This window comes from Eretmochelys imbricata, chromosome 1, assembly GCF_965152235.1.
Source record: "Eretmochelys imbricata isolate rEreImb1 chromosome 1, rEreImb1.hap1, whole genome shotgun sequence".
Classification (NCBI taxonomy): domain Eukaryota; kingdom Metazoa; phylum Chordata; order Testudines; family Cheloniidae; genus Eretmochelys; species Eretmochelys imbricata.
In genome coordinates, this window is record NC_135572.1 from 245,956,017 (window position 1) to 246,100,195 (window position 144,179).

Here is a 144,179-nt window from a genome sequence, read left to right on the forward strand (position 1 = left end):
AGAGACATTGCCTGGCCACTGACTGGAGGTGGCTATGTGGTCATTCACAGCTAACCTAGTTGGACCAGATCAGTAATAACCCTGTGGAGCTTTTAGACATCTAGAATAAAGCCATGCATCGTGGCCAACATTTGGAGCTATGGACCTCTGCTGTCTACACATGTTGTTTGTTAACAAATGATGATGATGTTGCCCTTTAGGGGCTGACCCAAAGAGCACATGTCCTATTAACAGTGAACAGAGATTTTTTTTCTTTAGCTCAAGGGAAAGGGGTCTTTATTTGTTGAGCAGGAAGTCTAGAGTTTTTTACTATTGAAAACCATGTAGTTCTGGTGCGGACAGATTAATGGGAAGAATGCAGACAAGCCATACTGGAGATGTTAGCATCACAATGGAAGCTCCATTTGTATTGATGGGAAGTGAGTTCTGCAGGGGGGCAGTCCACATCAGTGTTTCTTCCTGGTGTCATGGAGAGACAACCTTCTGATAATTACAGATAGAGGTGAGACTTGATCTCACAGTGACCTTTGACACTTCTGTGCCTAAGATGCTGTTGACTCACCCATGAGACCTTGCATGGATAGATGGAGTTGCATTAAGCTAATTCCGATCATTCTTCTCTGGCAAATACCAAAGGGTCATGATGGGCAACTGCTTCTCCTTCCTGTAGGTCTCAAGCCTGTCACTATTCAATAATATATGTGAGAACACAAGGGGTGACTTTTGTGACAATATGGTCCCAGCTGCCCTCACTCTGCCAATGACACCAACTCTGTTTTCCTTTCACTTCCATCACCATCACTGTTTTCTCCCAGCTATCCCACTGTCTGAAGCAAATTCCATCTTGTGTGGAAAGAAAACGGTCTCGAGATACTCCATCCTCTCCTAAATGTGTTGCTGGAATAAAAAATAAAATGCCCAGAGAAGTTTGCAGAAGTGAGTCCACATCCCCTCTCGTGGGGAGTGGGGGGAGGATCTGTACCCATACTGGAAAAGAAAGTATGCAGTACCTGGGTGCTGCTGGATTTATCAGGTCTTCTGAACACGTTACAACACTAGGCAGACAGCTTCTGTCATTTTTACCTAGTCAGGAGATTATGCTCTTTCCTTTAAGATGAAGCCCTAGTCACAGTGATTTGTGCTTTTGTCATCTCTGTGCTGGACCGGTGTAATAAATTGTCCAGGATTGAAGGGGGATATCAGGCAAAAAAAATTGCATCTGTTTCATCCCCTGAAAGTGTGCCATCTAAGTGGGACAGATGTAGAGCACACACTAATGCTCTGGGAATTTCAGTGGTTCCCAGAGTCTCTTTAAGGTGTAGGTCTTTAGCTTTAAATGGCCCCAGTCATCTCACAGACCACAAATCACTGTAAGCCATTACCGATGAAGACTACAGCCATCTGACCGAACCCTAAATGAAGCTCTTGTAGGATGGGACAAGGCGTTCTCAGTGGGACTGCCTGCCTCCAAAGGCCAGTATGAGTTTACTATTTGGAGAACATTTTAAGGCTCTTCTCCATGCAGGCCCCCCCACAGCAGCAAACAGGCCTAGCAATGCCTTTCCTCTCATTAAACAAGAGAATAATCCCATTGATGAAGTCATCATAACAAAAAAAGAGTAGGGAGGGGAGTAGCATGCAGTCCTTTGTTCCTAGATCCTACGGTTACAAGTGTGTCACAGCTCGGTCCTAGATACAGTGTGATCCTACCCCTTTGCAGGATTTTGTTTTAAACGTTAGAGAACTCATCAAAACCTGTAATTCAGGATTAAAGGGTGCAGGGAGAAAACTCCTGGATATAGTGTACTGTGCTTTAAAGCTTCAATTCCTCAACTGTGGCACTCTCGCAGTGCATCTGTTGGTCCTGGAATTCACTCTGAGAATTATTCTTAAACAGCATTCCACAGAACTGTCCCCCTTGTGCTCACATTACGCTTCTCTTCAAGTTCAGAGGGAAACAACACAAGTTCTCTTTTTCCTACATAGCTCTCTTATCTGCTGCCTAATAAAGGTGGACTATGAAATGTTGGAGAAAAAGTAGCTATTTTTCCCTACAGTAGAATTTCTTTTTTAGTTATTTTTAATCTGACACCTATTTTAACATGCACGCACACTGCATTTATTTAAATTTCTCCCTTCCTTTTGTTTTATTATTTACCTTCTGTTCCAAAGAGATCACAAAAGATTTTATTTCTATGAGCAATTGGTGGTGGTGGTCTTCTTTACCTTACTGCCCACCTTTCTTTATTCCCTTTCCTATCATCATCCAGCCAGGTGCCTGGTTGAAATTGTGATCAGATGAGGTGATTTCACCAATATTTTTGGAATTGGATTAGGTTTCCGCTAACCAGACAACTAAGTGCTACTTGCTCAGAGGCTGGATTGCTATGCTGTGCCTTGATTGGATTCAATTCCTGAAATAAGTCTGAGCATGAAAGAGTGCTTTGGGTTAGACAGGAAGACCAAGACTCAGCCACAGAAAGTGGTAATGCTGATTTTAGTAGGTGATGCTGTTAGTATCCAGCCAGTGCCCCACTACAGTGCTGCTGGATGAATTTTCTTCTGGAGCTGAAGAGACCTTCCACAGTTACATTACGTATGATTTAAAAATATTATTTAAAAAACGTAAATCCTCATGCTTCTAGTCATAAGTCAACAACTAACTCATGGTGGTAAGGCAGAAACGTCCTCTATCGGCAGGTAACTTCAGCATAAGGTTTTAGCACCTTCCACTGAAGCATCTGGTGATGATTGCTGCCAGAAACAACTTACTGGACTAGAAAGACCACATGTTTGATCCAATCTGGCAAGTCCTACACTGGATCAGGCCAGCTGTATTCTTACCTCACAAGTAGCAGGTCAGTAGCCCTATGGAGGGAGAAGGAATGTAGCCAGTTAAAAGTACTGCTCTTGAGAGTATGCAAGGAATCCAAGTCCCAACATCACAGATCTCCAGGTATCCATGTGGAGTGTCAGTCCATCCATGCAGTGCTATAGACTCCCTTTCCTGTGGTAGAACACAACCTACTTTGTGATTATGCTACTGTTGGCTACCTGGTCGTCAGCTGTGGGCTTCTACCACTCCTGAGAAGAAAAACTGGTGGGTCTAATGTTGCTTCTGCCAGAAGCAGCATTAATTTTCAAAGAGAAATCTGTATTTCTTCTAGAAGAACATCCAATGCAAACTAACTACTTTGTGGCTCTTCCACCCCTGCAATCTGGCTACATCCTCCCTGAAATGAGAGTCAACCTCAGACATCATTGGGTGTAGGAGCAGCTGGCACTTCATGAGGGTAGGTCCTGCTCGATTTCATATTTATTATACGTCGTTCCTCTCCACACTGACTGGTGAAGGGGAGCTCTTGCCCTCCCTTTTTTTTTTTTTTTTAAACCAAGGTACCCTTATCAGCATGTGAGAGCTGTTCAAGCTCAAACACATGACGCAAACCCACTGTAGATTGTAAAACTCTGCAAACAAATTTCACACCACTGGCGAAATGGAGAGGTTGTATTTCTATTGGTCTTGCAGAAAAAACATCATGCCTTGTGCCTCCAATTTTTACAACTACATTAAACATTGCTTACTGTGCCTGCAAACTCCCTTTTCCATGATCCCTAAATAAGGAAAGAGAATTGGGCTTTCGTGCACCTAAATCCTGAAAATAGAGCAGTACAAATGATTTCTTTTGAAGCATCTGGTATAGCTACCAATGCCAAGGGCAGCACAGTGTACACAATGGAGCAATATTCTGATCTGCTGAATAGTCATTTTGCTTTGAATAGAGATAAAGAAAAAACTGTAATGCAGGCCAGAGAATGCAGTAGCTGCGATCTCCAAATAAATAAAATAGATGACTATCAGATGATCCGTCCATAAACAATGTGATGAATGCATGCTGAGTCTGAGTCAATGGAACTGATGGGAGATGATAAGAAATCAGTTTGATTTCATGATAATATCTCTGTAAGGTCAAATGAAAGATGATCTGGGAGATAAGAATGGCCGTACTGTGTCAGACCAAAGGTCCATCTAGCCAGTGTCCTGTCTTCTAACAGTGTCCAATGCCAGGTGCCCCAAAGGGAATGAACAGAACAGATAATCATCAAGTGATCCATCCCGTCGCCCATTCCCAGCTTCTGGCAAACAGAGGCTAGGGACACCATCCCTGCCCATCATGGCTAATAGCAGACATCCCCTTTCTTTAATTTTCCTCTAATACACGTGCTAGTTGCATAAGCTGTTATTAGTCAGCCATTGTTTAGCATGAACATGTGATAAAGCTGGGATACCCTCTGTACTCCATCACTTTTGGCATGATCTATAGAGCCGCTGGGACTTAGGTGCTTGTTTGTCATGGTTGGTAAGGAGGGAATCCAAATTATACTATTTGCCAATATTACTTTTGAAAAATTTAGAACAGAGAAGTTGACTGGCGTGTCAATTCCAAAACCAATTCTAATAAACCCTCATAACTGTGTTTGCATGAGTTTGGTTTTCTAGTATTTCTATTTGGTAGTGAAATGCTTTGCTTTTTAGTCCATCTAAGGCAGTAATTCTACAACGTTCCTTTGAGCAGACAAGTTAACATTCTGAAAAGTGACTAGTGATTTTGGGTGCCATACTTGAGACACCTTGAAGAGGCCTGACTTTCAGAGGATGACTGTTCAGCAATTTCTAAGAATTGGCACCCCTAGGCTATCTCAAGTTAGGCACCCAAAATTGAGGCAGTTAAAATCACTAGACACTGGAATAACCTGACGAGGACTGGCTCTCCTTGTTTCAGCTGCTAAATGTCAATAAAAGAAGCTCAAACTGGAATAAATTATTTGAAAATGTTTATTTTCCATATAAGCCATTGCTGAGGTTCCCAATGGGATGGGAGGTGTCTGAACAATCTGTCAATTAAGATGTGGTCTCTACTATGTAAAAGTTCTTGATTGCCTGATCTAAGGTATTTCTAGGCTACCCATCACATTCTTGCCACAGCTTGAAAGCTGTGCTCTCTCCAACTCCCTGACAGTGTTTCTTTATCACTCGTAACACAGTTTAGACTAGCTAGGATTTCAATTCAAATGGTCAGTTGGCATTTTATATATGATATCTCTGTACCAAGAATAGTCTCATCCTCATCTGCCCTATTAAGAATTGACCAGCTGGAGCTTCTTCTGTCTTTCCCTCCTGGGTAAATTGTATCTAATTGAAAATTATTCCCTCCCTCCCCCGTCCTGCTACCCTCATACACATTTGATATATCATCTAGAGGTTACCTGTGGTTATTTCAGCAAAGGATCATCAGGTCTTGGATAAAACTTGGGGATTTTCTTTGGGGAGGCAAGAAGCCAAAGTTCTAACTGAGCAAAACAAAATTAAAAGTAGACCAGGTTGTCCTGATGTTATGTTTTACAAAGTACAGGGTTGGTTGTTTTGGGGATGGGTGGTGGACTTCTGCTATAAGGGCATTGCAGCTATCAAAATACAATTTACACAATCTGAAATTTACAGCTGGGATATAATCCCTATTGAAATTCCTTCTTTGTTTTCAATGTTATATTTTATAACAATCTCCATTTTTTTTGCCATGCATGTAGGCACATGCAGCATCTTAGAAATGTTCAGAACTTGGTTTGTACAGTCTTTCACTTGATTCTCTATTGCAAGAATTTTTTTCTTAATAAAGAACCTGAAATGCTTTTTTAAAAAGTACACGAAGATCCCAAATCAATAATGGGGCACTGAAAATGTCCTCATTTAAAAATAATGGTTTTACACGTTAGAACTACAGCATGATCTGAAACAAACTTTGCATTATAATATCCCATGAACTCTGTGGAACTTTGTATTTAAAGCTGAACCGCACAGTTGGCTGCTGTGTCTCTAATGGGCAGAACATAACCTTGGACCTGAACTTTCCCAAAGTTTGGAGTTCTTCCGATATGGTGCCAAACTTTCCATTCAGGCCTATCTCCAGTTAGTAACTGACTTCAGGCACTCAGTCTGTCCTTGTTTCTTGGGCAGCAGCTGATACCATCACAATAACCTAGGCAGGGGCTCATCTTCCTCAGGGATTTATTTTACAATATGACCTTAATATCCTTCAAGCAGTTGTCAGAAAATGGGAAATGGTCATAGGCTGGAGGAGGCAGTACAAACCTAGGGCCAGTCACATAACACTGAGCAGACTGTTTATTATTAAAAAACAAAGCACAAAACAGTTTTAATGTAATCACTTTCATTTTTATTATTTTTTCCTCCTTTCTCAGTGTATCCCAAATTCCAAGACAGAAGCATTTAAAATACAAGCAGATGATGCTTTCTAGAAGTTCAGCTTTTTCAAAGCATTGATTGTCCAGGAGTTGCACAATATTTTAGTTGGGTCATTTTTTTTTTTTAACACCTTGAAGAAAAGACATGAGGAGCAGTGTGTGGCTCAGAGGAGTTGCAAAAGGCTGTGTTTAAATCTAGGTTTACCTCACTGGCTGTATAATGGGAGTCTCAAGAAGAAAAGAACAAAACAAAACAAACCTGGAACAGCAGGTGTTGCGTGTCAAGAATTGGGAGTGCACTGGCAGAAATGGGTGCAATTTTGCTTGGCACCTAACTATGCTATGCGGGATATTCTGCCACATTTACTCAGATTAAGTAGTACATAATTATAGGAGTAGCCCCACTGAAATCAATGAGATTATTTGCAAAGCAAGGTACTCATGTTGAGTAGTTAAGGTGGCAGCAACTGGTCCTTTAACCATATCAGTATCTATACAGCACTCTTCATCTATGGATCTCAGAATGCTATTAGTCCCTATGTTGTACATAAATTCTTACAAAAATGTCTGAAATTCAGCAATTAAAAAAATAGCTTTGGGCCAAAATATTGGGATTGGAAGGTTTTAGCTACATTTTTCCTCCTCTGAAATGATCCACATCCATTTGGTTTGGTATAAAAATACAAAAATATGCTGCACACATGTTAAGGTTGCTCTTCTATGATGGTGACTTAGGCCTGGTCTACACTAGGGCGGGGATCGATCTAAGTTACGCAGGGAAGTCGACGTATTTAGATCTACTTACCGCGGTGTCTTCATTGCAGTAAGTTGACGGCGGATGCTCCCCCGTTGACTCCATCTGCACCTCTCGCGCTGGGGGAGTACCGGAGTCGATGGGAGAGCACTCGGGGGTCGATTTATTGCGTCTAGACTAGACGCGATAAATTCACCCCTGCTGCCCGTCGATCCAGCAGGTAATGTAGACAAGCCCTCAACAATAGCAAGTGATACTGGCCTGCCACCTATTCCATGTGAAGTGGCTGCATTGGGCCATACCTTTGCCTCCCTCCATGGCATGGGCGCTCAGTCACAGGAGCAGAATTTTGCCACAAAGTTATTCTAACCAAGAACTGGAATTTTCCTTCATAGAGACTTGCCACAAAGTCAGAGAGGAGCTCTGTGATAAAAAGCACCACCTTCATTTTGAAAAAGAATATATGCAAACATGGCTGCACAGCTCAGTCTAAGAGGCTGATTCTTGTGTGCTGCAGGAGTAAACCAGAAAAGGTCCGAGGCCCTCTGACTCTACTGCATGCTAGGAAATCAGCTGAAAACATATTTTCTAATACCAAGTATTGCATATAGGATTACATTCTCTGCAAATGCTGTACTCCATTGTTTCTACTGTTCAGTTTATCCATTTGTCTAAGAGTGCAATACGCTACTTTAAAGCACTGGAACTCTCTCGTACAACTTCAAGACTAAATAAACCAAATCTTGATTTTTGCATTACAAGAATCTCCTTGAAACTATAATGAATTTACCTGGCAGTTTGATATGTGGCTAAATCCCTGCCACCTTAATCAGATGATTAGTCCCATTGAAGTCAATGGGACTAGTTACAGTAATGAGATAATCAAGATTTACCATCTTTCTAGTTACCAGGTAGAATACAGTGATGACATAGTGCGTTCAACTCACTGATGGGCAGATGGGTAATGAGTTGGGTACTATTATTACAGTGCTGTAAGTGTAAACACTACTTTACCCAATGTGTAAAAGACAGGGAGCAGACCTGTGTAGGATCTCTCTCAAATAACTTCTCTTTTTACATGTAGGTTTTTAAAATGTCAAAAGTAAGTTTTTTTAGACAGAGTTGGAAACTCAGCCTGTAAGTTCTTGTACAGCAGCAACATTCAGAAACTGACACGCTGAACCTGCACATTAAAATGAAAAGTTCTGCATTAACATGTTTAAAAATTTGGTTTTTGCCAAGCAAGTTAGGCTGAAATTTTCAAACTTGAGTGTCTGAAGATAGGCACCTGAATGTATATTTAAGCATCAAGATACAGATTCCCTGATTTTCAGTGGTTCTGATCTCATTAACATCAGTAGCAATCGTGGATGCTCAGCTGTTTTGGAAATCAGGGATGTAGATGCCTAACTATAACTACTCAAGTTTGAAAAATTTGGCTTTAGCTACAAAGACATTTTATTAAAAAAAAAAATAGCCAACTTTCACTGTCTCCGATTACAGTGTCTGAAATGTAATTAAAGTAACAATTAATAGAGCAATGTGTCTATGGCAAAAGCCGCACACTAACTGACATGGAAAAAAACTGCAAAATCTGTAGCTCTTGAAAGTAATTAGAAATCTGTAGCATTCCACAGATACTTCACATTCGGCTCCTGGAAAGTTTTGCCAGGCAACTTAAAACTTTATTATAGTATTATCATGTTATCATTGCCACTGATATGCTTTTCAAGCTGATCTGAGGAAGACTTTATGTTATTAACACTGCAAATCTTGACTATTTCAGATTTACTTTCCACCTCTCCAAATCCCCCCATTTTGGCTCAAGCACCACTGACTAGACTTGAACATATTTTTAAATACAACAAAAATATGAAGCCAGAGAATTGGTTCTTTTATCCTTTTATATGCACTTTTGGACTAGGTTACAAAAAAGACTTTAGGACATTTTTTTCTTAAAATTCTCTTTATAAAAGTCATCCTGAATTACTCATGGGGCTAAGCCATTGGCAGGTCATGGTAAGCTGCATATCTGCCAGTCACATGATGGTAAATCTGCAAGGAAAAGGAGAATTTCTAATGGTATCATACACAACTAAAAATTAAAAAGGTATCATTAGCCAACAAATTCATGACATGTTGAGGGGCAGTTGGGTGTAAATATATTTTAAAATGAGAGAGAGAGAGTGTGTGTGTGTGTTTATATATATGTATAGGAAGAGTTCTATTGACTACAATGGGCTTCAGATCAGACCCATGTTGAATATAAAATGTACTTTTTATTTATATCCCTCTTCCCCACCTATCATATGCTCCTGGTAGCTTTAGAGAGTGTAAACTCTATGGGGCACTAGGAGCAGATGAATACTCTAGAATGAGTGTAACACAGCCCTCTCCCCTATGGCTGTTCAGTAGCAAGGGGCAAAATCTCCTTCTGTATGCTGCTTCTACTGCAGAGGGCTGAATCTTACATCATTGGCATGGCAGGCAAGCAGTTCCTAGGCATAGCAGGCAGGTACCAATATCTGGCCACATCCCTCCTTTGCTAACACATTCTCACTTCCTGCAGGGTGAGAAACAAACATGGCATAGCTGCAGGCTTTGGAGCTCAGCAGCAGTGGAGTGACTCTGAGTGGTGGAAAGCCAGCAGAGCAGATTCCTTCTGCTCAGCACTGTGAGCCTGGCCCAGGTAGCTGCCTAGGGAGGCAATGCAGACTGATTGGATCATGGAAGCCCCCTAATGACTCCCTGTAGCAACAAGCTAGATTTAAAGACATCCAGCAGGGAAGCAAAATTGTAGTTCTTAAGTAATTAGAAGTGTGCTCCATTATCCTTGAAATGGTGTAGAATACATATTTCATGAAAGCAATAAGCAAACTTTTTCCAGAAAAATGTTTTCTCTCAACCAAGATTGGAAGGAACCTCCTGGGACCTCAAATCCAGTCCCCTGCTATCACAGAACTAACCTGTCTCTCGATATCGGCCAGCAACGTACTGGCACCTAGGCGAAAGAGGTCTGGTTTCAGCCACTCATCTCCTAACTCCTCCTTCATCAATATGAGCCAGGTAAGAGCATCCTTTGCACTACGAATGCCTCCAGCAGGTTTAAATCCAACCTTAAGAAAAATGTAATACATAAAAAATGCTATTTATTTTCAGTGATTTGTCTTCATTTTAGGAGAAATGAAAATCTGCATATCTACAGCTGGGAAATGTCCCCAGTGTGCAGCCAAAACTCTGTTACGGGTTAGGTTCTAACTTTAGGCAAAGCCTTGAGCAAGCAATAGTGTGTAAGCGGGGCACCAACTCAGGAGTAGTCCTGGAGGGCCTTGTGCCTCAGACACCCCTATGAAAGGTACAATTCCCTCCCTCCTTCCGGACCCCCAATGAGATAGTGGGGTAGAGGCAAGACTGTCCGTTCCCAGTCCACCCACCCCCCACTCACATGCTCTGAGGAAAGAGAGAGACGGTATGTAATGTCTCCGACTCTTACAGGCCTGTTCCCAAGTTCTGGGTAGCTGACGTAGGGGTATAAAGGATGATTCTTATTCCTTTGCATAGGCACATAGTCACCGTCTAATTCTAAATGTCTAATAATAAACACACACACAAACATCTCCTCAAAGATGTGGAAGTGAAGAGTTCTGTTTGCAATGGGAGTTAGTTATCTGTCAACAACTGAGAGGCTTCTATATTTTACTGAAAGCGTATGAATGATAATTATACGCTACCAGTCTGTACTTTTAAGCTATATTTAGTACACTAAAATTAATATACAGTTAATTGCCTAGATATAATAAATATTTCTACAGTGATGAACCAAGTTGGGTCCATCCCTGCTAGACATATGAAGTTTTGTTTGTTAATTTGGCAAATACTGTCATTCCAGAGAACATCCACAGAATGTGTTTTTTTATCAGAACTGAAATGTGAGGCCTGCAATATATGAAACAATGTAGATCTGAATTTAAACAATGCACACTGTGTTAAGAGAACGCATTCTGGGTCCTATGTCGGCTGCATATCCATACACTTTTAGAATTGCAGAATCCGTCCACATCACAGTCCTTAAGAGCCTAGGAGTTCCTACACCAGAATGGACCATTTATCCATCAAGTCTATTATCTTGCCTTCAGCAGTGGTCTACACATGTGCCTTGAAGCTTGAAAAGCAAAGAGAATCAGAAGCAGGCTTGCTGGTATTTGATGTAATGCAGGAACAATCTGGATAGTCTGCAGTGTAGTATATAGTATATAAGAGTAACAAGAAGGGTTTCTTCAGGTATGTTAGCAACAAGAAGAAAGTCAAGGAAAGTGTAGGCCCCTTACTGAATGAGGGAGGCAACCTAGTGACAGAGGATGTGGAAAAAGCTAATGTACTCAATGCTTTTTTTGCCTCTGTTTTCACGAACAAGATCAGCTCCCAGACTACTGCACTGGGCAGCACAGCATGGGAAGGAGGTGACCAGCCCTCTGTGGAGAAAGAAGTGGTTCGGGACTATTTAGAAAAGCTGGACAAGCACAAGTCCATGGGGCCGGATGCGTTGCATCCGAGAGTGCTAAAGGAGTTGGCGGATGTGATTGCAGAGCCATTGGCCATTATCTTTGAAAACTCATGGCGATCAGGGGAGGTCCCGGACGACTGGAAAAAGGCTAATGTAATGCCCATCTTTAAAAAAGAGAAGAAGGAGGATCCAGGGAACTACAGGCCAGTCAGCCTCACCTCAGTCCCCGGAAAAATCATGGAGCAGGTCCTCAAGGAATCAATTCTGAAGCGCTTAGAGGAAAGGAAAGTGATCAGGAACAGTCACCATGGATTCACCAAGGGCAAGTCATGCCTGACTAATCTAATTGCCTTCTATGATGAGATAACTGGCTCTGGATGAGGGGAAAGCAGTGGACGTGTTGTTCCTTGACTTTAGCAAAGCTTTTGACACAGTCTCCCACAGTATTTTTGCCAGAAAATTAAAGAAGTATGGGCTGGATGAATGGACTATAAGGTGGATAGAAAGCTGGCTAGATTGTCGGGCTCAACGTGTAGTGATCAATGGCTCCATGTCTAGCTGGCAGCCGGTATCAAGTGGAGTGCCCCAAGGGTCGGTCCTGGGGCCGGTTTTGTTCAATATCTTCATTAATGATCTGGAGGATGGCATGCATTGCACCCTCAGCAAGTTTGCAGATGACACTAAACTGGGAGGAGAGGTAGATACGCTGGAGGGTAGGGATAGGATACAGAGGGACCTAGACAAATTAGAGGATTGGGCCAAAAGAAATCTGATAAGGTTCAACAAGGACAAGTGCAGAGTCCTGCACTTAGGATGGAAGAATCCCATGCACTGCTACAGACTAGGGACCGAATGGCTAGGCAGCAGCTCTGCTGAAAAGGACCTAGGGGTTACAGTGGATGAGAAGCTGGATGTGAGTCAACAGTGTGCCCTTGTTGCCAAGAAGGCCAATGGCATTTTGGGATGTATAAGTAGGGCATTGCCAGCAGATCGAGGGATATGATCGTTCCCCTCTATTCGACATTGGTGAGGCCTCATCTGGAGTACTGTGTCCAGTTTTGGGCCCCACACTACAAGAAGGATGTGAAAAAATTGGAAAACGTCCAGTGGAGGGCAACAAAAATGATCAGGGGACTGGAACACATGACTTATGAGGAGAGGCTGAGGGAACTGGGATTGTTTAGTCTGTGGAAGAGAAGAATGAGGGGGGATTTGATAACTGCTTTCAACTACCTGAAAGGGGGTTCCAAAGAGGATGGATCTAGACTGTTCTCAGTGGTAGCAGATGACAGAATGAGGAGTAATGGTCTCAAGTTGCAGTGGGGGAGGTTTAGATTGGATATTAGGAAAAACTTTTTCACTAGGAAGGTGGTGAAGCACTGGAATGCGTTACCTAGGGAGGTGGTGGAATCTCCTTCCTTTGAAGTTTTTAAGGTCAGGCTTGACAAAGCCCTGGCTGGGATGATTTAGTTTGGGATTGGTCCTGCTTTGAGCAGGGGGTTGGCCTAGATGACCTCCTGAGGTCCCTTCCAACCCTGATATTCTATGATTCTATAGTGGTGCTTTCACAATTCTCTCCACCCCAGGAAGATTCTCCTCAGAGAGCCCTAAGATCTTCCTGTTCCTTTTTTTCCTCTTAATCTGCTTTCTCCTTACACCCTCACCCCCTGAGAGGATTATCGTTCTGCTAAATATTTGGAGAAGTTATATCCTGGAAAGCATGAATCCCATTTTCTATAGGATACAGTGAGATCAGTAAGAAAATGTACTGGAATTTAAAAAAAAAATAATCATTGAGCTACGTATTTGGTAAAGATTATAGTAATTTAACAAAACAAACTTGTAGAAGAAGTATGTTTCTCTCACACTGAAGCATTCTAATAACACAATTTCTAAAAGATAAAAACAGGAAAAGCTGCTGAATCTGAAATGCAGAGAGAGACAGAAAGAAAGAGTGAGTGTAATAGCTCTAGTTTTCCAAAAATAATTCAAACCACAGCAACTGGAAAAACATCTGCAATGCAAAGAATTAAAGCAAAGTGTATATGGTGTCTGTTTTTCCTTCACAAAGGGAAAAACTAATGAAAATCTCATTAGATTCTTTCTACCAGTGTCAAAGCCCTTTGAGATAATCTATAGCTAAAACAAGTAAACTTCAGGTTTAAAAAAAAAAAGGGGGGGTGGGGGGTGGGGAGTGGGAGAGAATAATTAAAAATAACACTTGCACAGTTTTTCCTGTTCAGCATTAATATTCTAAAAAAGTTTTTATTTTTGCAAAAAGCTGGCAAAGACTGGCCTATTCTCGCCTCCATTTTCCAGCTTTCCAAAGAGCACATCTGACTGCCATAAAAATGCAAAAAGATATTTAATTCAAGAGCTGCATAAAGTCTAGCTGCCTTTTCCCTGCTGTTTCACAGCATTTCATTATTTTGTTTAATAAGTTCATCTCCTTGAGAATTTTCTTTTCACCTTATATTATTAAAAGTAATATGTTTTTATGGATTGGGGGTTTCCCAACAGAAAAACTAATTTGTGTGTGTCCTTCAAATAATGACAGGAAAAGATTATTTCCCATTGTATTGCACACTTTTCATATCACTACCACAGCTTATCATTCAATAAATGTTACTCTGCAACCTGTTCCTTTCCTTGAAAAAGTTTAATTTCTGTATTAACCTGTTTTTGCCAGCTCACGCCTTGCTAGAAAGCTTCTGTACAGCAGCAGAATTAGTTTGTTAAAGAAACCATTTAGAAATCTCTTGTCACTGATAAAATTGTCTTCAGTTAATAGAAGGATGTAAAGTCGGTTTACATCTAATTCTCTCTCTCTCTCTCTCTCTCACACACACACACACTGTCTCTTAATAGCACATTTTAAATTGAGAATGAATTATGTTAAAATGAAAGGTAAATTAAATGATTATATTAATTAAATGTAAAAATCTTATAGTAATGCAGTGTGAAAGGGCAAATCCTGACTTCTGGCACACAGCTCATGGAACTGGGATCTGTACTGAGGACAGCCACAGGGGCTGAAGGTGGGAGGAATCCCCTCCATCACAGAGAAGGTTACAGAGAAGGTGTTACTCTAGCCACATGGCTGCAGAAGCCCCCGTAGCCGTTACATACACACACACACGTGCGGGGAAATAGTCAATGGAGTCACATAGGCTTCATCTAGACTAGGATAAAAGGTGTGTTGTTAGAATATACCATGTTCTAATATCACATCTTTAAAATCCTAGTCTAGCCAAGGCCAGAGCTGTGGATAATTGGACCAGATTCTCTGTTACACTAATGCCCACGTAGGCTATTCTGGCAGCCTAAATGGACCTTAAAGGGAGTGGAAATGGTCTCTTGAGACTACTGCCTGTGCCAGGGGCCTTCCCAACTGACATAAGGGCAGAGGGAGAGAGGGAGGGGTGAGCCAGCGATGGAGAGGGGATGTAATGGGAGTACTGTACTATAGCTATTTTCTGCTTTCCGGGGACCATGGGAGGAGACGAAGCACACATAAGAGCAGTTCTGAGGTTGTTTCAACTTAACTTGGGGTTTGCACAGGCCCCCAACTGCCCCAGAACACAGGAAAAGGAAAGGTGGCTTAGAGCTTCCTTTGACCACCTTCCTCTTCCATTACTGTTGCAAGTACAGGAACAGATGAATGGAAAATTGGATCTGCCCCAAGTCTCTGCTCCACAGTGATACGGAAGGACAGCAGTAGTAAACATCCTGTGTGAGCTCTCAGCAGCCTGTTCCCCACCCATACCAGTTCTGCTGCAGAACTTACACTCTGCCTTTCATGGCTGGTGGGCAACCCTACATGGCCAAGAAGAAAGCAGTAGAATTTGTACTTGGGGTGAGAATATAAAATAATCAAGTAAGTAAAATGTTGTAGCTTCTGACAAGTATTGTATGTATTGGGTCAATTCTCAACTGATGTAAATCTGTGCTGTTCCATAAACTTCAATGGATCTAGGCCAATTTCCATCAGCTGAGGATCTCTCCCATTGTTTATTAAAATTCACATTTATACAGCCTAACTAGTACACCAAAACACTATACATATGCAATGGGGACTGAATGGATGCTGCACAAATTTTCCCAGGGGGAAAAATTCCTCTTAACTGAGACTTAACATGGGAAGTTTCAGCTAAAGAGGAACATTTTTATAAGCAAGTAGAAAGAGGCAGCTATAAGGAAAGTTGAGTTGCACCTTGTCCTATATGAAAGCTAAGATGTATGTTAATCAATCAATCATATGTTCTGTATTTTGAAAATATTCAGGTTTTACCTCAACTTCTCAATGACACAGTTTTTATTTACACAAAAGATTCCGATAGTAAGAATTACCTTGTTGCCAGTTTTCCAGTAGAAATCTCTAACGGCTCGCACCATGACTATGCCTACTGGAAGGGTGGCATTAACTGCTTCTTTTCCTGTAGAGGTCTTAATGAAATCAGCACCTTAAAAAAACCAGAACACTCCATGGTAGTTTTATAAAAACAGTAATTCTTTGAATATATATCTATATATATATATATCTTCTCATCCAAGGATCTCATTATGTTTTACAATCATTATTAAGCCGTACATCATCCCTGTAAGGTAGGCATTATCCCTATTGTACAGCTAGGGAACCTCAACCACAGTAAGGTTAAGAGTCCTGTTCAAAGTTTTAGAGCAACTCAGAACAACCACCAGGGGACAGAACCTAGGCATTTCTACTCCTAGTTCCTGTCTCTAGCCATCAGAACAAAATCTGTCTTTGCTCATGTGTCAATCAGCTAATGTTATGATATACAACATTTAAATGCATGGTCAGTAACGTATGTAGGCATTAAGAAAACATTCCAAAGAAGCGGACAGTTAGCCTTGGTCCCTGGCTTATTTCACTCTGCATTTTCATTTGAATACAATGTTATTCTTCACTTTGTTGCCTGAGCTCTTGTGAAGTGTTGGTTGTACACAGCTGCATTTCAGTGTTGTCTTAAGTGAATTCTGCAACACAGTACTCAGTTTGCAAAATACTACTTTTTTTTTTTTTTTGAGGGGGGAAGAGTGTAGGTACAGCCAGGTGTCTGATGCTGCTCCCATACAGTTCAATGACATCACTCCCACTGACTTCAGTGCAGCAGGCTGGAGCCCTGGGAACTGCAGGCTCTTTAACTAGCAAAAGTAGTCCGGGAGACCAATTCAACCATAGGGTAAGACTGCAGCTCCCATTTAAATCAAATTACATCTGCTTACACCTCAACATCAAATTTAGCTCAGGGTCTGGTTTATCTCTCATCCGAACGGTGGCATCTCCAACAACACAATGCCTTCTAGCAGTAATCTGGAGCAGTTTCACTAGGAGAGCAAAGCAAAGGAGGCCATCTCTTGAATCATTAACACCACATCCCACAACACCATGGGTTTCCTTGTAAGTTTCCCATTCAAGTACTGAACAGACCAATTGCTGTGTAAACTGTGTAATCTGATGAAGATCACATTTTGATCAGATGGGGCAACATAGAAACTCTTCTTAACACCATGGGGATGCAATTTAAAGTAAAGGGAAAATAACAATTTACTTTATCCACCTTAATTTTTTGCAAAGTTCAGTCATCTCTTTTATTGGACCAACTTCTGTTTGTTTTTTCCAACAACAGAAGTTGGTCCAATAAAAGATTTTTAGCTAATCCCTCTTGTCTCTCTAGTATCCTGGAAACAACATCACTACAACAACACTGCAAACAAAGAATTAAGGTCACCCACGTTATATACTTTGGGGCCACTCCCACTGAAGTCAGAGTTTTTCCTTCTGATTTAAAAGGGAGCAGGATTGAGCCCACTGTATACACTTGATGGTCACATCTTTTTTTTAAATAGAAATCAAACTTTAACATTATCAAATTTTAGTTTTTTCAGTTTTTCTTTTAAGTGCAGAATTTAAGTCCTTCAGTACAATACTTCCTCTCCCCCCCCCCCCGCCCATTACAAGGTAAATCAAAGCTTTTATAAGTCTTATAATTACAAGTCTCTATGGTACAGTTTCATTAAAAACTTTCATTAAACAACAGCTGCCCTTGTATATGGTCTTCTAATCAATTTGGTCAAACAGAATGACTTCTAATCAGCTGTTGATAAAAATAGAAGATGAAATTTTAATTCTAATAGATTAACCACAAACTCAAGACCGTCTTCAAAATCCATCTAGCTCCATTCTCCAGTGGATTTAACGACTATTCAGCAACTCATTACTAAATAGAACAAGATGAACATTTTCCAGTTCATTAAAGAAATGTACTATGTATTTTTGCATTGTCCTCAAGATTCGTTACAGGGAGTCTTAATTACAAGATAATGGATAATGGTTATTAAATGCAGACGCCAGTAATGAAGCTCTATTCATTTGCGAGCCTCAGAGACTGCAAATAGGGGAAAATAAAATTACTAGCTTCAAAAGATTAACGGATCAAATTATTATTCAATTTTGAAAATTTCATTGACTTCATAGAAACAAGAAGAGATTAAAAACTATTATTAGTACAAAAGTAATGCATTTATTTATTTATTTTTAAATAATATCTTAAGGCTATTATCAGAATAATCAGCTTTTGGATGTGATTATTAGACAAACATACAGCCAATTTAGCATCATCTCCTAACAACGAAAACAATACATTGTTATTTCATGAACAAATTCTATTTATGATACAAGAGCTTGCTAGCAGGATTCCATAAAGAATCTTGCGGAACCCAGAAGATGTATGCTATCAGAAAGCACTACAGTGTAAGGCATTACTAACATTTTATATTTCACTTATGAAAAAAAGGGATTTAAAAATCGACCACTACTTTAAGGAGCATGGCATTAAGTGGAATTCATGCCAACCTTGTAATTGGAGTTTCTGGTGACATTATTCAAACACCAAAACAAAACAAAACAAAAAACAAGCTATTGACAAAAGTTCAGCAAGAGTTTTATCTGGTGATTCAGATAATTTTGAACCTATAACCATCATCCAGCCGCCCTTTTATGAATGCACATACGCAAAGGCAAGTTTTCAAATACATTTCTAAATAGCTTGTGAATTAGAAAGTGACTCAGTGAAATACTAAGGCTAAGATCTTCAAAAAAGGGTGCCTAAAATTAGGCTTCTAGGTCCAGATCCTCAAACATATGTAGGTGCCTAAGTCGTTTGGCACCTAAATATCTTTGAGGATCTGGGCCTTAGGTCCCTCTATAGGCCCTGATTCCAGAACATGCAGAGCACAGGTGGAAGGCTGTGCCAATGCAGAACCATTTTGTTTAGGTATTTCTATGGAGCTTGAAGGGAGTTAGACACCCAATTCCCATTGCATTTTAATGGGATTTGGGTGCCCAAAATCCTTAGCTAGCTTTGAAAATCCCAGCCATTGACTTCTGTGGAGTTTTGTGCATGATCAGTAGTATGCCTGCATGCTATATTATACATAGGGCCATACCAAATTCATGGTCCATTTTGGTCAATTTCACAGTCATAGGATTTTAAAAATTGTAAATGTCATGATTTCAGCTATTTAAATCTGAAATTTCATGGCATTGTAACTGCAGGGGTCCTGATCCAAAAGGGGGCCGTGGGGGGATCGCAAGGTTATTGTAGAGGGGTCACAGTATCATCACTCTTACTTCTGAGCTGCTGCTGACGGCAGCGCTGCCTTCGGAGCTGGGTGGCCAAGAGCCCAGCTCTGAAGGCAGGGCCACCGCCAGCAGCAGCACAGAAGTAAGGATGGCCTGGTATGGTGTTGCCACCCTTACTTCTGCTTTGCTGCTGGCGGGGCGCTGCCTTCAGAGCTGGGTGCCTGGCCAACAGCCACTGCTCTCTGGCCACCAAGCTCTGAAGGCAGCACAGAAGTAAGGGTGGCAATACCATGACCCCCCTACATTAATCTTGCAAACCCGCCACCCCACCCCCTGCAACCCTATTTGGGTCAGGACCCCCAATTTGAGAAACGCTGGTCTCTCCCATGAAATCTGTATAGTATAGGGTAAAGTACACAAAAGACCAGATTTCATGGTCTGTGACCCATTTTTCATGACCGGGAATTTGGTAGGGCCCTAATTATACAGCACCAGGGACTATGGTGCTAACTACGTGTTCTAACTTACAAAACACTGATTACCTGCACTTTTGAAAATCCCATTAGCTACATTGGGAGCTGCTAGATCAGGCCACATATTTAGGTGCCTCAGTGTGGACTTAGGAACCTATATCTTTTAAAAAAAAAACCTTGACAAAAGGGTTCAAACATCTGTTATTAGAGCAGAATAATTTGCAACACTGTGGTTACAAGACAGAGAGAGAGCCTTCTAAGTATCTCGTTCTGAAGGATTTAATTATTTATTTTGTTGGTGTAACGGGAGTGTGATGGAATGTCTACCCCACACAAGACTGGAAGGGGTTAAGAAGGCCAGGCAGGACAACTAACTCCACAGGCTGCATCTGGAAGGGGAGCAAGGAGCAGGAAATTGAAAACAGGCACAGCTGGGCAGGAACAGACAGGGTCCATAAAGCCAGGAAGCTGTCAACAGACAAAGAAAGACTGAAGGAAGACTTTGGGACCCCTGAAGAGGGAAATACAGATAGTACTGAGCCAGAGGGCTGAGTCATGAAAAGGAGGCTGCCGTTTCTGGAGCGAGAGGGGCCACAGGAGGAGAGGACGGTGAGAAAGACACCACCGGAGGAAGGCACAATACTTGGCTCAAGCGAATCTCTAAAATGACCAGCAGGAGGTGCCACCAGCAGTGAGTGGAGATACTGCTATTTAGTACAATTTCAAAAGCAAAAAAGTGTACTTTTCAAAAGAAAAGCTTTGTGAGCCAGAAATAAATGCAATATCTAGTAAGGATGGTTTAGCAGCATCCAGGCATAAGGATGAGCTCTACATCTACACTGTCTATCTTAGGTACTTGTATGGCCCCATTACTGTAGTAACTGAGAGCATCACAAGCTTTAATGTATTTATCCTCACAATACTCCCCTGAGGTCGGGCAGTGCTATTATCCCCATTGTAGAGATGGGAACTGAACAGAGAGTCTAACTCACTTGCCCAAGGCCAATCTATGGCAGAGCAGGGAATTGAACACCAAGACTCCCAGGTACTAGGCCTAACCACTGGACGATCCTTTCGTACTTTCCCAATTCATTTCACATGGCAAAGATCCCTCATATCATGTAAATGTAATTAAGCAGCTGCTTAACACTGTTGAATGTTGTTTAGATTACAGTAGTCAGGAACAATATTATGTTTCTATAATTACGCAATAAGAAATAATAAGCAGTGTAGCAATCACGGCGTAATCACAACCTTTGGGTTGCAAAGCACCTCAGATGCCTTGGGGGCATGATTATCTCCTGATAACTGCATACTGCTTGTAGTTGTCTTAGTCTTAATAAAGAACAAAGATGTGGCAGGCAGTTTAAAATAATAGCAATTTTACTGCAATTCTCTATAACTACTAGTAAAGCACTCGTGAAGATTTCTTTATTATTGTACCCCAGTTACAATACCATGTGGCAATATGGGGTAAATGTATGTCCTTACAAGATCTCTAGGTCACAAGCTGACTTAACACAGGCACACACTGATCATGCCACATGATGAAGTAGTAGGAGTGGATTGATATATATTATCAACAATGGATACATGTTTTATGGCCAAGATTGTTTAAAAATGTGCCTAAAGTTAAGCTCCTAAGTCCATACTTAAGCATCTAAATAAGTGGCTTGACTGTGGGAGCTGCTAGGTGCTCAGCTATTAGAAAATCAGACTAGTTAAGTATTTGTGTGCCTACTTCTAAGCTACTATTTTTGAAAATCTTGCTCTATCAGTTTACAGTAAAGTCATTTACATTTTCAAATACTGTATAGTGCATTTCTGCTCTGAAAAGTGGCTGTAAAAAGTACATCAGAGGGCTCCACCCTCCCTGTCTCTCGGTAAGTCCATATCATATTTGCTCTGATAATAAATAAAAGGCTGACCTTTCTAATTGCTAGTCCTGCCATCTCCACTTGGGCTTCAAGAGTCAAAATGGGTTCTTCCCTTCTTGCTTATCATTACCAGTAATTAAGATTCTGCAGGCAAAATGATGCCCTTAGGGACACTTGTGGGCCTTACACAAATCATGAAATCCTTCCTCATGACAAGTCTCTCAAGACAATAACCCCAGGTCAGAGCAGGATGCTGCACCCGTAGATGATGTCTGTGAGAATTATGGCATTAGAATCACTCATGGTTAGCTATTGCACTACTATAGTGTCTACTGCAGTTCTCCATAGGATAGGACCACTTCATTAGTATTGCGTTTCTTGCATGTTCATTTTATACATGTTCTTCTTGGCAATCCAAAAGGAAGAGCCAAATCAGCTTTTCTTATTCGCCAGTTTTCCGTGCATGTTATCATCTCTTGAATATTTTTGGGAGGGGTTCTTCCAATCCAAACTTCACCGGGCATAGTTGCAGGTAAAATACATATTTTATAAATAATGTCATATATAATGAAAATTTCATTTTTTCCTAGCTGAGGTTTTATTTTTCTAATGTAAAACAATGTACATAATGTATTTCATTCAAGGATTTCAGAGCACTTTATCTATAGAAAAATTCAGAACACCCCTGTATGGTATTATCCCCATTTTGCAGATGGAAAAACTGAGAGGAGTAAAGTGACTTGTGTAAGGCCACATAGTAAGACAGAGGTAGAGAGCAGGAAGAGAACCCATGAGTCTAAATACACACACTCACTCCTACTGCAACCACTGGAAAACACTCCCTCAGCTTATCCAACAAGAATGGAAGCTTGCCTATACTATGTTTCTTTACCTAATAATTGTGTGATTACTATTCATACTCTGCTCTGTTTTTGAGCAGGGCAGCATAAATAATGGAGACATGGAGGTATGTTCCAATTTTCATCACGTTTGAAAATACCATGGTGTGTCCAATTCTAAGTATTTGAGTACACGCGATTTCCCATTTTAAACATATAATTAGGTGCACTGGTTTGAAAATCTACCTTTACTTGAACTGAATTGCACTGTGTCCCTCACTAGCTCATAGTAGGGTACTCTAAACTAAATATCCTAGACAATAAAACTATTGTACAATATGTATAATAATATCTACTCTAAATATTATTAACTATTTACTGACTGTCCAAGTTTTAGATCAATATTGTTTAGTAGCACAAGATATTGTCCAGCACAACCTCCATTACACCCGTTTTAAGCGCTAAAATTTGTAACTATAGCAACATATGCTCTGCCACAAGTAACACTATGATTTGGGAGAAAGTAATAGCTATGTACAAATAGTTTAGAAGAATAGCAGTATATAGCATAATATGCTACATATGATTTGAGCAACTGGGTTTAATTTTGTGCTTTCTAATGCCGATAATATATATGTTCCAAACTTGCTAACACTAAAAGTCAGGTATGCTTGAGCATTGTCTATTAACTTGTGAGAAAATTACTCAAATTGAAGAAATAGCTGCTTAAAATGGATTTAGAAATACATTGTACTGAACAAAGCAAGCTAGAAAATTAGTCTACTTCAGGATTAGAAAGTGCTATGAATTTTAAACATAACTTTTAAAAGCCATATATAACATAACTAAAGTCATGATACTTCAATGTCATCTTGAATATTTTTTCAATATTTTATTATAAAAGTACTTTAAGATGCTGTCCCTGCTCTCTAATTCAGAGAGAAAGAGAAAGAATTGATTTGGGGGGGGAGTGAGGGTGAGGGGAAGGGAATTTCCATGTGCGATGGTTAGAGTCTCCCCTGTAGTCAGCTTCTGCTCAGCGAAGGAGAATATGGAGGTAGCATCATGAAGGTTATGGTGCCAATCATAAAGCCCAACTAATTTGGCTGCCTTTCTCCTGGGCCCTAGCTGTCATCCACTGCAGCTGGACTTCCAACACCATGTAACTCTGGCCACAGCCATCCCCAGTTTGAAGCTAAGATATCTTCTCGGCCTTATGACAGGATTCTTAGATGGGGGATTATAAAAGGGATGATGGAGCATAGAAGGGAGCTCCTTTACAAATCTTAAAGGTCTGGCAATGGAGATGAGGAAAACATTTGGGTCAATTTTTTTTAAATGAATGTATGCCCCCTCTTGCTGCATGTTAGCAGACATAAATTTACCCTGGAATGCTGGGGCCCGATCCGCAACTCTTCCTTATGACTGAGTAGGCACTACTCCCGTTAGTAAGGTTTGTGGGATTGGCAACTCAATGAATAAAATTCTCCATAAATTAACTTCCCTACAGGAGTGATTTGGATCTCTATGCATTTTAAAAGTCAGCTACATATGGCCTTAGCTACTGTCAAATTGTGTATTTGTATTTCACATGGATGCTTTTATCAGCACCCAGTTTGGTAATATTTGTAGTCTCACTGAATTTAACCACACTGCTAAAAAAAACCAAAACAACAAAAAACCCCATACTCTTGCAGGTATCTGTCAGAAGTGGCTATAATCCAGGGAATGACTAAACACTATGCTGAATGTTTGAGTTTCTGGGTCCACTAGTCAGTAGTGTCCATTCCTGATCTGGTAATAGGCTACAAACCATCTTCTGGCTTCCAAACCAACACCTCCCGTTACAAAATTAGTAGTCTGATTAAACAGCCTTTTTTTTTTTTTTGTAAAAGACTTTCTAAAAAGAATAAATATTCACACTTACTTTGCATATTTGCATATTACCCTACTTTATAAACCTACATTTTTATTTTTAAATGTAGATCTTGCTTTTTAAAATATATATATATTTATAAAATCATTTTGAGTTTTGGCAATTCCTCCCATTGAAATACAGCAGATAGGAGGAACTGAACATGAAACCTTCTTTGTGTTCGATGTATAAATCCTGCCAGGTATTTGGTGAGGAGTTATTAAATGTCAACCTTCAAAGAGCCTGTATGTGTAATGTCTTATTTAAAATAAAATGTCAACTAAAGATGGCAGTCTTGTGTGGGAAAAAAAAAATTAAGGTCCAGCCTTTGACAATATGGACCACTTTCAGGTCACCTCTTCCAAATTTGCATACACAGGAAAAGTGACCAAGTAAAATATTGGTCTCCACTCCAAGCTTCCCCAACATACAGACTTGTCAGTAGGTGGATCTTCTGCAGTTATAACAACACAGGAGACCTTGTGCAGAAGAGCATGATCGGCTTCCTGATGTGGCTATTTTGACCGTAGGATACTCATGAGATTCCAAGGTACACATTGATGCTGCAAAAATTAGCACTAACGTCTGTATCTATACAGTACTATATATGCTCTGTGTAGTGCATATATTAGCAGACACTATATAAAAAACACAGCCAGTCAACACAGTAGCCCGGAGAAAATAGAGGCTTGAAAAATCAGGCTCTGATCCTTTCAGCTGAGTTTATTCTTTACCTCTGTCGCCATCTGCTAATATTTAAGCTGATGTATTGTACCAGACACAAGAACAATTTTTTACTCCTTAGATTTCATATTTATTTTTGTCTTTAGTGATCTATGTTATCTAGTGTTGAAATAGGATCAAAAAACCCACTACTATGTTTTATTCTTCTTCATGTATAACCTAACATATGAACAGTTATACAAAAATGAACAATAAAAGAGGAGTATAAACACGATCTGTACATGTTTGAATAACAGTTGCTTTTAATTAAGTTAACTTTCTTCACTGGTTAGAACTAAAGATCAGGATTCCTGGGTTTCATTCCTAGATCAGGTTTCAGAGTAACAGCCGTGTTAGTCTGTATTCGCAAAATGAAAAGGAGTACTTGTGGCACCTTAGAGACTAACCAATTTATTTGAGCATGAGCTTTCGTGAGCTACAGCTCACTTCATCGGATGCATACCGTGGAAACTGCAGCAGACTTTATATACACACGGAGAATATGAAACAATACCTCCTCCCACCCCACTGTCCTGCTGGTAATAGCTTATCTAAAGTGATCATCAAGTTGGGCCATTTCCAGCACAAATCCAGGTTTTCTCACTCTCCACCCCCCCCCCACAAATTCACTCTCCTGCTGGTGATAGCCCATCCAAAGTGACAACTCTCTACACAATGTGCATGATAATCAAGTTGGGCCATTTCCTGCACAAATCCAGGTTCTCTGCACAAACTTTTGTGTGTGTGGTTTTTGGGAGAGGGGTGAGGGGGTGAGAGAACCTGGATTTGTGCAGGAAATGGTCCAACTTGATTATCATGCACATTGTGTAGAGAGTTGTCACTTTGGATGGGCTATCACCAGCAGGAGAGTGAATTTGTGGGGGGGGGTGGAGAGTGAGAAAACCTGGATTTGTGCTGGAAATGGCCCAACTTGATGATCACTTTAGATAAGCTATTACCAGCAGGACAGTGGGGTGGGAGGAGGTATTGTTTCATATTCTCTGTGTGTATATAAAGTCTGCTGCAGTTTCCACGGTATGCATCCGATGAAGTGAGCTGTAGCTCATGAAAGCTCATGCTCAAATAAATTGGTTAGTCTCAAAGGTGCCACAAGTACTCCTTTTCTTATTCCTAGATCAGCCACTGACTTGCTATGTCATCTTAAACAAACCACTTTGGCTAAAATTTTCAAATGTAAGTACCTGAAGTTAAGCCCTTAAATATACATGTATGCACCCAAGTAAGCAGTCTGATTTTCAGAGGCGCTGAGCACTTGCAGTGCCTACTGAAGTCAATAGGGGCTATGTGTGCTCAGTATCTCCCATCTAAATTAGGTGGCTAACAGGGGCTTGAATAAGGCTCTAAGTGCAAAATAGTAATACGTTTGCATCCATTAGGCTGGCTGTATTTTTAATTTACTGCAACTAAAATACCTACATGAAACAGAATGGCAGCTAGTGATGGGAGGCAATATTTAATCAACCTGCTAAGATCATACCATTCAGAGTTAAAACATGCAAGTTGAAATCGCATACTGTCAACTGCACCAGGTGTGTGTTTATAACAGTGTTTAAATATAACTATCCGATTCATTTGCAGTAACTAAAGGGCAAGCAGTCGGCTACCAATGAAATCCAGGGAGGAAATCCCAATGATTTCAATAGGAACTGGATTTGGCCCTACAAAATAAATAAATGAAACTTATTTAACAACTTTATTAAAATAGTTCATAATCACTAAAATGCAAATGCTGAAAAAAGTGGCACATGAAAGGTAAATATTTATAAGGTGGTTTAAAAAAAGAAATTTCTTGTAAATTTTGGCAGAGGAGTAGACTGAAAAGAATGGTAGTAAAAGGAAGTTTGTTGTTTTTTCCTATAACTTATTTTGATCTAAAATGCCATTAAGAAGGCCCAACATCTGCTCAATAGCATCTGTAAGTAACATTATGAACACTCAGACAATTTATATCTTTCCTTTTTATTAAAAAATAAACAGGTCTTTTTAAATTATTCACTAGAAAGTTAACATAAAATCAGTGTGGTAGCAGCTAGCGCTCTGCAGAAAGGCATCTACAAGCTTTGTAGGATCCCACTGATCTAAGTCTTTCTACATTTCACTGACTACTCTGCTCTTTATATGTTGTCCAACTCAATTTAGCAAATGAAAACACAGAAAACCTATATGCCATATCAAAATCACATCCATAAACAATAAAGAATGGAAAATACATCACTAACGCCTCTAGTGCCCTGCTAGTTACTTTTTCCAGCTTGAAATGACTCTGTTCTCAGCTCCCCTTTGCATCACACCAGTCCCAGTCAAATAATCTCAATCCCTCCTTGCATCCATGTTCCACAACTCCAGGAATTAGACATTTAGCCTCAGCTCTCCAGCGCTTTCTGAATAACTACGTGTTGTGATAGAATATTGACACAAAGTAGTAATACTTTGTGCCTATCCAGAGCGTTTTCCTATGTAGATCTCAAAGCTTATTGCATCCTATTTGCCTGCTTTGGAAGCAACTCTCAAGACCAGGGCACCTCTTAAAACCATACAGAGCAGGTGCTCGCCTTTAAGTCACCCTCTTTTGTCTCTGTTTCTCTAACGTTTTGGCTGAACGGTTCACACAAAATAACCCCACAAAACAGTTACTAACCTTTTGTACCTGTTGTTCTTTGACATGTGTTGCTCACGTCCATTCCAGACTAGGTGCCCAGTTGCCGGAGATTTTTCCCTTAGTGGTAGCCGAAGGACTGGCTCCAGCGCCCTCTGGAGCTGTTTATGTATGTGCCAGCATAAGGGGTCCTGCTGGCTCAGCACCCTCTCAGTTCCTTCTTGCTGATAACTCTGACAGAGAGGCAGGAGGGTGGGTCCGTGGAATGGTCATGAGCAACACATCTCGAAGAACAACAGTTACGAAGGTTAGTAACCGTTTTTCTTCTTTGAGTGCTTGCTCATGTCCATTCCGTGTTAGTGACTCACAAGCAGTACCCCTGTAGGTGGGCTCAGAGTTCACAGACATGCTGACTGCAACACCTCTCTTCCAAAATTGGCATTTTCACAGGCCTGCTGAGTGATGGCATATAGTGGGACATGAAGGTATGAACTGACGACCATATTGTGGCCCTGCAGATGTCCTGGATTGGTATCTGCATGAGGAACTCTGCTGGCAAAGCCTGAGCTCTCGTGGAATGAGCCATCATGATGGCTGGAGGCAGAACCTTCACCTGCTTGTAGCAAGCCTGGACACAGGTGGCTATCCAGGAAGAAAGTCTTTGGGATGACACCAGCAGCCTTCTCATCCTGTCCGTGACTGCTACAAACATTATACAATGTACTGCGAAGTCCAAACCAGTGGGAAAGAAGCCTTGGAAGAGCAAGAGGGATTGTTCCAAGCAACCGTCACTGGCGGCAAGAAGGAACTGAGAGGGTATGGAGCTGATGGCACCCCTTATACCAGGGCATCTGCGCGCAGCTCTAGGGAGCACTAGAGCCGGTCCTACAGATACCACTAAGGAAAAAATCTCCAGCAACTGTTTCACGCGACATGCACACACCTAGCATGGAATGAACATGAGCAAGCCCTCAAAGAAAAACTTATTACTCTCTTCTTTGGTGTGTCTCACACACATTTTCTTTTTCCATTTCAAAATGTTAGCAGTTTCTTCAATGCTTAACAAGCTCATAAAACTGTTTGCAAAGCATGTCAGTAACCTTCTTTACCTTTTCAATTTTAACAACACTGATCAGGCACTGGCCACACAGAAAAGGACTCTTGCTAGCTAGAGGTCCGTATAAAAGCTCTCCCCCCACACCCCCTAATGGGGACCAGAGGTAGTGTCCTGTGCAATGACCTGTCCCTTTTAATGTTTGAGCACTCTCCCCTTACCAATGCAAAGCCTCACTTTGGTGTTAATTTCAGTTTTGCTGCAGGAACAATAGAAGCTACCACTGAAAATAGCCATGTTTCTATCAGCTCCCTCTGTGTCTACATCTATCTCCTTCTCTGCTGGGTCCAAATATAACATCCTGGTGAGAAATCCAGCACCCATCTGTTTACACACATTCTTAAATGTATGCATTTGAATAGTCTCATTGAGTTCACTGGGACTACTCACATGTTTAAAGCGCAGCATGTGCATAGGTGTTTGCTGGATCAGGGCCCTGGTTAGTGAGGGCATTCAGCACATATTTCTGGACTTGGCTCACAATCGAGCTGTGCAATTCAAATCTCATGAGGTTTGTCTATACTGCAATTAAACACCCATGTCTGGCCCCTATCAGTGGGTTGGGCTCACAGGACTTGGGCTCCAGTGTTATTTAAATGCAGCATAGACGTTTGGGCTCAGGCTGGAGTCTGGACTCTGGGAGCCGATGAGGGAGAGGGTGCCCGAGCCCAAATGTCTACCCTGCTATTAAACAGCCCCACAGCCCGAGCCCTGCGAGCCCTAATCAGCTGATGGGCCAGCCCTGGATATTTAATTGCAGTGTGGACATATCCTTAGGGTCTGATGAAAGGGTCCATGAAAGTCAATGGGAGTCATTCAACAGGTTTTAGATCAAACCCTTATTGAATAACAAAATCTCCTTATGACTAACTTGGTTCTTTATACTGGAATATTTTCACTTGCAGTAGCTTTCTATCCCTTTTTTCATCTTATTTTATCATTTGTTTATCCTTTTGTATACTTTCTGTTTTGTATTTGTATGTTTTATAAATCACTGAGGTTTCTTCTGCTATTTATCACAAACCAGTTTTATTTGAATGAATGCAGACGATGTTTCATGCTTTTCTACCGAAGACAGAATTTGTTTTTCTAGACAACAAATTCCTAATCAATTTTCTCATTCAACATGTTTTTCTTTTAAGTCAATTTCATATTCTCCTACCTTAGATACACACCTTCAAGAAAATCTAAAATCAGATAAACATGATCTCTAAGCTGAGCCTATTTAAAGAAAAACAACAAAAAAACCAACCCCAAAGTCATGCCTCTTTTATTTCCAAAACTATATTAAATTTATTTTAATGGTGGTGAGTTTTCCAGCTACTGTTCCTCTCAGCAATCTCTTAAAATTACTTTAATATTTCATAAGTCAATTTTGTATTTCTATAATTTCTAGATACAGTAAGTTAAATATTTATTTCCATTTATCGCTTGTTTGTTAAATTTAACAACTGCTGCTCAAGTAATAAAAAACAACCTGAAATAATATAGAAAGATACTGTACCCTGTACCTATATTGATTTTCATAATATCTACATGTTTTAAAATTATCGCAACCCATTACCCTCAATAGAGAGTCTTCACAGATGCTAAGTTTTATGCTATGAAGCCATATTATTTTGTTGGCATGTCTGACTAGAACTATCCACTCTGCAATAATTTCTGAGTTTGATGCGGTATGAAACTTCAGAAGTTTTAGCACAAACTCTAACAAATTATTTAATAGGGAAGCAAGCTTTCATTCATGAGGACAATTAACACAATAGGGGTGCATTCTCACCTCTATGCATTGGTGGTTATAAATTGAAAATATATCATTTACTTAATGTTTGCTGCAAAGAGCTTTAAGATCATCAAATGAAAAATGCTATGCAAGTATTAGCACTAAAATATAAATAGAATGTTTACCCTTCACAACAGTAGCAATGAACTTTATCATAACGCTACTCCATGTAACCCACTGTTCAGTGTATCTTATGCATTCTGCTCCAGTGGGTGATTCAGTGAGCCATTTGCTTTTTCTTCAGGTGGCAGCAATCTGGGCTAAAGGTCCTGGGTTCAAACCTTGCTGATAAGCCATATGGGAGGGTCATTACACTGATGGAAATTTACAAAGGCTGTCAACCCTTTGGCTAGTGTAAAACAAAGCACAGTTTTATTGTGTAACTGTGGTGGTTTCATTATCACAAAGACAAGTCTCTAAGCTACATTTAGCAAATTAGAGAATGATAGGCAAGATATAAATAAAGTGATCTCATTGACTGCTCATGCTTTAGGATTCGACTACTGAAGACTTATAAAAGGTCTCCCTCTGGGTCAGATCCAAGCCTAGTGAAATCACTGGAAACGCTACTATTGCCTTCAATGGGTTTTGGCCATTCATCCATACCTATACTAGACAGTATCACTTCAACAGAATGGAGATTGCACCAAACCCTGGGGTGTCCTGTGCTGCCAGGGAAGTGCTGCTACTCCATCCTGCATGCAGGTCTCTCTGCTCTGACTCCATGTTGCTCAAGGCAGAGGGAGCACTGGGGGCATGGCCACAAGGAAGAAACGTGGTACCGCTGCTAGGCATCCTCAGCTAGAATGCTGCATTCCTCCTTACACTGAGCTCCTCATTAGGTGTATGTGCTCACCACATGCACCAGTGCCAGAAGTTTCTCCCTTAGCAGTATCCGAAGGGGACCAGCTCTGGTGCCCTCTGGAATGGCGCCCACATGGTGCAGCACAAGGGGTGCCACCGGTTCCTCCCACCCTCAGTTCCTTCTTGCCAGAAACTCCGACAGTGGGGAAGGAGGGTGGGTTGTGGAATGGACATGAGCAACACATCTCGAAGAACACCAGTTACGGAAAAGGTAACTGTCTTTTCTTCTTCATGTCCATTCCAAAGCAGTACCTCTGGAGATGGGTGTGACAGTGCCCCCCATAAGGCTTTATGGAAATATGCTTATGAATGTATATGTGACATAACTAGAATATGTTTTATGCTACATATGCCATGTAACATATCTCTGTAAAGGTTATGATCTACTGAATCTATTAATCCTATTTGTATGCATGTATCATTTTTGTGTTTGAAGTTATGAATATTGGGTGTGTACTGGCTTGATTTTTAAGTAGCCTTTGTAAGCATTTGGCCAGCTTCTTGAGAAAGGAATGTGCAAGTTAAATGCCCAATCAAGAAGCACTTAACGGACAATGGATCTTGAAGACGCCAATCCACATCTGAGCTTTCTCAGGAATGTGGCTTGGCTTGTAAGAAACTCAGTCATACATGGACATGTGACTTGCCCATGTGACTCCAAAACTCCATTTTGCAGCTGGATTCTACACAGGGGGCTGGGGGGCTGGGTGTCCACCCACAGGAGAAAGTCTATTTAAACCCCTGGGAGACCCCTCCATTTGGTCTTCAGCTGGCTAAGGAAATAGCCTCTCCACCCCCAAGGATACCTGAAAGAAACTGGAACAAAGGACAGTAACTACAGGGGTTGTGCATGATTGCTGGACCCAGCCTAGAAGGAGTCTAGTCTGTAAAATTCCTGGAATTTTACTGGAATTCCTCTAAGGGTGAGGTTTTTATCTGTATTCAGAGTTCTTACTGTATTAGACACAGACTTGCATGTTCTATTTTATTTGACTTGGTAATTCACTTTGTTCTGTCTGTTACTACCTGGAACCACTTCAATCCTACTTTCTGTATTTAATAAAATCATTTTTTACTTATTAATTAACCCAGAGTATGTACTAATACCTGGAGGGGCAAACAGCTGTGCATATCTCTCTATCAGTGTTATAGAGGGCGAACAATTTATGAGTTTACCCTGTATAAGCTTCATACAGGGTAAAACGGATTTATCTGGGGTTTGGACCCCATTGGGAGTTGGGTATCTGAGTGTTAAAGGCAGGAATATTTCTTAAGTTGCTTTCAGCTAAGTTTGCAGGTTTGGGGCACGTGGTTCAGACCTTGGGTCTATGTTAGAGCAGACTGGCATGTCTGGCTCAACAAGACAGGGGGCTGGAGTCCCAAACTGGCAGAGAAAGCAGGGGCAGAAGTAGTCTTGGCACATCAGTTGGCAGTTCCCAAGGGGGTTTCTGTGATCTAACCCATCACAGTGGGTAGGAGTTCACGGACGTGTAGATTGCAACACCACTCTGCCGAACCCAGCGTTGTCCCTGGCCTGCTGAGTGAAGGCATAATGAGCGATAAACGCGTGGACAGACTACCACATTGAGGCTCTACAGATATCCTGGATAGGGATGTGTGTCAGGAAGGCCACCGAAGACGTCTGCGAGTGGGTTCTGACAATCAGTGGCAGCGGAACACCTGCCAGGTCGTAACAGGTCCTTATGCACAAGGTGATCCAATTGGAAATCCTCTGCAAGGACATCAGGTGACTCTTCATCCTATTGGCTGTAGCAATAAAGAGTTGAGTCGATTTTTGGAAAGACTTGGTTCATTCTAAGTAAAAAGCCAAGGCCCTCTGGACATCCAGGGAGTGAAGACGCCTCTCCTCACTGGTCTTGTGCGGTTTGGGACAGAACACTGGGAGGAAGATGTCCTGGTTCATATGGAAGGGTGGAGACCACCTTTGGCAGGAAGGCAGGGTGGGGCCGCAGCTGAACCTTATCTTTTTAATAGACCATGTACGGATGTACTGAGGTCAAGTCTTTAATTTCAGAGACTTGTCTCGCTGATGTCACCGCCACCAGGAATGTGACCTTCCATGACAGGTGGGAAAGGGAGCAGGAACCCAGCAACTCAAAGGGCAGGCTGGTGAGCCTAGAGAGGACCAAGTTAAGATTCCACTGCGGGACGGGGTCCATACCTGCGGGAAGAGTCTCTCGAGGCCTCTCAAGAATCTGACCATCATGTCATGGGAGAACACCATCTGGTCCTGGTTCGGTGGGTGAAAAGTGGAGATGGCCAAGAGATGCACCCTAATAGAAGAGTGCGCCAGGCCCTGGTTCATCAGATGAAGCTGGAAGTCTAAGATAGACTGTACGGAAGAGTGCGAGGGAGAGATGCCACGCTTGGACACCCAGCGGGGAAACCTTGTTCACTTGGCCAGGTAAGTCAGTCTTCCTGCTTCTCAGGAGGACCTGTTGGACCTCATCTGAGAAGGTCTGCTCCTCCGAGTTTAGCCATGCAGCATCCACGCCAAGAGGTGGAGGGACATGAGGTTGGAGTGCAGGAGCTGACCATGGTCCTGTAACCGCAGGTCTGGTTGATTGGGCAGGGGCCAGGGAGGGGCCACTGTCAGGTTCATGAATGTGCTGAACCAGTGCTGGCAAGGCCACGCTGGGGTGATCATGATAACCTAAGCCGGGTCTCTCTTGCAAGGACCCTGCTCATGAAAAGAATCAGAGTGAATGCGTACATCAGGTTCCCTGACCATGACAGAAGGAAGGCATTGGAGAGGGAGCCCTTGCTCAGGCATTGCCAAGAACAAAACTGGTGGCGTTTCCTATTTAGCCTGGTGGCAAACAGGTCCACTTGGCGAGTTCCCTACCTCTGGAAGATCATACAGGCTACCTCTGGGTGGAGCGACCACTTGTGGTGAGAGGAGAAGGCCCTGCTGAGGTGATCCACTAGCGTGTTCTTGACACCAGGAAGGTGACAAGCCTCCAGATGGATTTTGTAGCTGATGCAGAAGTCCCAAAGATGGAGTCCCTCTTGGCAGAGAGTCAATGAACGTGCTCCTCCCTTGCCTGTTGATGTAGAACATCGAGGATGTGTTGTCTGTCAGAACTCTCATCACCTTGCCCAACAGGTGAGGTAGGAAAACTCCGCATGCCAAGCAGACTGCTCGGAGCTCTTTGACATTTATGTATAATGTCATCTCCTGCTGGACCACATACCCTGGGTCTGGAGGCCGCCGAGGGGCATGCCCCAGCCGAAGTCCGAGGCGTTTGACATCAACTCGATGGAGTGATGGGGAGTGTCGAATGGAACCCCCTCTAGGACGGTCATGAGATCGGTCCACTATCGCAGTGAGGCGAGTACCATTGAGGGAATGATAACGACCTTGTCCAGGTGATCTGTGGACAGGGAATAGACCATCACCATCCATTGCTGCAGGGGCCGCATCCGGAGCCTGGCATGGCAGACAATGTATGTGCAAGCTGCCATGTGACCCAGCAAGTGCAGGCAAAGCCTGCCTATAGTCGGGGGAACGCAAAGACCTCCGCGACGAGGTCCATCAACATCTGGAACATTTCTAGTGGCTGGAACACTCTGGTCGAGTCGAGCACCGCTCTGATGAACTCTATCCTTTACACCAGAACTAACGTAGACTTTTTGTCATTCACCAATAGGCTCAGGGAGCAGCATGTGGCTTGCAGCACCCTGGCATTCTCTTGGACCTGAGACCTGGAGTTGCTCTTGACTAGCCAGTCGTCAAGGTATGGGTAGATCTGGATACCCTGACATCTGAGGTAAGTAGCCACCACCAACATGCACTTGGTAAGGACTCTAGGTGCTGTCACCAGGTCGAACGGGAGGACTGCAAACGGGTAGTGGTGGGGCCCCACTGTAAACTGGAGGAAGCTTTTTTATATACTTGTTGAGGTTCCTCAGGTCCAGGATGGGCCACAGACCGCCCTTGGCCTTTGGGATTAAGTAGTACCAGAAACAGAACCCCTTGTTCCTGTACTAAAGAGGAACTTCTTCCACCGCACCCAACTGTAGCAACTCTTTACCTCCTGCGCGAGGACACTCTCGTGAGAAGGGTCCCTGAAGAGGGATGGGAAAGAGGGATTGGAAGGGGGGAAAGTAAACTATAGAGTATTAACCTCTGCCACAGTATTGAGGACCCAGCGGTCTGAAGTTATAGCTGTCCATGGGGGGAGGAAAAAAGAAAGGCAGTTGGAGAACAGCAGGACAGACAGATCTGGGGTAAAGCCTGTTAGATTGCCCTCAAGTGCACCCTCAAAATGCTCGCTTACCCCTCTGCTTATTCTGGGTCGAGCCTGACTGGGCAGAGGGAGGAGCTGGGTGACTCAGGTGGCGCTTTTAGCCCCTATTCTTCTTATGGGGGGGCTCCTGGTGGGTTTGACTCCCTTGGCCTTGAGATTGCTGCAGTTTGAACTGCTTACGGGCTGGACCTGGAATGTACAGCCCCAGAGTTTTCAGGGTAGTGGGAGAGTCCTTAAGGCCATGCAGTTTACGGTCCATCTGTTCTTCAAACAGGGCCTGGCCATTGAAGGGGAGGTCATGCATCGATTTCTGAGCCTCTGTTGACAGACCCGAGAGGAGCAGCCGGGACGTCCTTCACATGGAGATGGCCGAGGCCATGGTGCGAGCCACGGAGTCTGCTGTGTCTGAGGCTGCCTGGAGGGCTGCTCTTGCTGCAGCCGTGCCCTCTTCGAGGATTGCCCAGAATTCCTTCTTGGACCCTTCGGGCAGGGAGACCTCGAACTTGGACATGGCTTGCCACATACTGAGGTCATAGCAGCCAAGGAGGGTTTGGTGGTTGGCACTCTCAACTGAAGGCTGGAAGACTAATAAATCTTTTGCCCAAACAGATCCAGTTTCTTCGAGTCTTTATTCTTGGGTGTAACCATGGATTGACCCTGCTTCTCCCTCTGGTTAATGGCCTCAACTATGAGGGAGTTTGGGGCTGGGTGAGCATAGAGATACTCATGGCCTTTACCTGTCACAAAATATTTGCACTCAGCCCTTTTTGAGACGGGTGGCAGGGAGGAGGGGGTTTGCCATAGGGCATTAGTTATTTTCGATACCCCCTCATGTAGGGTGTTAAGTCACTCCAGCGGGTGCTGTGGACCAAAGGACATCGAACCAGGAGTCCGATGGCTCCTCTAGCTCCTGCCTAAAGTCCCATGTTGGAGGCGACCCTCTTCAAAAGCTCCTGATGAGCCTTGGCGTCATATTGTGGAACTGGGTGAGGGGGACCTGTAATTGCTTGATCCAGTGATGATGAGGATGAAGCCAGCACCGAGGGATCCACCACATCCCCTGGTAGTCCATCTGGCTGCTCCCCCTAGGTCCTCATGTGCCTGGGAGGGGGGGTCTTTCCCTTTGGGGCCTCCACCTCCAGAGGAGGGCGGGATGCTGCGGCTGATGGCCTATCTGAGGCCGCCCCACTGATCGGGCAGCCTGGGAAGGCTGGGTGAACCCCCATGGATTCCAGGGGTACCACACTGCTGGCCATTGGCCGGAGGCCCTGGGGTCGGTTGCAGTGCCAATGAGGTCAATGATACCTCTGGTTCTGGGGCCTGTCTTGCTACCAGGGACTCCTGATCAGCACCGGAGTCATAAGCGGAACAGATGTTACAGAGTAACCTGTGCCTCGATGCCGACTTGTCCGATCAGGACGAGTTCCTCCCGTGGGACCCCGGAGATCTTTGATGGATCTGCATTGCTAGACTGGTGAGCTATGCCTCATGCTGTTTGACCTGTACCAGGACCTAGAGCGGGCTGGCCATTGATAGAATCTACCTGATCGAGGGGATTCGCGTCTCACCAACGGGTGCTGTTGGGCGGGTGACTGGTAACCCCATTCCACCGATCGGTTGCAGGACCGGTGCCGATGGGTCGTAAACCTGATGGGTCAGTCTCGATGCTCAAGCCGGGGAGCGCATGCTTCCGCAGGTCTGTGCCAGGTTACCGGCGAGACGCGCCTCAAATCCTGCTGTCCGTGCCCAGGGTCTGGACCCCGAAGAGGGCTTCTCTGAGCCTGCCTCCCAAAGCCCAACACATGATAGCTCCATGCTGGCGAGGGCTGGCGGGATGTCCTCTGCAATGGGGAGCGGCGCTGCTGAGTCGGGGACACTGAGAACGGTCCCACGGTGGGTTTACCCTTGGGCTTGGGTATTGCCAGAACCGGTTTGGGCAGCACCGATAGCGTGAGGATCTCCTGCACTGCCTGCAGGGCCTCGGGCATAGGCGGGACTTGGAGTTGACGGCGGCCTTCGTCACTGTCCTGTGTGGCAGGCATAGTATAGGAGAGGCTTGACTGCTCAACATGAGCTGGGGCCCAGCTCCCTGACAGAGGTGTCAAGCCGCCCAGCACGGGTCTTGGCTTTCCTCCAGCCCTCTCCTTTCCCTTATGAGAAGTGGGAAATCTTCCCCTCACAGACCTCTTGGGCTTCTTGGTCGGGGCAGGCTGGCTCATAGACGGCACCAGCGGGACGCTCCGTGCTGATGCTGCAGCGTTTGGGGCCAAGTCAAACCTCTGCTCCGGTGCTGGGGACAGCGCTGACTCAATCAGGAGTGCCCTGAAACGGATGTCTCTCTGCTTTTTTGTTCTCAGTTTGAATGACTTACAGATACGACTTAAACAGCTAACATGCAGGTCACTGATGGGCATGGGCCACTTACAAAAATCGCATTGTTTAAAGCCTGGGTATCGGGGCATCATTTAAAGCCTGAGGATCAGTCCCTAGGCTGAGTCCCGTCCAGGACCAACTAACTAGAACTAATACTAAGGGTAAATACTAAACCATATACAACTATTTTACAAAGAAATATTCATGAGACACATTGAACTAAGCAAAAGCTAGCCGAAGCAGCAGAAGTTCCAGCACCGTCATTGGCAGCAAGAAGGAACTGAGGATGCGGGGAGCCAGCAGCGCCCCTTACACCATGCCATGCGGGCGCCACTCCAGAGGGTGCCAGAGCCGGTCCCCTACAGACACTGCTAAGGGAAAAACTTCTGCCAACAGTGCATGCGGTGAGCACACACACCTAATATGGAATGGATATGAGGAAGCACTCAAAGAACTGCCTTTTACGACAGAAGACTATGTGGAGAGAAATGCGTCTCTGCTCCACAAACAGATCTTCTCTGAGGAGCATTTGGCCTTCAGTCCTTACTCAGGCAAAATGCCCAGTTGATCGTGTGCCTTTAAGAGGAGTAATATTTTTGTCATTGAGAAAATTCTCTCCCCCTCCCCATTTGGTACTTTTCATGTTCTACAAACATTATAAACATTAATTCATTCATTACTTTGACAAAAGGTCTGGTAAAAGGTATTACATCCATATTACAGATGGCTAAGCAGAAGCCCAAGGGGGTTGAGTGATTTGTCTAACGTCAATGGCAGGCTGGCAGTCAGGAGTCCGAATCCCCAGTCTTCTGCACTGTCTCCGAGTATACTACCTCCTTTAGTTGTTCCTCCCTCCCTGACACCCATTTGTCTGTCTGTCCATCTCTCCACTGAGAGCTCCTTGGGGAAAGCACACTCTTGCTTGTAGGGCTGGAAAGAACCTTGCATATCATGGCCTTTACCAAATCAAACTGTAATAATTCATAAATAGTAGGCCAGATTATCTGGTTTAAGTTGGTATGGTTGCTTTGATTTAGGGGAGCGGGGCATTTGAACCAGCGTGTTTGTATATGAACAAAATGTAAATGCACATAGACAGATAAGCCTCACTGCTAATTATGACTGCTTGCAATTTCTTGTCAATTTTGTTTTCTAATTTCCACTATCTACATATGCAAACATTATGAACCAGCAAGTGTCATCATTTGAGAAGTAGGATGTGCCCCAGTACACACCCTGATCTTCCCTGCAATACTGCTATAGAAGCCAGCTAGTATACTTTTTGGTAAGTAGAAGACCTAAAAATATGCAATAGAAGTGTGGTGCTGTAAAGTATTTGGGTTTGCAGCTTATTGAAGTGTAAACTAATGAAATTCTAGTCTTCTCACTTTATTTCTGTAACACTCAGACTCTCCCTTGCAGGTGCTTTCTATTTTTTTCCAATGCCTCTGTTTGTTTCTGGTATGACTTTAGCTCTCTAATTAACCACACTCTCTTCTGTTCCTCTTTTGACAATACTGGAAGAATTTTTATAAGATCCCCTACTGTTTCTTAACTACTTTCCACTCCTTCACTTTTGATTCCCCATACATAAATTATTGAATTCCAGCCAGATTTTTAAAATCTCATTTTGCATTCCTTCAAGGTCTGCTTTACCCACGTCCAATATTTTTTGTGTCACCACCCTTTTTATGGGCTGTCATCAGCAATTCAAATCTGAGGATGATGTGATTGGATCTTTAGAGCTTTTCAACTTCAAACTTATCTATCATGCCCACATTATTTCCAATGATTAGTTGTAGAATAACTCTAAGCTTGTTGGCAATTACACCATTTCAGGGAGCAGTCCTGTACTGCCTTATTGAACATGCATCTTCCTTCATTTTTCTATTACTGCTTTTTCACTCAGAATCAGAATAATTGAAGTCCCTTTTATTGCTATACCAGCCCTTTTCAGAGGGAGAGAGTCAGTCTTATTTCTGCACAAACATTTCCTGCTCTACCTTGTCATCCAAAAACATTTTTATTCCATAATCTAATCTAAACGTTTATTCAAAATCCTCCTCTTTGTCCTGCACTGTGATGCACTCTTCCATAGAGCAGATCTTCAGTGCACAGAATCTGTTCTCATTCTTTACACTGAACTTCTGATGATGTCAGCTGAAGTTCTGAATGTGCAGTACACATGCAGACTATGCAGGATGCAAGACATCTGCTGTGCAGAATGGAGAGAGTTATACAAAGATAATTTGCTTTCTTTCTGTTGATTATGGGCCTGATTCTCCTCTCATGAAGGACCAGATTGTGACCTGCTGTACACATGCAGGGAAGGAAGGAGGTGTAAAGTGTAAATATGCATAAGGAAATTAAATGATTGCATATCAAAGCATAATGGATTTAGTCAAATACATTTAGAAATACAATCCTAGAATAATTGAGTTTAAAAAGAGGATGAGGCAAATGGCCTATCCAGGGAAGGAAGGAGGTGTAAAGTGTTTCCTTGCTCCCTTGCATGGACTATCAGTATCATGTGTCACAGCATGAGTGAGGGAGCAGCCTGAGAGACTGCTATGCTCTCTTCAACAACAGTGTGCCGGAAGGAGCAGGGACTGGGTCAAACATTAACTCCATTTGTCCCCTGCCCCAACACTGCCAGCCAGTGCATCAGAACCACTGTGGAGGGGAAGCAATTCATGCCTGCTATGGGACTCACACAGATTACTTCCTTCTGGAAGGATGAAAGGAACTAGGCACCAGATTGTGCCTCAGGCTAACAGTCTGGACCTGTGTGCTCTTGGAGCAATTATGCACTGCCCCTTATTCAGGAGTTATGGTAAGGACATAAGCTACCCTTCCCATTGTGTAAAGCAGAAGTAAATTAGTGAACTCAATGATATTGCAACTCTGTAATAAAAAGTGAAGAATAGGGCTCAACATTGTTACACCTTCAACTCTTGCTAAACCTTCTCCTGCTTTGGTTTGCTTCTTGCTTTCAGTTTCATAATGAACTAGATCTCGGCAGTTTTAGTTACAAATCACAGTTCTCCTTAAACACAATATGCTTTGAACTCTGAGTGACATCTCAACTTCTGGACTGAGCACAAGAACTCCTGAGTTCTAATCCCAGTTCCTGACTTGCTGGGCCAGTTGCGTTCTTCTTATGTAAAAAATCCAAAAGAGAATCCTTTTACACCTCAGTGGGGTGTGGTAAAGGTTTCTCTGCTAATGTGTGTAGCGTGCTTTGAAGATGTACATAGTTATCATAAGTGCTACGTCTTATTTATTCAGCAGTCTTGTTTCCTACAGTGCAGACAGTATGCCTAGTTTTTCACTCAGATTTTGCTAGCTTGCTCGCCTCCCTTGTTCATTTCTCATAAAACATTTGCTTGGAAGAATTTTTCTCCTTTGGGGCAGGACAGTCCACATGTCACAGCAGGAATATGTTCCCAGCACCCAGACAGCTACCAGTATGTTTACTGCCCTTCATAGAACAGGACATGGTGCTTAAAATGCCAATAACTGACAGCTCCTTTCTGACCATGTTCCCAATATTCATAGCATAAGCAGAGCTGCACCAGCATTAGGAACAGAGGAAACCTTGTGGCAGAGAAAGTGAGCCAAGACTCTGTTTTCTAGTGCCCATCCCCTAAACACCTTGGATTGTCCTTTCTCTTCTTTTAAGCTATTAGCCTGTCACATCCCCTCTTCATCCAACAGTGGGTGCCTGTGCAAGGTAGTGTACTGGCACTTTAAGGCCAGTACTACCATGTACTTGCACAGAAAACAGTACCATTTTGGGAGAGGAACTCATCTAGGGTTTGTGACGAAGCCCAACCTATTGCCTGTGGCTTCAGGGCCCTAGGCTGGGGATCCATGAACAGGGCAGGCTAGAACTCCCCGCTTCCCTCAGTAGTCAAGGACAAGGCTGGCTTATTGTAAGAAAGCCAATCACTTTCTGAGATCCAGAACAGCAAGTTTTCTGGGAAATGTCTTTCCTAACAGTCCTAGGTTCTGGCAAGGCCTGCTGGGAAATTGGGAGGGGTATATAAACAGTGCCATTCTGGCCAAGGAGCCAGACTGGGCTAGTTGGCTTTCCTCAAAGTTGTGGGTAAGAGAAACCATTTGCTTCAATTTTGGTTTGGTTGTAAAAGTTTAATTGGTTTTTGTAATGAGCTGTGGCAGATACTTAGAAGGGTGCCTAGGAAACTGGGAATTTTTTTTCTTTTCCTGTTTTGAGCAGACTGAAATAGAGTCTTGGTCAGGGAATGTTTTCTGTTTGCAAATTTCATCTGCCTTTTTTCTTTTGTCTGGCCTGCCAGTGTAGCCCTTTCATACAGTAGTTTTCCTCCCTCCTTTATATTTTTTGCAGTTGTTGCAATACAGAGAGATCACAGGTGTTAGCTTGTTCAGACATTTGCCTCATCCTCTTTTTAAACTCAATTATTCTAGGATTGTATTTTCAAATGTATTTGACTAAATCCATTATGCTTTGATATGCAATCATTTAATTTCCTTATGCATATTTAGTCATTTCAAAGAGCATCTTTGTTAAAGAGTATGGGTTACACCTTCATGACCTTTCTGGGGGTAGTTGCATACTTGTGTAAACACCTCTAATATTCTAATAAACCCAAACATCTATAACATCCTCATAGTCTCTTCCCCCACACATCCCGGGGTGAGACAGAGGAAGGTCGGAGTGATATTAGACCAGCTTTCATGTGGGGGAAAAATGACACACACAAAATTAGTTCCTAAAATGGGTACATTTATCTATCAGTCCCCCCATTTTAATCCCCCACCTGCATCCCTTTCTCGCTCCATACAAGTCTTTGGGTACTAATGGGATATTTTCGAAAATTGGACAATACGGCTAAAACCCATTTTCCGAAACCAAAGAAGCTTTCAGCATGGCATGTGCCCTTACTTAATTCATACAGAAAAGGTTTTCCTCGTGTTTTCTGAAGCTACTGCTGCCTTCCCCATTCCTTGTAGAGCTGGCTTGCCAATTTTTTGATGTCTTTGTCAAAAACACACAGACCTTCTTGTCATAAGCAAAGCAGTGTATACAGGCTAAGACAGAAGCAACGATACATATAAAAACGATTTCCAAGTGGAGAAAAACTTAGCACAGCACCTACTGGTGTGGAGAAAATGTGTTCGTATTTGGCCCCTCTAGTGTTGGTACTGCCAATAGGTTAAATGGATTGAGTATCTGCTCTAGGAATGGGCACGACTTGCACAGCGAGTGCAGCCGCCAGCGAAGGAACTCCACTGATTGGTTCAATCTCCTCAGTGTTTGGCAACCAGCTGATAGAATTACAGGTGTAAAACCCTTAAGCTGATCTTCCTTAGCCCACCTCTAAGGGCCTGTCTTCACTTGCAACGTTCAAGCTTTAATGTGGCTTGTGTAGTCGCTGTAACAAAACCACCCCCATGAGGGGAGTAGCTCCCTCCGCTGGTGCACTGTCTACACTGCCACTTTACAGCGCTCAGGGCGGTGTTTTTTCACTCCCCTGAGAGAGAAAGTTGTGGAGCTGTAAAGTGCCAGTGTAGACAAGGCCTAAGAGTATGTCTACACTGCCATTAAAACCCTGTGGCTGGCCTGTGTCAGCTGACTTGGGCTCGCACTTAGGGGCTGTTTAATTATGGTGTAGAAGTTTGAGCTCAGGCTGGAGCCCAGGCGTTAGGATCCTGCAAGGTGGGTAGGTCCCAGAGCTTAGGCTATATATAGCCCCAGTCTGAACAGCTACACCACAATGACACAGCCCCTTAGCCTGAGCCTGAACCAACTGGCATGGGCCAGGCACCATACACATAACCTAAGACTTCAAAGAGCTCAAGATCCAACAGTGCGGCAGATAAACAGCCAGTGATGCAAGATTCCTGATTCATATTGAAATGCAGTCTGCTTCCTTGAAAATAATGTACTTCCTCAGCCACTGATGTGCACTCACTCCCAGGTGCCACTTTCTTTTCCCTAACACTGCAAGAATTGCACCTCTCAGCTAACTGATTATCCTTTAAGGGATATCAAGATCTTTGTAGCTGTTTAGCACAGGGTTAAATAAAGAGAGATGTACAATGTTAAATATTCCAGAAGAATTAATACTGTCAGTCAAATCTCAAAGACTTCATCTGGGTTTTCCAAAAGAGCTTAAAGGAGGCAGGTGTCCAATTCCCATTGAATTTCAATGGAATTTAAGCACATATTTTCCACTCCTTTGAAAATCACAGCCTTCATCTAGGCACACATTTTGCCAGATCAGATGAATGGTACATGTAGTCTAGTATCCTGCTTCTGGCTGCTGTCAACACCTTATGTTTCAGAGGACAATGAAATGCTTGAATAATGTGGCTACAATGCACAGTGCAATGCTGAACATTCAGAATGTGGGTGGGTTGAGGATAACGAAATGGTGATGTTAAGAAATTGAATACGAAGGAGCACCTCCTTTAACAAAAAACCTGTGACTAGTGTTGACATGTGCCTCATGTTCTCTAAATACTAATATAATTCAACAACATGACCGCATGCAATCAAGTCACATGGGCTGATCTACTAACTTCTTTTTTGAGTTTGTTGGGCAGATGAGCTCCAAGCACTCGCTCCCCAACCTTCTGTAGACCTAATACTAAAACCGTTAGGCCAATGGGAGTCTTTCCACTGATTTCAAGGGTACTGGATTAGGTGAAGAGCGCTTGCTAACTAAAGATGACATGTTGCCTAGCAAAGTCTAAAGAACAGGTAGGAATCCTAGGCCAAAGATGGACGTTTGTCCTCTGCCGTAAGGAAACAGAATTGGGATGTGAAATAACATAGGACCTGTCTAGCTGGGGACATAGGGTACCTCACCACTGCAATTAAGATCAACTGGGATGTTGACCATCCTTCGTTATAATCTTGAGAGGACAGAAAGGCGATAGGGCCTTCTCTGTCACATGAACTCTCACCCTCTGAATATTTACCAAAGTACATCCCTGGCCTGCTCCACAGCAAGGCAAAGCTTAAAATTCCTGTTTACGGGGCAAAGAGTTTGTTACTGTGGGGAAGAGGGTTAGTTTGCTGACCTGGATTTAAAATGATGACCCAGAAAAAGTACTTTTGATTCAATTCTGGGATTAATTTGGGATTGCTGTAGTGCCTATAGGCCTTTTGAAATTTGCAAGACTTACTGAATTAATATTAGCACTGCAGCAGCCAGTTGTTTCTCCAGTTATTTTTAGATATCACTGGCAACGTAAAATCTAACGTAACCCATTATTTCCTGGTTTTTGGAGGTGCTGGGCACCCACAGCTCCTACTACAGTCAAACTGCCATGAGTGTACAACACCTCTGAAAATCAGGCAGTATCTGTACAGAAATGCTTAGACAAAATAAACCCTTGACAAATTATCCAGGGAGTCAGCCAGAAGACTTCTCTTACTTGCCACCAGTGTTCAAGGTGCACACAAGGTTTGGAGTGACAGATGACAGAAGATCAAAGATCCTATACATTAGACATAGCATTTTTCAGGAGTGATATTAAGACACAGACAGGAGTTGCATAGTTAGCACCCCACTGAGCTGGACGGAGGCAATTTCACCAGTCCCACCCACTCCCCAATGGCTATGGCTGGCCTCCTGTAGCAGAACAAGTTCTAGTAGGCAAATGGCATGTAGCAGCACTGGGAGTGGCTATGCAGAGCAAGTGGTACAGAGGCTTCTCCAGCCATGAGCTGTAAGGGCAACAGAACTTCTCTGCTGCTAGTGATTGCCAAAGACAGAACGATTCCTCCCCCTCCGGCCCTGGAGGAAGTTGTCAGTGCACAAACTGACGGCTCAGGCTGTTTGCTCGTCTCAGATTTGGATCTCAGGGGCCTGTCTGTTTCAGATTAGCTGTCTGCAAATTCAAGATGGCAGCACTGAATCAGCATGTGTTCAGAAGGGTTCCTGCACCAGACAAGGGTGAGAAATTTATTTTAGATTAAAGCTTATTCTACAGAAACTTCTGGCTAAGATCCCACCAACTTGTCCCAGACAACTCCCTACGTGCCTTGGCAACTGGATTACTTAGATTGCAACCACTTTGGGGCAGGGATGGTCTTTTTGTTCTGTTTGTAAAGTACCTAGCACAATGCAGTTCTGGTCCATGACTGGGGCTGGTAGGCACTATTCAAACACTACTACTAATACAGTAACTCCCCACTTAACGTCCTCCCGCTTAACGTTGTTTCAAAGTTACATCGCTGCTCCATTATCATAGACTCATAGACTATCCGGGTTGGAAGGGACCACAGGAGGTCCAAAGTACCATTAGGGAACATGCTAGTTTAAAGTTGTACAATGCTCCCTTATAACGTCATTTGGCTGCCTGCTCTGTCCACTGCTTGTAAGATTTTGTGGAAGAGCAGCGACTTTACAAGGGAGCATTGTACAAGTTCCTCTTCTCTGCCTCCTCCCCCTCCCTCCCAGCGCTTCCCCCACTGCCAAACAGCTGTTTGGCAGCGCTTAGGACTTTTTGGGAGCGGGGGAGAAGGAGCGAGGATGTGGCATGCTCCGGAGAGGAGTTGGAGTGGGAAGAGGTGAGCCCGGAGTGGAGCGGGGATGGGAAGAGGCGGGCCTGGAGCATCCCCCGGCAAAGTCTGCGCCTATTCTTCTCCAGATAAGCTACCACTGCTGCTGTGAAGGTGCTTCTTAGCATCCTTGCCTGCAACGGGCTGTGCCTGTGTGGGGTAAGCCGGGGCACTTCCCAACCACAGTACAGTACTGTACAGTATATAATGCCTTTTATCTGCCCCAGAAAACTTTCCTTGGAACCTAACCCTCCACATTTACATTAAATCTTATGGGAAAATTGAATTAGTTTAACATTGTTTCACTTTAAGTTGCATTTTCCAGGAACATAACTACAACGTGAAGTGAGGAGTTACTGTACTAATAGTTAAATAACAGAAAGCCATATCTGTCCATTTGAATTTCTGGTGTCCTTATTCTTTACACTCTTTGGGCCCTTCCCAATCTAGGAACCAGATTCAGCATCAGTGTAACTTTTTTAAAGTTAACAGCATTGACAACACGCTTCTTGCTAGTATAATTGTAGCTCAATTTCCATGAGTCATTTAATGAGGGTGAAGATTTAAAAAAACAAAAGCAAAGCCCACAGCTGTATTACTTTTTAAATTATCTGATTAGTCTGTGGTGAAAAACTTATTATGGTCACAAGAATTAAGCACACGGAAATCAGTGGGAAAGGCTGGATCTGCAGCTGTTCTGCAAATCAGGTGACTTCTTAGTGTGCCTAAATCTTGACTTAGGAGCCTAACGAGGCACTCAGTTTTGAAAACCTGAGCCCAAGTTCACAATTTTGGCTTGGTGTGATACTGTCAGCTTCAGGCAGTAACAGATATTTAACCACAAAATAATCAGATCACAACAACAGTACAAATGTTTACTTTAAAAAAAAAAGTCCTCATCTCTGTTAGGCATGATAGCAAGAAGTATGCTGGTCAAGCCCAATTTTTACAGGATCATGCAATGGTAACCTTTTTTTTTTTTTGGCATCCATGCATGTACAATTATAGTTTCTAGCACGGTCCAAGATGTAGTGTCAAATTCATCCTTCAGGCAACTACCTAGCTCTGTAGGTCTGCTTGATGATCAGCACATATGAAAATCAGACCACGTATTCAGGATCTGAAATAAAGATTTAGGAGCTGAAAATTAGGCACACCTTTTAAAAAAGAAATCATCGTATTGGTTGCAAAGAAGTTAGGTGCCTGAAAATAGAGATTTAGGAACCTAACTTTAGGTGCACAGGCTCAGATTCTCCAAGGTATTTAGATGCTTAATGGCTATTGATTTCCATGGGAGACAGGCGTCTAAACACCTATGAAGGTCTGGGCAACAGCACCTTATTTTTCAGAGATGCTGAGCACCTGCAGCTCGCACTGACTTCCACCGGAGTTTTGGGTTCTCTGTCTATGTGAAAGTCAGGCTCCCGTGTTTCCAAATTTGACCCAGACCACTTGGGTACAGCGCTCAGTTCAGATTCCCACACTCGCCCCAAAACAGAAAGCAAGAGATCAAAATAAAGAAGCTACCATACAAATTCACAAGGATAAGCACTTACAAATGAATCACGATGCAAAGAAAATCATTAACAATACAGCCACCTGCTGTACTGCAAGAACACTACACCAGTTAAAAAAAAAAAAAAGGGGGGGGGGGGGCAGAGGAGGGATAATGTATAGAATAAACCAAAATAATTTGCTAGTTTTCAACTATTATGTATTACAAAAGAGGTCAAAACGATCAGCAGATCAAATTAAACGACAGTGTAATTGTTATAAGGCTCATCACTTGTCACGATGATTTTGATGTATGGATAAAAACCATATTTACAGGCATAGTCCTCATCACTGTACTATCTGAACATCTCAGAAACACTAATGAATTGACGCTCTCAACACTCTTTAGGTAGAAAAGTATCATCTCTACATTACAGAGGGAGAAACTGAGGCACAGAGAGAGAGAGGTTAACTTGTACAAGGTCACAGAAGAAAGCTGTGGCAGAGCCAGAAAATTATTAGAGTCGTATTCGTTCAATGTCAATAATGTGCTTGGCGATTTCTCCTACACAAAAATAAAGATATTCTCTATCTCAGAGAGCTTACCATAATAAAGATGGGCACAAACAAAACAGGACACTCCAAAGGTGAGGATAACTTAGGTGATTCTAATTTAAACTTCCCTCCATCTAATTCAATTATTAAAGTCTCTTCTTAATGAGCACTGTGAAATAAGCGGGTTTAAAGAAGGGATTTTGAGAATAGAACCCTTGTCAGCTAACTGCTAGTTCTGAGTCTTAATTATGAAACCACCTTATGTCCCTAAAAGCTTGTGTAGACTAAAGAAATTTGCACCTGGCTAATGTAGATACATAGCACTGGTACAAAACAGTGCTTGAACTGTTGTCATGCACCTAAGCAGGTTGCACTGTCGCAGCTATACCAGTGCAAAAAACAAACAGTAGGAGGAAGCCCTAAATCACTTAAAAAAAAAAAAATCACTTCCTGTTTATGCTGAGGTGTTTGTCTCCCACTTACTTTGCAGCTTTTAGCTAAGTCCTACGGATCAGATTAAAAGTAATTTTCTTTGATGTTTTCAACAAGGAGGAAAGATTTTGCAATTTTGGAGTGTCTCTTAGCTGCAGATAGAGAACACTGCTGCTTCTCTGTCCCAATTATAACCTGACTAACCATTTTACCACTAAAATACCTAGTTAATGTGTGCTAATCTTACAAGTTTGAGATTTTTGCATGTAGAGTATCAACATATGTTATTTCGGAAGTTAACCATTTCATGGAGCTGTTATTCTCTACACGACAATGGAGGAAGATGGCAATGGGGGTTGCCCAAAGCAATCTTTCTAGGCAGTTTTCACTGAATTTAAAATATTAAGGTGACAGAATCCACGTTGGATATTTATCTTTGTGCGTTTTGGAATTGCTTGGACAAGGATCCGCCCTCCCTCCCCACAAAATTGTATGCATCCCTGTTCAGATGCACTGAGGATGGGATGCTTTAGCTGACACCATTTGCTCCCTGAAAATGCAGAGGGCCTTGTCATTTTGAGGCTATCTGCACAGAAGTACTAATGAATGTTATCTGTAATTCCTATAATAGCCACAGTAGAATAGTCTTATTTATAAAACAAATCAAAGCAATTCTTTACTATCAGTGTATATCTCTAAAAGAATGATCAAATGAATAAAATCCATTAAGCACTTACTGGATAGGTTTTCAGTTTTCATTGATCTGACTGTATTCTAGTACTAAGCAGTACTTTTTCACTGCAAATTTCTATTATACATTCTTACAAGGACTTGGTCCAGTCAAGATGTTAGCGCACAACAAGCCAGGGTGTGAATATACAGCGTGCCAGCTTGCCACATAGTAACATCCCATATGCACACTGCTACATTACGCTAAAAGTTCCATTGTCAGAGTGCACTATGGAACTTTTAGTTCACCGTAGCAGTACCCACACAGGACGTTACTGCATGGCAAGCTGGTGCACTATAGATTCGCACAATGGCTTGCCACGCACTAACATCCTGAGTAGACAAGCCCTAATATTGGGTGATATTCATACCTGTGCAGAGGCCCAGCCCAAGGCATATGCACCACTTAAACCCTGAGAACACCAGAATTCAGGGGCTCAAGGGTTAATTTCAGCCTCAATACTCATTTCTAAATTTGCACGTATATAGGGATAGACAGGGTTCATCAACATGAGCTTACAGGAGCAGTCCCAATGATATCAGAGCAATGTGGCCTATTGGATAGAACACAGGACTGGGATTCAAGAGTCTCTGGTTCTATTTCCATCTCTTTCACTGACCTACTGGGTAAACTTGTGAGAGGGAAACTTACCTCTTTGCCTCAGTTTCCCCATCTGGAAACTGGAGACACTAATCCGGACCGCCTTTGCAAAGTACTTTGAGATCTAATGATAAGTGCTATTTAAGAATATATAAGGTGGTAGAATTATTATATTGGACTTACTCGTGTAAGTGGTCATTGGTATGAGTAAGGGTTGCACAATATAGCCCGAGGTAAACGTAAATAGTTCTCCCATATATACTATTTAGCAAATTAATAATGTTTACAAATCAGATTTTTCGTCCATTTCAACTGGTCCAAATGTTTTGAATTCTGAAATTTTGATGAAAAGCTTTGTTGACATTCTGAATTTAGATGAAACTTACTACTTTATTGTAAGTTCTTCAGAGGAAGAAGTGTCTCTTACTATGGGTTTGTACTGTTAGTAGTAGAATGAGGCCCAATCTCAGTGAGGGCCTCTAGGAGCTGCTATACATACAAATAAATAAAAATATAGGAAAAAAATTACTAAACTTTTGAAAATTATTCTTCCCATTTTATGACCAGCTCCAGTAAATATCATAGTTTTTTCAAAACAAGTGACATATCTTATTACCTGCAATATTAATAGTTACTGGCAGGGTTGTTGGATCACAGTTTTGCCTATTCTGAGTATTTAACATCCAATTGTCAAGCCCCTAATTTAAAACTAAAGATTTCTGTGGCTGCATTACCTACAAAATGGTTAAAAATATATAACCATATATTTACCTGCCATCATTGCTACCATGCTGGCTTTGTAGACATTGGTAAGTGATCCCAGCTCTCCTGTTCCCAAGATTGTTTTCATATGAGCATCTCCACAGGCCTGACGAAACTGATGGATCTCTTCATAGAGGCCTACAGGAAAGTCATTTTAAAACTATAAAAGCTGGTCAAGAAACATTCTCAAGTATGGTGTTAATTTCCACTTCGGGGTGAATGCAGACAGGTCTAAGAACTAGTTATAAAGCAAAGTGTTAAAGGTTCACTGAATCACATGGCTGTGTAGATAGTTAGCACTGCTATACAGTTTCAAATTCATTTTAATAGCTGTTAACTTCATTTCATTCAAAACCAAGAATATATTCAAATATGTTTGGCATATGAGAACAAGTCAGCAGTATAAACAGGACAAAGACTTAAAAATTTCACTGATTAGCCCTAAATATACCAATAAAACACTATCAATACTTTCTAAAGTCTTTCCTGTATGCTTGTTAATAGCTTTCCTGTATATTCATCATGTCATTTTTCTCCTTCTCACTCCAGCCTTCTGATGCTCTTGGCCTTGCCATCAACTTTCTGGAATGTCTTCTATTTTCTAGAATGTTTTTTTTTTTTTTTCAGCCTGTCCCACTCTGTCTCGTCTTCCACTTCTCTTCTACCCCCACATTTCTAATTCTGCCCTTAGATGAGATACAGTTCTCACTGGAGTTGCATACGTGCATCCAAGGGCAGAATTTGGCCCTTACCCTTATCCATAGTTGATAAGATGAACTGGTTAGAATTCAGGAAGGAGCTCTTGTGTGAACCTGTAGCTATTAAACAAACAAACCAAAAACTCTCCTTTTGAATGTGAAAAGATTGTCATAGCCACAGGAATGCCACACACCCCAGTGCACACTCCTCGTAACTTGACAGATTCCTATTTCAGTAAGAATAAATTTGAAAACATTAAGGGATTTCTAATTGATATTTTTTTAAAAAAATGATTAAACCCCTTTGACCTGATCAGATAATGAGGGTTGAGTGTGGGAGCACTGAGAAATCCACCATATTTTGGTGGAGACTGAAGTATTCTAAAACAACAAAGAATGGGAAATAGCCGCTAGATAAATCTAAACATGAATATTAATACACAGTCATGCTTTTCTAGTAAAATATAACTGCAGACGTTTTGAAAAAGGGCAGATACCCCAACATTAGCGACCTGGTGAAATCAAGTATGGAAAGCCCCTTCAGAGGAAACAATGACAGACAGCTTTATATCAGAATCAAGTAGATTCTATAATATAGCGTTCCCATTTTTGGAATTTTAACAAAATAAAGATACAGACAAAAGGATGACCGACCAAACTGGGTCCTTTAAAGGTAACAAATTCAGATTATTTTATCATTATTAATATACATTGATTTCCATATATGTATTAACAAATCTTACTCATAAAGTTAAAATATATTTAAATACATCTTTGCTGTGCAATGACCATGATAATTGTGGACACTGCAGAGCAAAGGCATGTTTAGTGATAAACTATCAATGCTCTCTCCACCCCCAAGAGAGTCTCCAAACCATTCGGTGGACTTATCAAACTGCTTCACTGCTGGTCCTCCACTCCACCTGCTGTGCTGATGCATTCCATTGATGTCAGGATGTAGCCGCTATGTTTGATAGTACTGCAGTGTTCCGCTGCGACATATTATGCATATTCGCAGACAACTGGCTAATGCACTTAGTGAGTCCCTTTATAGACACCTGGCTTATCTCACATCTCACTAGGTACCCAAAGTGTGAATTAATCAGTGCTACCATACAGTCGAACATGTATTATTGATAATTGACGATACTCCAGAAGCCTCCTAGATCAAATCAACACTCAGAAAGGAAACACAAAGAACCTGTGTTATTTGCTTGAGTAGAGGATTTGAGAGGTGATAATATGACTGGCTGATGCTCATGTTAGATCATAATACAGTCTCTTTTTGTGGTGTGACTATTTCATGAAGCCTTTAGAAAACCAAGGAAAGCAGCTTTCATGTTCTACTAGTTTCAGTAGCAATAAGAAAAGATTCAAGTTTTCTCTAGTTCTAAGACATGCTGCCAAAAATTTCAAAACAAATTAACAGAATGTAAATTTAGGGTGGATGCCATAAAAGAAAATTATCTTGTTCTCTGAAGGTAGTGCTGTAGTTATAGTATTATCCCCACACTTTTGATATGTGTTTCTCTATGAAATTAGTGCTGGAATGAGTTAACGGCCTCAATAGCCAATGGCATGTGTGGCACCCAATGAAGAGGAATAAATGAAGCTCCTCAGCTATGAATATCTTTTCTGCCACGTTCTTCAAGGTAATGGAGAAAATGCATATGTACTCTTTTTTCCTAACTCTAGCGGTGGGGATACAAGAACTTGTCTGTAATAATTACCATATATTCAGAGAACAATTGTTACAGATAGTATCTCGTTTTTATGTGGTGCCTTTGATCCTAAAATATCCCAACACACTTTGCAGCTTTACAGCACGGGGGGGTTGGGGGTGGCGCGGAGAGGAGAGGAAGGTACCCAACCGGCACAAGTCATATTGCTATATAGTAAAGAGAAAGGAAGTTTTGATCACAGATGTTGGGACAAACCCCGAACCCTATAAAAAAGGCTTCAGTATTTACACAGAGCAGACAGGAGATCATTTTACAGTTGCATCCAAATGACTTGCACAAGCTTCGTGATACTCAAGTTACATGCTTCTTAAAGAAACAGGGTTGTGTAGCTCATACCCAGACCTAAACCCATGGTTTCCTGGAGTCTGGGCTTTGTATGTGGTAGGGTTTGCTACCAAAAATGTCTGTCTATAGTTCAGCTCCACCAGTCCCATCACTGGGAAAGTGCACACAGGATGCTAGCAGCCACTGGTATTTTAACCACTATGTTGTTCGGATTTCCTGAAGGGGGATAAGTGACAAAGTGGTTAAAATGACAGTTACTGCCTCATGCCGTGTCTACACTAGTGCTCCTTTTGCTACAACTGGTGGCACTGAACCAGTTAGTAGTAATGGTGGAAAAGTTCTTTTTTGTCAAAAATGTCTAGTGTAGAAACAGCCTTCTTGTTTCAGACGTGAAACTTAGACCATTACACTACTCCACAGTCATTGGAAAGGCTATGAGAGAGCCAACTTCTGGCTGCTGTTTAAACAAAAAACAAAAAAACAAAACAAAAAAAACAGCCAACCAGCCCTCGTCACTCCAGGGAAGATTGTTAATAGTAACATCTTGATACACAGAGCAATATCTCTATTAAAAGTTGTCACTTTCAACGCAGCAAAGACTCAAAGTATAAACAATCAAAGGGGAGAAAGAGAATCATAGCCTGTCTTTTAGCCTTTAGATCTGGGCCAGATCCTCAGCTGATGTGTAAAGCAGCATAGCCCCATTCACTGTTAATTGGTAGCACTAAAGTCAACAGAACTGTGTCAGTTTACACCAGCTGAGGAGCTGACTGAGGTACAGTCTGTGCTGATCTGGATGCAGAGTGGCATGAGGCAACAACAGCTTTGTTAAAAGACTGAACCCCTCAGTGACCCAACTCAATCTTAAAATTCTCTATGGCTGCCAAAGAATTTTAGTGGATTTGTGGCCCTCTATTATCTTAAAGTTGCCCAACCCTGTTTTAAGGAATCTCTCCTTTTCTGGTTTGACCTTCACTTGCTCTTTCATTGGTTGGTTAGTTTTTTTAATCTTCCTTTCCTTTCTCTCCTCATAGTTCTCTCCCCTCTGTTTCCATCCCTCATCCAACCTCTTAAAATGAGAATCGGAAACAGGGTGCTCCACCAAATCCAAGCAAGTTTTGGAAACTGAGCACATAGTGAAGTCATTTTGTGGATGTCACTCTCCAAATACAGGTCTGTCAATAGCCCCGTTAACAATGCAGCTTCCAGTTACCAAAGTCCAGTGGGCCAATGGAGATGGAGGCAAATTTGAAGTGGCCTTCTGAAAAGGTGACAGATCCTTCAATTCCTTAGTGGCATCCAAGGGGGAAGCCTTGCTGGAACCGATACTGGGGAGGGATTTGGTATACAGTACCTCTATAGGGTTCGGTCTACAGAAAGACATTGATGCTTCAATTATAATAGAGCAAATGATGCTCATAACTACCTAGAAGGGATTGGTGGAGATTGAGCAGCATGATCGTGGCATCTCAGCAGGTTTGGGACCATAGTGCCCAATCCCACACACCTTCTGATGTCAATAGAGAGATTCCCATTAACTTCAATGGACCATCGATCAAGCCCATAATTTTTGACGCATGGAAATGGAACACTATACAACAGTATAGGCCATTTCTGCAGCCTATTGCTCTCCCAAACAAAAATGTCACTTGCCTTTCATTCATGATATGCCAGTGGAAAAATCAGATAGTTAAGAACACAATACTTTCTGAAAAGTACTACTGTACTAAATCTGCTCTTTAACAATGTTTTAACGTGCACCATTAGAAAGCATGTTAAAAAATTGTTAAAAAGCAGATTTAGACAATTATATTTCGAGTGCAATAAATATATTCAACAATATGTAAGAATAGCTTTAAAATAACTCTCAGTACAATTGTATGTTCACTAAAATACTTAATATAACATTGTCCAGCAACTTTTTAAACAAAGTCACAAAAAACTCTTAGAAAATGCAGTTTTCATCTATCAAAGTGACTCCAATTATCCCAGGGTCTAGGGGGGGAAAGCTGAAAAAATACATAAAAACAGAAAGATCTAGTTTGCAAAATAAAATACAGTATAAACCACACATATTTTTGTCAATAACATCTGAAGTTTTGAAGAATCATAGCATGAGAAAACAACCATAAAAATACACTGGGGCTACAAGTATATGCAAAGGTTCTGTCATTATTATAAAGCATATGAGCAAAGCAGTTGTGGTTTATGAAGTCACTGGAACAAAGATGTATTTACTGCCCTCACCACCACTTTTCAATTTTATATAACACATGGGTCCTGCTTGGAAAGACTTCCTTAGCCCTTTCTCTGCCTTCCTCAAATAAACTGTAGAATGCAAAAAGATTTATCGTTTCTAGACATTAGATATAGCCAGAGTTTAGGCTATATTATAAATCATATATATGTCTGTAGAATGTTAATCCTATATACTGAACATCAGCCTTGCAACAAAATTTCCCCTCATCCACTGGAGTTGCTTTCCTTGATGGGCGACTTAAATATCAGGGGTCCCCCCACCCCCCATTAACATCATCCTCAATGTTGTAAAGGTTGGTGAGTAAATTTTGTTCCTTGGATAGTTCTCTTTTCATGACAAATATGAGAGGCTACAGTACACAAGGATGTACATTCCTACATAAATTCTCAGAAATCTATCAGTGATAAACTCAGTGACCCCCTTGTGGAAATAAATAAAAACTATTTATTAAAAAAAAAAAAAAAACCTGCTTTCTTCAAGCTTGCCACAACACTTGCTGTGGAAATAAATAAAAACTATTTATTAAAAAAAAAAAAACCTGCTTTCTTCAAGCTTGCCACAACACTTGCTGTGGATAAAAGAAGTGAATGAAATGAAGAAAAGTCAAAATCTGATTTATTTTTAATCTACTCCACCCACCCTGTCACATCTGAGTGCTCCTTCCCAGTTACTTCCGTTTATACGTAACTGTCTGTAACCCCATGCAGAAAAAGCTGATACAGTTCAAGTTAAAACATCCACACCACAGTTGCAGTGGTGCCAGTTCATCCTGTTTTATATGGCAAATCCTGAGACCTGCAACTTCCATTTAACTTCAATAGGAGTTAATTCATTTTAAGGCCAGGAGGGACCATAGCAATCACCTAGTCTGACCTCCTGCATAACACAGGTCACAATTTCAGGCAGTAATTTCTGCGCCATGCCCAGTAACTTGTGACTGAGTGTCAGGTGTTCAGGATCTGTCCCTCTATTATTTCTTCTATAACATCCCTTTTCATAATCATGTACAATATACTTTAAGTTCTATTTTCTGTTGATTGCATGGGGTAACTCAGTGACCCTTGTTCTAAGTAGTCTGTGTCTAGAGCCTGTCCATGCTTTGACCTCTGAAGCATCGTAACTGCAGACATGTTCAGAAACAGCTATCAAGCACTGTTCTGCACATTAAGCAGAACAATTCTTGACAACTTTTTCAGGCACCAACTGTCGCTACTCTAGGCCAGACTGGTGCTCTCTTGTGGATAGGGCTCTCTTGAGTCAGCTGGGTTAGCTGGATCTGTGCTCAAGACTAGTCCTCGCTCCCATTCCTGGCTATGCAGTGATCATATGCTTTGTAACTCTGACTGTGCACAAAAGTACAGGCATGAGAAAGTGATCGGGATGGATGGAATATCTGAACTGTATGGGAACAGTGTAATTGTCAGATGTCTGTCTGAACACTAAAGAAGAAACAAATACAAATATTGCATTTGTTTATAACATGGCCACCACTGAGCAGCAGTGGCCACTTCAAGTCCGCTGTAGGGGTGCAAACTCTGCTCAAGCAATAATGTGGAGATAGTCACATAGAGGCACCCATTTCATATGTGGTTCTCTCCTTGCCCATACAAATAAAGGGGGTGGGGGAATATTGCAATTTCTCTCAATTTTATCTCAAGTCTTGCAATATTTGATTTTTCCTTAAAGCCCCAGCTCCCAGAGACAAACGATTATACAAGAACTTTAGTTTTCACTTACAAAGTTTATAGCTTTCACATTTGTGGAGAAACGTTTGTGATCCAAGTGAATCCTAAAAACTCTAAAGCAAGAAGGCAAATCAAAAGAACCTAAATTTTTTATTTGTGGGGGAGGAAGTTGTTTTGTTTTAAATCTCATGATTTTCCATAGTCGGGGTTGGCAATGCTCTCTGTCCAGCTTTTCATAGGCTTAGAGATCCCTGTGTGGGAGAGGTGGAAGGCACTGTGCCTTTTTTTTTCTCTTTGGCATCTGGATGATCTTAATACAGTCTGAGTTTGTATAGCTCCCTCTGCAATGTGGAACTCCCTTAGGAGGATTGTTGGTGGGTCAGGGAGCCTCTGGCTGTGGCTGAATGGAGTTGAGGAAAGCAAATAAACTCAGAGCAAGTGTGGAGACAAAGGGGCCTGTTGTACAGATGGTTCTGGCCTCCAGTAGCATTTAGAGGATGGGGAAATCTGAGCTGAACCCTTTCTTTGCTCCTTAGGTGGACAGGACAAACCCTGCCTTGATAACAGAACTTTCTATCGGAAACACCGTGAGCGAACTTTTTGAATATCCCCCCCACTGATCCCATTCAGTGGGTTTCTCCACAGAAGGACACAATCTGCATTTTTAAAAATTAAGTTGGTCATAGCTGATAACTAATTAGCTGCTTTTTTTTAAATTTAAACATTTTGATTTTTGCAGCTCTCAAGAATGTTTAATAGTAGAACTATATTAGTCGCCTTATCTAATTATTTGGATCCATATTAGGATCCTACACCAAAAAAACTATTATTCAGAATTTAGTTAGATAGTAAAAAAAAAAAAAAGAGCGAATTAATGCTATTGATATTCTGCATAATGTGACCCATTAAAATGTTAAATATGTTTGAGAAGATTATTTATGAATAGTTCCATTTGTATACACCCTATAAAAAGTGCTAGAAGACTGTGTGCCTCCACTGCTGTCTATATTACTACTTCATATAGCTTAGTTTGTGTCTACACTAAGCAGTTTCTGAACCATGCAGTGCGCACACTGTTCCAACTAGAAGTCTAGCACATCTAATCTTTGTAGTGTGGTCACTCAAAGGATATGTCTACGCTCATAAAATACTTTGTTTTAGAAAATGTGTTAACACACATTTTAACTAGCATGATGCTAAACACAATTTGGAGCCTACTGTAAACGTGCGCTTTTGTGTTTGAAAAAATGTGTTAGCTGATCTTGGGAGGGGGACATATGATTAACCACAAACAACTAATATATTTTTAAAAACCCACACAATGGTACTAGTCTATTCTAGAAGATAAGTCGTGTTTAACTAAGTTAAAATGGTGCTAGTGCATTTTCTAATGTGATACATTTCTACAGTGCAGAAAAGGCCTAAACTGGCTTCTAAAATGGTTTCACTTACCACTGTTCAAATTGTAACAAACTCTTTTCAAGACCAGCATGGACATGGCATAAGTATCTCCCATGTCACTGAATTAGACTAATTTTTGCAACACAAAAATCAACACAACAAATTAGCTTTAAGATGGCATTTGAACGATAATGATTATTTATATCTCCACTTAGGTCCTTAGAACAAATATATTGTGGACAGCAGCTGTTTGAGCTTTCTGCTTACTTTCCAGTTAATATCCTTTAATCTTTTACTGGAGGTATGACCTCTAGTGGAGGAAAAGAGGATCATCTAGTTACTATGGCAATTTTAGTCCTGTTGTGTTTATCATTTGTATTGTGGTAGCATCTGAAAGCCCCAATCATGGACCAGGAATCCATTGTCCTAGGCAGTCTACAAACACAGAACAAAAGGACTGTCTGTGCCCCAAAGAGCTAACAATCTAAGTAAGATTTGCCAACAAAAGTTGAACTATGATGGCTTTTGTGATATAGATGTCAGTCCACACTGATCTGGACTGAGATCACCAACATATTTATTGCATCTGAAATCAAAATAGCCATTTTGAAAGATAGACAAGCTGATGCCAGCGACCTGGGTTACTGCATATATTTGACTACAAACTGGTGTAAGTGAAGAATATTGTGAAGAAGATCAAGATACATGAATAAGTTAGCACTAGGATAACACTGAAAGATACAAATATTGGCATGTTGCAATTGATGACATTTTAGTCCAATTCTACTTATTAATTGAAGGAAGACAGAGATCAGAAAATATGGTATGTCACCATGATGATTACATTTCCTTAACTAAACTCCGTTATCATATGTTCCTTTCTGAAGTGTTCTCAGTGAAGGCTACTAGTGCTTGTTTACCTTTACATGGAGATTAGTTATAGGACCATTGTCAGCACTTAAGGTAAACCATTCATGGTACATTAAGGGAGATCCAATTAGAGTAAAACCATCTCCAGTATTATTACACGTACTAATGAGAGAGAGAGAACGAACACCAGTAATAATATGAACTGTAAATTTGTACCTTGAACTTCGGAGAAAAGCAATTAGAAGACACATCCATTTTTGTCAAGAACCAAAACACACATTTTAACAACATATCATCTACACTGACAACCCGTTTGGGTATTTTTTAACCATTCTGTTTGTGGGTAATTAGCCCAGGGTAATTAGCATTCACTTTTCTGCTGTTTCATTTGAACTATGCAGAAGTTGGGAAATTATTTTTCAAATATCTCTTTATATAAACCCTTTCAAAGACTAAATCTAAAAATCAGGATTTTCCAAAGTGAACAAGTGATTCTTGCTGTCTAACATGACACCTCTTAAAGTAGTCTGAATTTTCAGAAAGTGGTAAGCACGCCCACCATCTGAAAATCAGGCTCTTTCAGGGTATTTGAAGTTCAGCACCCAAAAAACAGAGACACCCAAATCACTAGTCATTTCTGAAAATCTTGGCCCAAAGTGGGCAACCAAAAGTCAAATTCTGCTATCACCGACATGAGCAGAGGATAAAACTTGGCTCCTTAGCTTTAGTAAGTACTTACCTTCCCACTGGCCAGTCAGCACAAGGGTTCTGTTAATTACAATGTCGATCTCTCTGGCACCATCTTCCACTGCTATCCTAATCTCTTCTAATTTGGTTTTCAGTGGAGTTTGTGCAGCTGGAAACCCAGTTGCCACTATGAAGAATGGGAAAAATAAAGTTGTGAAGTAAGCAAAGACTTTTATATAAATATAATTATTAAGGCAGATTGAGGGTATAAAAAGTCAAGGGTTTTTTTTTCTTTTTTCCCTGAAAGGAAGTTACTCTACAGCTCCAGTAAAAACTCAAAGACTTGGAAAGCACCTAATTCATCCCCCACCTCATTTACAAGAACATTTGTTCTTCCCTTGAGATCCTTAATCAGTGCTTTGCTCAGTTTTAAATGTCTCCTGCAAATGGATTTCTCCCACTTTCCTTACAACTATTTCCAGTTCAGCCTGGCTAATACATATATAAGTCCATTGCCTTCAACAAAGTTCTGCCTGTATACACAAGCTCTGAATTTTGCCTAATGTGTGAAATGATCTTTGATGTATACGTGCTTCAGTTCTCCAAAATTCTTATAAAAGGTATTTGAAAATACATGCAACTAATATGGGTAAGTAATAGTCACAATATAGGTAAAGTTGAATGCAATCATACCCTATTCAGCAGTCATTTGAATTTTTGTACTTAAACAATATAAAGGTAACTTAGAAAGGAAAAAAATTAGCCTTGTTTCACTCCCACCCCTCCACCGCACCCTTCTGATGTATAAAGAGAATCTGGAAAAGTTCTCTTTCCCCCTTGCAAACACAAACATGTTTCTGTGGTGTTTTTTTCAATCCAAAATTCCACATTGTCTCCCTTCTGTGGTGCCCGAAGAACTAGTGAAATGATGACATCACAAAGAATCGAGACAAAGGTATTTTTACAGGGATAGACCCTTGCACCTGCACAGAGCCTTGCTGACTTCAATGGGTGGAGGGATCCACCTGCATGCAACCTAAAAGTTGAGCTATTAAGCAAGGAATGGTTTTCATTTGTTGATGTTAACATCTATTCAGCTTTAATGACTAATTCCACTTGGGAGAAAAAATGTCTGTGTAAAGATTCATTATTCCTATCCCTTCAGTTCAGGTATGAGATCAACATACACACCTCCAAGACCCCCACAGGAGATCCTCCTCCAGCAAAACTTAGACTTGACAACTAAAAACTTGATATTCCAGATACATTTTAGTGAAAAAGGAGAAGGAACCTCCCCACCCCACCCTCCAGCAAAAAAAACAACCAACCAACAAAAAACAACCACCCTTTCAAGTATTCTTTACCCATCTTATAAAAGCAAAAAGGGCACAAGCCCACTGGGAAAAGAATCTTTTAAATAATACTTGTAAAGAAGAGAAACTTACCTGAAGCTACTGGTATGTTACAACCAGCAGCCTTGAGTGCTTTAACAGCATCAGCTACCCTAGCTGGATACACACAGACAGCTGCTGTAGTAATACCTGCAAAAAGTTACAATCCACTGTTTCACCTGTATATTTCCATGTAATGTGCATTGTCTTCTAGTCCACACTATGGCCTTGTGTGCACTAGATTTTTTTTTTTTTTTTTTAAATCCCATACTCTTGCACAACCACCAGCTGCTCTCCAATGGCTGTAGCCACCATGAGAGCTTTACTGACAGCGGGGCTCAGGTGGCCACTGGCAGAGCTACCACCATGTCCACTAGCCCTGCCCTGAGAACACTGAGGCTGCATCAGTAGTAGCTCAATTGCAGACACAGTTTAAGGCTGGAGTTCTTTAAACGCCAGTTTCAGACCAGTTTGCTCAGGGATTTATGATGTCAGAAACAATGTTATCAGAGTATTGTACCTAGAGGCCTATAGCACAGTTTGATTAGCATGGAATACCCTTTGTGTTAGCACAGTTTTGCTGTGTTTCTATTTCAGATTTTATTCTCACATTCTAAGCAACTTGGCCTGATATTTAATAGTTTTTTAAAATGTATCAAGGATTAGAAAGAATTCATAAATCAGAGTTTAAAAAAGGATTGGGTCTTTCCTATTTCATGAGTATGGCTAAGAATCCAAGGCCTGATTCATCACTATGTTGTTCTAGTTTTACACCACACACCTCTGTTGAAAACAATGGGGTTATGCCTGTGTAAAACTTGCCATTGCGATTCGTCAATCAGGCTCCAAATGTTTATACAGTATTGATGGATTTGATTTTTGTTTGAATGTGGCTCAAACAAAGCACCAAAATCATGTGGCATTTTAAAACAGCCTCCTGTATCTGACACATCAGTGATATTAATACTTCTGAGAAGTTACGTTGTGCAATGCTGACTATTGTATGAAAAGATGCCATTTTATGGCTATCATTTAATACTAACTCTGTGTGGCCACATTAACGCCTTGACAATTCCATTCCTGTCGGTATTGGGTGTAACATTTAGACTTGTATTGAGGGCCCAGTTCTGCAAAATACTTTGGGAATGCCTATGCCACAGCAGGGAGGTGTGATTCCCAGTGTGGGTAGATAGACTTGTGCTAGCTCTGCTCTAGCTACCGTGCTAAAAATAGTAGCATGGAAATTGCTGCAAGGGTGGTGGCTCAGCTAGCTGCCTAAGCTTGGACCCCAGGGGTCAGGTGGACTTGGACTTGGGCAGCTTGCCTGAGCTGCTGCCCGTGCAGTAATGTCCACACTACTATTTTTAGTGCACTAGCTCTACTCGAGCTAGAGCAAATCTGTCTGCCCACACTGGGAATCATGTCTTCCAGCTGTAGTGGACACACCCTTACGGTCAACTCCTGACCCCCAGTGAAGTCCCTAGTAGTAGATAGAATTAACTGCTATTTTGATCCCTTGCTTAGTTACTGACATAACTGGGTGGCAGAGACAATTCTGAGGCGAGATAAAAAAGCCAAATATTTCAACACACAGCACGTGTCTGTATCTAATTGTCTGCACAAAGGCAAAGAGCCAGATCCTGGAGCTACACAAAATAACCCCAACCAGGGTTATGACCCAAAATATTTACAGACACTAAAAAAAAAAGCCCAAACGTTTATTGGGGATATCATGTGCATTTTAATGCAAATAAATTTAGTGCCACCTTACCATCCAGTTATTAAAAGAGAGATGTGGGTTTTTTGTATTTCTTTATGGTTTCCATGTCAAATACTGTAGTATATTCTATAACTGCCCATATTACAATCTCAATCTGGGATCTGTAAATCAAGGTGAGGTTTTCCCCCCACACACATCTTACATCATAACTAGGGATAAAGATTTTGCAATCAGGCCTTATATTACCATTTCTTTGAATGAGACTGTCTAGGCAGTTCAGTCTGCCAGGGCTGTTTGGTTGTGCAATACTAGCTCTAACATCAGTAATGTTCAGGCAGTAGAAATCGAAAAAAGAAGATGTTGAGTTAATGTTCTGTCCATAACCAGTTTTATAAAGCCAAAGCTTGCAAGTAATGTAACCAAAACCATCATACCTTTATCATGCATGTTCATGGCTCTCAAAAGATCCTCTCTGATTGGATGCTTGGCTTTGTAACAAAGCCTGTGAATGTTTGAAGGGGTGTCATCGCCTGAAAGGGTGGTGAGATCTATGCAGGTGACAGCTCTCAGTAGCCAAGCAGCCTTTATTAGGGAAAAAAGTAATATACAAAAAAAATGGATTAAATTTTTTAAGGTGGCCCAGGTGATTTAGGAGACTAAGCCCATCTCAAAAGTGAGTCACTTAAGTACCTAAGTTTCATTGACAATGGTGCTTTTGAAAATTTTACCCAATGTCTAAAAATCAGCTACTGTACAATCAAAGGACCAAGTTCCAATTTATGGCACTGGATCAAAGACTGAATAATGAGCAGGAATCCTAGCAGATTATTATACACCAGGATCCTAAACCAATGACGCTTTATCTGGGCAACCCCCCGGAGTAAGGATGCAACAACCTCTATCCAACAGAGTTGTCTATGTGCCCGTAACATGCTAAGTCTGCCTCATGCAGAGCTAGTCTGCATAGAAAGCATACACATTCTTCAGCGGGCACATGAATTATAAGTGCAAGTCACCTGAATGCACACAAATCAGGAATATGCATGCCACCACTACATATTACAACCCTAATCTGTGCATATGCATCAGGGTGAAATCCTGGTCCCACTGAAGTTAATGGACATTTTGCCAGTTACTTCAATGGAACCAGGATTTCACCCTAGGTGTCTTGCACATGTTTTAATATTTGGGTCCTAAACTCTAGGTGTCTCGGTTTTCCTGTCTCTAAAATGGGAGCAATAATATTTACATATCTTCCTGCAAAAAAGTTGAGAAATTGACTAACATTGCTAAAGCATTTCAGTATCCTTGGACAAAAGATGCTACATAACTTTAAAAACTGTTATTTTTAACTGTAATTGGGGTTGTTTTTTTACTTCAGAAAGTTAGCTTTTTACATCAATGAGGTTTTTTTATAACTGGTTTAAATTAAAACAAAAACTGTTGTCCAAAAAGAAGAGAATAACTAACCAGCTGCTAAGAAAGGGATTCTAGTCTCATCCCTTAGGAAATGAGTTGTGAAGTTGTGAAGACAGATGTAGTAAACTGCTTCCAAGAAATGGTGTGAACCTTATTTGTTTTAAAATAGGATTTTGGCTTATATATACACACACACACACACACACACACTTGGATATGGACTTGAGCAACAAAGTTTGGATGTGGAATATTATGCACATCCAAACTTTCCCAAAGTTCACGGTGTTAAGAGCTAAGGATCACATTCAGGCCCATCTCTGTTAAACAGCACATGGATTTTCTGCTACATCTGTACTTGGGTAGATGAAAACAACCCCTTGGTGTTCTTTAAAGAAAAACTGAATTATTTAGTTCAACAGTAGTGTCACTACACAAATAAAGAGCTGAAGGGTACTGGGGGGCAACAATGCATCTGCCCTGCAGCCACATTAAATGGGGACATCAATACCAGAGTAAATCACCACCCCAAGTGATTATATCTATGCAATCCAAGGGGTGGATTCTTCACTCTATTGCACCATATGTGGTAATTTACAGCAAATCAGAATGGTCCTCATAGACTTTAAGGCCAGAAGGGACCATCATGATCATCAAGTCTGAGCACCTGCACATTGCAGGCCACAGAATCTCACTCCCGTAATAGATCCGTAACCTCTGGCTGAGTTACTGAAGTCCTCAAATCATGATTTAAAGAGTTCATGTTACAGAGAATTCACCATTTACACTAGTTCAAACATGCAAGTGACCCATGCCTCATGCTGCAGAAGACAACAAAAAATCCCATGGTCTCTGCCAATCTGACCTGGGGGAAAATTCCTTTCTGACCCCAAATATGGCGAACAGTTAGATCCTGAGCACGTGGTCAAGACGCACCAGCCAGGCACCTAGGAAAGAATTCTCTGTAGTAACTCAAAATCCTCCCCATCTAGTGTCCCATCACCAGCCGTTGGAGATAGTTGCAGATCAGCTACATGCTATTGTAGGCAGTCTCCTCATACCATCCCCTCCATAAATTTATCAAGCTCAGTCTTGAACCCAGCTGGGTATTTTTTTGTCTCCACTGCTCCCCTTGGAAGGCTGTTCCAGAACTTCACTCCTCTGATAGTTAGAAACCTTACTCTAATTTCAAGCATAAACTTGCTGATGGCCAGCTTATATCCATTTATTCTTCTGACAACTTTGGTGCTTAATTAAATAACTCCTCTCCCTCCCTGGTATTTATCCCTCTCACGTGTTTATAGAGAGCAATCATATTTCCCCTCAGCCTTCTTTTGGTTAGGCTAAATAAGCCATGCTCTTTGAGCCTCCTCTCATAAGGTAGGTTTTCCATTCTCGGATCATCCTAGTAACCCTTCTCTGCACCTGTTCCAGTCTGAATTCATCTTTCTGAAAGACGGGAGACTGGAATTGCAAAGAGTATTCACATGAGGTCTCACTAATGCTTTCTATAATGGTACTAACACTTCTCTATCTCTACTGGAAATATTTCTCCTGATGCATCCTAAGTCTGCATTAGCTTTTTTTTTCACAGCTGCATCACATTGGCGGCTCATAGTCATCCTGTGGTCAACCAATACACCCAGATCTTTCTCCTCCTCGGTCTCTTCCAACTGACGTGACCCCATTTCATAGCAAAAATTCTTGTTACTCAATCCTTAAGTGCATGACCTGGCAAGTTGTACTATTAAAATTTCATCCCATTTCTATTGTGACATTGCACCCCATATTCTTCACAGTTGTATAATTATGATGCATCTTTGACAAGATGGGTCATGTAAGGTGTGACTGGAAAAGTTATGATTTTCTGAATTATTATCATCTTATTTGTATGTATGTATGTATCATTTTTGTATCTGAAGTTATGAATATTAACTATTGTGACGGGGCAAGGCCAGATGGCTATAGAAAAGTAGTGGAAGATAGATATATTAGCTCCAGGCTAAACAAATCCCTGGTACCAGGATAAGTGAAATGGCAGCTGCTCCAGGTCAATTAAGACACCTGGGGCCAATTAAGAACTTTCCAGAAGGCAGGGAGAATGCTAGGTTGATTGGGACACCTGAAGCCAATCAGGGGCTGGCTGAAACTAGTTAAAAGCCTCCCAGTTAGTCAGGTGAGTGTGCATGTCAGGAGCTGTGGGAGGAAGTTGTGCTGTTGGAGAGACTGAGTAGTACACACCATATCAGGCACAAGGAAGGAGGCCCTGAGGTAAGGGTGAAGTGGAGCTTGAGGAAGTGAGGGCTGCTGTAGGGGAAGTAGCCCAGGGAATTGTACATGTCATGTTTCTAAAAGGTCAGCTACCATAGTTGATACTATTAGGGTCCCTGGGCTGGAGCCCAGAGTAGAGGGTGGGCCTGGGCTCCCCCCGCACCTTTGCCCCTGATTAATCACTGAGACTGGGAGACAACAGAGACTGTGCAAGGAAGGATAACTTCTCCTCACCTCCCTCGCTGGCTTATGATGAAAATGGCTCAGTAGACTGTGACCCTTGTCTCTAGAGAGAGAAGGGTTATGTGGAGGGTCACAGTGAGCCTTTGAGGCTAGCGAAATTTGCCAGGAAACGTGGGACCCACAGAGGCAAGGACAGAGCTTTGTCACGCTATGTATCTGAATTTCACATGTAGTCACATCTAGGTGACCCCCACTAGGCAAAATGCTTCCAAGTCTAGATAGGCGACTGTGAAGGGCCTAGTCAAGGTAATGGGCATTAGGAAAAACAACAGGCCTTAGGGGATGCTTATCCCCCACTTGGTGAGCCTTCCTGAGAATGCTCCAGACAGCTTGTAAGTAATGGCTGCTATGACTCAGCAAGGTATGCAAGGGCATGTGACCAGGCCACATGACACAGAACTCCATCTTGGATACCAGTGTTTTTCCACAAACTGAGTTTGGTACAAAGGGTTCCCGCCATATGCTAAAGCTATATAAGTCAGTGAGTGACATCATTTGTTGTTCTTCACTCCCACACAACTGAACATCTAAGAGAAGCTCCTAAGGAAAAGGACTTGGAACGGAGGTAGGGATCCCAAGCTGCAAAACAAATGCAGCTTGTCCCTTAAGAATCTGCAAGCTTGCTTGTATCATCAGCCAGGGTTAGAAACTGCTAATTCACATCCAATTGGTCTAGTATGTTAAGCTTAGTTTGCGGTTTTGTTTATTTGCTAAGTAATCTGCTTTGATCTGTTTGCCATCCCTTATAATTATTTAAAATCTATCTTTTTGTAGTTAATAAACTTATTTTATGTTTTAATCTAAACCAGTAAGTTTGGTGTGAAGTGCTTGGGAATCTTAGCTCAAGGGGCAGGAGCTGTTGCATTTCCTCTCTACATTGAGGGAGAGGCAAACTCTATGACCTTACACTGTACAGTTCCCTGTTCATTGCAAGATGGCATAATTTTGGGTTTATACTCCAGTGCGGGGATGTGTGCCTGCGGAGCTGGAGGTTATCTTGGCTGTAGCATCTCTATTGTTGATTCATGCAGTGGCTGGACAGAGAGCCTGCATGTAACTGCAGCTGGGTGTGTCCCTGCCTGTGTGAATGCTGGTGGAAGTGTAGGACCAGGAGCGGTCTGCAACTTGTCACAGCAGCACAGTGTAAGAGGGAGCCCAGGCTGGTGAGTCAGAGGGCAAAGTGGTATCCCACTTCTAGGTGGCACCCTGGAGGGAACCCATCACATCTGTTACTCCAGTTTTCAAAGTCACCCAGATCTTCTTATATGATATTCCAGTCCTCCTCCAGATTGGCAGTACCTCCCAACTTTGTGTCCTCTGCAAATTTTATTAGCGCACTCACCCTTTTTGTGCCAAGATCATTAGTAAAAATGTTAAATAAGATTGGTCCCAATACTGATACCTGAGGAACTCCACTAATAACCTCCCTCCAGCCTGACTGATCACAGTTCAATATGACCTGTTGCAGTCTCCCCTTTAACCAGTTCCTTATCCATCTTTCAATTTTCATTTTCATCCCCATCTTCTCCAATTTAACTAATTTCCCATATGGAACTGTATCAAATGCCTTACTGAAATCCAGGTAAACTGGATCTACTGCATTTCCTTTGTCTGAAAAAATCAGTTATCTTCTCAAAGGAGATCAGGTTGGTCTGGCATGATCTAACTTGTGTAAAACCATGTTGTATTTTATCCCAATTACGATTTAACTCTAAGTCCTTAACTACTTCCTCTTTCAAAATGTGTTCCAAGACCTGGCATACAATTGAGGTCAAACTAATAGGCCTGTAGTTTCCCAGATCATTTTTTCCCCATTAAAAATAGCAATTCTCCAGTTAACTGAGTCAACCCCCGAGTTTACAGATTCATTAAAAATCCTTGCTATTGGGCTTGCAATTTCATGTGCCAGTTCCTTTAATATTCTTGGATGAAGATTATCTGGGGCCCCCGATTTAGTTCTATTAAACTGTTTGAGTTTGACTTCCACCTCAGTTGTGGTAATTTCTACTTCCAGATCCTCACTCCCATTAGCCAATCTACCATTATCCCTAAGATATTCATTAGCCTTACTAAAATCAGTGACAAAGTAGTTGTTTAGATGTTGGGCCATACCTAGTGTGATGCTGTATAAAAAGAAAGATGACCATGTTTACGCTAAAGTATCACCACTGATCTATCGCCAGTGTTGCACAGTTGTAATAAATCTTATACGAAGTATGCCGTGTAAGATATCATTGGAAAAGTTGTGATCTGTTGAACAACACTGTTTTGGTGCAATCTGTGTATCATCATTGTATAGGAAGTTATGAATATTTGTAGCTCAAACATGTTGTGTTTCTGGGTAACACCCACAAGACAGATTTATATTAAGACCAGCCAGCCATATCTTGATGGGCCATTAAGGAGAACCAACTCTTCCAGTGGGCCCCTCCCAAAGATGCTTCAAAGAGCCTATGGACAATGGAGGCCCAGTGACTCAGCAGGGCTCTTAAAACATGTGATCCCTGAGTCCATGTTTCAGACAGTAACTTTCCATGCACATAGGGCTGAGAATATAAATGGAGACTGTCAGATCATCCACTGGCCATTTTTCTGCTCCCCATTTCTGGACTGTGATTTCTAACAAAGGGAACTCTTAACAAGGAACTGAGGACTCCAATAAGACAGTTAATTTTTCTGTAATTGGTGTTCTTTGAGATGTACTGCTCATGTCCATTCCATATTAGGTGTGTGTGCTTGGCATGTACACTGGTGCCAGATGTTTTTCCCTTATCATGGTCCCCTAGGGATACTGCTAATCTGTGCCTGGTTTCTCTTGATCTTTGCTAGGGCCCAGCTGATGAGTGGAATCAGATGGGACGTGTACATCAGGCTCCCTGACCATGACAGGAGGAAGGCATCGGAGAGGGATTCCTTGCTTAGACCCTGTTGAGAACAAAACTGGTGGCATTTCCTGTTCTGTCTGGTAGTGAACAGGTCCACTTGGGGAATTCACCACCTTTGGAAGATCATACAGGCTACCTCTTTATGGAGCGACCACTCGAGATGAGAGGAGAAGTCCCTGGTGAGCTGGTCTGCCAGTGTATTTCTGACTCTGGGAAGGTGACAAGCTTCCAGGTGGATTTCGTGGCTGATGCAGAAGTCCCACAGACAGAGCGCTTCCTGACAGAGAGTTGAGGAGCGCGCTGCCCCTTGCCTGTTGATGTAGAACATCGAGGCTGTGTTATCAGTCAGGACTCGTACCACCTTGCCCGACAGGTGGGGCAGGAAGACTCCGCATGCCAGTGGAACTGCTCGTAGCTCTTTGACATTTATATGTAATTGCGCCTCCTCCAGGGACCACATCCCCTGTGTCTGGGGGTTGCCGAGATGTTCCCCCTAGCTGAGGTCCAAGGCGTCCAACACCAACTCGATGGAGTGAGGAGGGTTGTTTCGGAACCCCTTCTAGGACTGTCCCGCAGTCAGTCCACCATCTCAGCGAGGTGACTATTGCCTGGAGAATGGTAACCATCTTCTCTAGGGGGTTTTGGGTCTGTGAATAGACTGTCACCAGCCATTGTTGCAGGGGCCGCATCTGGAGCCTGGCATGGCGGACCACATAAGTGCAAGCTGCCATCTGGCCCAGCAGGCACAGACGACCCCTGGCTGTAGTCAGAGGGAACGCGGAGACTTCCATGATGAGGTTCGCCATCATTTGGAACCTTGCCTTGGCAGAAACGCTCTGGCGCAGGTGAAGTCGAGGACCACGCCGATGAACTCTATCCTCTGCACTGGCACTAACGTCGACTTTTTGTCATTCACCAGTAGGCCCAGAGAGCAGCACGTGGCTTGAAGCACCACGATGTCCCTTCGGACTTGACGACTGGCTTGTCAAAGGTGGCTCCAGGTCTCGAGGTACGGGTAACTTTGGATACCCCAGCACCTGAGGTAAGACACTACCACCAACATGCAGTTGGTAAACACCCTCGGCGCTGTCGCCAGGCCAAATGGGAGAATTGAAAACTGGTAGTGGTGGGGCCCCACCGTAAACCGGAGGAAGCATCTGTGTCCTTGAAAAATCACTATGTGGAAGTATGCATCCTTCGAGTCGAGGGCGGCATACCAGTCTCCCGGATCAAGGGAGGGGATGATAGAGGCCATAGACACCATTTGAAACTTTAGCTTCTGTAGGTACTTGTTGAGGTCTCTCAGGTCCAGGATGGGCTGTAGACCGCTCTTGGCCTTTGGGATTAAAAAGTACCGGGAATAAACCCCCATGTTCCTGTACTGTAGAGGAACTTTTTCCACCACACTTAGCTGTAGTAACCTCTTTACCTCCTGCACAAAGAGACCCTCATGAGAGGGGTCCCTGAAAAGGGATGGGGAAGGCGGGTGGGAAGGGGTAGTAGAAAGGAACTGGAGGGTATAACCGCATTCCACTGTGCTGAAGACCCAGTGGTCCGAAGTTATAGTGGTCCAAGCCTGGAGGAAAGGGGAAAGGTAGTCAGATAACACAGGGAAAGATGGATCCGGGAAAGAGTCTGGTAGGTCACCCTCGGGCACACCCTCAAAACAACTGTTTGGCCCCCTGCTTATTACGGGTTGAGCCCCACTGGGCAGAGGGTGGAGGCGGGTGGCTCAGGCGGTGCTTGTAACCCTTGGCTCGTTTATAGGGCTGGTCCTGCCGAAGCTGGCTCCCCTGGCCCTGAGGCTGCTGTAGTTTGAACCGCTTATATGCCGGAGCTGGGACGTAGAGACCCAGGGTTTTCAGGGTGGTGCGGGGGACCTTGAGGCCATGCAACTTGCTGTCTGTTTGCTCTGCAAATAGGGCCCTGCCGTTGAAGGGCAGGTCCTGCAATGACTGCTGGGCCCTGGTGGACAACCCAGAGAGGAACACTTGGTTATGTGACTCACCACATGGAAATAGCTGAAGCCAGGTGTGGGCAGCAGCATCTGATGCCTCCTGGAGGGCTGCCTTGACCGCAGTCGTGCCCTCATCAAGAATGGTTCGGAAATCCTCCTTGAAAGCATCGGGGAGCCACCCTTCAAACTTGGCTTGCCACATACTAAAGTCATATCGGCCAAGGAGGGTGGTTGGCTACCCTCAGCTGAAGGCTGGAAGACGAATAAACTTTACATCTGAAAAGATCCAGCCTCCTCAAGTCTTTATTTTTGGTGGCGGCCCTGGGTTGTCCCTGCCTCTCCTTATGGTTAACTGCCTCAATCACAAGGGCACTGGGGGCTGGGTGGGAGTATAAGTACTCATACCCTTTGGTTGGCACGAAGTACCTCTCGGCTCTTTTAGAGATAGGCACCAGGGAAGACTAGGTCTGCCACAGGGTATTAGTGATCTTGGAGACCCCTTCTTGAAGGGGTAAGGCCGAGGACCAGAGGACGTCAAACAGAGTCCAAAGGCTCTTCCAATTCCTCTGCCTGATGCCCCAGTTTAGAAGAGACCCTCTTCAAAAGTTCCTGGTGCACCTTGGTGTCATCCTGAGGAACTGGATGAGGGGGCCCCGTGATAGCCTTGTTTGGCAATGACGATACCAGTGCCACCTCCACATCCACTGGTGGTCCAGCAGCTTGCTCCACTGGGTCCTCCTGCACCTGCAGGCTCTTACCGCCTGAAGCCTCGAGCACCGGAGTGAGACAGGATACTGAGGCTCCAGCACCAATCAGGCAGCCTGAGAAGGTTGGGTGAACTCCCAGGGGTTCCATGGGTACCATGGTGCCAGCCACTGCACTTGGGGCCATGGGACAGGTTTTGGTGCTGATAATGTAGTCGGCACCACTGGTACCCGGGCTTGTCCCGCAGTCAGGGAACCTTGCTCTGAGCCGGAGCTACCAGCGGAACAGTTGGTACTGGGCGATGAGGATCGGGCTGAGCGGTGGCTCTTGTCCAACCAGTGCCGGTCACTACATGCAAAGCTGACCAGTCCGAGCAAGATTGTCTTGGTTGGGCTCTCAGGGACCAATGGCATTCAGTGGATCTGCGCCAGATACCGGCGATCCACGCCTCACGCTACTCGACCAATACCGGGACGTCAAACGGGACTGGAAGCTACTATGGGCTGGTTGCTGGGAGGATCGCCCTGAGTAGTGCAATCTCCTTCTTGGAGATGGGCAATGACGGCCTGGCGATCGGCGGTCTCTGGTGTCTGATCGGTACCGGACCCTTGGAAACTGTCGGGTCTGGTCCCAGAGTTTCTGCCAGGTGGCACATGCCACAGAAGGTCTGCACCAATCCACCAGCAAGGTATGCCTTGAGTCCCTTGATCGCTAACCCTGGTGCAGGGACCAAAGAGGGCTCAGCTGAGCCTGTCTCTCTAGTCCTAAGGCATGACAGCTTCAGGCGGGCGAGCGATGGCAGGGCATCCCTCTTGATGGGAAATGGTGCTGCTGAGGCAGGGACAGACGTATAGGTCCCAACGCGGGCTTTCCTTGAGACCAGGATACCACTGGAGCCAGTGTGGGTGGCACCGAGAGGGTCAGGATCTCCTGAGCCGCTTGAAGGGCTTCAGGCGTCGACAGCACCTGAAGCTGGCCTGGGCCCGCAATGCTATCTGGGGTCCCAGGCAAAGTATGGGATGGGCTGCACTGCTCGACCTAGGCTGGGGCCCAAGTTCCCAATGGGGGCATTGAGCAGCCTGGCATGGGTCATGGCTCGCCCCCCGCCCTCTCCTTTCCCTTCCGGGAGGTAGGAGATCTTCCCCTCACAGTCTTTTTTGGCTTCTTGACCGGAGCTGTGGAGGGGGACTGGTGCTGGCTCATGGATGGCGCCAGTGGAGCACTGCACACGGAGGCCGCGATGCTTGGTGCGGAGTTGGACCGCTACTCCGGTGCCAGAGTGAGTGCCAACTCCATCAGGACTGCTTTCAGATGGATATTACGCTCCTTCTTCATCCTAGGTTTGAAGAACTTGCAGATACTGCACTTGTCACTTATGTGCCCTTCGCCCAAGCATCTTAGGCTGCTGGTATGTGGATCACTGACGGGCATAGGCCGTTTGCATCGATCACAGGGCTTAAAGCCTGGGGACTGGGGTACGGGGACTGAGGTAACTAAGAACTACTAACTATATACAACTATATTACAGGTTTTCAAAGGTCTCAAGAACTGAGAACAAAACAATGCTAGAAGTTCCAGCACCATCACTGGTGGCACGAAGGAACTAAGGGTTGGGGGGAGTCACAATCCTATGAGGTTATGAACTTAAAAAGGTATGTAAAGATAGAAAAATAGGTCTTACAGGGGACATCTCTGGTCAGGAGAGGAAAGATTTGCTCATGGAATGTGACCAAAAAGTAGCAGCAGAGGCAATCCAGATGCAGATCCAGGCAAACAAGCAACAGTTTGAGCATGAAGGAAAAAATGGCAGCACTTCAAATGAAGGAGAAGGAGGCTGAGAATGCAGAGGAAAGGGTATACCAGAGACACCTAGCAGAGGTTGAAACTGAAAAGGAGGCTCATAAAATGCACATGGAAGAGATACAAGCCGAGAGAGAAGCACATCAAAAAAAGGTAGAGGCTCACACGCTGCAATGCCAAGTCCTGAACAGGCAAAGAGAACAGCCTGTGGATACTTCTCCTCTCAACAGAGACTGGGATAAAACCTGTCAAATTTATAAAGAATCTAAGTATCTTGAATTTTTATCTACATTCTGTGGTGTTCATAAAATTCCAGAAGAAAACTGGATGCCAATTCTCTTGACCAAATTGACTGGCAAAGCGAGGCAAGTGTCTAATGAAATGGGCTGGAGGAAGCTTTGAATTATAAAAAGATTAAAGCAACTATATTGCAAAGGTTAAAATTACTCTTGAGTCCTATAGGTTGAAATTTAGTAATCTTAAGATGTCTGATAATGTTACTTATGTGGAATGCACACACAAACTGCTTGGTTATGTTAAGAAGTGGGTCATGGGAGCGGGAGCATATGATGACTTTGGTAAACTGTTGAATTTAATTACTCTAGAGCAGTTGTTTAGGCTGACACCAGAAGATGTTAAGGCTACAGTTTGTGATAGGCTGACTCAGTTTTAAAAAGCAGCAGAAATCGATGACAAATATATAGAAAATAGGACTCGTGAGTGTAAGCCCCAGGGGAAAGGTAATCCCTCTGCACCCCAATTTAAAAGGGCTGAAAGGTTTAAGAATAAACCTAACCCCAATTTTGTTAAATAACCTCATAAAAGTCCAAAACATAAAACCTCTTACTCTAACAGGAAACAGGTGATCTGTAATCACTGTGGGACCCATGCCATATAAAACCCAATTGTCCAAACCTTAAAAACACCCAACAGTCTGCACCCACGAAACCCGCCTTGAGTGCTAATGATGTTACATACAGAACAATGATGTTAAATACAGAGGCTAACCACGTAAGCACTAACACTGCCACCTGGCGTGCAAATGCTGTCTCTTAGTCTGAAAGGAGATGGAAAAGGAAGGGAATGACCCCACGAATTATATTAATGCAGAGTCTTTGGATGGTGGCAAAGAATTTATTAACAGCGCAAAAGTTAATAACGTTAGATGTGTAGGACGGCACGGTTAAGCATCTGACACTACTTTAGTTAAGAGAAGTCTTGTCAGAGCAGGACATTTGTTGCCAAATAAAAGTAAATATTTTGGCTCTCTGAGTTCTCTGTGAAAGTACTTTTGGCCAAAATCCACCTGGAGGGGGAAATTTTTAAAGGTGATATTGTGGTTGGTATTCGCGATTTGCTACCCGCTGATATCTTGATTGTTAACAACATCGTAACTATATTTAATCAAGTTAATATCATAACCAGGTCACAGGGAAGGTATGGCTTTGATGCACCTGGTGTCAGTGAGGAAAACTGTGAGCAGGCAAAGAGTGTCTCCCAGTTTATGACAGTTGCGAACTTGTCTGATATGATTCTGAGGTGATTCTGGACTTAAATTAAACACAGGAAGAATTTGTTGCTGCTCAGAGTAGTGCCCCAGCTGAAGGAAGGAAGGAGAAGATTTTTCATGAAAAATGGATTTTTGTTTAGGAAGGCTCCTTCAGGGAAAGAGAGGCTTCCTAGTGAACTTGTGAATGAATGGATAGCTGTGCCTGAAGAGTGCAGGAGAGAATTGCTCCAATTAGCTCAAGAATCATTGTCTGTTGAGAGTAGCAGTGTACCCACTGAAAAGACTGTCCCCATTACTAACTGCCAGAGTTTTTCAGCTGAGCATAGCTCCACTGACTTAACTCTACAGAGCACCAGGAAAGGTGGCTTAGCGAAGGTTTCAGAAGGGGAAAATGGAAAAAGAATTTTTGGGGCCTATAAAAACGCCCTGTAACCAGTTGGCTTTGCCCAACCAGCATTCTGGAGTAGTACAGTTGTTGGCACATGGGTATTCCTATGCTGATTCTTTAATGGAAAATGCCCAGGACAGGGAGGCTGATGCAGCACCTGTCCATCTGGCTTGTGTCTCAGATCCAGAGGGTAGGGTGGGTAACTGACTTTTCAGAGCAGAGCAGCCAGGCAGACGAACCGTCGTCGGGAACACAAAGGGTGGTGGTAGACAGACTCTCACCTCTAGACCCTTTGAATATGTCCTAGTGAGCTCAGGCACATCTGATTCCATGTGGAAGCACAATTTAATAGTTGAAAGTCATCAGGACACTGATTCGGACATGCAGGTGGAAATTCTCTTTGAGAGAGAGGCCAGTCTCTGAAGATTCAAAGTAGATTCAAAACGAAGCAGCCAGCAGTATCTGTGAACATGCAAATTAACGGGCTGGGAGGGGGAAGGGAGCTTTGCCACTTACCCAAAGAAAGCTGCTGAGAGGATGCTGCTAGAAACAGACATTCCTGGTCAGCAGCAGAGTTGTTTACACAAGAAGGCTCAGATTACAACCCTACAGGAAGTGCAGAAGAGCTGGGTCCTGAAGGTGAGGGCCACAAATTAATCCCAAGAAGGTAAATAGGCTTTTTACACGTGCACAACCATGATGTTGGGAGACAGCTCCACAGAAGGTCTGCTAGTATACAAGACTCCCCTACATCCTTACCTCACCGAACACTCAAATACCACAGCCCTCAAGATATGATTGAATTAAAGGCATATGCCAAGGGAAATACTAAGATAAAGGAAAACCTAGTGACTAGTTATGGTGCTAATGATAAACCTTGTTTTTCATCATAAGCACCATAATTTTCATTACAAATGAACGTTTACAAGTATTTTTATGCTATGCGTTCTGCTTAGACAAAAGAAAAGGAGTACTTGTGGCACCTTAGCGACTAACCAATTTATTTGAGCGTAAGCTTTCGTGAGCTACAGCTCACTTCATCGGATGCATCCTTTTCTTTTTGCGAATACAGACTAACACGGCTGCTACTCTGAAATCTGCTTAGACAGTTTGTCTCTGAGGTTAGTTTGTTCAGTACCCTTCTTGAACCTCTGCACAGTGATACCTTAGTATAAACATCATTTTTTTTTTTTTTTTAAATACAGCATCACACTCCGAACGCAAAATTGATGTAGGAATGGGTATCCCGGACACTGTTGAATACATCCTAAGAATTTCCCATTCTTTGTAAGGACTGTTATGGGGGCCACAATGTTACTGAACCCCTTTACAAATCTATTGTAACAATTAGCCAGACCAATAATGGATTGGACCGGCTTCTTTGTTCTAGGGGCAGGCCAGCTTTTGATGGCCTCTACTTCTAAGAGATCAGGGCATACCAACCTCTTGTTCATACTGTGTCCTATATAGGATACTTTTGCAAACCCTATTCTGCATTTGGAGACCTTGGCAGTGAGGTTGAGTTCCTTCAGCTTTTGTAACACAATTCTTACGATTTATGTGATCTTGCCAGGAGTTACTGAAAACAGCTAAACTGTTTATACAAGCTCTGGCAAATGTTTGTAATCCATTCAATACTTTGTGAACCAGTACAGTGATTTTATGGGCTGACAACTATGCCACTTTATGATAGAATACACCACCAGTCTGAGGTATATGTCCTGTATTCTAGCAGTTTGACCTGAGATTGGTGCTTTTACCGGTGTCCTATACCAGATGGAGTGACACCTAGATTATCTTTAATCTCCACCCCATCCTCAGCATTTAGTAGTCCCACTTCTTCTTTCCTTGTTTTGTTCTTATTTATATGGCTATAGAAACTTTTACTATTGGTTTTAATTCTCTTTGCAAGGTCCAACTCTGCTTGGCTTTTGGTAGTTCTCACTTTATCCCTACTCTTTCTGACCTCTAAGAGGTAGCTTTCCTTGCTGATCCACCCCATCTTCCATTCCTTGTAGACTTTCTGCTTTCTCTTAATCACCTGTTTGAGATGCTTGCTCATCCAGCTTGGTCTCAAACACTTCCCTACAAGGTTTTTCCCCTTGCTTGGGATTCAGGCTTCAGATCATTTCTGCAACTTTGACCTAAAGTAATTCCAAGCCTCCTCTGCATTTAGATCCTTGAGTTCTTCAGTCCAGACCACTTCCCTAACTAATTCCCTTAATGTTTTTAAGTTTGTCCTTTTGAAATCAAGGACCCTAGTTGCAGATCTATTTATTTTTTGTTTATCCTTCCATTTAGTTTAAACTGAATTAGCTCATACTCCCTAACACCAGCTCTTCTAGGAGGTCCTCACTACTCACCAGAACCAAATCTAAAATGGCATCACCTCTTGGTGATCAGCAACTGTTTGGTAAAGAAATCTGCCAGCTATCACATCCAGGAAAATCTGGACTCTACTATTATTAGTAGCACTTGTCCTCCAATCTATATCTGGGAACTTAAAGTCTCCCATAATCACTCAATTCCCAGTAATACTTATTTCATTAAAAACATTAGAGGTCTCTCTCCATATCCAAATCGGATTCTGGTGGTCTGTAGCACACCCCATCTGTTGATCAAGCACTATCCCAGGAGACCCACTACTAGCTTTCTTCCCCAAAGTGATTTTAGCCCAAACAGACTCTGTCTTATCCATTCCGTTACTTCTAACTTCTTTCCAGTCTACCTCATCATTACATACAATGCTACTCTACCACCTTTACCTTTATTTCTGTCTTTTCTGAACACCACATACCCTTCAATACCTGTACTACAATCATGACTACTATTCCACCATGTTTCTGTTATTCCTATAATATCTGGTTTCACTTTCTGCACCAGTAGCTCTAGTTCCTTCGTTGTGTTACCCAGGCTCCTTGCATTGCTGTACAAACATCTTAGTTGTTTCTGCTTCCTCACCTGACTGAGTACAGTCATTCTGCTGCCAGTATTGCCTACCTGACTGTTAGAGTGCTGATACCAAAGAAGCTCTCTCCTCTTAATGTTCATTTTCCTACCCACTGCAGTTACTTTCTCATTGCTGTATCTTTTCTTACCTGATTTTCCTCCTGCTCAATATTAGAATCAGGTGTGGAGATTACATGAGCATCTCCCCAAAGTTCCTAGTTTAATGCTCTTTCTATCAATGGTTCCAGCCTCCATCCCAGATGTCTATTTCCCTCCCTACTCAAGTGGAGTCCATTCCATGAGAACCGTCCTCTGTCTATGAATGCCTCCCAGTGGTCAGACATCCCAAAGCATTCCTAATAGCACCACTGAGCCATCTGTTGAGCATCATAATCTTGTCTTGCTTTCATTTTCCTCCTCTAGGGACAGGCAGAATTCCACTGAAGATCACCTGAGCCTCCGTTTCCTTAAGCGTCTTCCCCAGCCTGGCATAGTTTTCCTTGATGAGTTCCAGCGAGAATCTAGCTGTCTCATTTGTTCCCACATAAAGTCAACCAGTAGATTCTTTCCTGCTCCCATTAGGATCCTCTTCAGGATCAGGCTCACATCCCATATCTTAGCTCCTGGCAGACAGCACACACCCTTCTGTTCTCCGGATCAGCTCTGGTGACAGACCTGTCTGTTCGTCTTAGCAAGGAGTCACCAATCACATAGACTTGCTTTTCTTGGTGATGGTGTGATTCTCCAGACTTCCTCCTGTTCTTTCTGGTTTCAAGTCCTCTTGTCTTTTATTCTCCCTTGCAATCTTCTGTGAGTCTTCCTGTATCCTCCTGGGGCTCTGAACTCTGGGTATCTCCACTGGCTCTTCCCCTCTTCTTATGACTAGCCACTGTTCTCTTCTTCCTTGTCCTCCCTCCTTCAGTTACAGCCCCTTCTTCCTTTTTCAACTCAGCAAACCGGTCCTGAGCTCTATTTCCCCTTAACTAGCCAGTCCTTTCCTCTGCCTGATTCTCATAGTCACACGCTTCCACTGGCCACTTTCCTCACCCAGCAGTCTCCACTCCAAGTTCTTTAATCCAGCTTGCATCTGTGCGTCTTGGCTTTTCCCTTCAACCTGCTCTTGCCTTCCGTCCATCACCTGCTTGGAACCCTTCAAAACTCAACCATAGTTTTCACCTGCATTTCCAAGCCTCATATCTTCTCTTCCACCAGCTCTGTCAGGCGGCACTTCATAAAAAGCAAGCTCTTTTCAGGTACCTGCTCAGGAAAATGTACATGCCACAGTTTCCATACCTGGTCATCCTCATTTGTCTCTTCCATTCCTTAGATCACTACCACTGCTGCCTCTGTAGCTGTCATACCCTACCCTCCTAAGCACCTTTCAGTGAAAAAGAAAAAACAAAACCCCAAAACAAAAACCCAACAAACCCAGTTTGCTGGCTCCTGTGCTGCTGGCTGACTGCTTGCCTGCCTTTATAGGACTCCTAATCAGGAAAGCCCCGCCCCCTAATCAGGGTTCTGCTTCCCACACAGCACACTGCCTCCTACCAGCCTCTGCAAACTGAACAAAACAAAAACCAACCCCACCCCACAAAACAGAAAAAAAACACACAACACACACAAAACTCACTCACTGCCTTTAAGGTACAGGGGCTTGCCCAATCCTCCCTTCTCCTGCAACAGACCTCCCACTCAAATTCCCCCTGTTTACAGCTCTGTTTGCTGGCTCTTGTTTTATACCCACTTCACACAGGTACAAATGAAAGGGAGTAGAGAATCAGGCTCCAAGCATCTAAATGTTCTCTAGGTTAAGAAGCACTCCAAGATTTTTTTTTATCACTACTGGTGTTTCTCAGCCTAACGCTGGGGGAACGCTTCCAACCTGCCTTAAACTTGCTGTAACAGACTGGAGAAAAAATGATGGTTTAAAAGTGTGTTTTTGAACTATTAACGTTATGATTGTTAAACAGTTCTTATACCAGGGTAGAAAGCGGTCTTACAGATTCTTCCACTGGGTTTTCACATTGATAGCACCAAATGCATCCTGATGTAAACAGAGAACTTTCACTATGATCCATGGGAACTGTGCTCACTTACACCAGGGCTGAATTTGGCCTCTAGCATCACAAGTTTTGTCAAGAGGGCTGCCACCAGCCATAAGCTCAGAAATGCCAATTATAATGTAACAATTTCCTAATTCAGTGTTTAAAGTTTTCAGTTTATTCCTGGAGATAAGCCATTTTTACCTATCTATGAATTTTTAGACAGCTGCCCTGAGCAAAATAGGTGCAGTTTTTCTTTAAGACACTACCACAACTTTCTATGGGTCAAGTTCTGCCCCCCAACAGGAATCTCTGAAAGTTGTGCGTGTATTTGAAGGCAAAATTTGGTCAAGTCTTAGGACACTCTTGCACCTTGCCAGGTTTTCTATCACGGGGTCCAGTTCAATACATTTTATGCATGTTAAACATTTATTAATGCAAGTAGCCCCTCTGAAGCCAGTGGGACTCCTGGCAAAATACTGCTCAACATGCATAAGGGTTGCAGAATCAGCCCCCTTAACATGCATGCTGTACTAATTTCTTTACCATGAGTCCCACAGTAAATTGAGTGTTTTGAATTGTACGTAACTAGTTAAGCAAAAATCACCCATTCGGGATAGTTAAGGAAAAAAACCAGTTAGGTAGGTCAAACTTGACAGGGACCACAATTATATCATACAGCTTTAAAATTAAAAAATAAGACTTTGTAGAGAGATCTGTCTGGGAAACAGAATAAATATGCTAGGATAATAATATACAATTTAATCCACTCATGAATAAAGATGCCTGCAATTCATTTGTAGTTTGGCCACTCATGAGTTATCAGGTTTTTAACTTTTTTGGATAAATGCATTATCTTATTCCAACTCATCATCAAATACAAATTATTAAAATAAGACATGGACAACCACAATCTTTTAGGTTTACATGCATCTTGAATGAAATTCAATACTACAGTCTAGAGAGTGAAAATGACTGCTTTAAATATACAGGAACAGAATGCTTAAAAAGAGCACTTACTTGCCAATCCTTTTTCACAGTTCTTCGTGACTGAATTTGTTCTGCATGCCTTATAACTGCAGGTTGATTCACTTGCACTCTTGAGATCGAGCCAAGGTCTACGAAGAAGACTCCCATTAGTTTTAGTGTATTTTTAATATATTTTAGTGGTATTTAAAAAGGAGAGGTCCTCCTTATAATTCAAGTCCTTTGAAGGCAGCTTTGGACTCATGTGTCCCTTTAAGGGCTTAAAGGCCTTTCACCAATCCAAAATATTAAAAACCCCTTTAACGTGACACCTTGTCAACACTTATTCAAGGGAAGGGTCTGTGAATCAGATGTATATACTGACTTTTTGTTTCCCTTTAAAACTTCTGAGTTAATTTAATGGTGTTGAAGGATGGCAGATTGCTAGTCCTGGACTCTGAAATCTTCTATGCCTATAAGAAGTACAGCACAGAAATGGCGGTTCAGCTTCCTCACACTGCCCACCAGTGTGCTTCACTAACCCCTCACTTGTCCCTTGAGGGGCAAGAGCATGCCCGTTCAATCTTTCGCTGCTCTCTGCTCAGGCTGCCAGTTATAACCAATTGTGATGTAGACACTTGTCTCCTGGGTTCTATACTCATGCCATCACCTTTCACCAAAGCTACCACACAACGCCTGTGATGGTAAGGAGTTTGGGTCACTATTGTCCTAGGCGAATTTAAACTAGGAGCCTACAGATCAGGCCCTGTATTTATCAGTTTCTAAATCATCCATTTTTTAACACACACACACACACACACACAAACTGACTCTCTCAAAACCTGTAAGATGCTACATACTCCCTAAGAGGTGCTAAGCACTCTCAGCCCTTAAGGAAATTGAAGGCAGAACATTCAAAAGTGGGTACTGAGTTGGATGTTGTGCATCCACAAACTGCAAGTGAAGTCAACAGGAGCTGTGGCTTCTCCCCACCTCTGATAGTCAGGCCTAAACTGTTCCAAGCTGAGCACCAAAAATTGGAGGCACCCACAATGAACATCCACTTTTGAAAACAGGCTAACTAGCAAATGAGAGCTGAGGGCACTCAGCACATTCCAGGATTGAGCCTTCTACATCTTCAACTTTTAAACTTCCAAGGGCATGACAATGCAAATGTTTGAATTAATGTTCACTTGTGTACATATCCTCTTGATCAAGTAATGAGTCAATGATGAAACTAAAGGCGGACAGATATAAGCAAAGAAAAATAAATCTATGGTCAGCTAAACTGCAACTAGTTCTTCCTAAATATCTCTTGACCAGGGAATTAAACCCTGTGCCTGAAGATAACTTACCTATGGACAGTGCAACGATTCAAGGGTAACATTTCCAAAAGTGACTAGTGATTCCAACTGCCTCCATTTTTTAAAGCCCAAATAGAGGTACCTTGAAGGGGCTTAATTTTTCAGGAGGTGGGTGCTCTGCACTTTCTGAAAAATCAGGTCCCTTTGAAGAGTCTTAAGTTGGACACCTAACAGCTGAGGCAACCAAAAATCACAAAGCACCTTTAGAAACCTTGGCCCAAGTCTTTTTCCTCATGGGACTCTAGGGTTGACTATGACTAGCTAACCCATTTTTAAAGTTGTTAAACCTTATCGATGTTTGTGTTTAAAATCATGTTAATTCAAATATATGAGACAATGCATTTTTAAGCACAACCTGTTTTCCTAATTTAGATATGACCTGGGACTTGCTGGAAGCTCAAGGAGGAAACAAGTGTGACTGGAAAGTTAAGGACAGATGTGGTGGGAACGCAGAACAAACGCAAAAAACTAAGGCCTGGTCTATGCTAAAAAGTTAGGTTGACTCAGTTATGTTGCTCAGGGGTGTGAAAAATCCATACTCCTGAGTGATGTAGCTAAGGAAACCTAATCCCCAGTATAGACAGCACTAGGTCAGTAAAAGAATTCTTCCATCAATCTAGAAACTGCCCATGTAGTGTTTTAACTGCGTTTATCAGCAGAGTAACTAGAGACACCTGTACAGAGCTAACAACATGCAAAATTTTAACATCCCACCATGCCAACATTTTCTTACTACCATGTATTTATTTACAGATAATTAAACAAGCAACAAAGACAGAGAGAAAATACTGGCTGCAAGCAGAGAAATCAAAATGAACCAAGTGTGTTAGATGTAATTCTAGAGAACAAACGATCATTTACAAATTTGTAAAGTTTCCATCAAGATTATAGCAGCATTCACCATACACATCCACTTATGCTTTAAAATCACAGTGGAAGGAATTTATGTAATTGCAAACACATTTTATAATAGAAGAACCTCAATGATTCTGCATGGGCTAAGTCAAAAACCTGCACATTCTGTTTCAAAGGAACAGCACTCTGGTCTCGCCCCACATCTCTGAAAATATTGGAAAGGGTTATAGCTATATGTTCCTATAACCTGGGGTTGGTGGTGGAATTTTCATCCCTTTAAGAATTTTTGACAAATGAAATGCAACCAGAAGACCTTTGAACATGCACATATAAACAGTTTAACTATAAGGTAGCTGATCCCTTAGGGCTTGTACACACTAGCACTTACTTCGGTATAACTTTAAGTCTCTCAGGGGTGTGGAAAAGCCACCTCCTGAGCAATATATGTTACACTTACCTAAGTGCCGGTGTGGACAGCGCTATGTCAACAGGAGAAGCTCTCCCGCCGACTGGAGCACCCATGGGGGGGAAAAAAAAAATAGTGGGTATGCTGCACTCACCAGCCACAGCTGTTTGGCTGCACCCCCAATCAGCTGCTTGGCAGCGCCCCCAATTAGCTGATTGGCAGCTGGAGGAGGGCAGAGAGCAGTGAGCACATAGGGGCCACAGGGAGGGGGCAGGAAGAGGCAGAGTGAGAGCAAGGCCTTGGGGAAGGCAATGGAAGGGGTGGGGGGCCCTTGGGGCAAAGTAGGGGTGGAGCACCCGCCAGGGAAAAGAAAAACTCACTGCCTATGGACAGGAGAGCTCTCTGCACTAGCAGCGCTACAAGGGCGCAGCTACATCGGTGCAGCTGTAGCAATTCTAGCGTAGACTATCCCTTACAAAGACCTCTGCATCCTCTGGAGCTACTCTGATGTTGAGACCCTGAAGTGATCGGTGTTCCTGGCTTCCCAGAAACCATTATATACAACGTTTGACTTAGTCTACTGATAGGAATTAAAACATGGATCTGTGTCAGAGTTGTGATTCTCCTCCTACATGCCTAGTGTACAGGCAGAATCATTAGACCTTGCTGCAATTTATCAAGACTCCTGATAACTTTACTACGTACTGGGGGCAGCACGACCTTTCAATCCCTTTGGAAGACTTGATCAAGTCTTTTAGAAGCTCAGTACTTTGTCTGAAATGTTTCACCTCTTCTCTAATAAGACCTACTGTCCATAGTTACTCTGGCGCTGGACGGCAAACAGTGAAGAGTCCCCTTTGTTCATGATATCTTGATTCTTTCCAGACTCACTCACTGTGTTCAAGGCTACGAAAGACAACTGAGTTGATCTGTCAGAAAATTAACTTTGTATCACTTCTTCATGGAGCTAAAACGTCTGTCGTAACACAACTGCTTGTATAGAATATGCAAAGCATGCAGAAGAGGAAGAATTTGAATGTTAAATCCAATTTGTTACAAATCAATAATTCTTTCCTTTTGTGCTATCTTATGCCATAAACCTAAATCTGACTGAGCATGAGTCTACACAGCCAAAGCTGTCCACAGGTTAGCCTACCTAAGTGACACAATAGCAGTGAAGACAGCGCTGCAATGACCTCAGAGTGGGCTAATGAGCCGAGTACATACCCAGGGACCATGCAAGGCTTGTGTTACCCGCACTGCATGGTCTTCACTACTATTGTTATCTACACTAACTGGATTCAAGCATGTGTGTCAGCTGGCCTGCACACAGCTTTTTGCTGTGTAGACAAACCCTCAGGGGGTAAGAAGAAACTTCCCCCACGGGCAAGTTATTCCATTATTATCCACTTTGGAGTCTTTAGCAACTTCCTCCGATGCATCTGATACTGGGCATTCTTAGGGACATGATACTGTACTAGATGATCTAATCTGGTTATGGCAGTTCATATGGTTATAGTTAACCCATGGGTCAAAGCTACTGAGGAACTCTGGGTAACTTTCTCTGGGAGGGAGAATCACAGACATATATTTGAGGAAGTAACGAGCATGTTAACAGATATATTTGGTTTAAACAAAAGACACAACTGAGTCTGTGCCATTCGAGAGATGGCTGGACAACTGGGGAAAACCAACAATCCCATTAAGGGAGTCTTCTGTTAACTCATGTTTTCAGCTTTCCCATTCAATACCCCTTTAAAAAGTCATCTGCTCATTATCATTATTACTACAGCACCAAAAAAGCATGCTGGGTGCTTACCAGAACAAATAAAACAAGAGCCTAGATTTTTACAGATTACAATCCTGAGCGCAGCGATGCCTAAATACTTTTAAAAATCTGGACCAAAATCCCTGCCAAGAAGAATTTACAATCTAATATTAGACATGAGAGGGTAACAAAAAATTGTAAGGGATATGGTGTGGAAGGACAAAGGTTATGGTAATAAGCAGGAGCAGATGGAGACTCCAATGCAGCACAGATCCTTTCTTCAAGCACACATCTCTATTAATTAAGAAGGGGGTGGAGAAGAAAAAACAAATAAATATGTATCAGCATAATCATCTCTAAATAGATTTTCAAAGTTTGCCATGTGGGATCTTACCAGACCTTTAAACATAAATGTCTTTAGTCAGAAAAAAAATCAGTCTCAATCCTAACTTTTGTCTATTAAAATTCAGAACATAACCATTATTTTAAAACAGAACTGTTTGCCTTGGATTTTTCCCCCCACTTTATGATTGAGCGAGTCTGGCTAGGGAAAACTATATTTAATTAGGCTCATTAACCTTGCAGTGTGAACACTCTTTTTTTTTTTTTCAAATAAGTCATCTGCTAGTCATCTGCATAGTCATGTGGCTTCAGGGATAAAAGCAATTAAAGCAGCTACATTACAGCTAATTAGCCAATATTCTGTAATCACTCTCTTAAAGTTTACTTTTTCCTCTAAAGACATCTGAAAACCTTCAAAACCGTAGTTAAAACTTTAACAGGAAAACCATTCCCTTTTGAATTGGCAACACAAATCCAATAATACTAAGCTATTCCATCAGTAACAAATAAATTAAAAATCTGCTTCAATACATAACTTTATAAATACCCAAGCTACATAACCCACTCTTTTTTTAAATACAGATTTGCTCCTGACCAGAAGTTGGACTTTTATTTAATCCCTTTGAACAGCTAAATTGAATGCTTAAAAATTAAAATATTTTTTTAAAAGATAGTGTTTGCATATTTTAGTGGTAAAGTGAGAAATTCAACTAAGCATAGTCCAAATCCAGCCTCCCACACTCATTTACATAGGCCTAATGAGTTCAATAGAACTACAAATGTAAGTAACAGCTCAAGGATCAAATCTCATAACGGAATGTGTTAAATTGGTTACCATTTGAGGTTTGATTTTTTGAGTTAGAAACTATGATCATATGTGATATTTTGGGTATCACCTAAACCGTAAGGGGTTCTGTCACTACATGCATTGTAACTCTGGGGGCCTATGTGCTGTGCAGTGGTTGTTCAAATTTCTGACACCAGCGTTACTTTGAACAGCAACAGAACCTAGTGAAAATGTCCCTGCAATGGTGACTGTCAGAGAGCATTTTCTAGAATTTATTGACATTGACGATACTACAAGAGCTGGTATGACAAATGTGCTTCTTAAAAAGCTGGAAGATACAGGAATTGCAATAGCTGACATGAGAGGTCAGGGCTACGATAATGGTGCCAACATGAGAGGAAAGAACAGAGGAGTACAGACACGGATCCGAGAGTTAAACTCTCAAACTTTTTTTGTCCCATGCAGTTCTCATTCATTGAACTTGGTGATTCTGTTGCTGTTAAAAATGCACCATTAAAGTCATTTGTTCCGTATGGCTGTCAGGTGTGCAGTCCAGAATAAGAGAGTAATATCTTGCTGACTTCAGATCTGCCACAATCTTCTGTTTGACTTTTGTTGCCAGTAACTGTATGATCTCATTTTGAATTGTTTTTCTAAGGTACTGGTGGGTGTACATTTCTTGGGTGGTGACTATTCTTAGATGCTCCTGCAGTACAGCATCAAACTTAGCCATCAGCTCCACAATTTTAAGGAAGTTTCCATTGTTTGGCACATACAGCTGATCTGAAGTGCCACACAGTGCTATGATTTGGGTAGCACGCATTCTCACAATGGCAATGAGCCTTTTCAGAACTTTTTGCCAGTAAAGAGACTCTGATGTAATCTTCTCTTGATGCTGATCCTCTATGGTGGCCTTTAAACTTACTCTCATCTCAAGCTCTTTCCACCTATGGAATGCTCTCTGGTGATTTGCTGCCTTCTCATGGCATGACAGATTTCTAACCAGATTTTTCCAGTCCTTTGTTCCTGTAGAACCCAATGCAGCTGGAGCATTAGACTGGAAGAGTTTGCAACAAAAACAGTATGCAGCATTCTGGGGTTCTGAGTACATAAGCCATGGCCTAGCCACTTTGTCACCATTGGGGATTTCATGCCAGTAATGTGTTGGATGGAAACTTCTATTTTCATTGTCTTTAGGGAACATGAAGTTTTTCACTTGCTGTGGCCCATGCAGTACAAGGAAGTCCCTTAGGCTCCTGCTCAAATGGGTCCACAGTCCTGGATCATCTAGACTTAAGGAACTAAACTCAGCAGCAGCTGTTTCTTGCGCCTCCACCACACTCTTCTCTGATCTACACTTTTCTTCAGGAATATGCATAGTTACATCCATTTGAGATGGAGATATGGACGCTGCAGTAGCTGCCAGGTCACGGGCACTCTGACTAACTGGAAGATCAGGCATCTCCTCACTACTCACAACCCCACTGGGAAGGCTCACCGTAAACATTTGTATCTCAGGAGAGCTCCTTCCTGCTTAGATAGAAAGAAAAGGAAGCTTTTCTTTTTCTGAATGCTGCCCGAGAAGGGTGTTTTCTTCTTTCTCTCATGACTGCTGTTCTGTACCAGCTATAGTGGCTCTCAACACTCCGTTGAAGGGGACAAATAAGCAGGCTGGTGGCAGGGCCTGAGTGAGGGAAGATATCAGCGTCTTAAGGGCCTAACTGGCTCCTACTGCTTCAGTTGACTTCCTGTTCGCCTCAAGTGGGTTCAGGGAAGCAGCAGGAAACAGGAAGCTCCCTGAGAAGCTGGTGTGAATCAGTCCAGGCTCCTGGGGGTGCTAGAGAGGTACATAAGAGGCTCCTCCTCCTCTCTTTCCCTGCAGCTCCTGCTGCTTTCTGTTATTCCCTCTCACCTTTTCTCCTGCCTGTTATGTCTCTTGTGCCCTCCTTCCTCCAGCACTGCATTCCATCATCTCTGTGCATCTAGAGCAGGGAGAATCCATATGCACCAGCAGCAGACATAATTTTATACACTCTGGGTCCTAGTGGCACCCCCGCACAGTCTGGCACCTGAGGCGGCCGCCTCAGTTCGCCTCATGGTAAGGCCAGTCCTGCTTCCTTTCAGTTCAGCCTCCCTACTCCATCGGACCTCAACACCCTCAGTTCAGCCCCGCTCCCGGCAACCTCCTCCATCAGTTCAGCAGCTCCCACCTCACTCAGTTCAGCCCCCTCAGGCAACCTTCATAGGCAGTGCTCCCAGCCCATCTTAAAGTATAACATCCAGTCTTTAGGAATGGTTAATGTTTAATGCTTCAAAGAAAGACAAACAAATAAGTCCTGAATGAGAAACCGGAAGCCAGTTTCTACTCTGCTGTAACATTAGTTTAATAATCACAAGAAAACATTAATATTTAATATTTCAATCAAATGGCCAATCACAAAAAAATTTCAGTTTAATAATTAAGCCAATATAATGATATTTACATCCTTTGTAAAGCACTTTCACATCCACTAATGAAAATCACTATATCAAAGCTAGGTATTAATAATAATATTAAAACCAGGTTTATGCTCTCTTGAACAAGGATGCCACACTGCATTATATAAATGCCACTTTCCAACAGGCTAGATTTCACATGTAAATGGCTCAGAAATGCCAACTATAAAAATACATACCTTTCAAATAAACTAGATTATATTCCCAGTGGCTGAGGAAAATGGGCAGGGTTTTGTTTGTTTGTTTAACATCCAAGAATGCACTTTAATCATTGTAATTCTGAGGACACTGTTTTGCAAAGGCAGATAATGATGTAATAATGATGAGAGTACAGGATTGGTAGCCAGGTTTCCTGGGTTCTAGTCATAACTTTCCCACTGATTTGCTGCAGGATCTCTCACCCCCACATCTGCCTGGGGCTAATCATTAGGCACCTAAGTTTGAAAACGTGGCCTAAAAGTACGGCACCTAAATAAGTGGCATATTTTTAAAAGGTGTTGAGCCCTAGCTCCCACATACTAATGCTCACGAGGGAAGGTTTATTTCTAGACGCAAGTCAGGCTCTACACAGACTAGCTGCATCTCTGGTTTTAAGCGTCTTTTTTATCTTCTGTCTGTAACGTGTGTTACAGGGTGTCCCTTCTTTCTCTGATGTGGCTACCTCGTATGAAAATCTCTCCAAGAGGATTATGATAAACTTCCTGGTAGAAAGTCTATATATCAGTTTGCTAAATCCACAGTGAAACCAAATGAGGCAAGAGGGGAATGCTAAAGGCATGCATTACAAAAGTAACTCCTCTAGGGAGAATGCTTTCCAGAAAAAGTCTATTTTATTCATCTGATACAGTCGTAGCCCGTGCCACACCAAATCAGACCAATGGTCTATCAAATCCACTATCCTGTTTCCAGGAGTAGTCTATACCTGGTGCTTCAGAGGAAAGTGGTAAAACATGCAGACTAAGCACCTGGTCAGGGCATCTTTGGAAGCAGTGTGGGAGAGGACAGATTCCTTCTTCCCTGATGCCTGTGACAACCAGTTTATATATAAATACAGGAGATTTATTCCCCAATCTCAGCATGTATAGCTACAAATGGTGTAGACTGTAAAATTCTCTAGCCCTTTTCAAAATCTGCCTTCAGTACGTGACTCTCTTGTGGCAAGCAAATTTCACAGGCTGACTGTATTCTGTATGAAGTGGCATTTCCTTTTATCTGTTCTAACTGCACCTGCCCTTCGTTTTAATCAAGTAACTACCTTCTTCTAATATTATGGGACAGTGGGGGAGGGAGCGAGAAGATGGAATTAATGATTTTTTTATACTTTACAGAAAATAGGAATGGAAAATTGCAATAAACAAAGGATGATTATATAATATGGCATGAGTTGAGGACAACAGTGTCACTTTCATTTATGGAAAAGATAGGAGTGCTATACTCCTGGCATTTTATAAGACATTTTAGATGTACAAGTGGCACGTTTTAGCACAGAAGAGAAGAGAAAAGAAGAAATCAGATGGAATAATCTTTTAAAATTATTTGTAAATATATTTGACCACTAGGTGTCTACTAGTTTCAGAGTAACAGCCGTGTTAGTCTGTATTTGCAAAAAGAAAAGGAGTACTTGTGGCACCTTAGACCAATTTATTTGAGCATAAGCTTTCCTGAGCTACAGCTCACTTCATCGGATGCATACTGTGGAAAATACAGAAGACGTCTTTATACACACAAACCATGAAAAAATGGGTGATTATCACAACAAAAGATTTTTTCTCCCCCCCACCCCACTCTCCTGCTGGTAATAGCTTATGTAAAGTGATCACTCTCCTTACAATGTGTATGATAATCAAGGTGGGCCATTTCCAGCACAAATCCAGGGTTTAAAAAGAACGTGGGGGGGGGGGGTTAGGAAAAAACAATGGGAAATAGGTTACCTTGCATAATGACTTAGCCACTCCCAGTCTCTATTCAAGCCTAAGTTAAGTGTATCCAATTTGCAAATGAATTCCAATTGAGCAGTCTCTTGCTGGAGTCTGGATTTGAAGTTTTTCTGTTGTAATATCGCAACTTTCATGTCTGTAATCGCATGACCAGAGAGATTGAAGTGTTCTCCAACTGGTTTATGAATGTTATAATTCTTGACATCTGATTTGTGTCTAGTAGAAAACTTGAATCACCATCCAAATTGTGTGCAGTAAGCATTGCCGGGTAGGCATTAGGAAACTGCTTTGCACTGCCATTGAAAGGACATTAGCACAAACTAGCTAAGCCCTTAGAATACCTGCTGAGCCCTCCCATTTTGCATGGGTCTAGGAGAAAAGGTTTGTAACACGGGCAGCTGCCATCAGAGCAAAGCCATGAAACTGGCAGAAATGTGAACGTTCAAAGTGTCTTTTTTTTATGCTTTGACTTTGATATGAAAAACTTTCAGGTCATCCGACCAAAATCTCTCTCTGCATTCCCCAGCATAAATATGCCATTGACAGTTAAATCACTGCCTCTTGAGAATCCACTGGTGTCCTCAGATGCTTGTTTGCATGCTCTGTCCAAACAATGCCCTTTATTTTAAATAAAAAGAAAAGGAGGACTTGTGGCACCTTAGAGACTAACCAATTTATTTGAGCATAAGCTTTCGTGAGCTACAGCTCACTTCATCGGATGCATATGAAGTGAGCTGTAGCTCACGAAAGCTTATGCTCAAATAAATTGGTTAGTCTCTAAGGTGCCACAAGTACTCCTTTTCTTTTTGCGAATACAGACTAACACGGCTGTTACTCTGAAACCTGTCTTTATTTTAAATGACTCTTTCTGCTTGAAGTTTATTGTACATCTAAAGAATTAATACATATAGGACCTAAGCAATCCAAAAATATTTAAAACAGCAGCACTCCAAAGTTTTCAAAAAGAGCATTTGATTTTTAAAAAAATATATTTTATTTGTGCCCAATTTGGAAAACCTTGGGCCTGTTTTTTTTAGAAATGCTGAGCACCCATAAGTCCAACAGAAGTTAATGGGAGCTGCAGGTGCTCAGAAAATCTGACCCTAGGTGTCTCAGATTTGGTTCCCAAACACCTTAACATTTGGGACACAGTATCTGTCGCTGCACAAGGAAGGTTTTACCTACCTAAAAAAAACTGTCCGGAAATATTACTATTCTTTAAGAAATGGATTTAAAACATTCTTCCAATATGCAGGCAGGAATACCTCTAACATTATTTTACATTTTAAATGGCACCTTTGATCCTGATGGATCCCACAGTGCTTTCCATACTATAATCTTGCACTCAAAATAAGTCCAGGAGGAGAACTGTTTGGGAGAGGGAAAACAATTAATTTCAGAAGGGAATACTTGCTATAGAAATGTTTTGAACACACTTGAATGTGAATTACAGAGAATGAGTGGTAATAATAAATGTATATAGTACTTTTCTGCTGTAGATTTCAAAGTACTTTACAAATCATTATTTTTGAGTTTTGTTGTAGAAGCTAGAGACCAATGTATAGAACGACTTGACCAAGGTTATGCAGCAAGTCATGAACTCAGCCAGAAATAAAAACCTGGTGCCCCTGAGTTAGTCCCATAACCTATCCACCAGACAATACTACCTCCATTATATTCACTTAGACATGTAGATCTATTTGAGGACAATTTACTGAGAGGGATACAACCTGCTTTGCCTGATAATATTATAGGATTCTACATAAACACTTCACAGTGAACCACATAGGTGATCACTATATAAGATGTGTACATTAAAGTAAGTGTTTAAAAAAACCACATGCAATCTGCATGAATAAGGTTTGCACATACCCTCCAGTACGATGGTATGAGTCAAACACTGAACATTATCATACATATTCCAGCAAAAAGATGTCTTTCAGATAGGGATACTTAAGAGTAATTCTCCTGTAACTCCAAGTTACCACAGATCATACACTAGATCAGTGGTTCTCAACTAGGGGTACACGTGCGTACCCCTCTGAGTACACAGAGATCTTCCCGGGGGTACATCCACTCATCTAGATATTTGCCTAGTTTTGCAACAGGCTACATAAAATGCACTAGCAAATTCAGTACAAACTAAAATTTCATACAGACAATGACTTGTTTATACTGCTCTATATACTATACACTGAAACGTAAGTACAATATTTATATTCCAACTGATTTATAATTATGTGGTAAAAAGGAGACAATAAGCAATTTTTCAGTAATAGTGTGCTGTGACACTTTTGTATTTTTATGTCTGATTTTAAGCAAGTAGTTTTTAAGTGAGGTGCAACTTGGGGGTATACAAGCCAAATCAGACTCCTGAAAGGGGTATAGTAGTCTGGAAAGGTTGAGAGCCGCTGCACTATATCACAGTAACTCAGCAGCTTACTTGTAGGACATGCAACATTTCAAAGAGATGGAAATAAAAGATGTCCTGTTGGTTAAAGATAATGTAATGGAGGGCAAAAAAAACCCCGCAAAAACCCAGTAATCTTGTGGGGAAACTCAAAATCAGTCCCTCCGGCGGGGGGGATGGAGGGAAATAATTGCTTTTACTCCAGGAAAGAAAAAGGAATGTACAGAGCAAGGTGAATCCCTTGATTCAATGAGAATGCAATGAGTAGAAAAACATCCCATTCTCTCACCACCCAGTAAGGATGGTGCAAGGAACAGAGAAAACATTGATTCGGTCAGAACCCTAGAGTCACAAAACAATCAGGGCAGGGAGTCCTGCCATGTTTTTGTGGCACTCGTGGCGTGTACCTAAAGCTGTTTGGAATAGCAGTGGTGACAACTCCTGAAATGTTTTTATAAATCTTGCCCTATTGAGGTATTACTTAGAGCCTCGGGTTCTGGAGACAGGTGATTACAAGTGAATCTCAGCATTCCTTTAACAACAACAAAATATATTTCTAGCCCTCATGGTTATGCAGAAAAGCTTGACAATGTGACCCTTGATTAGCCTAAAGGCTAAAGAACAAGGAAAATAAGAATAACTGAAATTTTTATGGCTTATGATTTTTTAAGCCAATCTCATGATGTTGGGGGCCTTGACTCAGGATATTTGAAATTTTGTGGTTGTCACTACTGAAATAGTGTGAAAATCTGATTTATAAACACATCCCTGGATTATAAACCAGGTTTGGAATCAGCCCCTTCATACTGCTTTACTAGTCTCTAGTTGTGAGCAGTTACACCCTTGCACTGTTGTTCTCACAAATGTTTATGGACAGCGAATTTTGGGCCCAGACCCCATATTTGTTTAATCAAGAAAATAATCTGTTTCAGAAGAAAGCAGTTCATAAAAGTAAGGTCAACCATTGCGAAAAAAGAAAAATACTACGTGGCACAGACTAATCACTAAGTCCAAAGAGCACACTCCAAATATTTAATCATCAAAACCTTGAATGATCCCATAGGTTGAAATATGCTCATAAAAGCTACTCAACAATTTTCATAATACAAAAATTCCTTTAAAACTGTGATCTCTTCTCAGAATTCACCAGCAGGAGAATTCATCATATAAACTGTTAGCAAGTCATAGTTCAAACGGATAGAGCCGACCCCAAGATGACAATTCCATAGCTCGACAACTTTGGAGCTTTGGAGCAAAAAGAAAAACTTTCGAACGGTTTCAGGGAATTGAAACTGGGAGTGTGTAAGATATACCCCAGGCCAGTACCCTAACCACCCAGCTAGAGAGAGCCTCTCTTTCTCTGCCCTTCCTGATGAAAGTTTTGTGGAAATTGGCATGTTCCCACCTTGATACTAATTATTCTGGAGGGATCCACATGTCATGTTGTTGGGTCACAGCTGGCCCACTAACCTCTCTGCAGCTGCAGCCCATGAGGCATAGGTCTACCAGCAACAACAAAACTTGGAGTCCCTTTATTACTTCTGCACACACATCCCTTCCCTGAAGGTTCAGGCAGGGATGAAAGTAACTTAAAGGTCTTGCCGGTACTCTGGTGTCCTGAGGATCGGACCGAGCCTCAACTGGAAGAAGCGTGGCCTCTACCAGAAGAGGCAGGGCCTTTAAATTCTGGGGCCCTTTAAATTGGGATTTAAAGACCCGGTGCTAGGGCTGTGGTAGCAGCAGCTGGGAGCCCCGGACCCTTTAAATCACCCCCTGAGCTCCTAGTTGCAGAGGTGGCTGGGAGCCCTGGGGCTCGGGGGCAATTTAAAGGGGTGATTTAAAGGGCCCGGGGCTCTAGCTGCCGCAGTGGAGCCCCAGGCCCTTTAAATAGCCGCCAGAGCCCCAGAGGCCAAGCAGCAGGGCCCGGGGCTCCGGCTGCTGCTACCCTCCAGGGCCCTTTAAATTGTCCCCGGAGCCCTGCTGCCAGAGCCCTGGGGTAGCGGTGGTGGGGCTCCAGCAGCTATTTAAAAGGCCCAAGTGGTAGAGGCAGCAGGAGCCCCGGACCCTTTAAATAGCCGCCAGAGTCCCACTGCCACTACCCAGGACTCCGGCAGGCTCTAGTGGCTATTTAAAGGGCCTGAGGCTCCCACTGCCTCTACCGCCCCAGGCCCTTTAAATCATCCCCGGAGCCCTGGGGTAGCAGCAGCCAGGCTACAGCAGCGATTTAAAGGGCCTGGGGCGGTAGCGGCAGCAGGAGCCTTGGGTCCTTTAAATCACCACCCGAGCCCCACTGCCACTACCCCAGGGCTCCAGCAGCGATTTAAAGGGCCCAGGGCTCCAGCCACTGCTGGGAGTCCCAAGCCCTTTAAATTGCCACCTGAGGAAACTGGTCCGCCCCAGTATGGCACACCGGCTCTTGTCGGCGGGGGTGGCAGGTTTGTAGAAATTTTGGTGGTGCCCAGAATCTGCCCCTGCCCAAACTCTGCCTCCCCCCCCCAAACTCCACCCCCCACCTGCCCAAGGCTTTGGGAGGGAGTTTGGGTGGGGGAAGAGGTCTGGGGTGCAGGCCCTGGGCTGGGGCAGGGGATTGGGGTGCAGGCTCTGGGAGGGAGTTTGGGGATGGGATGGGAGGAGGTGCAGGGGGGGGTGCAGGTTCTGGGAGGGAGTTTAGGGATGGGATGGGGTGCAGAGGTGAGAGCTGTGGGTGAGGCTGGGGATGGGTGTGGCTGGGGATGAGGGGTTTGGGGTGTGGAAGGGGGCTCAGGCAGAGGCTTAGGGTGTGGGGAAGATGAGGGCTCTGGCTGGGGCTGGAGATGAGGGGTTTGAGGTGTTGGAGAGGCTCAGGGCTAGAGCAGAGGGCTGGGGTGTGGGGGGATGAGGGCTCAGGCTGGGGGTATGGGCTCTGGGGTGGGGCAGGGCTGGGGATGAGTTTTGGGTGCAGGCAGGCTGCCCCAGGACTGGAGCCAGAGAGGAGGACTCCTCCCAGCCCTCTCCCCACCAGCAACAGCGAGCTCTGGGATAGGGGCCCCCCTCTCCCCCCTGGCAGCACACTCACCCCCACCACTGTCACTGCATGTGCTCCTAAGGCCCCTCTCAGGTGCAGGAATCTCCCTTGCCTCCCCTGTGGAGGGTGCCTTGAAGGGGGGGCGGGGGTTGCCATCACATGTGCACCTTGTCCCCTGCTGCTGCCTCTCACTGTAGCCTCACTGGGGGGGGATGGGGCTGCCCCTTGCCCAGCATAGGGCAGGAGCAGTGACTGCAGGCAGGGGGGGGCAGCTGTTCTGGTGGAGGGTCCCGCCGGAAAATGAAAGGGTCTGAGGGGGAAGGGCAAGGTAAGGGCAGCCTGCCCTGGCTCTAGTGAATGAGGGGCGCTAGGACCCTGCAGCAGCAGTTGATGCAGGGAGGCAGCATGGAGCTACAGGGGAGACACAGGGAGGCTCTGCCCCAGGACCCCCGGGGAGGCGCGTGCAAGGGGCAGCAAGGCGGGGTGGGGCAGGAGACACTCGGGGAGTGGGGGGAGCAGGTGGGACCAGCGCGGGAGACCTGGCCCTGAACATTGGTGGAGCCGGGCCCACGAGCCCTCAATATTGCTGGAGCCAGGAGCCCATATAGCTCGCCTCTGCTGCTTGCTCTGGGCTCAGGCAGGGTTTGAGGTGGGTACGATCCCTAGCGCCCCAGTAAGCGCTGTTGACAGTTTCACCTCCACTGGGGGGGCGGGCTGTCCCCTTGGCACCTGAACGCCGGGCAATGTCTCCACTCTCTCCGTGTGTCTGCTGCAGGGCCCCACCCCGCCCTCCACTGCACGTGCAGGCTACTCAGTGGGGCAGATCAGCTGCTGTCCCTTACCCAGCTCTGTGCCCGGGTTTCTAGCCGACATCAGCAGCAGCAGCGGGCCCCGCTCCGACCCCTCGCTACCCGCGGGCCAAAGCAGCAGGCTTGATCGCGGGACTTCCTGGGTACGCCCCTGCTGCGCCCTGCGCTTCCTCCCCTCACACGGCGGGCAGGAAACAGGGCTCCAGGGCCAGGCTGGTCATTCCTTCCCCCACCCAGGCTGGGAGGGGCCAGCTGCGCCTTCCCACCAACCTCAGATCAGACCCTTTCTGCTCGGAAGGAGAGTCTGGGGAACTCGCGCCCCCCAGTAATAATCCACCCTTCCATTGCTGTCTGCAGGCAGGGACAGCCCCCGTTAGCTCCTTCCCCATGTCCATTACGCACTCATGCGTTGCTGTCGCCACTGAAGACAACCACGGCATCTTCCCCACATGCACAAGCATCCATTGCTGTACATGCCTCAGGGGACATAAGCCACTGCCCCGGCACGATTATGCACTCATACCTTGCACTCTCCATCCGGGGGGATGCTGACCGGCTCCCTCAGCGGGTGAAACCGTGAATTGCTGTCTGCTGGTAGGGAATGCTGGTGCCTGTTTAAATAGCATAAGTGCTCTGGTAAAGGCAACACCATCTTATGCTTCTTTTGGGGAAAGGCATTGTATAGGGCGTGGGTAGTTTTAGTTAAACCACTAGAGCAGTGGTTCCCAAACTTTAACAACCTGTGAACCCCTTTCACTAAAATGTCAAGGCACGCGAACCCCCTCCTAAAAATGACTATTTCCAGGGATTTTCTCCTTTACCTGAGTATAAATTACAAAAGCAGTGATCTTGGAAATACAAAATATGTTTTTATGACATGCTTATTACACACTATTTATTATTATTTATCATTATAGTATTTTTATTACATGATGAAAACGGCAACACTCTTCCAAGATCTCACTTTTGTAGCTTGTATCACTTTGAATAAGCCTGTTAGAAGACAAGGCTCCTATGTTTCATCAAGGAGTAACAGATATGAAACAGCATGAAGGTATTTAAGAAGCCAACTCGGAGTTCCTCCTGCACAAGCATTCAGGTCTTGAGCAGTCCAGGCAAACACTGCACGTTACAACAAAGCTTAAACTTGTTCTTCATAATAATTTTAAAAACAATACTAGCTGCCTATTTAATTTTAAAAACTGCAGAATATATCCACCTCCCTTGCCATTTCTTAAAATGAGTCTTGAAGTTTAAATCTCAGTGCGACAGATATGCTTGCTTTGATCTGCTTAGCTCTCGGAAGTCCAGGGGCTCCGGGCTGCTGGCCCTGTGCTGCACGGGGACCCTAGGGACAACTCTGTCCACCATCAGGGATTTTTTTCCCTGAGAACCCCCTGTAACATTTTGTGAACCCTCAAGGGTTCACAAACCCCAGTTTGGAAACCACTGCACTAGAGCTATAACATGAAATTTTTTCACATAAAAATAGTAGTGTGGCCAGGGCCGGCTCCAGCTTTTTTGCCCCCTCCCCCCCCATAGCAAAGACGAAAAAAAAAAGCAGGACCTGCCACCGAAGAGGGAGAGAGGGGCCCGCTGCCGAATTGCCGCCAAAGATGTGGATGTGCCGTCCCAATCATGGACAGAATGGCACCCCTTTCTGTTGGCCGCACCTGCTTCCTTCGCTGATGCCTGAAGCTGGCCCTGTGTGTGGCCTTTCTTTTCACGGCTGATGAAGGGTGTTTTTTATTTACAGCCTGAAATAAGCCATCACTCACAGCTATCCCAGCTCCTGGAATTCTCCAGACTGTAGTCTTCAGTATAAAGAGCCTGCAAAAAAAAATCTAGCTTCAGCAACATGATACTTTCTCTTCCTCATAATAAATCATAGCTAATTGTGTTTCCCTTCCTGATATAATCTATTTTCAGTTTGTGTATGTGATGTTCTGTACCTCAGGGGTACACCTTGCACCCCCATATTCAGCCTTGTAAAATGACTGTGTATCCTCATGGCTTAAAATAAGCCAAAGCAAAAACTCTCCAAGAGCAGAGAGCTAGTTCACTCCTCATCAGAGCAGATATGGGACAAACCCAGCCCCGCCTCACAGGAACAAAGGACGCTGGCCTAAGCAGCAAAACAAGGATGTGTTACACTCTAGTGAGTCACCCCCCCTTCCTTTGGCTAGTTTGGGACTGCGATGAGGTAATGCTCACCTGACTGGGGGGGTGGGGGGGGGCGCAACGCCAAGAGGGAAGAAAGAACATGATAAAAGGAAGGTAAGTTTGCCAGGCTCTCTCTCTCTTCCACCTACATCTACAGCCACCACACTAAGTGACTGAAGCACTGATCAAAGAGGAGCCAGCTAGCCTGCCCGTGGTGAGAAGCATCGAAGTTTGTACGGGCATTGAAAATGTTAAGAGCAGCTTAGAATGCATTTTGCTTTTATTTCATTTGACTTACAATCACTTATCAACTATGAAAGATAGCTTTTAAGTCTGTTTATTCTACCTAAAGCAGTGTGTTTGGTTTAAAGTGCGTCACAGACCTCCCTTGGGATAACAAGCTTGGTACATATCAATTTCTTTGTTAAATTGATGAACTCACATAAGCTTGCAGCATCCAGCAGGCATAACTGGATACTGCAAGATGAAGGTTCCTAGGGTTGTGTCTAGGACTGGAGATATTGGCTAGTGTCATTCGGTTGCACAATCCAAGGAGCAGCTTACATGCCAGAGGCTGTGCATGAACAGCCCAGGAGTGGGGGTTCTCACAGCAGAGCAGGCTGGCTCCCAGAGTCAAGGATTGGAGTGACCTAGCAAATCACTGGTCCAGGTAACACCAGAGGGGAATGTCACAGTTAAGATTTAACAAATTTTATTTAACTTTCCTATGCACACATTTTTCAAAGTTTGTAAGAATGGGGTCCTACATCCACAACCTTTTTATTTAAGTCAGCTGTTTTGGCCCCCATCCTTCATTCCAGCACCAGACACTGCAAAATCTCACTTCAGTAGGCCACTGCAAGAGAGCAGGGGTCAGGGCTACAAGATTTTGATACAGCATATAGACTTCAGATAGCTTAAAATACTATTAGGAAAAGACCAATTTAAAAACTGGATTAAAAAGCAACTCTGTACTTTTCAACACCAACTTCAAGATGTGATAGTTTGAAAAGCTAAATTCCAACTAAGACATGTATCTGATTTTTTCAGAAATGTTGAGAACACAATAGCTCCAACTAAAGCTAGAGGAAGCCACCAGGCTGTTGCCTGATTTTTGAAAAAAGGTGAACACTTAAGTAGCTTCCAATGAACTACCGGATGCTCAACTGTTCTGAAAATTAGGCAGATGCTTAAATATGGATTTAAGAGTCTAATTTTGGACTACTCATTTAAGATCTTGGCATTGTCTATTTCCAGCCCTCCACTGGAATGAAGTATTACTTACTTTTGTAACACCTATGTTAAAGTAGGGTCAGATAGTTTTACTATAAATTATATTTGACAGTTACTACTACTTTAAAATATGGAAAGACAAAACAAGGAGTCATACTATGTTTGACTTATTTTAACTTTTATATATCCACTTGAACTCTTAACTGCACTCACAGAGTTCGCTTTTTAAATTTCCTTTAAATTTTAACAAGCATGATAAAGCTACAATATCAATATTTCTTTGGAAAGAGCCATTCTGGTATTTTAAGGACTGCAAGGTCTGAATACCAGAAGTACAGAAAACATTTTAAAATCCTCATTCCCATGCCATGAAATTCACATTTTGGTTCACTTAGAATTTTTTTGGCAGACTATAACAGCAAGAAGATAGTATTTTGTCAAAAGCTATTTCTCCTGAAGCCACATTATTTGATAAATGATGCCTTTATTACCTCTCAGAAAGGAAGAAAGTTATGGCTATCAGGCTGCTGCAACATGCACTACACAAATGAAAAGTTATACAATATTAAGTGACATTACAAATTTAAGTATGGCAATAACATGGCTTTAATGAAGAAAAATATGGTTTATACTGAAGGAAAAGAGAAACCTATTTTGTAAGCCAGCTTGGATGACTAAAAGCATGTTCTGTACAAATCCACTGTAGGGGAATATGGTCAGCTTCTGAAACAATTCTGATGTACAACCAAAATATTTTTGCTGTATATACTTCAGGTGTTTCAAAAATTGATCTTTTAGAGATTTTAACGAAGTTTAAAGAATAAAAGATACAAGACTTGTGAAGCAGGGTACCTGTCACCCACTATTCCAGAGACTTTAATATGAAAAAATGCTCTTGTTCCTTTTCCTCTTTGCAGAATACTAAAAAATGAATACTAGTAAGAACTGAGCAATAACAATTGCTTTTCTATTCCATGAACCCAATGTTAACAATAAAATATGAGTCTATTGTCAAGGCATTTTATTTACACAACTGAAAATGGTTAGATGTTCAGAAGCGGTGTACAATGAAACAGAAAAACCGAACCAAATACTTGAGCACATAATCCCGTCTTTACAACTAAAGCCACATCTTCCAACTTTCAGAAAAAACACTGGTAAAAGCCATTACATTTTTTTTCCACAATAAAGAAAACACACTACAATAAGTTTAATTGAAATTGGAGAGACTGGATCTTGGCTTGCACACTTCATTTAAAAAGACAGTAGGCAGGTGCACTAAAATATAGCAAAACTCTACTACTTGTCTTTTTCGATACTCAGTTCTCTTATGGATACCACCTAGCCAGTTCCAACGCATTCTCATCAATTACTGCCCATCTTTGCCTTATGTAGAGAGCGTACTCTGGAAGGCTGCTGTTGATCACCGTTTGCTTGATTTAGTCTCTATGTCCATTTGTTGCATAAGAGCTGTGATGGTCAAGCCTTAACTTCAGGAGTTGAGCTGTAGATGGAATCTGAATTTTCAGAAGTAAGGTCTTCTGTGGTTAAAATAGCAAAATTATTTTCAAACTTCACCTTAGATACAGAAAATAAAAAACCACCACCATAGCAGGACCTGAATCCATCTTTAAATTAAACTTTTCACAAATGTTTCACCATATCCCTTTAAAACAGTTTGCAAGATTACACACAGTTCTACTCGCTGGTCTATATTTTTCTCATTAGTTTATTTGCACATATTTTCAGGAAACTAGTTGTGAACTTTGAAAAGTATCAGTAGAGCGCTGACACAGTACCCACAAATTCTAAAGGAAATTTTATGCAGATTAAACCCTTTGGATTAGTTCTGACACTGTTAGGTGTATCTGAAGTATATAGTTATCAATACATTACCTAGCTCCTCTTCTGCAGTTCCTGGAAGGCTGACCCTTGCTTTTGCCAGCTCTCCACCTTCCTCTTCTGTGAAAAACAAAAACATTTCTTCTAATTCTAAACCCTATTCACCTCAGACCCCGACAGAAAATCCCCATTGTTATTTTTAAGTGACAAAAAATAGTTTCTTTTAAAACTTTGTTTAGTGGTGACGGGGGCGGGAGGGTTGGCAAACAGTTCCCATTACTGGAGAGGTGTTCTGCATGTGGCTAGGCATTTTATTGTTGGTTTTAATCAAATTTATTTTTAAAATGCCCTCAATTTTATAATACCTCTCTTTGCTTCTCTACTTGCACACTTGTTTCTACTGTCTTGCCCTTGCTTAAATTACTGAAAAAAATAGTGTTTCACATGTGTTGTTTGAGTCTTATTTTACGTTTCTATAACACAAAAGAAAAAACTCTACATGAGACTATTTTGCTTAGAATATTCCCTGAGAAAGTGTTAAAAGGTTAATTTTGTAGCTGCAAAAAGAAACAGCGAATATTTATGTAATTAAACTGAATGGATCTGATATAGAGATTGTTAAAGGAAAGAAGTTACTCTGGCAGGTCTGAGTTTTAACCGGCAACTAGTTGTATAAGATTTTGACAAGTTACGATGCAACTGAGTTTTACCAAACACACACACAAAATTCTTACCCGGAACTACACATTTCCAAAGACCATATGTTTTCCCTACTGTCGTCTGCCACAGTCTTAACGTTCCATCCTCAGAGCCACTAGCATACAACTCTCCATCAGGGCTAAATCTCACACAGTGAATGGGACCAAAGTGTCCTTTGTAAGATTCTATAAGAAATAGATTCGGCACAGTGTTAAATTTCACGTTAGCCAACAAATAAATAGAACTAATAAATTACTGGTGAAGAGGGGAGGGGAAGGAAGAGGGAAGTTTTTGTTTTGTTTTTTTAAATACATCAGTTTCTCAAAAGGTTGCACGTGTATCTTCTCAGACCAAGGAGTACAAGCTACCCGGTGAACTTGAATTTTGGTGCCTATTAAAAACTGACAAGTTAATAACCAATTGCTAGCCTGTTCCAGGGAAATAACCATTTCCCCTTCTTGTATAAAGCAAGCATGCCAACAAAGATGACACTGGTATCACAAGTGCACATCAGGCTCTTACATCCATCCTCCTGACTATATCCATTATTCTAAACTAGTATGGGACTTGAATTGGTAAGATTCTCTTGTGTGCTTCTAAAACAAGAATTTTCCTAAATTCATTTGGCTGGAAAAAAAACAGACAAAGAATGGGGAAAAACAAACATGTGCATTGTCCATACAAACAAATGAAATGTTTAAGTTACTTATTTTTTGTGCAACCAGTGAATGCCACACTACTTTACACCCCATATGCAATTTACACTACCATTTACAATTCATCAACACTGAATGTGACTCGGGGATTTCTACTGGAGTGGATGCCTGCTTAATCCAAGCTGCTCTGAAAGTGTTGTGTTAGGTTTGTTGGTGCAGGAGGCTGCAGGCTATATTTTTTAGACAAGTTAAAGTTAACAACATGCCTTTAAATATGTAACAAATGTGTTCTGAAATCATAAGCATGATAAATAAACTTTCAAATTTAATCTGTGTACAAGTTATCACAAGATACTGTGAAATATAATTATAATCTTTACCACCTGAAAACTGGAAAACTTACCTAGCTCTTCTCCTGTATTATAGTCATATTTATAAAGTTTAAAGTCTTCACCACCTGCAACAAGAAATTCTTTCTCAGGGTGAAGGGATGCAGAGTTGACTGTAGCAGGAGCGTCAAACGATTTAATCTGCTCCAGACTAGGGAAAAAGTTTTGTTAATAGTATATATGTTTTTAAAAAAAACACACTTTAAAAACAGCACTTTAAGCCTGTCATTCTAGGAAAATGTGATGCTGTTCCTACAAATCAGAGCTTTCTTAAAAATGCTGTTTCCAGTATAAATCTTAAAATGGTAAATTTACATTTCACTAAGCTAAAGACAAGCTATTACACCTTAATATTTTGTGACCAATGCCTCGCTTATTTTATGCATTGTAACAATTCTCTTGCATGTGCTTCTTGTGTTGTACTTAAAGTAAAAATCTGAGGCTGTAGTGGACATATTAAACCAAAATTAGATTTATTGTATAAATTATAAGTGGAAAAATATTTGCTGCCTGATGATACAGGCATAGCCAAACAGTCGTCATATTCTTGTCTGCCCTTGTTCTTTCCTTAATCTCTTCTTTTTCCTTGTCTTCAAATTGTTGTGTCTAATTTTATACTGTAAACTCTTGGACTCTGGTACCTTGTTACCTATTCACTAGTACAAGAGAGTCTTAACAGTGAGCTAATGAGTAATTTGTTAGAAAGTTGTCCTTTAACAAAAAGGCTTTTTAAACTGTAAGCTCTGCAGGGAGTTTGTCCACAACTGGGCCCTGATCCTGATTGAAGTATTATATAGAGACGCCAATACAAATACTAATTCTCAACAAGAGCATATAATATAAGTACTATACCCATGTATAGCTATGGCAAATTTATATGTCCATTAGTTTAGATGTGTGTGCTAGTAAGTATGATTCTAGGGCTGATTGAGTAGTTCAGTCCCCAACCTCAGTCAGACCTTTGCCTCTCCACCATTCCGAACAAAGATGCTAATCACTACAAACTGAGGTGGTTTAGTGATACGTCCTTTGTGCAATAAGAACTGGATAGAGACCTGCAAACAACTGTTAGCTGCTAATGATTTTCAAGTACTATTTCAGCTAGATTTTTTGAAGTTAAACTAAAGATGAGGGTCTATGCTCCTTTATTTTGGGGAAAACAAGGGCAGAAGAAAGGAATAGAAGGGAAAATGTTGGTTTCATTAGCGTGGCAGATCAAGATCCTTTTCCCACAACCATACTGGCTCAGTGTCACCTGTCACCTCTCCCATATGCCCTCTAGTCCTCTTTATACTCCTGAAGATTTCAAGTTTGAAACTTACGTCTCTGCACTATGAAAAGCAATAGTCCTCCCATAGGTTATCACAAGTATCTCCCCCTCAGGAACATACTCCATGCTGCTCACAGACATTGCAACATTTATTGCTTTTACTTCAGTCATGGTATTCCGGTCCCAGAGGCTGTTGAAAAAAGAGACACTTAAAATTACTTGAGTAAACCAAATTACTTTCATTCACATCAATGCTAGGCTTTGGTTTACAAATGCTACCTAAACAAAAACTCCAAAGTTGGTTCTAGTCATTCTAGATTGTTAACGGTATGCTTATCTTAATCACTGGCCACAACATGCTCTTAAAGTACAGCTACCTCTGGAGCAGAATGCAGCAATGGTTCTGCCACAGCAACACTAAGTGATACTTACACTGTTAAACTGGTCTGGTGTTTCAGTCAGTCACCCAGGGATGATGAGCTCTGTACACAACCACCAGTGCCCTGAGCAATCCAGCTTCCTAGTGATAACACTTATGATCAAGACGTCAAAACCCCACTGGTAAGCAGGAAGCTTTTTCTGGTGAGGGTGCAGGGGGGACCAATGCTAATACATATACAGTATCTCAGGTTCCACTTACAGCAAGATGTAGCTGTACTAACAGTCTAAATATAAAACACCATATGCAATTCTGTCTTCCTATGACTGCAAACGGTCAGCTCTAGGGCCTCAGATAAGCTTTGGCAGAGTGAAAAGTAATCAGGATATTTCCAGTTTTAATTACTATTATTTCAAACCCTGTGAACAACTGTGAACCCATCAGTTGCTGATGGAGCTAAAATGGAGACTGAGGAGAAGGGACTGAATGGCAGAGTTGACCCCACCCCATGCCACAGACCTCTCTACTAATCTGCACTCAACATGACATCAGACAGAAGTCTAGGGAATGGGGAGAGGAGATAACACCCTGGTCACACCAGCAGACATAGTATAGATTCCTCCACGCTTGCTCAGGAGGTTCTAGGCTATGGGGAAAAAAACCAAAAAGAATGCTCTTCCTTCCAGTCAGAGGGGCTGTGGGGACTTCAAGTTTATCAGACACCTACCAGTCAGACTTGAGCCAAAGATGCAGTGATTGGAGTAGGACCCTTGTAAGAATCCCAGCGCCCTCCCCTTTCTCAGTAGTGTGGCAGAGTGGGGAAGAGGACTGAGCTTGTCACCAGAGCACTGCCTCCAGACAGCAGAACTCTTCCCCATCTTTTATATCAGCCTCTGACTAGTGAATGCCTCGTACATTTTTCAAGCTTGACTATGATGGACATGTTACATTTGTTTGCCACTATCTCTTCACAGGCAATAAGAGTTCCCTCCCAATGCCTCAGTGACAGGACTCATCCCAGTTATGAATTCATCCTCTCTGGGGTTTTTGTCATGAAAAAAACAGATGGCAGTGACTTAGCAATATGAAATCAATCAACTGGTATATTGGGGTTTAGTGACAGAAAGTATATTTGATAAGATCACATGATTAACAATTCTTATCTCAGATATATACCCTTAGAGATTACGACAAAGAAAGATGGGGTGGTCTTATATTGACCTGGTATATAATAATTAGGAATCTCACATACCACAAATCAGACACTGACTATTGAAGTGTATATACTTAAATTACAGAAATAAATGAATCCGAGTTCTAAATATAACTATGTTTTTGATATTATAAACCCAAAAGCCAACTGTACCCAAATACAATTATATGGAGAGAGTCCATTTTTTTTTAAAAAAAAAAGTTAAGTTAGTGTTTCTTACCGGACAGTTTTATCATCAGCTGAAAGGATCTGTTTGTCATCACTGCTCCATAAAGCCTTTTTAATACCTGAAGTATGTCCACTGACCACCTGAGGTTCTTAAGATTAAAGCAAACATCTTAGAAGATGAAATAACAGGGAGATTAAAAAAATCTTACCACTTAAATCAAACAACAAACCATTTCACCTGGTTTATAAGTCACTATAAATAATCACCAGTTGCCATAAATCAGTAAATGGCATCAGGATGACAATGCTGTCAAGTTGCTTGAGTTGTATTTTAATTTTTTACCTGAAGTAATTCCAGAAGTGAATGACACAGGCCAAATTGATACCTGCTTCTTAGTGCTTGTCTACGCGAAAAAGTTGCACCAATTTAACTTCATGTATGAATTTAAACCTACTTTGTTAAATTAATGCAAACTCTCTTACTTCAGTTGAGTCTCAGTTGAGACCAAGTAAATAAGGAATAGGTATAAGCTAAACTGAAATGAGCCACTCAAACCAAAATGAGAGTCCACACAGGATTTTGTACAGGTTCAAACTAATTCTGTTTAAAAATCCATTTAAATTAAACCAGTGCAACTTTATTGTTTAGACAAGCCCTCAATCTAGAAATACTCTGAACATTACAAAAGTAGCTGGTGTTAAACAAGTTTACATGTCCCTGCAGGTAAATGCAAGATGCAAGCACACAGAGCCCAGCAAACACACAGAGGCAAGTACCTTGTGTGCATGAACCCATGCTTCATACTGATGAGATATATCAAACAGTTTAAATTATTGCACATTTTTAAATGCTTTAGCTCACTTTAAAAACAGAAAACTTCAAATCAAGCTAGTGTTGACAGTAAAATAAATAAGATGTAATGCAACCTGAAAGATGCTTTTTGTGATTTTCAGCACATCGTACAACAGTAATTTATATCTCAAATCCTATCAACACCAACCATTAAGAACTCTAAGTATAATTCATGAAATAGAACAGATTTGAATATTTTCAAAGGAACAGTCAACTGAATTGTGTGCAACTCTACAAAATGAATGCGTAAGTAGGATAAGAAAAGCAAACTAACCTGCTTCTGGCTTGCTCAAGTCATAAATACGCAACAATTTATCTTGTCCACCTGTCAACAGGTAATTGCTGTCCTGAAATAGTTAGAAATCATGGCGAGTCACTCTTTTATTAAAACTAAAATATTACTTTTATAATGAATATTACAATAGCACTTTTCTAGTAACCCGCTAAAACACCTATTACATTTACATTCATCCCTTAGAAATGAAAAGTTGACCTGAACATCTCCCTGACAAAGCATAAAGCACATGAAAACAAGGGCAGCAGTTACATCCAATTGTTTGACTCCCTGACAAATAAGACAAAGATTTTTCATACCTCAGTAAAATCCACACTTTTGACAATATGCTTATGAGCCAGTGTGATCAGTTCATCCCCTGAAACAGCATCCCATACTTTGCTGAAAGACAAGAAAGTACAAGTGTGGTTTCATTAGCCACTACTGACTTTATTACAAGCTAATTTGGCTGTTCCAGTTATAGGGACATTTCCCTGATAACTAGCATTATTTCTAACACAACAGATCCTTTTAATTACTATGTTCTGATAACTACTGCACAATAGGGATCACCATTCTGGATAAAGGTGAGTCTCTCAAACAGTTAAAACCCAAAACTGGAAATGATTAGTTTGTGAGAATACTTTTTTTTTCCCCTAAAAGCCATCTCCTTAATTCTTTTTTGTACTACCAGCCCATTGCTCCTACCTCTCTTCTCTCTCGAACAGTTCAGGATTAACAGCACTTGTAGCTTTAGAGGCACCTTGGTACAGTATTCCTACCTAGATCTACATAGACTAAGAGCTCATGTGTGGTATTCAGATTTTCACAAAGACTTGCGTACATACTTAACTTTCCACACTGCGAGTATCCCCAGTGACATCAAGGTGATCGCTCACAGTGCTTGTGCTTAAGCCTTTGTAAGGCTGAGGCTCAATAGTATCTAATATTCATCAATTTCACTTAACAGGAGGTACTTTGAGTTACGTACTTCTATACAGAATCTTGGTGGGAAAGTTGTATGGATTACTACCTGACCCATGAGCAATGGAAAAACGGAGTGTTAAAAAGTAGGGAATTAGCAGTGGTGGAACAAAATCATTAACTCTGGTATCCCACATAATTGCAACATAACTAAGGATTATGAAGGATATCTGAATTGTCTGTGTAGGCCACTATGCTATTTATCAGTCTGTTCATCCATAAAATAGGGGTTATCCAACTTGACAGTATTAACTGCCATTCCGCTCCTTGGATCGTTACCCTGTTGTGGTGGAGAGGCTTGTGTGTCCCAATGACCCTCAGAACTATGTCATCCGAAGTTGTGTACTCCCGGTAGGGCCACCCTTGGCGAACAGTTCTGAGGGGAGGTTCCAGACAAAGCATGCAGAACAGCTGTATTTCAAGGACCTGTCAGTTCTCTGCAGCTGTGAAGGTGGGTGAGGGCTGCAGCAGGACCGAGACCTTTGGTTGTCTTGAACTTCCCTGCCCCTGGCTCCAGGGCTCCTTCCTGTAAAGTTTTGTGAGGTTGCCACCTGTGCACTGGCTCACCCACGTTAAAAGATTTCACACACCTCTGCCCTGCCCAGGTTGTTAACATCTCCCAAAGTCCTACAACGATGGATGAGTCATAGTGGAGACGAGCAGTGATCTCTGGGAGTTCCTAGTCACAAATCTGCATGCAAGCGGCAGCCGTGTGTTGGTCGTCTTGCGCTTGGACTTGTGAGACAGAAGCACAATTAGACAGCTGCGGCCACTACTGAGCAGTCCTTTTCAGGATTCCTTCTGCTCACCACAAATGGGGAATGGACTAGGAAAGGTGCCCTAAACACAGGCTCTCCCAACCCCTTCCCCCGGCTGGATCACTCTACCTACAGTCAGAACATATGATGCAAAGTAACGAAGTTCGCCCTTGGAATGTTCGCACCCTCTCATGGATTCCCCGAACAGTGACTGTCCTGAAAGAAGTGCCATAACAGCTAGAGAATTTGCAAAATATGACATTGAAATTGCTGCCCTAAATGAGAGCTGTCTGGCCAATGAAGACCAACTGAAAGAAGATGGAGTTGGCTATACCTTTTTTTGGAAAGGAAACTCAGCTGAAGACGTGCGTATTCATGGGGTTAGTTTTACCACCAAAAACAAGATTGCTAGTCATTTTTTTTTTTAAACTCTCTATGAGTATTAACGAATGTCTGAAGACTCTTCATTTTAAGCTTAGTAACAACCAGTATGCCATGGTCATCAGTGCATATGCTCCCACACTTGATGAAGTCAACAAGGAGAAGTTTTACTGTGCTCTTGATGCAGTCCTGACTGACACAGCCAAGGAAGACAAGCTCATCCTCAGGGATGACTTCAATGCAAGAGTTGGGGGACATTCCGAACTCTGGAGAATCACCACTGGGAAAGAAGGGGGTGGGGAAAATCTACTCTAATGGCATTCTCCTCCTCAGCAAATATGTGAAGCATGATTTGCTTATCACAAATACCATCTTTAGACAGAGGCACAAATATAAGACCACTTGTAAACACCACATTTCAGGCACTGGCATCTTTTTTACTACGTCATCATCAGGTCCTGTGATCATACTGATGTCTATATTACACGAGCCGTGAGGTATGGATGACTGCTGGACAGATCAATTATGAACATGCGGCTTACACCACAATGCTGAAAACAACCAAAAGGAATGCAGAAGAGATTTAGCATCAAAATCACACTAGTTGTAAGACTCGTCAGCAATGCCTCATGAGAAACTCTCTAACCTACCTGACATCAATGATACCCAAACACACTGGGAGGAGTTCAAGACCATTATTCACAACGTGCTGAACAGATTGCATATGCCACTCACCGCCATCAGAATTAGTTTAATAAGAACAAGGAAATCTTAGCACTTATTTATCAGAAGAAAAGTGTAGAGACCACCATTTTGCACTTGGCAAAAAGAACCTGCAAAAATGAGAAATTTAATATAGGCTTAAAACTGCAGTTCAAAGGAGGCTGCGACACATCAAGAATCAGTGACAACAGGCAAATGCCAGGGAGATCCAGAGTTTTGCTGATCAACATGATATGAGCAACCTTTTTCAAGCAAATTTCAGAACAGCTCCACCCTCAGGACAATGTTGGAAGGAGCATTTCGAAACTCTATTGAACTGTAAATCTGAAGTCTCAGCTGCCACCATCAAGTCCATTTTTCAGTATTCAGTAACAGAAATGCTTGCAGACACCCCCTCCCCATCTTCTGAGGAAGTCTGGCATGCCGTTACTCGGACTAGACACAACAAGGCGCCAGGCCCAGACAGCGTCCCTGTGAAGGTCTTCAAAATTGATGGAATAGCACTCAAGTGAAAACTTCATCAACTTTGTGTTAGAATTTGAGTTAATGAGGAAAATTCCACCCGACCTAAAGAATGCTACTATTGTGACCATTTTTAAGAAAGGGGACAAGTCAATGTGAAGGAATTACCGAGGCACTGACCTCTTCTCCATTGCCGGGAAGACCCTTGCCTTCATCCTTTTGAATCATTTCCTCCCTCTTACCGAAGACGTCCTTTTGGAATCCCAATGTAGTTTCAGACTGTCTCAGGGCACCACCAACATGATTTTTGTAGCACAACAGTTCCAAAAAAAGCGTAGAGAAAGCCACCAGCCATCGTTTATGGCATTTACTGACCTAATTAAGGCCTCTGATTCCATCAATCTTGGAGCATTATGGAAGGTGCTATCTAGGTTCAGTTGTCCATTGAAGTTCATTCACATTCTCAGGCTACTTCATAATGGTATGACCGCCACCGTCCTCTCTATTGGGCTGGAGACAGACCCATTCATAATCTATACTGGTGTTAAGAAGGGCTTTGTTACTGCCCCAAACCCTTTTTCCAATCTATCTTGCCATGATCTTTATTCTTCTTTATGACTGCCTTTTTCTGGAACTGGAATTATTGCATTGCATAGACGGCCAGCTCTTCAACTTGCGGCATCTTCATTCTAAAACTAAGGTCAGCAGGACCATTACTACTGATCTTCAGTATGCTGATGACAATGCTATCCTCATGCACACCAAGGCTAACTTGTAATCCACTCTAAATTTTTTCTTGGGCACCTGTGACTTTTCCTCCACATTGAGAAAACTAAGGTAGCTCCACCAACCTGCCCCAGCACAAGTTGCCCCCTTCTCCCACAAATTGTCATTGGTGGTGAACTCCTGGAACATGGTGACTATTTCCCTTACCTTGGTAGCCACCTCTCCCAGACAGCTAATCTCAATGTGGAGTTTGAACAGAGGATCTGTTGTGCCATGGCATCCTTTGGAAAGTTGCTTCATCGTGTCTTTATTGGAAGAGATCTGCAGATGAAAACTAAGATCCTGGTCTACAAGGCAGTAGTCATCCCCACTCTTGTTTGTGTGTGTGAGACATGGATGACATACCAAAGCCACTTGGAATGATACCACCAGCACTGAGTTAGGAAGATTCTCCATATCAGATGGGAAGATCATTGCACCAAATGCCAGCGTTCTCTCTGCAGTTAACACCACCAGTGCTGAGTCGAAGATTATGAAAAATCAACTTCACTGGGCTGGCCATTGTGTGCGGATGGCTGATACTTGTCTTCTGAAGCAAGTCTTCTTTTCTCAATTTAGTCATGGTAACAGAACTTGCAGTGAGACAGAGGAAATGCCACAATGACACCCTGAAAGCATATCTTGAGTCATTGAGCCCATGAATTGGGTAGAGATGGCTGGCAATAGACCGCAATGGTGTTGCATTATACATCAAGCCTCAGCCTGTTTTGAGCAAGGCAATTCTCTTCAAGAGGCTGAGGAACAGCAGAGGAGGAAGGAAAGCGTATACAGCACCCCAGCCAGCAGCTGTGCTCTCTCCAAGCAACCACCTGTCATATATGTGGAAAAACCTGTTGAGCACGGATTGGACTCCTCAGCCATCTTAAATCTCATCAATGACTCCTCCTCCTTCCCCTCCAGCAGACATCATCCTCATATCGAGGGACAGCTGATGATGACGATTAACTGCCATTACTGTACTTCCATAAAATACCAAAAACCTAAGTTTCTAAACTTTTAAGGTAGCCAGCTGTAACTAATGGTTTATTAAAGGGCAAACACATAAAACAGTAATTCCTTTAACACCACAATTAAGAAAAATATAGTATCACAAGATGAAATCACAACACAGTGAAATTTCAGTATTAACCAGTACTTACGCTGTAAAATCTGCAGCTGCTGTCGCTGCTTTAGTGGCATCCCTATTCAGAGTGGCACCCCAGACGGCACCTTTATGACCTAGAAATGTTCCAATCCAGTCCCCCGTGTCACCTTGGCGTAGCATAGGTTTACCATCTAGGCAAAAAACAAAGATTAATTTTCAAGCAAAACAGTTTTATTTTACTTAACAGTAATCATAGTTCTAATGAAACAGTTCAATTTACACTACTGTGGAACAAAAAAGAAAACACCAGAGCTCTTTGGCAATGGAATGTGACATACCTTTGAAACGATATATTTTGTTATCAATTTAATTAGAGTTGGATCTTTAATTATGTATCTGTACATATAGGGACTGACTCTTGCTATGTGTATCTAACAAAATGGTGCCACAATTTTGGCTGCGGCCTTTAGACACTACTGCAATACAAATAATATGTTTGTTCTATGTTCTGGTTCTTTTACTAATTAGTATTTTTTGTCACCATGTTAACAGTGCTGTACTTGTTTTAGTTTCAACATATTAGCACCTGCTTTTGATGCCAACACTGCTTACAAAAAGTTTCATTTTAAAATTGTCTGATATATAGATTACTTTTCAGATACATAGAGCAGTTGTAAAAATAAAACAGAATTAAGAAGTGGCATTGTAGACAGACAAATACAACCCAGACTCAGTAAAAGGTCTAAGAGGGCCTTTCAAAGACGGGGATATGTAGAGGAATAAAATGTGTGTGTATGTATTTGGTGGGAGGGTGGCATCTTCTTGAGGTTTGGAAGAAAGCCCTGCTAGAAAGGCATATGAGCATGAAGAAAAGTCAATTCAGTGCTGCTAATGTACTATAATACTAGTGCAATTATGAGCCAGTTAATTTATTTGAAAAACATCTCACTGTATGATGAGCTACCACCTAGAACAGGGGTGGGCAAATGTTTTCGCCCGAGGGCCACATCGGGGTTGCGAAACGGTATGGAGGGCTGGGTAGAGAAGGCCATGCCTCCGCAAACAGCCTGGTCCCCACCCCCTACCCACCCCCCTCAGAACCCCTGACCTATCCAACCCCCCCTGCTCATTGTCCCCTGACCGCCCCCTCCTGGGACCCCCCCGCTCCTAACAGTCCCCCCAGGACACCACCCCCGCTCCCTGTCCCGACTGCCCCGACCCCTCTCCACACCCTGCCCCTGACAAGCTCCCCCAACCCATCCACCCCACCACCACCACTTCTTGTCCCGACGGCCCCCTCCCGAGACCCCCATCCCTAACTGCCCCCCCGGACCCCACCCCCTATCCAACCCCACCTGCTCCCTGTTGTCCCCCCCACCCCAGGACCCGACCTCCTATCCAACCCCCCCTGCTCCCTGTCATCCCCCCCACCCCAGGACCCCACCCCCTATCCAACCCCCCCACTCCCTGTCATCCCCCCCACCCCAGGACCCCACCCCCTATCCAACCCCCCCACTCCCTGTCGTCCCCCCCACCCCAGGACCCCACCCCCTATCCAAACCCCCTGCTCCCTGTCGTCCCCCCCACGCCAGGGCCCCACCTCCTATCCAACCCCCCCTGCTCCCTGTCTCCTGCCTGCCCTCCTCCACCCCATTCAACCACATCCTGTCCACCCCCCGGGGATCTCCTGCCCCTTATCCAACCCCCTTCTCCCTTACCTTGCCACTCAGAGCGGCAGGACAGGCTTAATGGAAAGCCTGGGAGGTGGGCAGGTGCAAGCCACTGCCTGTGGCGGTGCAAGTAGGTGGGACAGCAGGGGAGGGGCCGGGGCTAGCCTCCCCAGCCAAGAGCTCGGGGGCCAGGCAGGACAGTCCCACAGGTCATAGTTTGCCCACCTCTGACCTAGAAAGTGCAGAGGTTGAAGGGGGCTAGGCTCACAGCAACTTGTAGAACTGCCATTTTCACCTGCTGGTGATGCCTAATTTCAGAATTTAAAAAAATCCACTAGCAAAATTTTTAATTCTCTACCCCTTTAAGAGTATGACGAGAACGGTTCAGATGCGAGCTGAACATAACTCAGCTAGGTAATGGAGTAACGAGCATGCAGACAGTCTGAAATAAGTGCGAACTTACTATTCTTTTCAGTTTGTTAACACCCTAAGGGTGTTTCCACAAATATCAGCGCTGTCAGGTATTTCACTGGTGACCAAAGCATGCAAGCAATAAGGATTACATCTACATAAGGAACAGCGGTGCAATCTGAGATGTCAGACTGAGATCATGCTTATTGAGGGCGGAATGTGACACAATCCCACCCATTACCTTCCCCCCAGACCGACCCCTGGGGCTGCCTCTATCCCCCAGGTGGGGAACTCAGCCTGGGTACAGGGCAAGGCATCAGCAGGCTTGTGTCTCCCACGCTAAGGTTAGGACGTAAGGTGTATTTGGGTAACCGCCTGCCCGTGTCCACAGCGCAACTAGAACCAGAAGGAGGAAACGAGTCTCATCCTCCAGCTTCGGGGCTCGGGCACCGCGAGGGCGGCCGCGCACAGACCTGGGAGTAGAGCAGAGAAAACCGGCATCTCCTCCTCGCGACTCTCCCAGCGCTGGTAGGTTTGGGAGCGGAGCGCTGCCGAGCCACGCCAGGAGAGGGATCCCCCCGCCCCCACCTCATCCACGGCAGGAGAGCGCTAGGACCCCCCCTCGCCCCGAGCTCACCCTTGCAGGCGCTGATGAGAAAGTAGCCGTAGGGGGTGATGTCGCTGAAGGCCAAGTCCACCACGGGCCGCGTGTGCCCGGAGCACGTCAGCGGGGTCTGTCTCATCGCCATGGCGATGGTGGCGGCTCCGGGGAGGCGGAGGGCGGGAGAAAAACGCGGCGCGCGTGGCGACAGGCGGGGAAGGGGAGAGGGAGGCGCGCGCGACGAGCGCACACACACGGGACAGCACAGGACGGGAACACGAGCTAGGCCGCGCTGGGCTGGGCAGGAACCGGAAGCGGTAGCCCAGGAAGTGACGACGAGCCGGGGCCGTTGGTGCCGCCGGAAGTTACGTTGACAGAGGAGGCGGCGGGAGAGAATGGAGCTCAGTGTTTGTTTGCCTCCGTGCGGAAGTTACGCGCGTCCTCGCTCTTGTGAAGTGGCGGTTCCGTCAGTTCCTCCCTGCCAACCGCGGGGCGGGGTCCGAGGAGCCGTAGGCTTCAGGGGCCATTGTCTCGCGGGGGCGGGGCTGTGAGGTCACGCGGCTGGGGGCGGGGACGACGAGCGGGGATCTCGGCCTCTGTCCCGCTCCCACAGTGGGAGGGGGGTCCCTGGCCGCAGCTGCAGATTCATCCTCTGCGCGCGCCGCCGGCTCCCTGGCGGTTCTGAACCGTCGTTGCCCCTTCCCGGCGCAGGCGCCCGGGGGCGCTGGGACGTTTCGCTGAGTTCAGGGGTGGAGGCTTCTCGGGGTTACCGTAATACACGGAGTAGAGGACAAACGGGTTTGTCCAGAGCGGGTTGCCCCGCGGCATTGAGCTGGGCCTGCTGCCCTGGGCACCCCCCACCCCGCGGCCTGGGGGCGTTCAGCGCTCGCTGAGCTGTGTGGGGGCGCGGGGTTGTAAATCCAGCGCTGGGGCGGGGGCGTCCGCGCTCAGCTGGCTGGAGGCGCGGCAAGGGCGCCCCTGCTATAGCGCGCTCGCTCTCGCGCCCCCTGAGCGCGGGTCCGGCTACCCGGGTAGGGGGAGGCTCGCTCCCAACTGCAGCGTAGACACAGCCTCTTCTGTCTCCTCGCTCTTTGACCCAGGCCTCTAGTTTAATATAGGTTTCGGAGTAGCAGCCGTGTTAGTCTGTGTTGGCAAAAAGAAAAGGAGGACTTGTGGCACCTTACACCCGGGACTGTTTTCATTGAGATTGCAAATGTCTCAATAAAAGCTGAGGCAGGATGGAAATGAATCCCCCACCTAAGTGGGTCTTGAGTCTGACTGTGACTCTCTGAGGAAGATTGCAGTGTCCTCCTATCCCATTGTTAGGCTCCTGAGCAGTGATTCTCAATCCAGGGGCTGCTTGTGTCCTAGTCAGCACATGGCAGCAGTCCATGTGATGTCCTCAGAGCCATACATGTAACAGAGTGAGTGGCTGTGTCCCCCGTTGCACATAGAGAGCTGGATCTGGAGTCCACTAAGGTAAATAGGTTGAGAACCACTGATCTAGAGAGACAACAGCAGTGAGAGGGAAGTGAGATATTTCACTGGCATAACACTCCGTTTATACAATTTTATTAAATAAAGTGACAAGATTTTTAAATCCAATATCCCAAACACTTTCTGTAATCCTGTCACAGGGAGTACAGGAAAGGTGTTGAAAGGAAGGGCTATATGTTTGGTGCTTTTCTTGGGAAGAGTTTTGGGAATTGGGGAATATTTATTGCTTGCTTTCTGTCTTAATGGGACTCTAAACCTTCTCCTATCCAGCACTATCATTTGCCCCCTCCTTTTCTCTCTCCCACACACCCCTTAAAAATTAAGGTAGGCTAATATACTGTGTTGGATATCAGAACAGCACTTCCCCCCCTGAAATGTACATTCATGGGAATGTGAGAGGGACTTAAGATGGAAACTAATTAGAAAGAGGAAGTCATATCTAACTGATTATATTTAAAACAGGACAAAACATCTTTTGCTCTGATGAGTGAAATGTGCTGGCACCTGTGCTCTTCATGGGCTTAAATTCAGTATTAAAAATTAAGGCTTCCATGTTCTACGTGTTGTGGGCTGCCTAAGGTCTGTGGGCTACACTTTGACTGATTATCCCAGTTTAATTTAAATATATTCAGTTATTTTGTTTAGGTAAAAAAATGCTTACACATCACTCAGGCCTCTTTAGCAGCTTAATCATTACTTGTTAAGATAGACAGTTCCTAGACTTGACAAAATAAATTAACAGCCAGGTTTTTAATTTAGTTTTAAAAGCACTTTTGTAACTGTCACAAAAGATTGATATGAACTGAGGGGGAAAATCCAAGGTCAGCAAAGCTGAAACTTTAAAGAAACTTGGAACACTTAAAGCTCAAGCACCAATGACATTACAGACAAGCTGTGCTCAGGAAAGTACGGCTTTAATGGTCCTACAGCTTTGATTAATTTTCTTTAATCTTGGACTGCATTTTACCCTCTGCACAAAGCAGCAATATGATCTCTAGTTGCGGAGATATAAAACTGTTAAGACAGAGAAAGGCATAAATATCTCAAACATGATTAAATGCAAATGAAAACTATTGAGATGTCAAGCCTATTACATTCAGGCTATATTAAAATCTCACCAGGCCAGACAAAACCCTGTAGCTGCTTGTCTCAAAAAACAGAAAATAGGGCCATAAAAAAAAAAAAAACCACAGCTGATGGTGCATAATTTTATATAGATCCTATCATTAATTCTGTAAGTCAGGGGTTTCCATATGCTGCAGAAACATGAAAATATTAAAGAACATGATGGCTGTTGCTAAGAGCCTGCTCTCCAAGCACTTATACCAAGGGCTTCAGATAAACCAAATAGTTACAAACAACTGCATATATGGATTCAAGCTACATGGTTCCTAAATTACTGGGAGGATTACTTTAATGAGGCCTAGATAGAATAGTTAGGATATGGAAAACTAGCTTCCAAAAACTGGCTGACTTTTGTCTATCCCACGAAGTTGTTTATAGTTATGGCCACTGAAACTTCTACAGTGGTAGTACAGCTTATGTTGATATAATACTGTTCACCCAAGCAGATTTTGAAGTGTTTCATATGACTGAGAAATAGATAGTAATATACAAACCATACATGGAAAGAACTTTATACACCCCTGAAACCAGCTACATCAGAAATGCAGCAGCTGTTTAACAGCATAGCTACACTGCTGGCTGCTTAGAACAGCAAGTGAGCAATACTGTATTAAAATACAGGGAGATTTTAGGCAGACATAAAATTACCCTAGGTTGGGACACCACATTTAACACTGAAAGAATTCTTACAGAAATCACCACAAGATCTTTAATGCCCACACAGCTAACCAGGCCCTCAGTTTGAGGGTATGTCTACTACAAGTACTACAGCAATGAAAGGTATTTTTCCATTGCTATAGTAAATCAACCCTCTCAACAGGCAATAGCTAGGTTGATGGATGAATTTTTCCTTTACCTGACAGTATCTACTCTGGGCCTTAGGTTGGCTTAACTGCATTTCAGGGGTGCTTGAATTTTTCACATCCCTGAGCAACATAGCTAGCTTGATCTAAATTTTACGTGTAGATAAGACCTTATATCTCACCTGATCTATGGCAGCCCCAGCAGTACAGTGCCTTTTCATGTAGCATTGATTTAGTACTGATGTAAAGAGAAGTGTCCTATCTGTTTAGGCTCTGATTCAGGAAAGCACCTCTAACATCTTCAGGAAAACGTTCAAAACACGTACTTTGAGCACATGCCTAAATAATACTGAGACAAATGGGATTTAACCATGCGATAACTGATTTCCTGAATTGGCACCTTAATGACTAAAACCACTTCCTGGGTTTCCCTGGGACTTGAAGGACTCCCATCAAAATACTGCCTGCCCTAACTTAAGCTAGTCACAGAAAAAATGGAGGCAGCATGGGGAAGGTTAGAAAAAGTAGGGTAAGTAAGGTTACTTATGCAGACTGTGAATCTAAGCATAGCATATCAGATAAAACTGGATAATTAAAAAAATTAGGGGCTCTCATCTCAAATGCTGATGATTGAATAAATCAGAAACTCAATGGTAGCATAGCCTTATAATTCATAGTTAACTTTTCATTATTCTTCCAGTTATTATCAAAGTAATTTCTTGTTTTGACTGATACAGGCAGCCCTTCACCAACCACTCATGTCAGGAAACTTTCATCATCTTGTAGTATCTGGACCCATATGACCACCAGGATGCATATCACAGTTTACAAAGTACATGGTAGGGCTCTTGTGGGAGACTGAAAATTCAGATCTGCCTCCCTTATTAAATGGTATCTTTATACAGTCAGTGATTAAATTTTCTCAAAAATAGCTGAAAAGTGATCAGTGTTATCAAAATGAAGGGTTGAAGTTATGTTATTTTTAATTTAAAAAAATTGGAATCCTGAAGTTTTGATAAAAATTAAACAATGACTCAATTTAGGCATAGGGCAGTGTAATATATAAGTGTTCAGTCCCTGAAGGTCCCTTTCATATGTTGTCTCAGGTACAATTTTCAATAAAAGAAAAGGAGTACTTGTGGCACCTTAGAGACTAACCAATTTATTTGAGCATAAGCTTTCGTGAGCTCTAGCTCACTTCATCGGATGCATACTGTGGAAAGTGTAGAAGATCTTTTTATACACACAAAGCATGAAAAAATACCTCCTCCCACCCCACTCTCCTGCTGGTAATAGCTTATCTATGGCCCAACTTGATTATCATACACATTGTAAGGAGAGTGATCACTTTCGATAAGCTATTACAAGCAGGAGAGTGGGGTGGGAGGAGGTATTTTTTCATGCTTTGTGTGTATAAAAAGATCTTCTACACTTTCCATAGTATGCATCCGATGAAGTGAGCTGTAGCTCACGAAAGCTTATGCTCAAATAAATTGGTTAGTCTCTAAGGTGCCACAAGTACTCCTTTTCTTTTTGCAAATACAGACTAACACGGCTGTTACTCTTTTCAGATGCACCTGCACATCCACCAATGTGATATATGCCATCATGTGCCAGCAATGCCCCTCTGCCATTTACATTGGTCAAACTGGACAGTCTCTACATAAAAGAATAAATGGACACAAACCAGATGTCAAGAATTATAACATTCATAAACCAGTCGGAGAACACTTCAATCTCTCTGGTCACGCAATCACAGACATGAAGGTCGCTATCTTAAAACAAAAAAACTTCAAATCCAGACTCCAGCGAGAAACTGCTGAATTGGAATTCATTTGCAAATTGGATACTATTAATTTAGGCTTAAATAGAGACTGGGAGTGGCTAAGTCATTATGCAAGGTAGCCTATTTCCCCTTGTTTTTTCCTACCCCCCCCCCCGACGTTCTGGTTAAACTTGGATTTAAACTTGGAGAGTGGTCAGTTTGGATGAGCTATTGCCAGCAGGAGAGTGAGTTTGTGTGTGTGTGTGTGTGTCCCCGGGAAAAAAAAAAAGGGGGGGGGGGGTGAGAAAGCCTGGATTTGTGCTGGACATGGCCCACCTTGATTACCATGCACATTGTAGGGAGAGTGGTCACTTTGGATGAGCTATTACCAGCAGGAGAGTGAGTTTGTGTGTGTGTTTTTTGGAGGGGGGTGAGGGGGTGAGAGAACCTGGATTTGTGCAGGAAATGGCCCACCTTGATTATCATGCACATTGTGTAGAGAGTTGTCACTTTGGATGGGCTATTACCAGCAGGAGAGTGAGTTTGTGGGGGGGGGGGGGTGGAGGGTGAGAAAACCTGTATTTGTGCTGGAAATGGCCCAACTTGATGATCACTTTAGATAAGCTATTACCAGCAGGACAGTGGGGTGGGAGGAGGTATTGTTTTATGATCTCTGTGTGTATATAAAGTCTGCTGCAGTTTCCACGGTATGCATCCGATGAAGTGAGCTGTAGCTCACGAAAGCTCATGCTCAAATAAATTGGTTAGTCTCTAAGGTGCCACAAGTACTCCTTTTCTTTTTGGCTGTTACTCTGAAATTTTCAATACTTACCATGCACTTTACTCCTTTTGTCACTAGGTGGAGCCCTTTCCATATCCACTGCTATTAGATTATATTATGGGTAAGGCCCTTCATTTCTGAGCTTTGGTTTAATTTCCTAGGAATTTATCAATGTTTATTTCAATAAATAAAAACGGGTGAAAGTTGGTGCAAAAAATTAACTTCAGTTTTTCTTAGGAATATCATAGTTTATGAGGGATAGGACAGAAAAAAACAACAAATAGAGAAAAGTAAAAGTTTGTTTATGAAAACCCATTACAAAAATAAATTTAAAAACAAAAGCTGTTTACTGTCAGTGACTTACACGATTATGGTTGTTATAAGGGGCTTCTGTATGAATTCCACAGCTCACTTGTCTTCTGGTTGTTTTTTAAGTGTCAAAATCCTCCTTATGTTCTGAAATATAGTCAGATGCAGTTTTTTGTTTTCAGCCCATTTAGCATGAAATGATGTCTTTGCTGCACAAAACTGAAGTATTCCAGTATTTCTGTGACAAAGAAAAGGCTTCCTCCTCTAGCAACCAAAGTGGGTTACTATCACCTGAAGGACACCAGAGAGAATAGACAAAAAACAGTACTTGAACAGAGCCCCCATCCCAATATCATCATCTTCCGTGTCACAGAGGTTAGGACTAGGGATGTAAAATACTAACCAGTTAACTGGTAAGTATTGGTCATACCAATTAACCGACCCTAACCATTAACCCCTAGCCCCAGGGCCAGCCGGAGCAGCCCCAGCCCCATGCTGACCTCAGGCTGCTGACCACTGCCCCCTGCCAGCCATGCTGGCCGGCCGAACCCAGGCCTGTGCTGGCCAACCAACCACAGCCACAGCGGCTCCAGCCCCTCTCCCTTTATTTGGTTAACTGTTTAAACGACAATCATTTAAACTTTAATGGGTTTGAATTGTTGAACTTTTTAAATGGATATTTACATCCCTAGTTAGGACACAGGGGCTGGGAGCCAGGAGCCAGGAGCCAGTCACTGAGACACAGACCTGCCAGCAGCTGGCAGGCTGCCAGTAGTCTCCTCCCCAGGCCATTTGCTCCTCAACTCCATGTCCCTGGGGAGTGCAGGAGGATTGAAGTGACTTATTGTTCCTGGCCTGGCAGCAAGAGGTGGTGCTGTCTTGGGGGGTAAAGGAGACAGTGCTCTTTCCTCTGGGGCTCATGTCTGAGCAGTGACACATCCCTGGGCCCAGCTACTCACGGGAGAGCCGGGGGCAAGCGGGGTGCTTAGCACTTGTGGTGTCAATTGGGAGGAGAAGTGGTGCCTGATAGGCAGGTGTCCGGTACTCATGGGGGGAGCAAGCATTGGGAGAAGGGTTTGCCCAGTGGTGGAGAGGGGGACAGAGGAAGTGAATGAGGCTCTATGGCCCAGGGCCATGCTGAAGGCCAGGAGCCAGCAGGGGGCCAATGCTCATGAGGCTTCCCTTTCCCTGTGGCCTGTCTGCAATAGTCTGCCACCTTGGCAGGCCTCCCCCCACCAACCAACAGTTTCCCTGTGCACAGCCATACTGAAGAGACCAGTGGGGAGTCTGCAAGCGAGAGATGGGGTCCAAAAAATTCAAGCAAGTGCAAAAATCCAGGTAATTTCTTAATTGGGTGGACCCCATGCCTTCCCTGTCCTCCTTCATGGAACACACAGCATCCCATGGTCAAGGAAGCCAAAGCCGACCCATTGACACCATCATGAGGATGCTGAATAGTGTTACAGGTCCAGATCTGGGGTCATTTGAGAAAGGGGTTCCTAGGCTATAGACCTCTCCCAACCCCCCCCCCCCCCCAGCATTTTACAAAATCGATAGGTTCTTATAACAGGATTTGCACACACCTGTGGCTCATACTTAGAGCCCTGCGCGGATACGAAAATGTGTATCTGCATCTGATCTGCGATCCGCAAAAATTCCACAGATTTTCAGGGCTCTACACCGCTGCTGGGGTGGGGCTGCGAGGCACCTCCTTCCCTGCCGGAGCCTGGTCAGGGAGAGCCGCACGGGCAGCTTTGGGGAGCCCGCGTGGAGCCATGGACCCTCCACCTGCCCTCAGCCAGATAGGGAGCCTGGGGGTGGGGACACGGCCACGGCTGCTCTGCCCCCCCCCCCCCACACACACACACACTGCAGGCAGGTGGAGAGTCCACCACAGCTCCCTATGGCTCCCTGGCTGGGCTCCACACTAGCCAGGGAGAGGGGGCAACCTGTGGAGCTGCCTGGGGGCTGTTCTTCCACCTGCTCGGGGCAGGGAGCCTGAACCCAGACTCCCCACAGTTGCCAGTGTGGCTCTCCCCCACCCGGCTCCAGCTGGGCGGGGCGGCTCTCGGAGCCACAGCCCAGCCACAGTAAGAGCAAGGTGGGCAGCTGCAGGAAGCCGTGGCAGACCCTTCACCTGTCCTGGGAGGGGCGCCTGAGCAGTTCCCGACCCAGTATCCTTGTCCCCCAGGTGCCCCACCCAGTGTCCCTGCCCCCAGGGCAGATGGAGGGGTGGTGCCACGGTTCCTCACAGCTGCTTGCCTGGCTCTTATCAGAGCCCTGCACAGATACAAAATTTTTATCCACATCCATGCTATCCACAAAAATGGTCCACAGATATTCGCATCCATGGATCCGGATATCCACAGATATAAAGCAGATACCTGCAGATTTGCTATCATACTATCAATACTATCACTCTGAATGTCCCCCAACTGATTTCAGATGCTTGACATTTATTTCAACTGGTGCCTGGCACCCACTGCCCTTTGAGGAAGTAGTATTGAAAAACAGATAACAGAACATATTATAGAAAGGTCAAAACGTAAGAGTTTACTTCTCTATAATGGTATGTGCTAAACACGCGTGCAAAAAAGATTGAAATATTCATATGCAGCAAGACTAGGTAAGAGGGTTTGCAGGCAGTGCGTTGCTATAGCAATTTGGTGTCCCAAGAGAACATGCTGTGGTCATTGAACTAAGTTACATTCATGCACTGTAAATTCAAACCCTACCCTTGGTAGCAATCTGAGAATGATCTGTAGGCATTTTGCTTCTAACTGCTTCTGTTTTTTGTTTTGCTTTTTTTACTATTGGGGAAATATGTGCTGCTAATTTGTACAGCTAATTTACAAGGGATTCTAACTTTTCTGAAGGATAATAAATTACATACTTTACACAGACAAGTGAGAGCGATTGCTGGCCATGTTGCTACTTTTTCCAGCTGGGGGATTATTATAGCAGAGCACCACCACTGATTAACTAGTGGGAGGCTGAAAAACAGAATAATGTAGTAATCTTTCCTGAACAATGGAATTGAGTGTGCTTAAAGACAAGGGGTCCCTGACACCCAGTCCCCTAACATGAGCGGCTCATAACGTTTTTAGATTTTTATAACATTTTTGGTGCACTGCTGGGAATATTGGGGTTAGAGCAGTGAGGGGGAATGTAGGTGTGTATGGGAGCAGTGGTAGGGATGTATGGGCTGTGAGAGAGCAGGAATGGGGGATTAGGATGTTGAGGAGTAGGGAGAGAGGGATTCAGGCTGGGGGGATAAGTGGTTAATGGGTGGTAGGAGAAGGGTTGGGGGATTCAGGGGATGTGGGCACAGATGGAGGACGTGGGGGCACATGGCCTGGGGAGTAGGTGTGCCTGTCAGTCTCACATTCTCCCATCCCATCTTGTGTATGTGCTAGGATCTGGAATTTTGTCTTTTTCTCATATAGGCTCCTATTACCCCCAACCCCCTGTCCCGATTTTTCACATTTGCTGTCTGGTCACCCTAGGTGAACTTGAGACCTCTATAAAAATAGAGTGTATACAGAAAACAGGTAATACAGGCTTAGAATGCTTGTGATATTCAAAGAAATACTAGTGATATAATCTCTATTGTACATACAACTAATTCATACTATTATTTCAACCCTTAGGACATAAACGGCCTTCTAAATGAACATTTATTATTTCTGTTCTGTAATTTTTCAATTTTACTTCTGTTCTGTAATTGAAAATGTGTTCAATTTAAAAGCAAAATAGGCAATAGTCATCTCTGGTGTGAATCCACGAACGTCAACAGAGTTAGACTAGGGCTGAGTTTGGCTCATTGTGTACAAATTTTGAGGGGTTTAGTTTGGTTTGGGTTTTTGCCAGTCTCAAACCTGATAGAATGCATTGATGAAGTTCAACTGATTGTATGTGTATGAGCCCATAGTGGTGGGTATGATATTAGGCACCCCTGTATTCACACCCTACACACTATTCTAATAATTACAAAATATGCCTTTTCAAGTATCATTTGAGAACTAATAATCCACTGATCATTAATATTTTTGCATGATGTACTGGTATGTACATGGTGGGTATTAAGAGTTACGGATATATACTAGAATTATGAGTGAAATGTGTGTAAACCAACTATGTCAGGGGTAGCTGTGAAATAGGTCTGTCCTAAACAAAGGAATGTGTGTTTACTTCAATTTACATAGGAGCAGCAAACAGCACCATGAAGACAATAGGGGGGAGGAGATGGCAGGAAACAGAACAATTTGCATTACAGCAAATACATGTGGGTGAAGAAAGAGCATGGAGCTTCCTTCACCACCAGACTCCATGTTGCCTTCTTCACAGCTTGAATAAACTTTACTTTGAGGGGTGTCAAAGTCAGATTCAGGACTCACATAATTTGTCAGACCACTCTGTTTATTAGCAAAGCGCCTTGCTAATGCACCCAGATGTGAGCCCCTCTCTGAGGCCCAAGATGTGAGGCCCCTCTCTGAGGCTCTCTGTATAGCCCATTTATACAGCTAAGCCAAAGCCAATTTAACATAAGAGACAAAAGAAAGCAGAAACTGACAAATATACATACATATCTTATTTGCATACTAATGTTTACCAATCTCCTAGCTCAGTAGGAGCTCTAAGTTAATTAGTTTGAGGACCCATTGTCTCACACTCCTTAATATTTCTCTTCCTGACAACTATATTTCAACAAGCCCTTCAAGTAGCATTTCTTTAATGAATTATAATTTCAATATAATTCATTCTACTTTCACAGAGGTAACCCTTAGAAGAATCCATTTCAAAGGTTTACTAATTTATAAAGACTAACTGGATGGGGCTTGACCTCAAGCAATAAGGAATTGAATAAAGTGATTGTATACAATATTACTGTGTTATAAAAGTGCACAGAATCAGGACTATTCTGAAAGCTAACAATACCCTGGTGATTAATGTCATTGTGAAATATATGTATTAACACTTTATGGGGAAATATGGATATTTAATGATACTATGTTTTAAAGTCTGTGGCCAAACAGGGAGAAACAGGTTCCCTCCCAGACAGGAGAAAAGGCAGCTGTTTACCTGTCTCCTATGTAAATTAAGCATGGTAGAATCAAAACAACGGAAGCCCCATTTACATACAGGGAGATGAGAAGCCATAGGAATAGAAGAACAGCATGAGGTCACACTATTTCTTGAAACAAAGTCATTGAACTTTGGAAGACATAAGCAAAGACAAAAGCCATCTTTGGCTCCATAACTAGACAGACACAAGGGAATAGAACTCTTGCAAGCTGAGAACAATGGTTCCTTCAAACAAGGGGGACTGAAGTCACTGGAAACGGAATACAGGTGAGAAGCCTGCTTGGGCAAAGATTGTATTGCGCTACATTAAGTTTTAGACTTTAGGATGCATGTTTTCACTAGTATTTACTTTTAACCATTTCTAACTGTATCTCTTATACTTGAACTCACTTTAAATTCTATTTTCTTCTGGTAATAATCTTGTTTTACTACTAATCTAAACCAACAGTTTAGAATTGATGTTTGAATTAAAGTGAATGTTAACTCCAGTTACGATGGCAAGCTGGTAGGTTTTGTGTCTTTAGAGGAACAAACAAACCTTATTATTTCTCTGAACTGTCGAGGAGAGGCATAGACTTTACAGATCACAACATTTGGGGAATATCTGGGACTGGGAATGTATTGGGGTTACCCTGCAAGTAGTAACCAAGGCTGATGGAAGCCAAATTGTAGCTGTAGACAGGCTGCTGGGGTCAGAACTTCTGAACCTGGGCTGTCTAAGCACACAGACACTCATGGTGTGAGCTGCATGCTTGTAGGGTGGTTGAGAGCATCCCAGTTTGGAAGCTACAACAGCAAAACCTTGTGAGGCACCCAGGGTTACAGGGCAGGCAGTGACAAAACCCCTCACTGGTCTGGACCCCATCACAGTGGTTGGGCTGCTCAGGTTTCTATTCTATTCCCGTAAAAGTGAAGCTTGCCCATGAAGAGAAGAGCTGCATGCCCTGAGACCAGGCACTTGCAAAACAGTTCCAGATAAGGGAAAGTACATAACCGCTAGGGTAGGTTAAAAGATAGTGAATTGAATGGAATGATGACGCTTGACTTGAATTTTATTCATGAGACTGATCCATAGACTTTGAACTTTACTTGTGCAGTGGGAACTCTTGCCAGCTGCATTTCTGTGTAATCTCTAGGAATGATATTGTATGTGATTTGATTGTATCACAAAAATTTAAGGCTTGAATTCAAGCAGTGTGATCATACAATCTACCTTGTTTTCTTTGCTTTTTCCTTGTAATTGTCTATGAATGACTACAGATATAAAACCAAATCACTCAAGTAGGTCTATTTGCCTCTTTGAGCCTCTTTGTGTGAGTAATAATAAAATAATAACTGATACTTAGTGCATATCTATCACTTCAGATTTTAAACGTGTTGTACACAATTAGTCATCAGCACATCTGTGAAGTGAGTAAGTAAGGTGAGCTAAAGTTGGAATCTGGTAACAGGTCACCTATAGGAGTGCCATTGTTATGCTAATTTACCTTGTTCCATAGTGGTGGTCATTCCAAACATCTGTTTCCATGTCTAGTAGAGGCATAGAGTCAGGGAAAATGTCATGTGGAATTGGTAATAGCTACATAGCCTCTTATTTGTAGACCATGAATCAAATCTGTGCCAACTCAAAAAACCAAGAATTGTAACCATATTGATAATTTCTATTAGTCAGGTCAGTCATATATTTTTTTAAAAACCAACATGATCACAATTGACTCCCTTCTTGGTAGTATCAGTAAAGAGGCTGAGGACTGAATGAGTCTGTACACTGAACTAGTTCTCATTTCCAGGTCAGAGTTGAAATACATTGGTAAGGAAGTGATACCGTGATGCATTTGTCCATTTGTCTCCAGTTATTGCTGATCTTGGCTGGATATGAATTGCTGACAGGCTCTGTTTCCCATAATCACCTGAATCAGCCAGTCCCCTTCACAAGTTTTCTTCATCCACCTGCCTTCTTTCATCCACATGCACTGTAGCTTCTAAGCAGGGCCTGCCACCTTCCTTTTACTTTTCTGTTTGTCCTTTCCTCACCTCCCCTATTAAAAGCTGCAATTAATTTGCTTGGCATCATATCGCTCTATTGGTTCATAAAGGGGCTTGCAAACTTCACTTACCCTCTCACTCTCTTCCTCATCCACTCTTTACCACAGCAGTTAAGAGCAATGCAAAAGATTCCAGGTAACGATTTTTGCTTTTGTGATTTCACATGAGAGCCCTCCGTTCACTGCATGTTAGACTTTCTCTGTTCTCTTGAATGCCCACTTCTGACCCTATTCTGCTTTGAGAAAGGCACCTTGAAGTGGAACATTTATAGCATTAAGGTATGCAAACATGAGAGGAGATTCAGCTACAATACCTGAATTCAAAGCTGCCATATGAACAAAAGAAAAAAACCTTTTATATATAGTCTATTGGTTGCCTTCAAGTAGCATATTTATATATAGTCTATTGGTTGCCTTCAAAAATGGATGGTGAGTAGCATTCAAGCATCAGAAAGAAACAATATCAACTAAATCCTTTTTGAGAGACTTTGGATTAATGTTTGTTTGTGCTGAAACAATTATATACTTGCATGCCTACATAGTTTCAACTTGAGTTGGGGCCAAATCCCATCTCCAAACACCCCCTAAATTTGAGGCCATTCAGTTCTGGATCTGAACTTTGTGACTGGCTCATGGCTAAATAATGACCTCAACCAAAAGCCTGGATCCAAACTACCATCCATAAGCTTGATTTATATTTAATAGTTAGGTCAACATAGCTATGTCAGTCCAGCGTGTGACAAAATGATCCTGACCACCATAGCTATGCATCCTCTATGTAGATGCAGCTGTGTTGATGGAAGAATGTTTCCATCACTGTAGCTAACTTCATTTGGGAAGGCAGTTTTACTACACCAATGGAAAAACCCCTTCTGTCAGTGTAAGCTGTCCACACTGTTATGCTGGCATAGCTAGCCAATTGAGGGGCTCATCGTCAACAGGAAACTAGGCGAAACTATACTTTCAAATGAATTTTGCTTCGAGATTTTGGGTTTGTTCAAACCTCCACCCTGCCCAAACTCTTAACAAATGTGTATGTGTGCCATAAAAATCCATTAAAAAAAACGTTCAAACAAACTCCTGTGAACCAAAGCAGCTGATTTTGGCAGAGCTCAACATGTTTTCTAGACTCACTTCAGCTTCTATTATGAAGATAACCCAAGCACTATCAACTCGTTCTTTCCACAAGGGTCTTTTATGCTTCTCCCAGGACAAAATGATAACACAGGCGTCAAAGATTTGCAGCATCAGAGAGCCATGGACCAAGATGATTTCTTTGTAGCAACAGAGCTGCAGGACAACAGAGGCTTGTTTTCCAGTATGAGGAACAGTGGTGGGGACTGATAGAAATCCTAGTATTTCTCAGTTAGATTCAATAATTTTGAGAAGGCTTGGGTGCCCTTTCACTAATATAAATTTACAGTACTGTATTTAACACACACACATTTTGTTTCCATAGCAATCAGCTGCTGACTTTAGGGGGATAATAAAACAAATTTCCATTCACACCAACACATTATGATGTATTGTGACTGATTTACTTATTTCAGGAAAGCTAAGAAGGAAACATACATAATAGCAGCCTTGTCAGTTAGAATAAATACTGGGATGTCTGGATGGAATACCAATCATCCACTGAAGCTCGAGCAGATGTATGGGGTGTGAAGTACAGAAAAGGGGATTGGGGAATTATAATCAGCAAAACTGATCTGAGTAATTAATAAGCAGCAGGATACATGTGTTTATGTGTGTGTGTATGAAATGAGGACGTCTTTATTAACCATGTGATGGAGTAAATCAAGGAAAGTCAGTTTCAAAAACCAGTGTTTTGCAGATGTTCAGCCTTATGGCTACAGAAAGTTTAATGGATTAGTGGAAGAATGGCCTTGTGCTTAAGGCACAAGACTGGAGGCATAGGATATAAGTTTCATTTCTGGCTTTGCCATAGGTTCACCATGTGACAAGTGTCTTAGGCCCAGATCCTCAAAGTATATAGGCTCCTCATTTCCAGTAATTTTTCAACGATGCTGAGCACCCAAAACTCTTACTGAAGTCAATGATAGTTGTTGGTGCTCAACTCCTCTGAAAATTGGGTCCTTAATTTCTCCCTGTGGCTCAGTTTGCCCACTTGAGAAAGTCACATTCAGTAACAACACCCCGTATGTGTGGTGATGTGTGGCTCAATTCAATCATATTTATAAAGTCGTTGAACTCTTCATATGGAAAGTGCTCCAGAAGTGCCAAGTGTTTAATATTAATGGCCTGTGTGTCTGCCTTTCTGTGCCTTTTCTACATTGCCCATTCAATGTCTTCCCAAGAAGTGTCGATTAATTATCACCTACTATTTTTGTTATTTTAATTAATTTTGTGAATGTTTTATTATTTAAAAAAAGAGATACCAAGTACTTTTAATTGAGCCATCAAGACATGCACATGCCTAAACTGAGTAGCCACAAAATCTTATTGTTAAGGCTGCGAATTTGTCACAGAGGTCACGGAAGTCACGTGACTTCTGTAGCAGCCGGTGCAGCTGGTCCAGGGTCCACCTGAGCCGCTCGGGCAGCCTCTGGGCCAGGCACACCAGCCGCTGCTGGGACAGTCTTGGGCCATCCCCCCCCCCAGCAGCAGGAGGAATTTGGGTGTGGGAGGGGGCTCAGAGCTGCGGGGTGGGGTGCAGAAGTGGGTGAGGGCTCTGGGCCACACTTACCTTGGGAGGCTCTCCAGAAGTGGCTACATGTCCCTTCCTCAGCTCCTAGCTCTGCATGCTGCCTCTGCCTGCAGGCACCATCCCTACAGCTCTGATTGGCAGCGGTTCCCGGCCAATGGGAGCTGCGGAGCTGGCACTTTGGGGCCGGAGCAGTGCACAGAGCTAGGAGCTGAGGGAAGGGACATGTCACCGCTTCCAGGGAGCCACAGGAGCCAGGCAGGGAGCCTGCCAGCCCCACCAACCCCCCACCCAGCACCAGTGGGAGGCCCCGGGCCGTGTGCTACTGCCTACCCCACCTCCCCAGCACCAAGAGGGGCCTGGCATGGCTCCCCCGAAGCATCCGCAGGGTCCCCCAGACTGCCCCTCCATGAGCACCTGTGGCACCCCTTCCCCCTCCCCCCCGATATTTAGTCAGGGGTATATAGTACAAGTCATGGACAAGTCACGGGCTGTGAATTTTTGTTTACTTCCCGTGACCTGACCATGACTTTTACAAAAAATACCCGTGACTAAAACATAGTCTTACAAATTGTTGGAAACATTGTCCTTTATCTAATTTTAGACATAACACAAGTGAAAGCAACAAATGTCAGGGAAGAGAGGTTGATAGTCAGCTTTTTTTGTGGGAGGGATCTTGGATGGGACCCACAAAGGAACTTAAGCATTGCAACACTAAGCATCACTGCGCCTAACATTTAGGCACCTAGGAAATCACAAGAAGAACACTGCAATCCAAAAAGCTGAGTGAGGTGCCTAGGCTTCTGGTACAAAGAATGGAGAGAGACAGGCACCAAAGAATGGGATCCCCAAAAGCCAGAATGCTAGCCATGATGCCCCCTAAGCTAGCCAATAGGAAATGCTGATGACAAGGATGTGTAGTAAACCCCACCCTCCTCACAGAGATTGGTGCATAAGCCTGGAGTGCAGGGAAGCACCCAGATATCTTTTTGGATTTGGGCCCTTATCTTTTTAGTTGTCTGCTAAAGAACCTTGCATCCTGGGGTAAAAATAATGAAAGTACCCAGACATCTATAAACCCAGGCTTTTAAAGCATTCTCCAGAGACTAGTTAGAAGTGTGTACAGTCCATGCTCAATCTGTGTCAATTACAACAACCATTTTTGTTAAATTAATCATTTATCATGAGCCTAAGTTACATGGTGACAGAGGGGAATTGGGAATGAAGGGATACAAATCCATCTCCAGTTGTTAGTCACCAAACATTGTTAATACTTGATGTCTCATTGGGTGACTGTTATTAACTGAATTGGAATTAATTTGCAAACTGGATACAATTAACTTAGGCTTGAATAGAGACTGGGAGTGGATGGGTCATTACACAAAGTAAAACTATTTCCCCATGTTTATCCCCCCCCACCGTTCCTCAGACGTTCTTGTCAACTGCTGGAAATGGCCCACCTTGATTATCATTACAAAAGGTGTTCCCCCCCCCCCCCCCCGCGCTGATAATAGCTCACCTTAAGTGATCACTCTGGTTACAGTGTGTATGGTAACACCCATTGTTTCATGTTCTCTATGTATATAAATCTCCCCACTGTATTTTCCACTGAATGCATCCGATGAAGTGAGCTATAGCTCACGAAAGCTTATTGTCAAATAAATTGGTTAGTCTCTAAGGTGCCACAGGTCCTCCTTTTCTTTTTGCAAATACAGACTAACACGGCTGCTACTCTGAAACCTGTTATTAAATGAGTTGATGGTTTCAGTCTAGTTCTTAAAGAAGACGTGTCCACTTAATAAAAAACAGAATCCTAATTAGCTGCCTTGTTGGCAGTCTCAACAGAGAGGCCAAGGAAGGAACTACTGCCTTGCCTCTAAAATCAATTGAACAGGGCTGAAGCCATTGACAGGCTAGTGCAGAGAAAGACTGAACTTCCACTGAATGTGCAGTACTGGTACCTGTTGTGTATAAACAGAGGTCTTTACTCTTCATGGCTGTCAAGCAAACAGGCTCACCAGATCTATAATTCATTTACAAAAATAAAAGGCAGATGAGAAGCCCGTTCTCCTAATATCTAACTCAAAATTGAATGAGGATTCTCTGTCTTATCTTTTCCAAGGAAACTCCAATGTGTTGGCTACTTCCCAGACAGCCTGCAGCTGTTCCCAGTACTTGGGAGTGGTTGCTGGACCCATGAGTTAAAAATAATCTGAACAGTGGAAAATTGATGACATACTGAATTTCTCAACAACTACCTAATGTGAAAAGAAAGAAAACAACTCAAAATATAGTCCCATGAGCATTGATTTATGCACAAAACATTTATCTTGAATTTAAACCCTATGACACAAAAATGTTCTGATTATTATCAGTAATCACTAAAAAATAAGGGCCCAAATTTGTTCCCACTTAAGTAATTGACTTCAGTAGAAGCAGGATTAGACCTTTAATTCTTATTCCACGATTTCCATTAGGGTTCTCCTGTGATTTAACACTTAGAAATATGGAAAAAATGGTGTATTGAAAAGTGGAAGATCAATATATTAATTTATCAGCTCAGCTCATGTATACAAGTGATGACTAGCTGCCTAAATACATCTGGAATTCTGTGTGATTAAAAAATCCACCACTACATATACAATATATGGCATAAAACACACTTTTTGCAGGAATTAGCAGGGAATAGAGAGGACTGTGTTTTCTGGTACTCGAGCTGAGAGACTCATCTTGTGAAAATATACATACACACCAGAACTGGACATAAATTGGATGTTCTCTGAGGTCACAGAAATCCACACTGCTGTTTTCATTTGTGTGATTCCATTATAGATTTAGCTATCGTTGTAATTAAAAAGCAAAACTGTGTAGCAGCATGCTCGGGAAAGGATATATGATAGTTAAATCTATAATGAAAGCAATGAATATAACACAAATGAAAACAGTATTGTGGATTTCCGTGGTCTCAGAGTACATCCAATTTATGTCCAATTTGGGTTCTCTCTGGTGGAAGGGATAGAAGAGGTGAAACTATCTAGTTTATTACATTTTCTAGGAAATTAGGTCAGCTACACACTCTGGAAATTACCCAGTTTCACCTTCCATTCTAAATGGATTAATGGGTTTTTCTCTTAAAGTTCTACATGTGAGCTGCTCACTCCAAGCATCTACCCCAGGCACTGATTGCTGGGAAGAACTTTCATCCTGCTTTGCACAAAATATCACCCCAATACAAGAGAAACTCATGATGGCGGGGACACTCTAATGAACAAGTTGGTGTTAACCACCCCATAGCCCCTGACAAAATTTGGCCTATTGCATTCAATGAAGTAGAAGCTCCTGGAAATATTCTGAGCCACCACCTGCAAAATGGACCTGTGAGCTGCTGGCTAGTGAAAGTCAACCAAAAAACCTATGTTTGTTTCTAATGGAAATGATCAACACCTCCTGCATAGTAGTAAACTCTCCTGCTTCCCTGAAGAATGCAACAGTCACCCCAGTTCTCAGGATAACAACAACTGATGCAGAAAGCCTCTCCAACTATCAGACTGTGTCCATCCTCCCATTCCTAAGCAAAATCATTGAAAAAGTACAACAACATGTGACATCTGCAAGCATCCTGGGTGCCAGTCTGGGGAAACATCTACACTGTAATTGGGAGTGTGCTTCCCAGCGTGGGTTGACAGACACCCACTAGCTCTACTCAAGCTAGTGCACTAAAAATAGCATTGTAGGTAGGGATAGCGTGCGTGGCATCTTAGGCTCGCTGAGTGCAACCTGCCTGCCCCCTATGTATGTACTCAGGTGGTTGGCCAAGCCACCACCCATGGTACCCCAGGCTACACTACTATTTTTAGTGCTCTAGCTTGAGCATAGCTAGTGCAGGTCTGTTTACACACACTGAAAAGCATGCTTCCAGCTGGATGTACCCAGAGATAATTCTAGTGACACTAGAGTTGACTTTCTCATGGTAATGTATGAAAGCCACACCTGAATGCTCATACAAAGGCCTGGTCTACCGTATGCGGTTATTTCAGAATTAGTCAAGTTACTTCAAAATAAAACTGATTCTGCCCACACGACCAAATCAGTTTTTTTATTTAAAGGGCTCTTTAATCCGATTTCTGTACTCCACCTTGGCAAGTGGAGTAGTGCTAAAAATTGAGATTGCAGTTCTGGGTTACAGGTACTGTGGACGCAATTTGACGATATTGGCCTCCAGGAGCTATCCCAGAATGCTCCCTTGTGACCGCTCTGGACAACACTCTGAACTCTGATGCACTAGTCAGGTAGGAAGTAAAAGCCCCGGGAACTTTTGAATTTCCTGTTTGGTCACCATCAGCACAGGTGACCATCAGCACAGTCTACCATCACAGGTGACCACATAGTCCCGGATTCGCAGGTGAGCTCCAGCATGGTCCGAACAGGAGGTACTGGATCTCATCGCATGTTGGGGAGACAAATCTGTTATGGCAGAACTACATTCCAAAAAAAAGAAATGCAAATACGTACGCTAAAGTCTCCAGGGCCATGACAGAAAGAGGCTACTCCAGGGACACAGAATGCTGTCGTACAAAAATCAAGGAGCTCAGGCAAGTGTACCAAAAAGCCAGGGAGGCGAACGGGCGTTCTGGGTCACAGCCCCATACATGCCGCTTCTACCGTGAGCTGTATGCAATTATGGGGGGTGACACCATTTTGGTGTCTTTGCACTACCCCACCACTGTCTGTGGACACCTGCAAGGGGGGAGTAGCACGGAGCGAGGAGGATGAGTTTTTGGAGGACAAAGAGGAGAAGGAGGAGGAGGACAGTGCACAGACAGCAAGTGGGGAATCTGTTTTCCCCCCTAGCCAGGAACTATTCTTAACGCTGGAGCCAATAGCCTGCCCCTACACCCAAAGCATGCTCCCGGACCATGACCCTGGAGAAGTCACTTCTGGTGAGTGAGAGCTTGATCGGAGCCGCGCGGTGGGGAGAAACCCAGCTGCGCTGTGCTGTTCGTGTTTAGTTTAAAGGGCTCATCCCTGTTCAGAGCCTCACTGGAGCCACGCGGTGTGGGGAGCAGAAGGGTGTTGTGTGAAGCGATCATCCCAGAGAGCCCGCAGGCCGTCCTTTTATATGGCAAACCCACCAGGCACTACTTGCTATGGGAAAGGGGGCCTGGCAGTTTGAAAGCATTGAAATGAATGCGGAAGAAGCAGAACCCCACGTGCCCCTAGGGCTTATCATGGCTGCCTGCAAGCTGAATTCTGTTGCCCGGCAGCGCGTCATGGCTTACTCACACCAAAGTGGCAGTCACTTCAGTGTAAGAGGCAAAATGTGACCTTGTACAGAAAGAACATGTGCTGTGTACTATGAATCGCCTGTTTCACTGAGAAAGAGTGTCTCCTTTGTTCTCTAAAATGTATCTTTTAAAATACTACCCTCCCTTTTTCTCCTCCCACAGCAGGTGCAATGTTTCAATGCGGCCCCTATCTACTCCATCCCAGAGGCTGGTCCAGATTAGAAGGTGGAAAAAATGAACTCGGGACGACATGTTTGCCGAGCTCATGCAGTCCTCCCACGCTGATAGGGCCCAGCTGAATGCATGGAGGCAAACAATTGTGGAGTCGCGTAAAGCGTTACATGAATACGAAGAGAGGAGGGACGTGCACGATAAGAGCAGGCAGGTGCTATGGTCAAGCTCATGGGGGAGCAAACTGACATGCTCCGCTGTATGGTGGATCTAATGCGGGAAAGGCAACAAGACCACAGACTGCCGCTGCAGCCCCTGTATAACTGCCCTCCCTCCTCCCCAAGTTCCATAGCCTCCTCACCCAGACGCCCAAGAACACTGGGGGGGGGGTAGGCTACGGGGACCCACGCAGTCAACCCCAGAGGATTGCACAAGCAGCAGAAAGGAGGAGGGCGGTCTGGTTTGATTTGGTTTCTGGACTTGTCCTTCCCTCCTCCTCCTCCTCCACCCCCCTAACCCAATACCCCTCCTCCCCCATCTAGCTTCTGATTTCTCTCAATGTTTTGTGCAACAAATAACAAAGAACTGTTTTTAAACAATTGTGACTTTATTTCCTTTCATATATATAGGGAGCGGGTAACTTTAAGAGAAACAAACACAACTGTCACACCGTATCATGGCCAATCATGAAACTGGCTTTCAAAGCTTCTCTGATGTGCAGTGCACCCTGCTGCACTCTTCTAATCGCCCTGTTGTCTGGCTGTGCGAAACTGGCCGCCAGGCAAGTTGCCTCAGCCTCCCACCCCGCCATAGACATCTCCCCCTTACTCTCACAGATATTATGAAGCACACAACAAGCAGCAATTACAATTGGAATATTGGTTGTGCTGAGATCTAACCAAGTTTTCAAACGTCCAAATGCACATTCTACCACAATTCTGCACTTGCTCAGCCTATAGTTGAACTGCTCCTTACTACTGTCCAGGGTGCCTGTGTACGGCTTCATGAGCCATGTCATTATGGGGTAGGCTGGATCCCTAAGGATAACTCTAGGCATTTCAACATCCCCAACAGTAATTTTCTGGTCTGGGAAGTAAGTTCCTTCCTGCAGCTGTTCAAACAGACCAGAATTCCTGAAGATGTGAGCGTCATGCACCTTTTCCTAGCCATCCCACTTGTGATCCACCAGTGCTTGCAGCACCATGGAAAAGTACCCCTTGCGGTTTATGTACTGGCCGGCCTGGTGTTCCTGGGCCAAGATAGGGATATGCTTTCCGTCTATCGCCTCGCCACAGTTAGGGAACCCCAGCACATTAAAGCCATCCACAATGGTCTGCACATTTCCCACAGTCACTACCCTTGATAGCAGCTGTCAATGATTTTGTTGGCTACTTGCAGCACAGCAGCCCCAACAGTAGATTTGCCCACTCCAAACTGATTCCCGACTGACTGGTAGCTGTCGGGCGTTGCAAGCTTCCACAGGGCTATGGCCGCTCGTGTCTCAAGTGTGAGGGCTGCTCTCATTTTGGTGTCTTTGCACTTCAGGGCAGGGGACAGCAAGTCACAAAGTTCCATGAAAGTGGCCCTACACATACGAAAGTTTCTCAGCCACTGGGAATCATCCCATACCTGCAACACTATGCGGTCCCACCAGGCTGTGCTTGTTTGCCAGGCCCAGAATTGGTGTTCCACAGCATGAACCTGGCCCAACACCACCATGATTTCCCAATCACCACATGCCGTGCTTCTAGGAACGTCTGTGTCCTTGTCCTCATCACAATCGTAATCGCGCTGTCGTCGCTTCCTTGCCCGGTTTTGCAGGTACTGCACATACTGCTGGATAATGCGCGAGGTATTTACAATGGTCAAAACTGCAGTGGAGATCTGATCAGGCTCCATGGCTATGGAGCCTGCATGGGTAATCCTGAAAAAAGGGTGCGAAACATAGGAGAGCAGAGTGGCAGCGGAAGAGGTGCTGTTTGGTTCACAGTAGCCGAAAAAAGGCGGTAAATGGTTGTTTTCTATAGCTTTCACGGTGGTGGGAGCCCAGGACAGACAACATGGAGAAGCTCGGAAGCGCAGCAATAGCGGGGGAGCAGAGTTCGCGGCGGAAGCTGTTCTGCTTGGTTCACAATGGCAGAGCAGAGGTGGCAGCAGAAGTGTTCGATGAGGAAGAGAAAGAGTAGATAGTAGAGATTACATAGGAAGATGAGAGGAAATGAGAGGTGGATTCATAGTAGCAGGAGAGCAGCGGTGTACCGTCTGCTGAAAGCAGTATGGCATCGGCCCTCCAAAAAGGCATGAAACGATTGTCTGCCGTAGCTTTCACGAAGGGAGGAGCGACTGACAACACACACCCAGAAACACCCACGAGAATGTTTTTGCCCCATCATGAACTGGGAGCTTAACCCAGAATTCCAATGGGTGGCGGGGACTGCGGGAACTGTGGGATAGTTACCCACAGTGCACTGCTCCGACATTCAATGCTAGCCTTGGTACTGTGGACGCACTCCAACGAATTCACATACCTTAGTGGGGACACAGAAGACCAAATGTATAAAATAGCTTCCAAAAATTTGAATAGAATAATTTTGAAATAATTTCATACTGTAGCCTCTGTACAGCATTCAACACAGTCAACAACATGGTGCTGGCTGACCCGTTTACATCTAGTTACATCAGCAAGGCAGTTCCATCCACGACTCAGTAAAACAGCTGTGGTCTTCTGTAAAAGACAGCATGAGAGTTGAAAAGAAATATTTTTGGCTAAAGGCATTAAGCTGTCTAATGATCTACTCTGGGATCTTTGAGTCAGTGGAAAGGATGTGTTTGAGATGTTGAACTTGCATCTAACCAGTTCTGTTTTGAAGAAATAAAACCAAAGCCCTGAAATAGCCCTGTTTTGAAGAAATAAAACCACAGCCCTGAAATCCTGTGGCTGGAGAGTGTTCTTCGGTGTATGAGCTGGTAAATTAGCCCTCTGGCTTACAGTGGGCCAATAGAAGATCTCTGCTACTTTGTTAAAACTACACAAAGGTTTAGGAGAGAAGGTGAAAAACCACATTTTTTCCCAAATTAAATTAGAGAGTTGGTACTTTGTTACCCACATTTGAATGTGAATCTGAACCAAATTTAAGGTACTAAGGCAGTGTTGCCAATTGTTGCAACTTTATTGCAGGTCTTGCACTAGTTGAAGTTTTACTTAATGCTCCAGTTTTCAGAGATAAGTGATTAGATGAGAAATTTGTTTTAATTATTATTATTGTCATCTCATGGTTGATGAGAAAAAAAATGAAAATGTGATTCAAGTGCACCCTAAAAGCTCAAAAACCAAAAGGCCAATAAAAACCCTAAACTTTTTTTTTAAATGTCATTATTTTTAAGCCAATCTCAGGATTTTTGTGAGCTTGATTCAGGATTTTGGAATATCTGGGATTGGCAATCATATTGACGTCTAATTTCTGGGCCAATCTATAAAGTTTAAAAAGATATGAAGAAACAATCCATTTTAAGTTCATGCCATCATATAATCTGTTTATTAAACAAATTTGTTTCTTTCCCATGAACTCAGTGTCTTGGGATTGTTGTCACTATAAATCATAAATACCGGAAGAGTAACATCTTTGTGGTCCCATTTGAAGTATTTGAATTGCCAGCTTGAGGGGACTGGGTGGCTCAGGGAATTATGAAAGCACTGTAGAGTCTTATACAACCTACATTTACCATCAGCTGAGAGAGGATGGATGGTCTTGCAGTTAAAGCACTGGACTGGTACACAGAAAAGCTGGGTTTAATTCCTATTGTTGCTTCAGGCTTCCTTTGTAACTTTGGGCAAAAATCTCTCTGTGTTTCAGTTCCCCCTCTGTAAAATGGGACTCATTGTCTATTCTGATCATAAGATCTTCAGGGCAGAGACTTTAGGCCAGCTTCCATCATCCTTATTCGTTCAATCTGCCTCCTTGCAGACTATGGTACTAATCATTGTGACTAATGGTTTATATCAAGTACCTCCCACAATGGGGCCCTGATTCTGAGTCAGGTCTCTAGGTGCCACTGTAAATTAATGAATAAACATTAACAAAAATTGAGGTGGACTGATGACTTTTGGTAGTCTCACTCTAGTTACTAGTGGAGAGGTGTTCACAACACACAGACCATTACCACACTTGTTGGTAGTCTCAACTACTGACTTGTGAAACTGAACTTTTCTCCCAGACACAGAAAATGAACTCTAGCTTCTTCACTTCAGGGTTGAGGCAGTGTAGAGAAGTTCACACTGGCTGTACCCATCCTGTACCTGGTCTGTGGATACATTAATGACTTCTATCTCTCAGAATGTCAGCTCCTACTGTCATATTGTGGGGTTCAATCCAGACCAGTGAGGGGTTGTGCCATTGGTAATCCTGTGACCCTAGGTGCCTTCCGTGCTCTGCTGAGGCTCACAGCTTGGACACCAACAGCCAGCAGATAAGCATGGAGAGCATCTGTGTGTT

General features: G+C 43.1%; 2 protein-coding genes and 1 long non-coding RNA gene across 6 annotated transcripts; 1 reads left to right on the plus strand and 2 right to left on the minus strand.

The window, feature by feature from the left end:
- Positions 1-8,904: 8,904 nt before the first annotated feature.
- Positions 8,905-99,337, minus strand: DERA (deoxyribose-phosphate aldolase). 2 transcript variants are annotated; one of them, XM_077826721.1, is made up of 9 exons: positions 99,190-99,337; positions 83,033-83,130; positions 64,281-64,428; positions 62,181-62,276; positions 60,788-60,922; positions 51,117-51,245; positions 15,873-15,985; positions 9,985-10,134; positions 8,905-9,073 (listed from the first exon to the last, which is right to left on the minus strand). In XM_077826721.1, the coding sequence occupies exons 1-9, from the start codon at positions 99,218-99,220 to the stop codon at positions 9,017-9,019; spliced, it is 957 nt and encodes a 318-aa protein (XP_077682847.1). In that variant the 5' UTR covers positions 99,221-99,337; the 3' UTR covers positions 8,905-9,016. The 2 variants fall into 2 exon arrangements, with proteins under 2 accessions (XP_077682847.1, XP_077682856.1); XM_077826730.1 differs by lacking the exon at positions 9,985-10,134.
- LOC144270339 (uncharacterized) lies at positions 45,864-72,868 on the plus strand. Of its 2 annotated transcripts, XR_013347146.1 has the most exons (5): positions 45,864-45,926; positions 53,348-53,457; positions 70,606-71,258; positions 71,581-71,703; positions 72,584-72,868. It is a non-coding gene; the product is annotated as an uncharacterized LOC144270339 (long non-coding RNA). The 2 variants fall into 2 exon arrangements; XR_013347147.1 differs by lacking the exons at positions 70,606-71,258; positions 71,581-71,703; positions 72,584-72,868 and adding an exon at positions 58,314-58,693.
- Positions 99,338-103,558: 4,221 nt separating the features above from the next.
- On the minus strand, positions 103,559-118,473 carry STRAP (serine/threonine kinase receptor associated protein). 2 transcript variants are annotated; one of them, XM_077826762.1, is made up of 10 exons: positions 118,192-118,473; positions 115,529-115,664; positions 110,616-110,697; positions 110,296-110,368; positions 109,221-109,317; positions 107,461-107,598; positions 106,153-106,289; positions 105,129-105,278; positions 104,449-104,514; positions 103,559-104,090 (listed from the first exon to the last, which is right to left on the minus strand). In XM_077826762.1, the coding sequence occupies exons 1-10, from the start codon at positions 118,301-118,303 to the stop codon at positions 104,032-104,034; spliced, it is 1,050 nt and encodes a 349-aa protein (XP_077682888.1). In that variant the 5' UTR covers positions 118,304-118,473; the 3' UTR covers positions 103,559-104,031. The 2 variants fall into 2 exon arrangements, with proteins under 2 accessions (XP_077682888.1, XP_077682879.1); XM_077826753.1 differs by having other exon boundaries at positions 103,559-104,093; positions 118,192-118,472.
- Between the last annotated feature and the right edge of the window lie 25,706 nt (positions 118,474-144,179).

Excerpts from the sequence above, each read along its gene's own strand:
- DERA (XM_077826721.1), bottom strand. The coding sequence starts at position 99,220 with ATGTCGGCTAGAAACCCGGGCACAGAGCTGG. Across the intron at positions 83,131-99,189 it reads AAACCCGGGCACAGAGCTGG|ACCTTGGCTCGATCTCAAGA; the intron begins GTAAGGGACAGC and ends TCTTCTTCGTAG. Across the intron at positions 15,986-51,116 it reads CATGGTAGCAATGATGGCAG|GTGCTGATTTCATTAAGACC; the intron begins GTAAATATATGG and ends GGTTTTTTTAAG.
- STRAP (XM_077826753.1), bottom strand. The coding sequence starts at position 118,303 with ATGGCGATGAGACAGACCCCGCTGACGTGCTCCGGGCACACGCGGCCC. Across the intron at positions 115,665-118,191 it reads TCTCATCAGCGCCTGCAAGG|ATGGTAAACCTATGCTACGC; the intron begins GTGAGCTCGGGG and ends TTTTTTGCCTAG. Across the intron at positions 105,279-106,152 it reads TAATACAGGAGAAGAGCTAG|AATCTTACAAAGGACACTTT; the intron begins GTAAGTTTTCCA and ends TATTTCTTATAG.